Source organism: Patella vulgata, chromosome 7 (genome assembly GCF_932274485.2).
Source record: "Patella vulgata chromosome 7, xgPatVulg1.2, whole genome shotgun sequence".
Classification (NCBI taxonomy): Eukaryota; Metazoa; Mollusca; class Gastropoda; family Patellidae; genus Patella; species Patella vulgata.
The window spans coordinates 64754531-64898709 of NC_065885.2; the positions used below are offsets into that span (position 1 = coordinate 64754531).

Here is a 144179-nt window from a genome sequence, read left to right on the forward strand (position 1 = left end):
GGTGTGTGTGTGAGTTAGTTGTATCTTACGTCAGCTTTCACCGAGGTGATATCGCAGACAATCAACCAGTTACCTTCGCCATTGTCTGCGATATTACCTCGGTGGAAGCGGACGTAAAATACAACTAACTAACACACACACCTTCGCCATGTTCAGCATCGTCTGTAGACGTAATAAACAAACCGGTTCCATCCATATATGTTGGGTAAAATCGATTGATTTAAGCCGAAAGATTATCTGTCGTTGATATCTTGATATTTATTTTTCTTTTAAAGGGACAATTACACTCTTGCTGGCTTGACAGCTCCAGAAAATAAAAAAATAGCCTTATTCTAAGTACTAGATGTGTTAGTGTCTTACCTGTTGTGTAAATTATCCATTAAATCCTATTTTACTTGTCCAGAGGGTTCAAAAATATTTTTAAATCCAAGTCACATTTGGAAAGCTTTACGTCAGGCTTTTCAAATCATTTAGTTGAAATTTTCCAATTTTTTAAATTAGGTGTGTTAAGATGAAATTTGTATCACCAATTAATTGGAATATTGTAAAATAGTACAATTTGTTGACCAGAATAAAGATTGGGACATATTATTCAGTTACAACAAGAGTGGTATTGAGCCTTTTTAAAGACACAATACCACTCTTGTTAAAAGACACATTGTAAAACCTTTCAAATAAAGGGCTTACCATTCCTGCGATAATAGTCTCAAAATAGATAATATACTGGTTGGCGTACACATTGAACCCCGAGTTTCCCTCGTGTACTGGTTGACGTACATATGAATCCCGAGTTTACCTCGTGTACTGGTTTTACGTGAAAACCCGAGTTTTCCCTGTGTACTGGTTGACGTACACGTGATAACCCGAGTTTACCCCGTGTACTGGTTGGCGTACACACTGAACCCCTAGTTTCCCTCGTGTACTGGTTAGCGTACACATTGAACCCCGAGTTTCTCCCGTGTACTGTTTGGCGTACACATGAAAACCCGAGTTTCTCCCGTGTATTGGTTGACGTACACATTGAACTCCGAGTTTTCCCCGTGTACTGGTTGGCGTACACATGAAAACCCGAGTTTCTCCTGTGTACTGGTTGACGTACACATTGAACTCCGAGTTTTCCCCGTGTACTGGTTGGCGTACACATGAAAACCCGAGTTTCTCCCGTGTACTGGTTGACGTACACATTGAACTCCGAGTTTTCCCCGTGTACTGGTTGCCGTACACCTGAAACCCGAGTTTCTCACGTGTACTGGTTGGCGTACACATGAAAACCCGAGTTTCTCACGTGTACTGGTTGGCGTACACATGAAAACCCGAGTTTCTCCCGTGTACTGGTTGACGTACACATTGAACTCCGAGTTTTCCCCGTGTACTGGTTGCCGTACACCTGAAACCCGAGTTTCTCACGTGTACTGGTTGGCGTACACATAAAAGACAATAAAAGTTGGCGGTCCAGGCCCACCATGTATCATAGCACACACTACATAGTGTATGTCGGAAAGTAGGACGTAAACCCTACTTGTAGATAGATATTGTGTTTATTTACTCGCGGAGCCACGCTGGCTAAGTGAGTAAGACACTGGCTCGCTAGCCTGGAGGTCGTGGGTTTGATCCCGGTGTTGGCCGAGAAAGTTCATCCGGATTTTACCGGCCTGGTTTCCCCTAGACAGTGGGGCAGGATGGAGAGCCTGACAAGGACAGCTGTCTAGTCGTTCGGATGGGACGATAAACCAAGGTCCGGTGTACACATTGGCGTGCTCGTTAAAGATCCCTTGGCAGTTGGAATTCGATATAAGAGTAAGCCGTAGTGCCGCTGTCCGGGCAAAACTTTCCTCATAGCACACTGTATGGAGTATGCCCGTATTCATTATCCCAGCCGGGGCACAACAGTAGGGCGTTAAACCCCATTTCATCTCTCTCTCTCCCTCTCTCTCCGTCTCGCTCTCTCTCTGTCTCTCTCTGTCTCTCTCTCTCTCTCTCTCTCTCACACACACACACACAACAGTAGGACGTTAAACCCCATTTCATTTCATTTCATTTATTTACTCGCGTGTCACTTTAAAATCATGCTGTTGGTGTTAGTATTTATTTAATTTGATTGGTAATATATGTGTAGAGAAAGCCATTAGTGTATAAGGGTCCTGCTGCGATAACATCTGTTTGAATGTACTAGTATCTATATATAGCGACTCGTATATCCCAACTAAATCTGTTCAAATCATTTAACTTTAAACAACAAGTTAAAATAACGACAGGGGGGTTGATGGCGGGGACGATACAAACTCATGGATTGCTGTCTACAGTTATTATGTTCGAGTTTATATTAGGACAAAATTTATTCTTTATTAAACATACATTATGCAAGAGCTAAATCTGCCTATTGCAGGTCTTTCTTTAGGCCTGAAATGTTATATATATAAACTATTAATTAGACATTAATTAACGTATCCAGATCATAATCAACTCTCGATGTCAACGCTAGCCTGCGATAATTGTTGGATTATGATCTGATTTGCTGCATAACTTCCCTTCTCGATTTAACGATTAAATGGATAATCGAGACTATGATTTTTGTCGTACCGACTTTAGTAATGATGGCCGAGGCTATGCGGAACTTTCGATCGCTTATTTCTCGGTTCATAGTGGATCAATTTGACTGAAATTTTCAGCAAATTGCCTTTACATTATCTAGTTTTTAACTATCATAGTAAGAACTGCCAACTCGTTATCTAATCTCCCATAATGTATCTTTAACTGAAATTGAAATGGGATTTAACGTCCTACTGTTCTGCTCCGAACTGGGCTAATGAAGACGGGCATACGCCATACAGTGTGTTATGAGGGAAATTTTGCCCGGGCAGCGGCAATATGATCTACTCTAATATCGAATTCCAACTGCCAAGGGATCTTTTAGTGCATGCCAATGTGTACGCGGGACCTCGTCCCATCCGCAGTGAATATTCGCTAGGCCGCGACAATCACTGATAAGGATGACATCGATGCGACTTAATGAGCTACAAATATTAACTTTTTTCCTCCGACAAATTAAATTCTAAAATATTTTTTTTATGTATTAGAAAAATAAATAAACACGTTTAAAATATTCGTAGGTAAAAATTATTTCCTATTTTACTTTAAATGGGTATTAAAATGAGTAAAAGGCGTCATTCTGCTCGAATCAGTAACGTCTTATGTAAACAATGCACGCGCCACTGAGTCAATGATTGACGCCGCGCGATATAACGTCATGTGTTGAAGACAGTCATCTTTTATAGAGATATTAGAAGACTTTCGTAATACTCTGTGAAACAGATTGCCTCCGTCCTGCATCACTGACAAGGGAGAACCACGCCAGTGTGTACACGGGACCTCGGTTTTTCGTGACATCCGAACGACCAGACAGCTGTCCTTGTCAGGCCCTCCGTCATGCATCACTGACAAGGGAGAACCACGCCGGAAAATCGGGATGAACTTTATCGGCCAATGCAGGGCTAACACCCGACCTCCAGACTAGCCAGCCAGCGTCTAACCCACTTAGTCACGTATTTTAATCGGATTGGATACGTATAGGATGAACTTTATACTGGTAGTAAATGTCGGGTAATCACAACTCTAGTTTTGAGGGCATAAAAAATACTATCCATGTTTATTTTGATTAGGAGGGTTGGATGGCCGAATGGTTAGCGCATGCGCGTTGCATCATAAAATATGTCATTGAGTCAACAGAGACGGTTTCGATTCCCCGGTAATAAAGAGTGGGTCGCCTGTCTAACCTCGTGGGTTTTCTCCGGGTCCTCCGATTTCCTCCATCTGCGAAAGACCCCTACGCGCAAGCGAATTTTTGAAATAAAATTGAACCATATGTTAGTCCCGAAATGACCTAGGTTGTGTCGAGTGGATCTTAAACCCCATCTCTCTCTCTCTCTCTCTCTCTCTCTCTCTCTCTCACTCTCTCTCTCTCTCTCTCTCACACACACACATTTATTTTGAAAGACATAAAAAATGAATACAATTGTTATTTCTGTAGAATAAAAAAAAAACAAGTTTAAATTTAGATTTTCTCTCGAGTTTTGCTGAATATTCGTGATTTTGAGGCGGAGGGATAACAGCATGAAAAGGTTTGTTTACCTCAAGATCGCCATACATTAGTACCTCTAACATGTTTTTGAGAAAGACTTTGCTACATCTGAGTTACAAAGGATCAACCCAGAGAAAATTTGGGAACAATTTGAGGAGGACAAAATGACGAGAAAAATCTGGAAAAATCTATGGTGACCTGTGACCCATTACGTCATCACTTCATCCTAGGATAAATAACAATGGGGTGAAAAACCGGGACTGTTTTAATGACGTCAACATCCGTTCTACTGGTCAGACTACGGAATGCAACACACAGGAATAGGAAGTGGTATATAATGGTGTGGAGAGAGAGAGAGAGAGTTTATCGTTCACTCGACACAAACTAGGTCATTTCAGGACTAACATATGGTTCAATTTTATTTCAATAATTCGATTGCACATAGGGGTCTTTAGCTCCGCTTTCCTCCCAATGTGGGGGGTTGGGTGGCCGAATGGTTAGCACGTGCGTGCTGTATCATAAGGCCTGTCATTAAGTCAACTGGCGTGGTTTCGAATCCCCGCTTGTACGCGACAAGGAGTAGGGTCGCCTGTCCAACCTCGTGGGTTTTTCTCCGAGTCCCCCGCTTTCCTCCCACTGCTAATGACTCCTACGCGCAGGCGAATTATTGAAAGAATGGACGTTAAACCCCATTTCTCTCTCTCTTTCGAGGTGGGGGGAAACCGGCAGACTCGGAGGAAACCCACTTTGTTGGACAGGCGACACTACTTCTTGTCACGTACAGCCTGGGAATCGAAACTACTTCAGTTCACTCAACACCCCCCCCCCCAATATTTAAATAGAAATGAGTGTTTAACTTTCTAATTTGTTTCTTGTTAAAGTCTATGTTTCTGCGACAAACTTTAAAAAACCTAAAATTGTTGAAATAGCCGTCGCTCTATCACGTACGTACTTGACTTGGTTAACTATTATAACTTGGCGCGAGCCGAGTGTTGAAATGTCGAGAATTTGAGAAATAGTTTTTAAAGAAGAAAAGTTCTTTTTTTTTTTAAGGAGAAAAAAATAACAGCCATGTTAAATAAACGGCGAGAAACGGTGTAGTATATGTGTTGTCGGCTAAAGAATTGAGAAATCGACGGGAATCTTTTTACAAAAATAAACGACATTAGAATGATTACAATATACGATAGCAGAGAGTCCATGCCGGCGGCCATTACAATATCCACAGCAAGCAACAACCAATGTTGAATTAAAATTCAAGCTGCCGATGATAATGAAGGCGGAAAGAATAATATTTATACGAGGATTGCAAGTCAACAGACGTAGACGTTAATTAAAACAAACTAAACATAGCTGACCTGTCGATGTTTGACCATACAACTACGTGAATACCTTATTTTAAAGGGACGCCTTCACAGGTTCGTCATTTTAAAGGGATAACTTAACGTCACAGGTTCCTCATTTTAAAGGGACAACGTAACAGGTTCGTCATTTTAAAGGAACAACGTCACAGGTTCGTCATTGTCACAGGTTCGTCATTTTAAAGGGGCAACGTCACAGGTTCGGCATATTAAAGGGACAACGTCACAGGTTCGTCATTTTAAAGAGATAACATCACAGGTTCGTCATTTAAAAAATATAACGTCACAGGTTTGTCATTTTAAAAGAATGCCGCTACTGGTTCGCCATTTTAAAGGTACCGTGTCACTGGTCCGCCATTTTAAAGAAAGTTTGTGATGGTCATACTTCGATACCTTTTTTTTAAATTTTACTTAAAAATGAAAATTCCCTCAAAGTTGACTTCCAGGTAATATTTTAATATAGGTCTGAATATAAAGAATTAAATAGACTTTAAACTGTATTATCTGAATTTAAGTCTGGACGATCAATTTATAGTATCTCGAACGTTCAGTCCCATTTTGTGTTTGACTAACGTGGTAAGGTTCAGTATAATTGAACAGTTCAAGTTTAAACATATCGTATACATTGATATGACGGGCAATATTCAGTATTTTTACACTTACACAGAAAAATAAACCAGCGTCACCGACATATCATAATCTACTGAAACTAGTGTAAGCAATCGACAGTCTGATCAAAACACAGATCCTATTTCGTTTCGTTTTTATAGCGTGACGAATTAGCCAATGAAACCATCTCTCACGGCGACTTCTTGGCGTAATCTGTACAGAATTGTGGGCAAGCCACTAGAAACGTCAACGCTGATTGATTAATAAATGTCTGACGTCATAGGGTCAAAAGAGGCTCGTACGACCCCTGACACGACCTCCCAGTACAGCTGGTCAGATCTTCATGTATTGAAGGCCATCAAAAGTATAAAAAAACGAAACGAAATAAAGATCTGTATTTTAATCTGATTGTGTAACCGACTGATTCCGAACACTTATATCAAATTGATAATTTTATGAATATTTTATTTTTTCAGACGGAAAACTGTAAAGAGATATCTTTAAGTCTTTATAACAGTATAAGTCTTCTATAGACGTCGAAGTATACCAGCAGGTTATAGAACAGCTTTGGAGCTCGGTATAATAAAATCCCTTAGACGTAGAAGTGTCGGAAAACTGTGCAGAGATACCTTTAAGCCTTTATAACAATTTAAATCTTCTAGACGTCGAAGTAAGCCAGCAGGTTATAGAACAGCTTCGGAGCTTGACATAATATAATTCCCTTAGAAATAAGCTAGCAAATTCAGCTCTCTGTATAAAAAAAAATCAGTAATATTATCAGAGGGAGGTCAGAATATCAAGATGTCAGAAGAACTAGTTAGAACTAAATTAAAAAAAGAGAATCAGGAACAACAATAAAATAAACTCGTATAAAATTATATTACGGATAATATGAAACATAATAAGGATATTTAGAACGGAATATGGATATATACAACGGGATAAGGATGTATGGAACGGGATAAGGATATTTACCGCGGAATAAGGATATTTTGGAACGGAATAAGAATATGGAGCATAATAAGAAAATTGTTAAAAATATATTATGGAAGATTAGATAAAGAGCTGGCTGTCCTCACTATATTAGTTAAAAACTAAATGATGTAAAGAGAATATGCTGAAAATTTGAGAAAAATTGCTCCACTCTGAACCGAGATTTTAGCTTCTGCATTGTAGGCTAGTCTGGATCATCATTACTAAAGTCGGTACGATAAAAAAAACAAAGTCTGGATTTTCCACTTTTAGTTTAATTATTTTTTAAGAAATGTATTCCATTCCGCTAAATATCGCAGGCTAGCGATGGCATCGAGAGTTGATTATGGTTTCGATACGTTAATTAATGTCTAATTAATAATTTAGATAACATTTTAGGCCTAAAGGAAGAACTGCAATAGGCAGATTTACCTCTTGTATAATGTATTTTTTAAGATTAAGGTCTTTTTATGTTAATAAATGTCTAATTAATAGTTTATATAACATTTCAGGCCTAAAGAAAGACCAGCAATAGGCAGATTTAGCTCTTGTATAATGTATGTTTAAATGAAAATGATGTAAAAGGAGGAAGAAGATGGTGTAATTATTTAAGTCTATGTACTATACGCGTTTTGTTTTTTACGACATTTTGTGTGAGTGTGTGGCATATCGACATGATGTGCGATATAGCGAGGGTGTTTTTATATTTACACGCCAAATAACCGCGTAGTGTACACATCATAATGACCGGCTTTATTTCCATAAATACGGTGCGCTGTTTGTTAACGTCGGTCAGTTTCTCAAAACAAACAGAGGTTTTAGTAGTGGTTTTATAGTCGACACTTAACTCTATCGAACCTGGTCAGCTGTTCAACAAATACTCTTCTCGCCATCAGTTATCCAGTCGACTTGCTAGTTAGTAAATCCTCGAGACACGTGTGTGGTGTAGTGCTATGTATTCGTCCCATATAACACTATCCTCGTTTAATATCACATTGGTGCGGGCAATCGCCGAAGGATAAACGCAAGTCGGAGGAAAGGTGTGAATTCGTTTTAATTAATGGATTTAATTAACTGTGGTGTATTTATCGACTTGAAGACGAACATGGATTATACATTTCTCTTTACATCATTTATGGTTATTGTAACGTGATTTCAACATTCTTCGGATTCTAAGTTATAATCATTACAAAAGCTGGGACCCTACTTCAAAAATTAATTTTATTTCTAAAGTGGTTATTTGTGCGAAGTAAGGAAAGCTGAACATCCCCAATAATAAACACGAGGAGCAGTGATGAAGCAATGTAAGTGTTTCGTTTTTAAACATCATAAAAATCTTCGCTCGATTTGAAAATGTGCGATTGGCGTTCGTGTTCTAACTTTCTTACAAAAAATAGTAACACCATTATTGTGAAAAGTATGGAAACAGACCCGGAGTAAATTAAAATGAAGAATTTTGGGTTTGTATTTAATCTGATTTATGGATTAGATATATTTGAGTTTTAAAGATCTATAATGGTATTTAATGGTATAAGGTGAATCCGTGATAAACAGTGATACGGCCAATATTTGTATCTTATTATCGCCTGACAAGAATTTCGCAGCGGATAACCGTTTTAAAAATATGTACAAAATGAAAAGTTTATTCAAATATAATTTTAAATGGACAGAATATATCTGTGCGATTTTATAGATTTATAAAAATATTTTATTGTTTATTTTTTAACACAAAATAATAACGTAAATCTTAATGATAATTAAATTTCATTTAGAGAACGAATTCGTCTATTGGATTTTCATGGAAGATAATACATGGTGTTTCTTGAATTCTACGTGATTCATTTTATCCAAGAATTTTGTTTGTTTAAGTCCCAGGAATATTGTGATTATTGATATTAAAATGCAGGAGTTTTGTGAAATGGAATAAAAAAGGAAAACCAACGGAATATAGATCATTAGATTTTTATTATCAGGAAAACATAATAGAGTTTAAAAAAACTAAACAGAGAAGAACTTTCTACGGACTTTTTATTGTATTTTATTACTGATATTTTCGCGTCGGCTAAGGAATATATATTATTGTGCTGCAGTGGTGTGGTGTTCCGATGTGATATTTGAAAGTCAGGGCTTTTACAACTTGTTAAAATTAAGTTATATAATAAGCTTAATTTAGAAAATTGAAACATAAAAGATAAGGGTTAGATAATGTCTGGACGTTGATGTTCGTGGATACAAATATACAGTATGTTTTTGCGAGTTTTAGTGTGTGTTATAGGATTAGTTTGGATGATTGAATCACGAGGTCGAAATACACGTAAACTCGCTCTCTGGATTGATAAAAACCAAGTCGGAATAATAGCAGGTGGGTTTCTATTTCTACTTTTACTTTATATTTTACATACAACGTGCTTGTGCTCTCTGTCCCCGGAAACACAACCCCCAAGAAAATAAATATATACCCCCCCCCCCCTCCCCACACACACACACAAGATGATTGGTGTGAAATGACGTGAGAAGCATGGGTTCTGACAGATAGCATTAAAGATATTAAGTTCTTATTTAAATCACCAAGCAATTACCCGAAGAACTCCATTCTTCTGGGGATAAAATAATCGTTGTGCTGAATCGACGCCCCGATATTCTTATAATAAAATGTAGATTAAAATTGTTAGAAAGGATATTTGAAAGTCAGTGCCCTTACAACTTGTCAAAATAAAGGTTTATAATAAGCTTAATTTAGAGGATTGAAACACAAAAATAAGGGCCAGATGATGTCTGGACATTGATGTTCGTGGATACAATTAAAATATATTTAAAATCCTTAATTAATGTAAATAAGTGGAATTTACTGAGTGGCTTGTGACAATTGTTTGCATCATTAGCTTTAGTTAAGAGACTGCGTCTGATCTTTGGTTTAGGCAATAATCATTTAACCTATAATTATATACCCCCGGTTGTATGTGACAAGGAGTAGGCTCACCTGTCCAACCTCGTGGGTTTTATCCCGGTCCTAGTTTGAGTCGGGTGGACGTTAAACCCCATCTTTCTCTGTCTCTTTCTCTCTCTCTAATTATATACTATATACAATAAGCCATAAAGCTTATGTTAATCCGTCTCCAAAATAATAAAACAAAATAAAATAAAAAATGGCATGTCTAAATTGCATGAAAATTATAATATATTACGTAAAAATAAGTAGGCTTATAATATCGTGTCATTACAGTCACCTTAGCATCATTATCTTCACCGAATGTCAACATCCTTATCCTCGGGGCAGGGGAGGGGGGCGAGGGGACGGGGGGGGGGGGGGCAGTTTAGGCTCCAAAATAATAAAACAAAATAGAACTATAACTGCGATGCAAGCTAACGTTGAGAGAATACTCTACGAAACGTCGCCTTAAAATACACTAGTAGCTGTTTTCCATGCGTATGTGTTTTTCTTGTTTCTCTCTCCAGTTATTAAATACACTAGTAGCTGTTTTCCATAAGTATGTGGTTTTGTTGTTTGTCTCAATTAATTCTGTTAGTTTTAAAACACATTGATGTTCTTCCCATGTTTAAAGATATATTATGGGAGATTAGATAAAGAGCTGACAGTTTTCACTATAATGGTTAAAAACTAGATAATTTAAAGGCAATTTGCTCAAAATTTCAGTCAAATTGATCCACTCTGAACCGAGAATTTAGCGGATGAATTTCCGGCCTAGCCTCGATCATCATTACTAAAGTCAGTACAATAAAAAACATAGTCTCGAATATCCATTTCATGATTAAATCATGAATAAATGTTTAGCTGCAAATTGAATCTTAATCCAGTAAGTATCGCAGGCTAGCGATGACATCGAGAGTTGATTATGGCCTGGATATGTTAATTAATGTCTAAGTAATAATTGAGATAAAATTTCAGGCCTAAAGAAAGACGTGCAATAGATAGATTTAGCTCTTGCATAATGTATGTTTAAAGGAGCTAAATCGCTAATATTTGGGACCTACAAATTGACACAAATGGGTCGCAACGTATACAATAATGTAATATGAATGTAAATAAACTGATTTACATTCAGTCGTTTCCGTTTTTACTCTAATTTCAAAGCAGTTGTTCGGCAAAATACGCCAGAAGTCTCAATCGAATGGCAATCTCTAGCGCCTGGTTATTCCAGTCTACACGGATAGTATTTATTGCACATGCTCTCCAGATAAGAATATGGGGTCACCGTTTGACATGACTTGTGGAATATGTCTAACCTCATTCTTCCAAGTCGCTTGTTACAAACTGCGCTGAAACGCATCATGGTACACGATTCGTGTACCAATCGTAAAATGTTATATTGTCATAAATATTGAATATCAGAAGCCAGTCTTTTCCCGATAAGATCACAACACCAATGTTGATTAAAATTGACAAATAATTCGTGTTTTCATTGTCGAAGGTTTTGATATTGAGTTAGAGACTTAGCTACATTAAACTAGGTCATAAGAGAGAGAGAGAGAGAGAGAGAGAGAGAGAGAGAGAGAGAGATGGGGTTTAACGTCACTCGGCACAAACTAGGTCATTTCTTGACTAACATATGGTTTAATTTTATTTCAATAATTCGCTTGCGCGTAGAGGTCTTTAGCAGTGGGAGGAAACCGGCGGACCCGGAGAAAACCCACGCGGTTGGACAAGCGACCTTACTCCTAGTCACATACAACCGGGGATTCGAAACCACCTAGGTCATAATGTATGTTTAATATTTGGTGTATGTTTAAGCAAAAATAAATAACAAGAACCGTAGAATGTTAAACCCATTTCATTTTATTTTATTCATTCTCTATCTGTTGTGGGGGGTTGGATGGCTGAATGGTTAGCGTGCGCGCGCTGTATCATAAAGTCTGTCATTGAGTCGACTGGCGTGGTTTCGAATCCCCGGTTGTACGTGGCAAGGAGTAGGGTCGCCTGTCCAACCTCGTAGGTTTTCTCCGGGTCCTCCGGTTTCCTCCCACTGCTAAAGACCCCTACGCGCAAGCGAATTATGTAAATAAAATTAAACCATATGTTAGTCCCGAAATGACTTAGTTTGTGTCGAGTGGACGTTAAACCTCATTTCTCTCTCTCTCTCTCTATCTGTTGTAAAATAACGAAAAGTAATAGAATCACATTAAATATTTGCTAGCGGAAATTCGGGGTTTTTAAACTTGAGAATGGAAAATTAAAAATAAGTTGACGAATTCCGTCCAACGATTTTCATATTTCCCCTCGGATATTTCTGTTCTTAAACCCAAAATGTGTTTTAACCAGTGACTGGGGTTTGACAGTTGTGTAATATTTCTTGAAAACAATCTTTGGTCCTCGACCGACACATTCTGTTTCATAAGTGAGTGAAACGCTGGCTCGCTAGCCTGGAGGTCGGGTGTTCGATCCCTGCATTGGCCGAGAAAGTTCATCCAGATTTTCCGACGTGGTTCCCTCTTGCGATTGGTGTAGGACGGGGGGGGGGGGGCTGACAAGGACAGCTGTCTAGTCGTTCGGATTGGCGTGCACGTAAAAGATCCCTTGGCAGTTGAATTCAATATAAAAATAGGCCGTATTGCCGCCCCCAGCAAAATTTCCCTCATAACACACTGCATGGCACATGTCCGTCTTCATTAGCCCAGTTCGGAGAAGAACAGTAGGACGTTAAACCCCATTTTATTTTATTTTCATTTCCTCTCAGATTTGAAAATTTTCATAAAGTAGCTAAATCTCCTTCTCTTTCAGTTAAAATATGATGTCACATGATATGTTATTGGGTTAATTAATTTGGTTAAATTTTCTTTTCGATTTTACTAATTACTATTCGTCTAACCAGCCTCACGGGTTTTCTCAGGGTCCTTCGGTTTCCTGCCACTGCTAAAGACCCCTACGCGCAAGTGAATTATTGAAATAAAATTAAACTATATGTTAGTCCCGAAATGACCTAGTTTGTGTCGAGTGGACGTTACCCCCCCCCCCATTTAATGTTAAATCATTCCTGTATTTCATGGTTGGTGTTAAATCATTCCTGTATTTCATGGTTATGTTAAATCATTTCTGTATTTCATGGTTGATGTTAAATCATTCCTGTATTTCATGGTTATGTTAAATCATTTCTGTATTTCATGGTTGATGTTAAATCATTCCTGTATTTCATGGTTATGTTAATTCATTTCTGTATTTCATGGTTGATGTTAAATCATTCCTGTATTTCATGGTTGATGTAAATCATTCCTGTATTTCATGGTTATTTTAAATCATTTCTGTATTTCATGGTTGATGTTAAATCATTCCTGTATTTCATGGTTGATGTTAAATCATTCCTGTATTTCATGGTTGATGTTAAATCATTCCTGTATTTCATGATTGATGTTAAATCATTCCTGTATTTCATGATTGATGTTAAATCATTCCTGGCTGTCCAGTTTTCTATCTTGAATTACTGAACCATACATAAATCGTATATTTTGCAGAAAATGACCAATATGTTTGTGTTAACAAAACTTTTAAACTCATTTATTTACATTCCATTATTTCGTACCAGATATCGAATTAAATATCTCGATTCCCCGGTTGTACGTGACAAGGAGTAGGATCGCCTGTCCAACCTGGTGGGTTGTCTCCGGGTCCTCCGGTTTCCTCCCAACGCTAAAGATCCGTACGCGCAAGCGAATTATTGAAATAAAATTGAACCATCTGTTAGTCCCGAACAGACCCTCCCCCTCTCTCTCTCTCTCTCTCTCTCTCTCTCTCTCTCTCTCTCTCTGTTTATAACTCAACATTGGTTTTATCTACGATCCTAAAATTTTAAACGTAGATAGATGGTCATCTCAAGAAAAAAGAAAGTATTGTTTGTTGACCCGAATCAAAATGGAAGCTAAAATGTTTTTTTCGTTCCGTTCATTCTAATGGTCAGCCCATCAAACAACCATAAAATGAAACGAAATGTTGATGTTATTTTGACTCGACTTTATGGTGTTTAGTCTGTTTCAACAGATATGTTTGATCGTCTAAATCAAAGGACGCCGACAGGTGAAACATCTTGATGTTAAACACTTTCAATATGTGTACAACGTTAATGGGATATCATTTATGTCTTAGCTAAATCGGATGTGACGTAATATCACATCACTGTTGCGTCATAGATATAAGATCCTTTCATTCCGATAGAGTTGTAACGTATAGGCCTACCAACTGCTAACGAGTCACTTAGGAAATCATACATGGGTTTCAGGCGCGGATTTAAGAGGACCAAATAAGTACCCCTGAGATCAAGTAAGCCCCCCCCCCCCCTAAGGCTCACAAAAGAAAAATATTAACAAAATCTTTAAAAATCATAATATTGCATGAACTTTGTGTTAACTTGAATAAAACTGATTTCCGGCGAGATAACGAGTTTTGAAACTACTATTATATGACTCGATTTTTGTGATCTGATTTTTTATTCCGCGAAAATCTATATAGGCAATACGATCAATGTTCTATCGGGGTGCTTATTTTACTTTTATTACGTATTTTGATGACATGTGGTGGGGTGGGATTGTGGATGGCGTCCTTGATTTGGACCCCCCTCCCGCCCCGCCCCGCCCCGCCCCGCCGCCCTATTCACAGCTTCTAGATCCACCACTGATGTGTGCTGATGTGTGTTTTATACAGTCAACTGCTACCTTGGTTATAGCCAATACCGTTACCTTGGATACAGCCAACTGCTACCTTGGTTACAGCCAATACCGTTACCTTGGTTACGGCCAACTGCTACCTTGGTTATAGCCAATACCGTTACCTTGGTTACAGCCAACTGCTACCTTGGTTACAGCCAACATAGATAACTTGGTTACATATATTTTCGATATTATAGCCACAAATAACACATCTTGTCACACAATATCATCACCCGCACAAAAAAATCTATGAAGGAATAAAGGAACATCTATTTTCCATTTCCGCTGTAATTTGTTGATTTTCCATAGATACAAGATGGAGGGTGACAACTGACATCCCAAAATTTAAAAAAAAATGTCGTTAAAGGGGCGATCTCCGAGATTAAAGAAAAATTTGATATCGGATAAAACACTTTTTATGTGTAATAAAAATTCTTAAAATTATTTGAAACAGTTATAAAAGTCTGTAGAGATATTTGATAAAGGAAAAATATATAAAAACGGAGTATGGGAATCTAAGATTTGGAAATAAGAAATAAGCGAAGAACGTGATAGACATCTTAGCTATAGGAACATTGAAATTGTCGCTCTGTTCTATTAATTAGTTTAGTAGATAAAATCCCTTGTTTTTTGGGTATGTTTTTTGCTAACCTATCTTATATTATATGTAAACTATACTTATGGAAGAGCAGCTACTGATTTATTTAGACGACGTTTCGAAGAGTATTATTTCTCAATATAGAATAGTGTACACTTCCATTTTAATTCAATCCATGGCTTTTATAACCGCTTATGTTACACAAAGTAATTGAAAATATCTAATTTTATTCTGCCATGTCTAATTTAATTCGATCCATGGCTTCTATAACCGCTTGTGCTACACAGAGAAATTCTCTTAACGTTTTCAAGCAAGTACAGTAACAAATGTGTAGGGCACTACATATTTCTGATTTGTTGTTATTGCGTGTCTATATATAATTGTTATTGCGTGTCTATATATAAATGTTATTGCGTGTCTATATATATAATTGTTATTGCGTGTCTATATATAATTGTTATTGCGTGTCTATATATAATTGTTATTGCTTGTCTATATATATATATATATATATAATTGTTATTGCTATATATAAATGGGGTGTCTATATATAAATGTTATTGCGTGTCTATATATAAATGGGGGGTTGGATGGCCGAATGGTTAGCACGCGCGCGCTGTATCACGAGTCCTGTCATTGAGTCAACTGGCGTGGTTTCGAATCCCCGGTTGTACGTGACAAGGAGTAGGGTTGCCTGTCCAACCTCGTGGGTTTTCTCCGGGTCCTCCGGTTTCCTCCCACTGCTAAAGACCCCTACGCGCAAGCGAATTATTGAAATAAAATTAAACCATATGTTAGTCCCGAAATGACCTAGTCTGTATCGAGTGGACGTTAAACCCCATTTCTCTCTCTCTCTCTCTATATATATATAAATGTTATTGCGTGTCTATATATAATTGTTATTGCGTGTCTATATATAAATGTTATTGCGTGTCTATATATAATTGTTATTGCGTGTCTATATATAAATGTCATTGCGTGTCTATATATATATAATTGTTATTGCGTGTCTATATATAAATGTTATTGCGTGTCTATATATAATTGTTATTGCGTGTCTATATATAAATGTTATTGCGTGTCTATATATAAGTGTTATTGCGTGTCTATATATAAATGTTATTGTTGGTCTATATATAATTTCCCTTCAAATTTGTTACTGTACTTGCTTGATAACGTTGAGAGAATACTCTTCGAAACGTCGCCTAAATAAATCAGTATTATTGTTCTTCCATAAGTATGTGTTATAGTTTATTGGTCTATCCAGTTACTAAATATCTTTAAAAGATAAAAGTTAACCATTTTATATTAGGCTACATGAAACTATATTAGTCACTTGGAAATTATTAAAGTTATAAAAACATTAAATTATTACCGCATTTGTGTCAACAAGAACGACAATCGCAACAATATTATTTTAATCGCCTATGTTTGACAAGATTATGCCCATTGATTTTATTCTTGTTCATTTAATTCTTTTTATAACATTTCTTTATTTAAGATTTTGTTTTTTTAAAAAAAAACCAAAAAAAAACCCAGCACGTGTTAGTCTCAAAATAAATCAATACGGTTGACGAGATAGGAAAATAAATTTACATCCAGTCCCTTTAAAAAAAATCTTTTATTGAATTCTTTACTTAGAGTATATTTTGGGGGTCACAGTGGCTAAGTGGGTAAGACGCTGGCTCGCAAGCCTGGAGGTCGGGTGTTCGATCCCTGCATTGGCCGAGAAAGTCCATCCCGATTTTCCGACGTGGTTCCCCGTTGTCAGTGATGCAGGACGGAGGGCCTGACAAAGACAGATATCTAGTCGCTCAAATGGGACGAAAAATCGGGGTCCCGTGTACACATAGGCGTGCACGTAAAAGATCCCTTGGCAGTCGAAATTCGATATGAGTAGCCTGTAGTGCTGCTGCCCGGGCAAAATTTCCCTCATAGCACACTGTATGGCGTATGCCCGTCTTCATTAGCCTAGTTGGAGCAGAACAGTAGGACATTAAACCCCATTTCATTTCATATCATTTCTGCTTGATTATAAAACTGATGAATTTAATGTGTTGTATTGTTTATTTACGACTGCTACTCCCGGGGGGGGGGGGGGGGGCTGAATGGCTAGCGTGCGCGCGCTGTATCATAAAGTCTGTCATTGAGTCGACTGGCGTGGTTTCGAATCCCCGGTTGTACGTGACACGGAGTAGGGTCGCCTGTCCAACCTCGTGGGTTTTCTCCGGGTCCTCCGGTTTCCTCCCACTGCTAAAGACCCCTACGCGCAAGCGAATTATTGAAATAAAATCAAACCATATGTTAGTCCCGAAATGACCTAGTTTGTGTCAAGTGGACGTTAAACCCCATTTCTCTCTCTCTCTCCACCATAAAATGTTTAACTTGTATTATGTTGAGGTGTATCTGATGACATGGGGTTTAACGTCCTACTTTTCTTTCACCGACTTGTTTAATGAAGACGGGTGTATCTTATGTCGAGTTTTCTATCTAGAATATATCAATCATAAAGAAAAAAATGCGAGAAATTGTAAGGACGGACTTGATGTTTTATATCCCTGTGTATCACCATCTGGGTTGTTAATTAACACAATGTGCTGTCTAGATTAAAATATTGGGCGAGAAGTGAAGGGTTTTTACAGTGAATAGATTGAGAACATATGTTGGAAGTATTGTCATGAGAATCTATGAGTCGTAGCCATATTTATTTGTAATTTAGTTGGTCAAATAAACGCCAGTAGAATAGGAGCCAATTTGATCCAGTATGCTTGTGATAAACTCACTGTAAAATGGCCTATGTTAAATTAACAGAGAGAGAGAGAATAAAGATAGAGAGAGGGAGAGAGAGAGAGAGAGAGAGAGAGAGAGTTTAACGTTTAACGTCCACTTGATAAAAACTAGGTCATTTCGGGACTAACATATGGCGATGTTGAAGCCCTTTGACATCTTCGGTTTATAATGTTTAGAGCGACTAAAGTACACTCATCGAAATATAAATATAAATGGATATATAAATAGATGTATATAAATAGGTATATAAATAGATATATAAATAGATATATAAATAGGTATATAAATAGATATATAAATAGATATATGAATAGATATATAAATAGATGTATAAATAGGTATATAAATAGATATATAAATAGATATATAAATAGATGTATAAATAGGCATATAAATAGATGTATAAATAGATATATGAATAGATATATAAATAGGTATATAAATAGATGTATAAATAGATATATAAATAGGTATATAAATAGATGTATATAAATAGATATATAAATAGATATATGAATAGGTATATAAATAGATGTATATAAATAGATGTATATAAACAGATGTATATAAATAGATATATAATTAGATATATAATAAGATATAATGGGTATATAAATATATATAGGGATATATAAATAGATATATAATTAGATATATAATAAGATATAATGGGTATATAAATAGATATAGGGATATATAAATAGATATATGATTAGATATATAATAAGATATAATAGCTATATAAATATATATATAAATTGATATATAAATGAAAGATCTGTCGTCTGGGTAAAAACGTGGGTTCAGTCCAACTTTGTAAACGACACGGAGTTTGATCTCTTGCTCAATCGTGTGGGTTCCCTCCGTGTTGTTCGACTTCCTCCCACTGCTATCAGTATGCCTATACCAGATGTTAGTATGACTGAGTTAATAATGTTGAGTGGACGTTAAACCCGTTCCTGATTCCTGTAGTGGGATGGTCAAAGATACAATAATCTTGTTAAACCAATACACAATAGAATGAGGATTGACGCCAAGGAGGCAAACATATGTTAATTTTCATTCCTTTGAGGCGAGTGGGTGGAGGGGGTGGCTTGTGTATCCTCCTACTCTTCTTCTAATGGACGTCCAGTCAGACCAATAAACAAACATTTCACCTTGATTCTGTCTGAGAATTGAGATAATTTGATCATATGGAAAAATTGTAGTCGCCATCCTGGAAAGCAATGGGCGATCAAATAGGTCAATAAAATGAACTATTCTGATTACAAATATAATCTACATTTCTGGCCGATTTCTAAATCAGACATAATATTTATTCTATTTAATTTCTGGGGGGATGGGGAGGGTCACGGTGGCTAAGTGGGTAAGTGGTTCCCCCTGCTCAGTGATGAAGGACGGAGGTCCTGACAAGGACAGCTGTCTAGTCGTTCGGATGGGAGGAAAATCCGAAGTCCCGTGTACACATTGGCGTGCACGTGAAAGATCCCTTGACAGTTGGAATCCGATGTAAGAGTAGGCCGTAGTGCCGCTGTCCGGGCATAATAGCACACTGTATGGAGCAGAACAGTAGGACATTAAACCCCATTTCACTTCATTTCATTAAATTTCTGTGACGTTTTAGGAATTCCAAATATTACTCATTGAAATATTCAGTATATTCGTTAAACGGTAACCTGACAAACGGCCATTACGCCAACCGGGATAATGATTTTCGTTTGACATGGACGAAATCAATAGAAAATAATGTAAACTTCAAAGGTCTGTCATTGAGTCAACTGGCGTGGTTTCGATTTCTTGGTTGTACGTGACAAGGAGTAGTGTCGCCTGTCCGGGTCCTCCGGTTTGCCCCCACTGCTATAAAAACCCCTACGTGCAAGCGAATTATTAAAATAAAATTGAACCAACGTATGTTAATCCCGAAATCCCCCTCCTCTCTCTCTCTCTCTCTCTCTCTCTCAGTCAGACAGAAAAGATTTAGACTCTCTCTCTCCCTCTCTCTCTCTCTCTCTCTCTCTCTCTCTCCCCTTAGTTGATTATAGAACTGTTGAATTTAAAGTATTATATTTTATTGTGTATTTATAATAACATGCCTATTAAAGAAATATTATTAGTTAATGTTTATATTTTACCTTAGTTTATTTATTTTAACTATCATAATAACCTACCATTGTTCACGTAACAGCTATTCTAATATTTCACCACACACCACACAAACAATCGTTTTTATACAAATTATTACACATTTTAAAGACGATTATGTAATGTCCCCATCAGACCGGGGTGGCGTCCTTACTGCGCTGCTGCGACCGTACGGCGACCAGAAAATGCACAAGGTCGTCGGCAAACGTGAACACGACACGAGAAAATGTCCCCAAAAATTACAAACTTGAAAAAAGTCGCATTCTTAGCTTTCCATTTCAGATCGCAGAACCTTGGCGTTTGTTTTGAACATGCTCAAAACAAAAGCCGTGACTCGGCGATCATTAGCGACCATGGAGACCACAGCACGATGGCTGGCGTTTCTACCACGCTTATGGCGATCTTGACGCGCTCTAAAACCATTTTCCATCGCCGTAGCAGCGCATAAGGACGCCATGCCCCGGTCTGACGGTGGTATTAGATTTAAATAGAGAGCTGACAGTTCTCGCTATAATAGAGTGGAAGTAGATAATGAAAAGGGAATATATTAAAAATTTCAGTCAAATTACTGCATGCTGAGTGACGTTATGATTTTTTTGAAGTATAGCGAAGTCTCGATTTTCATTACTACTGTTGTTACGATAACAAAGTCTCGATTATCCATATTCTAAATTATATTATTAAATGCCGCCGTGTTTTAGTCTAGAGAGTTGATTATAGGCCTGTCATGTGACTATTTATTCTAAATGATAATTTATATAACATGTGAGTCCAAAATAAAGATCTGCAATTGGCAGATTTAGCGCTTACATATTTAAATCTTATATATTTATTAACTGAGAATAAGTTAAAGATACATGAGGGGACATTAGATAAAGAGCTGACAGTTCTCGCTATAATAGTTAAAAACTAGATAATGTAAAGGCAATTTCCTGGCAATTTCAGTTAAATTGATCCACTGTGAACCGAGATTTAAGCGATTGAATTTTCGCCCTGGCCGCGATCATCATTACTAAAGTCCGTACGATAAAAAAACAAAACATAGTCTAGATTATCCATTTCATGATTAAATTATGAATGGAAGTCGGACATGAATCGGAACCTAATCCAATAAACATCGCAGGCTACCGATGCCATCGAGAGTTGATTATGGTCTGGGTAAGTTAATTAATATCTAATTAATGATTTAGATAACATTTCAGGCCTAAAGAAAGACCTGTAATAGGCAGATTTAGCTCTTGCATAATGTATGTTTAAATCATATTGCTCCGAGCGCCACACAAACAATCGTTTTATACATATTATTAATCTAATATATTTATTAATTGAGAATAAGTTAAATCATATTCCACCACGCTTCCGTATCTTATATATTCATTAATTGTGAATAGGTTAAATTATATTTTATTTACACTAGTGGGTAAGTTATATTTTATTTACGTCAGTATAATAGTTTAATTCTTCTTTCTGGATTTCTTTAATTAAGAATTGAGTCGTAAGCTTTCCTGGTGTGCGGGCCTCATCGGGTGTTTTCGGTCTGTTTTCCCTTTTCTGTGTTGAATGGATAAGACGAATAATTGAGGCCACGAGTATGCGATTTGCATCACACTAAATATCCCTCTAACAGCGGGCAGTCGAAACAAGAGTAGGAAATTAGCACACTGAACCCCGTCTTCAACCACCCGGTTGGGAAATTAGCACACTGACCCCGGTTTTTATTAGGGCACTACTCCGTGTCATAAATGTTATATTTCTGATTTGAATATTCCGACGATTTTTGGTGGGATTTTTAATACAGAAAGGGCAACATGTCACAATTAATTCTCAAAAGTGTATATACTGTACACTATAAAAATAACATTTTTACATTTATGTGTCATAATAAGGATAGTGGTATTTACCATATAAGGATGATGGTATTTACCATATAAGGATAGTGGTATTTGTCATATAAGGATAGTAGTATTTGCCATATAAGGATGATGGTATTTGTAATATAAGGATGGTCGTATTTGTCATATAAGGATATTGGTATGCAATAAATATTAAAGCAATGTAAACTTTAAATGGCTAAAAGTATAAAAAAAGGGAGATTAATCCTATCACTTATCGAAATAACACATCAGATAAGGCTAATTCAATACTTTTTTTAAACCTAAATTATAACACATTAGATGAGGCTAATTCAATACTTTTTTTAAACTTAAATTATAACACATTAGATGAGGCTAATTCAATACTTTATTTAAACCTAAATTATAACACATCAGATAAGGCTAATTCAATACTTTATTTAATCCTAAATTATAACACATTAGATGAGGCTAACTCAATACCTTATTTAAACTTAAGCTATAACACATCAGATAAGGCTAATTCAATACTTTATTTAAACCTAAATTATAACACATTAGATGAGGCTAACTCAATACCTTATTTAAACTTAAGCTATAACACATCAGATAAGGCTAATTCAATACTTTATTTAAACCTAAATTATAACACATTAGATGAGGCTAACTCAATACCTTATTTAAACTTAAGCTATAACACATCAGATAAGGCTAATTCAATACTTTATTTAAACCTAAATTATAACACATCAGATGAGGCTAATTCAATACCTTATTTAAACCTAAATTATAACACATCAGATGAGGCTAATTCAATACTTATTTAAACCTAAATTATAACACATTAGATGAGGCTAATTCAATACTTTATTTAAACCTAAATTATAACACATTAGATGAGGCTAATTCAATACTTTATTTAAACCTAAATTATAACACATCAGATGAGGCTAATTCAATACCTTAGTTAAACTTAAGCTATAACACATTAGATGAGGCTAATTCAATACTTTATTTAAACCTAAATTACAACACATCAGATGAGGCTAATTCAATACTTATTTAAACCTAAATTATAACACATCAGATGAGGCTAATTCAATACTTATTTAAACCTAAATTACAACACATCAGATGAGGCTAATTCAATACTTATTTAAACCTAAATTATAACACATTAGATGAGGCTAATTCAATACTTTATTTAAACTTAAGCTATAACACATTAGATGAGGCTAATTCAATACTTTATTTAAACTTAAGCTATAACACATCAGATGAGGCTATTTCAATACTTTATTTAAACCTAAATTATAACACATTAGATGAGGCTTATTCAATACTTATTTAAACTTAAGCTATAACACATCATATGAGGCTAATTCAATACTTTATTTAAACCTAAATTATAACACATCAGCTGAGGCTAATTCAATACCTTATTTAAACCTAAATTATAACACATCAGATGAGGCTAATTCAATACTTATTTAAACCTAAATTATAACACATTAGATGAGGCTAATTCAATACTTTATTTAAACCTAAATTATAACACATTAGATGAGGCTAATTCAATACTTTATTTAAACCTAAATTATAACACATCAGATGAGGCTAATTCAATACCTTATTTAAACTTAAGCTATAACACATTAGATGAGGCTAATTCAATACTTTATTTAAACCTAAATTACAACACATCAGATGAGGCTAATTCAATACTTATTTAAACCTAAATTATAACACATTAGATGAGGCTAATTCAATATTTATTTAAACCTAAATTATAACACATTAGATGAGGCTAATTCAATACTTTATTTAAACCTAAATTATAACACATTAGATGAGGCTAATTCAATACTTTATTTAAACCTAAATTATAACACATCAGATGAGGCTAATTCAATACCTTATTTAAACTTAAGCTATAACACATTAGATGAGGCTAATTCAATACTTTATTTAAACCTAAATTACAACACATCAGATGAGGCTAATTCAATACTTATTTAAACCTAAATTACAACACATCAGATGAGGCTAATTCAATATTTATTTAAACCTAAATTATAACACATTAGATGAGGCTAATTCAATACTTTATTTAAACTTAAGCTATAACACATTAGATGAGGCTAATTCAATACTTTATTTAAACTTAAGCTATAACACATCAGATGAGGCTATTTCAATACTTTATTTAAACCTAAATTATAACACATTAGATGAGGCTTATTCAATACTTATTTAAACTTAAGCTATAACACATTAGATGAGGCTAATTCAATACTTTATTTAAATCTAAATTATAACACATTAGATGAGGCTAATTCAATACTTTATTTAAATCTAAATTACAACACATCAGATGAGGCTAATTCAATACTTTATTTAAACCTCAAAAAACTTTAAAGGTGTTTAGCTTCTTTAATCGTTTGTGGCATGTCCGGGCTTTAAAGGGCAAGAGAGCATATTCCCGAAGCAAAGGCCAGATTGGCTTCTGATACTTGATCTTTTGAGGGTGTGTGTCTAAGTACAACAACATGGCAGCCCTTCGTTTAATCTGTGGTCTTCTCGAAAACTTTGGACATGGATTTAAGGTATTGAAAGCGGTGAAAATATTGGTTGTTTCCAAACAGGTTTGTTTACATTGTAGACATTTTGATAGCCTCGTTTGTCACGCAATTAGATCTCGACAATATTCTGTTATGCACTGGTTAATTGAGCGTAATAAATTTCGTGAGTTATAACGTAACGTCATGTAAACATATTTGGAGCTCTGTTTAAACCCGAATGATATTGTTACGCAGTTAGGTATTGTTTGCTAATCGAACTATTTCCCAGTCATAATTTGGAACAGAAATTTACTTTCATTACAGCAGTGTTGAGTGGGATTAGGTCTAATCAAACGAAACACTGTGAGGAGTATGGGACAAGAGTAGCTATAATACATACCTAATATGGATTCTGTTTTATCATGAAATAAAGTACGCAATTATTGGAGTCAGACGAATTGTTTTAGGGAAACTGTCAGCATGTAGTCCTATTAATCTGATCCAGCGAGTTTATTGCCCATGTTCTGGTATAATAATAATAATAATAATGAGATACAATCAACATTTATAGCGAGGGATGGTGGAGGCTTGGCAATCGTTATTAACGTGTTTAGTGCTAAATGATAAGGCCAGCTCAATTTTTCGTCATAGGTCACGAGATGTAAACACGGCTAGCGCTAACCCTAACCCTAACCCTAACCCTGGACCTAGCCCCAATGTTTACCCAAACCCTAACCAACAATCTCGCCAACAATCGCGTACCCTTACCTTATTTGCATCTCAACGGCCTTGACAAAAATTGAGGTGGCCTTAGCAAATAGATTTAGCGATATTAACACATCACCATCATCAGTTAATATCCACATTAATGGCAATGGATGTGTTGTTATCTTACACTATACAATCAATACACCGTAATTTACGCACATAACTACACGTTCATTGATCTGTTGTGGCTGGATAACTGTAGATTAACTTGATATACGTCTGGGTGATCGGAGATAAATCTAATAAAGGTGTGAAGATTGAATCAGTTCCAATCAACCGGTGAATTTTCTTGCCCTTACTAACGCTTTTCTCTACTTAGCATAGACGAGAGAGTGTATGTGTGTGTGTGTGAGAGAGAGAGAGAAATGAAATGAAATGGGGTTTAACGTCCTATTGTTCTGCTCCGATACTTGGCTAATGAAGACGGGTATACGCCATACAATGTGCTATGAGGGTAATTTTGCCCAGCTAGCGGCACTATGGCCTACTTTTATATCGAATTCCAAGGGATCTTTTACGTATACACGGGGCCTCGGTTTTTCGTCCCATCCGAACGACTAGACAGCCATCCTTCCTGTACCTCTGACAAGGGGAAAGCACATCGGAAAATCTCGGCAATGCAGGGATCGAACACGCGACCTCCAGACTAGTGAGCCAGCGTCTTACCCACTCCTCCACCTTGGCTCCGAGAGAGAGAGAGAGGGAGAGAGAGAGAGAGAGAGGGAGTATCTAAATCTTTTCTGTCTGACATACATGGGATGTGGTGGGGTTTGTTTTGTCCCAAATCGTCCATCCTGCGCCACTGATAAGGGGGAACTATCAGGAATGTCTTGGGGAAACAGGAATCGAACCCGATACCTCTTGGTTATTGAGCCAGTGCTATGCTCACTGACCTGTCGTCATGACTCTTTGATTTATATTTTTTATACGCCCACATTATCATGTGGACGTATATTGTCCTCGCCCCTGTCCGTTCGGACGTCCGGACGTCTGGACGTCCGTCCGTCCGTCCACAATTGTTTGTAGACACTCTCAGGTCACAATTTTTGTCCGATTTTGACGAAACTTGAAATATTGGTTCATCTCCAAAAGATCTCGGTTGCTTTCGTGGTTTCGATTCCCCGGTTGTACGCGACAAGGAGTAGGGTCGCCTGTTCAACTTCGTGGGTTTTCTCAGGGATCCCCCGGTCCCCCCCCCCACTGCAAAAGAACCCTACGCGCAAGCGAATTATTAAATAAAATTGAACCATGCGTTAGTCCAGAAATGGTGTCGAGTGGACGTTAAACCCCATCTCTCTCTCCCTCTTCCTCTTTTCTCTCTCTCTGACAAGAGTGGTATCGGGTGTTCTAGTGTTCTAGAGTCTAGAAAGAGTAAAACAAACCCCGTCTTGATTGATTTCCCCGGGTCCTCCGGTTTCCACCCACTGCTAAAGACCGCTAAGCGCAAGCGATTTATTGACATCTCTCTCTCTCTCTCTTTCTCTCTCTCTCTTTCTCTCCTTCTCTCTCTCTCTGTAAATATAATAAATATATATGAAGGTTTAAACTGTGGAATAATAATTAGTTCAGTCATATATCTTTCTTTAAATACTTGTTTATATCAACAAGTCTGTTTATCTCTCTAACAGTTAAAATAAGTCCGTTTCCGCTATTTATCAATATAGGCCTATATATATTTCTCAGAGAGAAAAAAAACACTCGCTCATATCATACGAATCACCACAATGTTACAAAACACCGCACCTAAAAAAAACCGGGAAACGAAATAATATTAATGTATGTGATAAATATAAAGCTTAAGTGTTTATAAGAAATTTAAATCCCAATAAAACATGAAACGAACCGAGAATAAGGTTCAAGTTTACTCTTATCTTGTAAACCTATTACATGTTGAAATCAAGTGGGAGTTAAAACTAATAGCTTTTATTGATATGTTACGCCACCCTCCCTCGGAGGTTATCTGGATTATTCAATTAGATGAGATGACGGTTATGACTAGAAGTTTTTGTGTTTATCCGAGGTTTAAACCAGGTAGAAATTTATCGTAGCATTCCTTAGAGTGATTTATGGTATTAATTCAGATTTAGACACTCGTCGAGATAATAAAATAACTCGTAGATTTTTAGTGTGCATGTTTCCCGTCAGATCACCAAAAGTTTATCATAGAAAATATATCTTTTAACTTGAGAGTTGGAGGTACAATTTAATTTCTGTAACACTACTACCACCAACCAAGCTGCCTATTAATTAAGCCTCCATTATTTTGATTACTATGACTTGATTTATTACGTCATGACGACACGAACACAGTGTTAAATTTGTCGTATTGGATGTCATAGTTAACTATAAGTTTGTTTTTTTTTCTAACGATGAGAATAAGCCAAACAGATAACTCTGTCCTTGTACAGGGAGAAAGAGGGATTGAAATGGGGTTTATGGTCCAAAGTTCTAATTGAAAAGCCTCTTTTCACACTTTGGTTTCCCCTTGTCAGTGATGCAGGACGGAGGGCATGACAAGGACAGCTGTGTAGTCGTTCGGATGGGACGAAAAATTATTAATTATTATATAAATTATTAATTAGACATTAATTTAACTTATTCAGACCATAATCAACTCTCGGTGTCATCGCTAGCCTGCAATATTTACTGGATTTGAATCCGATCTGCTGCTCAACGCTCAGTGATTATTAAATTAAAAAAAATGGATATTCGAGACTATGTTTTTTATTGAACCGACTTTAGTAATGATGATCGAGTGGATCAATTTGACTGATATTTTCAGCAAATTCCCTTTACATTATCTAGTTTTTAACTATTATAGTGAGAACTGCCAGCTCATTATCTAATCTCCCATAATGATTCTTTAAGGTTTCATTCTTGTTATACAGGGTATATTTCATTTCCGTCTAGTCGTTCGGATGGGACGAAAAACCGAGGTCCCGTGTATACATTGGCGTTCACGTAAAAGATCCCTTGACTGACAGCTGGAATTCGATATAAGAGTAGGCCGTAGTGCCGCTGTCCGGGCAAAATTTCCCTCATAGCACACTGTATGGCGTATGCCCGTCTTCATTAGCCCAGTTCGGAACAGAACCCCATTTCATTTCATTTTTCATTTCACGAAACATAAAGCGGTTAAAAGCCAAGTTGAACTATTATTTCCGGGAGTGAAATTGTTGTTGTTATATGTTTTACAGGTTATCACATTGAACTTCGAATCATCGAGAATGGACGAGTGGAGGCCTTACTCATGGAGCCCGGATTATCTGATGAGCTACCCCCTATTCCATCTCAGGTTGATACCGTGAATCTGACATGGCAAGGAGGGGACCAACGGGTAATTATATTTATCTCTATTTCGTTTAAATTTACAGTTAACCCTAGTATTAATCTGATTAAAACACAGACCCTTTTTCGTTTCGTTTTTTATAGTCCAAAATTTTGTTTTAGTTGTCTGTACTACACTAGGATCTGGAAGAGTTGTTATACTATTCAAAAAAAGTAGGGGATATTTGATTTTTAAGTGTTATTAAAGTCACCTAATGAAACTGACGAAGAAACAAATGACAAAATGAAATGAAGTTCACATTCATCGATTTATTCCAAATGATCGTTAGACTAAATAAGGCACAGACCGACCATTATAAGGGTAAAATGATACCCGGGGTCAAACAGCAAAGTTACCACAGCATCACAACCAAGTCAGTAACGGGTAAATCCTCCTCTGTTTGCCAAACAAGCATTGATCCGACGTGGCATACTCCTAATGAGACGTCTAAGGTCATTTTGGTCCAGATTGTCCCACTCCTGTTGCAACGCAGCAGCAAGTTCTTGGACATTGGCAGGACGTTGTTGTCGTTTTACTTGTCTGTACTACACTAGGATCTGGAAAAGTTGTTATATAACCCGCGTTCTGGATGATGTGAGGAATTAGCCAATGAAACCATCTATTAGGGCGAGGTTTTGGCGTGCGATGCGGGAACAGTGGGTAAACCATTAGAAACGTCAACGCTGATTGATTAATCAATGTCTGACGTCATGTGGTCAAAAGCAGCTTGTATGAGCTCTGATGCGACCTTCTACGATAACTGTTCAGATCTTCATGTAGTGCAGGCCATCGATCAAAAAAACGAAACGAAATATTTTAATCAGCTTAACTCTTGTATCCGCCTACTCCTACTGACGCGACACAGAGAGAAAGAGGCGAGAACCAGACGGGGAAAACTCCGGAGCGCCGTCCCGAGGAATTCCAGCTAGGCCGTGTTCTTTGAGTGAACACTAAAATAATAGTACATCTCCATGGTTACCACACAGCTCATTACAGACACCCAATGTACCTTCTAAAACACAACAAAAACATTTATTACGACCTAACTGAACCTATATTTAAACATACATTATGCAAGAGCTAAATCTGCCTATTGCAGGTCTTTCTTTAGGCCTGAAATGTTATATTACTTATTAATTAGACATTAATTAAACATGTATTAACAAAACAAGACCATTAACATTAACAAAACATTATTCAAATAAGATGGGATTTACCGTCCTGTTTGTCTGTTCCATCCAGGCTAATGGACATGTTCATTCGCCATGAAAGAAATTTTGCCCAGACAGCCGTACTACAGCCTAGTACATACTAACTTGTCCAAGGAACCTTGTTTTTTGTCCCATTCGAACGATCAGACGTTGTTCTTTGTCATGTCCTCCTCCGTTCTGCATCACTGGGGTCGAACCTGGTACCTCCTGGTTAACTGACCAACGCCCCACCTACTGGGCCACCACAATAAGGAATACTGGTTAGCGGACAAAAGCCTCACCCACTGGGCCACCACAGTAAGGAATACTGGTTAGTGGGCCAAAGCCCCACCCACTGGGCCACCACAATAAGGAATACTGGTTAGCGGGCCAGCGTCCCACCCACTGGACCATCGTGGAATACTCACAATTTTGTTCTAATAAAATATAGGATAAATTATTGTCACTTCTCTACATAATTACACTTTAAGGGTCGGTGTATTTTAGATTTCTATTTCTTTGGGTTGTGGGGGGTTGGATGGCTGAATGGTTAGCACGTGCGCGCTGTATCATAAAGTCTATTATTGAGTCAACAAGGAGTAGGGTCGCCTGTCCAACCTCGTGGGTTTTCTCTGGGTCCTCCGGTTTCCTTCCACCGCTAAAGACCCCTACGCGCAAGTGAATTATGGAAATAAAACTGAACCATAGGTTAGTCCCAAAATGCCCTAGTTTGTGTCAAGTGGACGTTAAACCCCATTTCTCTCTCTCTCTTTGGTTTTTTTTAACCCTTGTTACGTCGCACAAAAAACGTTGTCTGCAACAAGGGGTCTAGAACCCCAGACATAAATTGTTTTTTGGATGCATATTTTTATTCAAATATGATCAAACTACAGCTTCATATAAAGACTGAATAATACTGAATCAAAGTAAATAAAAATATTTGATGTATTAACAGTGATGATATGAATTTTAATGTATTTTTAAAACCATACAAATCTACCAATAAGTTAATTGTCATTTCCAATGTAGAATCGTCTTTTGACGGGGTTGGTAGAGTACCTAGATTTGTTTTCAGATCTAGATTGCTAGAATGACCAACACAATATTATCAATAAGAAAGATTCCAAACACAAAGCTAGCACCAATCGCAGAACAGATTAGACACTCGTAACCAGCAAAATATTGAAAGTGGGTGGGGGTGTTGGTCCACAATACCCCTTGTGTCCGATAATGTAATACTCGTAGTTTCTTGCCAAATGATGAATGTTGCCACTGCCTCACTTCCATTCGATTTGCAGCATTAGACTCGACATTAAGTAGCTGACAATCGGGCCTGGAAATAACGCTTTTAGATGTACCTGACAAAATGTCAGGCACTAATGAAATAGTACCGGACATTTTCAACTTAGTGCCAGACATGTATTAATAATAACAGCAAAAAAGAGGTATCAGATCCGGACAAAATGACAGGCACCAGAGGTTTTCTGACTGACAAAGCCTGAATCTGTGCCTGACATTGTCAGTGACAGGTGTCTTATTTCCAGGCTTGCTGACAATGTATAAAAATTCTCGCTAGACAATAATGAAACTAGCTCCTCGCAAACGTTAAAGTTACAATTTCATATTTTTAAGTTATATTTTTAAAATGTATTAAAATAAAGCCCTAAAATAGATGGTATTTATAAACAGCCCTACCTTGTTAAAGAATAATCCTATTAATCCTATAATTCACTATTGCCAGTTGGGAAATTGGCAAAAATATCATTTCAACTTCAAATTCAAACGTTTGAAGATAGCAATTCCATGGTGGGGAATAGGGAAACATGGGAGGAAATTGTGTTATTATTTCCGGTGTGAAGATTTTTAAGTGTGAGAAAGATAACCTATGATCTTATAATAGTGAGTTGACAACCCATTGAGCAAAAGACATAGAAATAATTATGTTTTGACTTTCTTAGAAAATATGAAATTGTAACTTGAAGGATATGGTCGTGGGGTACCGAAATATCCCTTGTATAAAGCACAAGGGTTAAATAGAAAAAAAAAACCGTTGTGAAACTGAGATGGGTACAACCCCATCCCATACCACGATTTATAACAATGGAGCCGTCTTCTATCGGTTAGAAGCTAATTGTTGTTATCTACTGTTTTTTTATATTTTGTTTTTATTTTAATGAAAATGAATGTGTTTAATGAGCTGGGATATTTTAATGGATTTTTTTTTTTGGTTTATTAAGATTCCAACACATCTTGAAACAAAATAAAACATTTACACCGAATCAGAAGAACATCTTATCACCCGTCTTTCACTCTGCCAAAAGCCATTTTTCTCTTCCTGTTTGAAGATTGTTTTTCTACATAAAAACTGCATATAAAATGTGTAATGTCACTTGTCAGAAGAATGTTGGAGATTTTTTGGGAATTTTTATTCATATCCGCTTGAGTTTTATTTGATTTTATTATTTTATATCCATTTTAGAAAAAAAGGAATTCATGTCTTAATGATGTATTATGTAAGAGTTATTTCATTTCGTTTCGTTTTTTATAGTTCAAAATTTTGTTTTATTTGTCTGTACTACACGAAGATCTGGAAGAGTTGTTATATAACAGGCGTTCTGGATGGCATGAGGGATTAGCCAATGAAACTGTCTGTTACGGCGACCCTTTGGCGTGCCGTGCACGGAACTGTGGGTAAACCACTAGAAACGTCAACGCTGATTGATTAATCAATGGCTGACCTCATAGGGTCAAAAGCCACTCGTACGACCCCTGATGCGACCTTCCAGTACCACTGGTCCGATCTTCATGTAGTGTAGGCCATCGAAAGTATATTTTTAAAAAAACCCGAAATGAAATATAGATCTGTATTTTAATCAGATTGGATTAAGATCTGCCGATCGTGGGTCATTTTTCTGGCTTCAAATGTTGTATACATTATACTTTAGGCATTTATGTACATTATAAGTCTATAATCAACTCTATCATACGGTCTGTCATTGAGTCAACTGGCCGGGTTTCGATTCCCCGGTTGTACGTGACAAGGCGTAGGGTCGCCTGTCCAACCTCGTAGGTTTTCTCCGGGTCCTCCGGTTTCCTCCCATTGCTTAAGACCCCTACGCGCAAGCGAATTATTGAAATAAAAAAAATTAAATCATATGTTAGTAACGAAATGACCTAGTTTGTGTCGAGTGGACGTTAAACCCCATTTCTCTCTCTCTATAATAAACTCTCTAGACCATCGGGTGGTTTAGATTTAAATGGATTTGAACACGCTCCAGATTTGAAAAATTTAACGATATTGTGGCGAAGTCTTGTTTGTCAAGTACCGTTGCTATGGTAATAAACAATCTACGTTATGTCTGAAAACAGTCATAACTTTGCACCCCCCCACCCCCACCCCCTCACAAGAAAAAACAAAACACGTAGAGTCCCCCAACCTTCGGGAGTTTTCTCTGGGTCCCCAAGTTTGTGCCTACTGCTAAAGACCTGTAAGCACAATGTATGTTATAACTGAAAACAGTCATAACTTCGCCCCAAAAAGTAGAGCCCCCCCAACCTCGGGAGTTTTCTCCGGGTCCTCCGGTCTTCTCCCACTGCTAAAGACCCCTACGCGCAAGCGAATTATTGAAATAAAAAAAAATTACCATATATTAGTCGCCAAACGACAGATTAAAATACAATATTCGTGCAACCAACAGACAAATCGTGTTGTCTTGTAAAACCAATCAAAATAAATTAATTACCTGTAAGGTGTATATTATATCTACCCCCCGACATTACATGCCTGTAGTCATAAACTTTACACTAATGAGACGAAAACTTGAACAGTTTGCCAAATTATCGTGTGAAGGGAGTGTTCATTATGTTTATGCTTATTCATTACACATAACGGTGTGAAGGGAGTGTTCATTGTGCTAATGCTTACTCACTACATAATGTTACTACTGTATGTGTAAAAAGTGATCTGGGCATTATAGAAACAGTCAAAGAGAGAGAGAGAGAGAGAGAGAGAGGGAGAGAGAGAGAGATGGGTTTAACGTTCACTTGACACAAACTAGGCCATTTCGGGACTAACAAATAGTTAGTGGGAGGAAATCGGAGGACCCGGAGAAAATCCACAAGGTTGGACAGGCGACCCTATTCATTGTCACGTACAGCCGGGGAATCTTAACCACGCCAGTTGACTCTATGACAGACCTTATGATACAACGCGCACGCGCTATCCATTCGGCCATCCACTCCCAAATAACATATAATGTAGGTTATCTTGCTACAGTATAGATTAGACTTTGAATTCAGCGTGGGTAGGGTTTGGGCTCTTCCTCCCCGACAGCGGGTGTGAGGCGTGGACTCTTCCTGGCCCTGGAGCGAGGGTGGGGCTTGGGGCTCTTCCTGGTCCAGCAGCCAGGATGGGGTTTGGGCTCTTCCTGGCCCAAGAGCGAGTGTGGGGCTTGGGGCCCTTCCTGGTCCAGGAGCGAGGGTGGGGCTTGGGGCTCTTCCTGGTCCAGGAGCGAAGGTGGGGCTTGGGCTCCTCCTGGTCCAGGAGCGAGGGTGGGCTTGGGCTCTTCCTGGCCCAGGAACGAGTCTGGGGTTTGGGTTTGGGCTCTTCCTGTCCTAGCAGCGAGTCTGGGGTTTGGGCTCTTCCTGGCCCAGCAGCGAGGTTGGAGTGGGAATGCGTAAATCAAACATCCACGCGAGAATACGTCAACGATAGACTATCTAGTAAATCATATTTCGTCGTTTGATTTTATTTCTGTAAGTATTGAGAAGGGCGATATTTAATCGGGTTATAAACTAACAGTAAACTTGTATATATCGTTAGTTTTATATACAGTGTTTATTCTACGAGATTTATACCCCGATTATTGACTCACGGATTAATAAAACTCATTTTTATCTCCCTTTATGATCGGTCTATAAACTATTTAATATACCATGACTGGCGCGTGTTCAAACAATCTTTATAACCCGAATTTACCTACATATCTACTATATTATATTAGAATGGAATTATATAGGGTCAAACAGGGGGTTATCTAGTATAAAAGTTTTATTAAAAACGGTAGACAATTAAAAATATATTATGTAAGATTTATATAAAGAGTTGGCAGTTTTTACTATGATAGTTCAAAAATAAATAATACAAAATGAAAATATTTAATATTTCATTCTGATTACTTCATTCTGAGTCAAGTTATCACTGTTTGTAGTTTTGACAAGATGTGTGCATTGTGTTGTGGTAACCAGGGAACTGGTATACATGTATTCGAGACTTGGCCTCGCTTTCCTATTTTTATTTTAAATTTTTAAATGGCGAACCGTTCTCAGGTAGCTGATGCCACAGAGAGTTGATTATGGTCTTGTTTTGTTAATTAATATCTAATTAATAATTTATATAACATTTCAGTCCTAAAGAAAGACCTTCAATAGGCAAATTTAGCTCTTACATAATTAAGGGGGGGGGCAAAGGTTTTCAACAAGGGGACCATTTAAAGCAGTGGTTCTCAACCTTTTTTGCCAACGGCACACCTTGGAACACATGAAAAAATAGCGACACACCTGGCTAAATATATATGAAAAAATATCTGAATTTTGCAAAATAAAAACATTTTAAGTCAGACGGAATACAACCGTACACAGAGACTATAGTCATAGACACATAGACTGACTCAAATTAAATAAAGAAAAACACAGCTATGAACTTATCAATAGACACCAGTGGATATTCAATTGGAATCACGTGGTTTTTCGTAATTTCTTAGTGTGCCGTTCAAAATTTCGCGGCACAGAGCTAAATCTGCCGATTGTAGTTCTTTGTGTTTTAGCTTCAAATGTTATAATATAAACTATCATTTAGACATTTTGTCACATGACCAGCCTATAATCAACTCCCAATAATGCACGTGTAATGAAACCATGTTGAAAATCGTTGGGGCTCCCCTTTAAATGCACCCTGTCTACTTGAGAATTTCATTATTTCTTAATGAATGGAGAAACTTAAGATGGCCATTTACTACTGATAGTTTATTTATTTTATTGGTTCTATAAGGAGTGAATGTATTCTGTATTATAAACATTAGTCTGGGTGGAAAGTAATTGAAAACCCATCTATTTTAAAATAACAATTTATTTTTACTGTAATCAGATGAAATGAATGATGTTATGAATGTTGAATGAAAAGCAAAAAGAAATGAAATGGGGTTTAACGGCCTACTGTTTTGCTCCGAACTGGGCTAATGAAGACGTTCTTACGCCATACAGTGTGCTATGATGGAAATTTTGCCCGGACAGCGTCACTACGGTCTACTCTTATATCAAAATCCAACTGTTAAGGGATCTTTTACGTGCACGCCAATATATACACGGGATCACGATTTTTCGTCCCATCCGAACGACTAGACAGCTGTCCTTCATCACTAACAAGGGGGGAACCGCACCGGAAAATCTGGATAAACTTTCTCGGCCAATGCAGGGATCGAACAACCATCTCCAGGCTAGCGAGCCAGCGTCTTACCCACTTAGCCACCGTGACCCCCCAAAACCTTTAAATAAGTTGACACATGCTGTGATTTTAGTATCCATATAAATCATTATAAGTATGGGTGGGTGTAGGATACTCCGTAACAGATAAAACTAACACCTAATCTCACTTATTTCTCACACTAAATAAATAAACAGCTCTGAAAAAAAGAGATAAAATTGATGGAAGAAACACTGGTTTGAAAAAGATAAAAATTTGAAAAATGAGTTTTTAGGAGAAATAAAATGAAGAAATATTTGAGATAAGATTTATTTCAACAAATAAAACAGAAGTAAAAGTTGAAGTAAGAAGTCAGTGTAAACAGGGGAACGGTTATTCGAGTTGTGAATATTAGCAGAGGTTAAAGGTCAGGAGATATAGATGTATTTACAGTTTATTTGTTGGCAATGTGATCATCGCTGATAAATTGGAAATGTTATCAAATGAGAGAGAGGGAGAGAGAGAGAGAGAGAGAGAGAGAGAGAGAGTCTGATCGTAATAAAACTAACTTTTAAAAAAGACAATATGGTTCTAACATAAATCGGAAAAAATAATCTGTTACAATGTTAGAAATTTTGGCGATTTGCCTACATAAAGTTTTACTAATGATGTTAAATAGTAAAGTAGTCACACGCTTTCAGATTTAATGTATACTTGAGTTGCTCAATTATATGACAATTGAAACTATCGTACAATAACTCCCATATCTCCCAAACTGAGCTCGTCTTGTTAGTGGTGTAGGATTTGGGCTTTGCGCCCCGCCCAAACGACCTGTCATTGTTGCACGCCAGCCCCACTCCCCCGTCCTGTACCACCCACAAGGCGAAACTAGGCTGAAAACACCCGAAGCATTTTCTCGGTCAACACCCGGATGGCACCTGAAACTCCTGGATCACCAGGTCCTCATTTATTCAGCATGAGTTATGAGTAGATACAAAGGTGTGGATAAAGCGTGAGTTATGAGTAGATACAATGGTGTAGATGAAAGCGTGAGTTATGAGGGTATGATATAGATGAAAGCGTGAGCTATTAGGGTGTAATATAGATGAAAGCGTGAGCTATGAAGGTATAATATAGATGAAAGCGTGAGTTATGAGGGTATGATATAGATGAAAGTGTGAGTTATTAGGGTGTAATATAGATGAAAGCGTGAGCTATGAGGGTATAATATAGATGAAAGCGTGAGTTATGAGGGTATGATATAGATGAAAGTGTGAGTTATTAGGGTGTAATATAGATGAAAGCGTGAGCTATGAGGGTATAATATAGATGAAAGCGTGAGTTATGAGGGTATGATATAGATGAAAGCGTGAGTTATGAGGGTATGATATAGATGAAAGTGTGAGTTATTAGGGTGTAATATAGATGAAAGCGTGAGCTATGAGGGTATAATATAGATAAAAGCGTGAGTTATGAGGGTATGATATAGATGAAAGTGTGAGTTATGAGGGTAGGATGTAGATAAAAGTGTGAGTTTTTAGGGTGTAATATAGATGAAAGCGTGAGCTATGAGGGTATGATATAGATGAAAGCATGAGTTATGAGGGTATGATATAGATGAAAGCATGATCTATGAGGGTATGATATAGATGAAAGCGTGAGTTATGAGGGTATGATATAGATAAAAGCTTGAGGTATGAGTGTAACAGATCGAGACTCACCCACTGTGAATATAAAGATGTTAGAAATATGTTAGGTGAATTCCATGCCAGTACTTTATGGTAACACTAATAACTCAAGAGATTTGTTTCGTTTCGGTTCAGATAAATGTTATATCTTGGGAGTAATTTTATAGACAACCATAGATTAGAGTTTGATATGAATGCGATAGTCTGTGTTAAGGTTGTTGGTTAAATAAGCGTGCTATCAGGACCGTCTCGAGTACATCTGGACTATTTGTTTCGTTTAGGATTAGATATACTGGTTTTGTTTTGGAGCTTAATTTTATAGACAATCACATATATTTATTTACATGTAAATGGCGCATAGAGAGAGAGAGAGAGAGAGAGAGAGAGAGAGAGAGAGAGAGAGAGAGAGAGAGAGAGAGAAATGGGGTTTAACGTCCACTCGACACAAACTAGGTAATTTCGGGACCAACATATGGTTTAATTTTAATTCAATAATTTGCTTGCGTGTAGGGGTCTTTAGCAGTGGGAGGAAACCGGAGGACCCGGAGAAAACCCACGAGGTTGAACAGGCGACCCTACTCCTTTTCACGTACAACCGGGGATTCGAAACCACGTCAGTTGACTCAATGACAGGCTTTATGATACAGCGCTAACCTAGAACACAACATAACAACATGAACCTGTAACAAAACATAACATGAAATGAAATGAAATGAAATGGGGTTTAACGTCCTACTGTTTTGCTCCGAACTGGGCTAATGAAGACGGGCATACGCCATACAGTGTGCTATGAGGGAAATTTTTCCCGGACAGCGGCACTACGGCCTACTATTATATCGAATTTCAACTGTCAAGGGATCTTTTACGTGCACGCCAATGTGTACACGGGACCTCGGTTTTTCGTCCCATCCGAACGACTAGACAACTTTCCTTGTCAGACCCTCCGTCCTGCATCACTGAGAAGGGAGAACCACGCCGGAAAATCTGGATGAACTTTCTCGGCCAATGCTGGGATCGAACACCCGACCTCCAGGCTAGCGAGCCAGCGTCTTAGCCACTTAGCCACCGTGATCCCCAAAACATAACATGAACCTATAACACCAATCTGGTTAAAACACAGATCCTGTCTCGTTTCGTTTTTATAGTTTAAAATTTCGTTTTACTTGTCTTTACTACACTTGGATCTGGAAGACTTGTTATTTAACTCGTGTTCTGAATGGTGTCAGGGATAAGCCGATGAAACGGTCTGTTACGGCGAGCTTTAGGCGTGTTTTTCACGGAACTGTGGGTAATCCACTAGTAACATCAATGCTGATTGGTTAATGAAATGTCTGACATCATAGGGTCATAAGTCGGTCTTTTGGCCCCTGACGTGACCTATCGCTACAACTTGTCAGATCTTCATGTAGTGTAGGCCATCGAAAGTATAAAAAAACGAAACGAAATATAGATCTATATTGTAATCAGATTACTATAACACAACATGAACTTTTGCCCGGGCAGCGGCACTACGGCCTACTCTTATATCGAATTCCAACTGTCAAGAAATCTTTTAGATGCACAGGACCTTGGTTTTTCGTTCCATCCAAACGACTAGACAGCTGTCCTTGTCATCACTGACAAGGGGGAACCACGCTGGAAAATCTGGATGAACTTCCTCGGCCAATGCAGGGATTGAACACCCGACTTCCAGGCTAGCGAGTTCAGCGTCTTACCCACTTAGCCACCGTGACTCCCAGTTTAAAGTAAAGGTTTAGGAGTTGGAAGTAATGGATTAAGGGTTGAAGTAATGGATTAAGGGTTGAAGTAATGGATTAAGGGTTGAAGTAATGGATTAAGGGTTGAAGTAATAATAGAGTTTTAACACTAGCTAGGGTTTAACATCTGCTTCCACCTGGTATTAAATACCATTCAAATATAGAAAGTTATATCAATATTTACTTTATAAATTGTCCACTCATCCCGTATTTATATTTCTCGTGTACACCAATAAACAGTGCACGTGGTCACCACTGGTGTAAATTACTAGAACTAATATACCCCAACCAGACAGAGGTGGCGTCCTTACTACGCTGCTGAGGCGCCGGAAAATGGAGAGAGAGAGAGAAATGTGGTTTAACGTCCACTCGACACAAACTAGGTCATTTAGGGACTAACACATGATTCAATTTCAATAATTCGCTTGTGCGTAGGGGTCTTTAGCAGTGGGAGGAAACTGAGGGACCCGGAGAAAACCCACAACCGGCGAATCGAAACCCCGCCAGTTGACTCAATGACAGACCGTGTGATACAGCGCGTGCGTGCTAACCATTTGGCCATCCAACCCCCCTGTCGGAAAATGGGCTCAGAGCGCGTCGAGATCGTCATATGCGCGTTAAAGCGTGGTGGAAGCGCCAGATATCGTACTGTGGTCTTCATGGTTGCAGATGATTGCCGAGTCACGGCGTTTGTTTTGAGCATGTTCAAAGCAAGCGCAAAGGTTCTACGATCTGACCTTGAAAGCTATGAGAACGCAACTTTTTTCAAGTTTGTAATTTTTTGGGACATTTTCTTGCGATGTGTTTTCCCGGCGACCTTGTGAAATAGATGACTTGTGGATATATTACTTGAAATACGATTTAAAGGAGCTAAATCCCTAATATTTGGGACCTAGAAATTGACCCAAATTGGTCGCAACGCATATAATAATGTAATATGAATGTATATAAACTGATTTAAGTTCGATCGTTTCCGTTTTTACTCTAACTTCACAAATCATTTATGTTCAGCGAATACGTCAGAAATCTCAGTCGAATGGCAATCTCTAGTGTCTGGCTATTCCAGTCTACACCGATATTATTTATTACACATGCTCTCCAGATAAGATTATGACGTCACCGTTTGAAATGACTTTGTGGAATATTTCTAGCCTCGTTCTTCGAGTCCCATGTTACAAATGGCACTGAAACGCATTATGGTACACGATTCGTGTACCAATGGTAAAATGTTTATTTTGTCTTAAATATTGGATATCAGAAGCCCATCTTTTCCCGGTAAGATCACAACATCAATGTTGATTTAAATTGACAAATAATTCGAGTTTTCAATATCGATGATACTGAGTTAGAGTCTTAGCTACTTTAAACACCTCACCATTATAAATAGTACAGGTGGTCACCACTGGTGTAAATTACCAGAACTATTATACTTGAAAGACGATTTAAACATCTCAACATTATAAACAGATAGGGAAACTTGTAGCTACAACTAAGGAATAATTTACTGTCATGTTTTGTATCGAATAAAGTTGTATGTTATATTGATGTATGTGGTGTATGTAGTATGGTGGTGCTGTGGGTCGATGATAATACGGGCGGTATGTTTAGGTATGTGGTTTTTAAACACGGTATAAAGGCATCTGTAGCATACCACCAGTCAGGTTTTATTAGCAACATGTTGAAGACACGGTGTTTTTGTCGGGGGAACTATTTATAAAGCAAGCCTGGGATATCTCTCTATAAATAATAACACATCTTGTTTATTGGTGAACCTGGGAGTCGCGATGGCTCAGGGAGTAAGCCGTTAGCTCCCTTACCTGGAGGTACCTGGGGGAGGTCTCGTGTTTGATTCCTGCATTGGCCTAGATTTTCTGGCGTGGTTCCCCCTTGCCAGTAGTGCAGAACAGAGGGTCTGGCACGGGACAACGTATAGTCGTTCGAATGACACGTTTTCTTCCCATCGCTAAAGACCCCTATGCGCAAGCGAATTATTGATCTAGTTTGTGTTGTGGCATAAATTCGTATTGTTACAAGTTCATGTTGTTATGTTTTATTATAGGCTCATGTTATGTTGTGTTACAGGTTCATATATTCATGTTGTGTTACAGGTTCATATTGTTATGTTGTGTTACAGGTTCATATTGTTATGTTTTGTTACAGGTTCATATTGTTATGTTGTGTTACAGGTTCATATTGTTATGTTTTGTTACAGGTTCATATTGTTATGTTGTGTTACAGGTTCATATTGTTATGTTGTGTTACATGTTCATATTGTTATGTTTTGTTACAGGTTCATATTGTTATGTTGTGTTACAGGTTCATATTGTTATGTTTTATTACAGGTTGATATTGTTATGTTGTGTTACTGGTTCATATTGTTATGTTTTATTACGGGTTCATATTGTTATGTTGTGTTATAGGTTCATATTGCTATGTTGTGTTATAGGTCCATATTGTTATGTTGTGTTATAGGTCCATATTGTTATGTTGTGTTATAGGTTCATGTTGTGTTATTTTTCTCTTCTACTTTAATGCGCTGACTCACTAACGAGATGATCCTGTGTATTTTCCAGTCTGGTCGCCCCGTGTAAACATCTGAATCCAGTCTTATCGCCCCTTGTCAGTGCTGTAAACATCTAGATTCAGTCTTATCGCCCCTTGTCAGTGCTGTAAACATCTAAATTCAGTCATATAGCCTCTTGTTAGTGATGTAAACATCTGAATATTAAACCAAACTAATATTAATTACATTTATTTCATGGAATCATGTAAATAAAATATTGGAAACATGTCCGACCCGTGTTCGTCTTATATCCCTGATCTCCCTGCTACAAACATGGCCGTGTGATATTACTCCAGTAGATGATGAAATATTCGCCATATTTTTCTTCAATTAAAGGAGTAAATGTGATTTTATGTTTGAAGGAAATAGTGTGTTTGGTTTAATCAGGGCGAACTGATCAAATCAATAAACGGTGGCAATGGTTTATTCACATTCAAACGTGATTTTGTCATGAAATTATCTGATTGATTCAGATACAATTTCAAATTTCTGTTGAGACAAATATAAAAGAATAAGAGACATTTGTGGCTGGAACATGAAAATAAAGAGTGATTCATTTCCCTTTATTGAGTTAAAGATACATTATGGGAGATTAGATAAAGAGCTGGCAGTTCTCACTATAATATTTAAAAACTAATTAGTGTAAAGGGAATTTACTGAAAATTTCAGTCAAATTTATTCACTCTGAACCGAGAAATTAGCGAGTGAATTTTTGGCCTATCCTCGATCATCATTACTAAAGTCGGTACGATAAAAAACATAGTCTCGATTATCCATTTCATGATTAAATCAGGAATGAGAGTAGAGCAGCAAATCGGATCCTAATCCAGTAAATATCGCAGGCTAGTAATGACATCGAGAGTTGATTATGGTCTGGATAAGTTAATTAATGTCTAATTAATAATTCAGATAACATTTCAGGCCTAAAGAAAGACCTACAATAGGCAGATTTAGCTCTTGCATAATGTATGTTTAAGTAAAATGAAATAAATGATTTTGTCTGTATCACAAACAAATCGGAATGTTGTGCCATTTAATTATCTATCCTATTGGCCTGTGATGTTTATGATTATTAGACATCGGGTATCATTTCCCATTATAGGACGAGTATCATTTCCTATTATAGGACTAGTATCATTTTCCATTATAGGATTAGTATCATTTCCCACTATAGGACGAGTATCATTTCCTATTATAGGACTAGTATCATTTTCCATTATAGGATTAGTATCATTTCCCATTATAGGACGAGTATCATTTCCTATTATAGGACTAGTATCATTTTCCATTATAGGATTAGTATCATTTCCCACTATAGGACGAGTATCATTTCCTATTATAGGACTAGTATCATTTTCCATTATAGGATTAGTATCATTTCCCATTATAGGACGAGTATCATTTCCTATTATAGGACTAGTATCATTTTCCATTATAGGATTAGTATCATTTCCCACTATAGGACGACTATCATTTCCCATTATAGGACAAGTATCATTTCAGATTATAGGACGAGCATCATTTCTTATTATAGGACTAGTACCATTTCCCATTATAGGACGAGTATCATTTAAGGTTGTTTGAGGTTTGTGCTATCCGTGTTTTGTTGTACATTATTTTATCACCCAACAACACATTCTATCGCTTTACATGGATTTGATTGGTCAATTAAAAAGGAACTACGTTTTCTTTCAAAGAACAGTTCATTTTATATTAAAAGTAACTGCTTTTTTTTTTATTAAAAAGACATTATTTTTATTTAATTGGCCTTGATGGAAACACTGCGTGAATATAAAAGACTTTGCAATGGTTGAATTGCTGTCAAAAAATGATGTATCACTACGCCCTAATGTAATCAGGTTCAGTAAAAGTGAAATCGATAGCAAAAAATTCTATTTATTTATTTGTTTATGCAAGATAGGATTGGGTGATAAATAAAATCTCCTCCCCTTTTTTTTTTTAGTTTATCGACCTGTGTTGATATTTTTTGATATCAAAAAAGACGAGTAGGAGATTCTCTATACATCCCTGAAATGAAATGAAATAGGGTTTAACGTCCTACTGTTCTGTTCCGACTGGACGAATGAAGACAGGCATACAGTTTGCTATGAGGGAAATTTTGCCCGGACAGCAGCACTATGGCCTACTCTTATATCGAATTCCAACTGCCAAGGGATCTTTGATGTGCACGCCAATGTATACAAGGAACCTCGTTTTTTGTTCCATCCGAACGACTAGACAGCTTTCCTTGGCAGGCCCTCCGCCCTGCACCACTGACAAGGGGAAACAACGTTGGAAAATGCTGATGAACTTTCTCGGCCAATGCAGGGATCGAACACGCGACCTCGAGGCTAGCGAGCCAGCTTATTACCCACTTAGCCACCGTGGCTCCCATCTACTCGAGGGGATGTGTATCTAACTGTATTGTATGGTTTGTACTGTCTTTATTTTGTTGTACGTTATTATGCACAGTCTGTATTTAGTTGACTAGTAGGATATCTACACTAGGGATGTGTATTGTATCTACTCTAGAGATGTGTATTGTATCTACTCTAGAGATGTGTATTGTATCTACTCTAGAGATGTGTATTGTATTATATCTACTCTAGGGATGTGTATTGTATTATATCTACTCTAGAGATGTGTATTGTCATACTTCTCACAGTAATTCGTTTGATTAGAGCTAATCTCATTTAAAACTGCTGTAAAGGAAGCAAATGTCTGTTCCAAATTATGACTGGTCAATAGTCCGATTAACAACAAATAGCTAACTGCGTAAAAATATCATTATGCTTTAAACAGGGCTCCAAAGTGGAGCAAATATGTTTACATAACGTTACGTCATGACTCACAATTTTATTGTTCCCAATTAACCAGTGCATAGCAAAATATTGCAGAAAAACTAATTGCGTGACAAACGAGGCTATCAACATGGATACAATGTAAACAATACTGTTTGGAGACGAACAATACTTTCACCGTTTTTAATACCTTAAATCGTTGTCCAAAGTTTTAGGGAAGACCTCAGATTAAACGAAGGGCTGTCATGGTGCTGTACTTAGAAGAGATTTGATTGAACGGGAAGAATAGACACACTCCCTCAAAAGCGCAAGTATCAGAAGCCAATCGAGCATTGGGCCTTAAATCCCTGTCCAAACTTTTAGGGAAGACCCCCAGATTAAACGAAGGGCTGTCATGGTGCTGTACGTAGAAGATATTTGATTGAACGGGAAGAATAGACACACTCCCTCAAAAGCTCAAGTATCAGATAGAAGTCAATCCAGCAATGGCTAGAGATGGATTTCTCGGGCCATTGCTTCAGGAATATGGTGTATTGTATATGGTTTGTGTATTTAGTTGACTAGGGTATTGGAGTGTAATACTAGTATTGTATGGTTGTAGGCTAGAGTATATAAGTGTAATACTGGTATTTAAACACAGTATGGGGTGTAGTATGGTATCTATATACACATGTTATAACACCATGAGTCGCCATATTTATATCTCCACAAGTCTACCTCGTTTATTTGTCTGGCTGATTAATGAATTATATAAAAACCTGATATACATATGTACAAATAATGTTTAAAGGCTCAATACCACTCTTGGTGTAACTGAATAATATGTCCCAATCTTTATTCTGGTCAACAAATTGTACTATTTTACAATATTCCAATTAATTGATGATACAAATTTCATCTTAACACACCTAATTTAAAAAATTGGAAAAATTCAACTAAATGATTTGAAAAGCCTGACGTAAAGCTTTTCAAATGTTACTTGGATTTAAAAATATTTTTGAACCCTCTGGACAAGTAAAATAGGATTTAATGGATATTTACACATCAGGTAGGACACTAACACATCTAGTTCTTAGAATAAGGCTATTTGTTATTGTCTGGAGCTGTCAAGCCAGCAAGAGTGTTATTGTCCCTTTAAAGTTCCACCAGCAAACTGAAGTAACAATAGCCAGGGACTTTTCCACCATCTTGTTTAGTGATGTCACGGCGATTATGATTCAGTCCTAAAGGATATAACCTCTGCTGCTTTCTGGGTTAACCCTTGACTGCGATGTAAACCCCCGTGGAAGCGGATGATAACACATTAATTTAACTAATTAATCCCACTTGATTATTCTCACATATTAGAAATTAAAGGATTTTAGCGAGGACCCCAAGGCACACCATAGGTCTGCGATAAGGGTGGGTAGGGTAGCTTGGGTCTCCGGTTCAGGTGGGGTGTAGCTTGGGTCTCCGGTTCAGGTGGGGTTCAGCTTGGGTCTAAGGTTCGGGTGGTTGTAACTTGGGTCTTAGGTTCGGGTGGGGTGTAGCTTGGGTCTCCGGTTCAGGTGGGATGTAGCTTGGGTCTCCGGTTCAGGTGGAGTGTAGCTTGGGTCTCTGGTTTGAGTGGGGTGTAGCTTGGGTCTCCGGTTCAGGTGGGGTGTAGCTTGGGTCTCCGGTTCAGGTGAAGTGTAGCTTGGGTCTCCGGTTCGAGTGGGGTGTAGCTTGGGTCTCCGGTTCAGGTGGGGGTGTAGCTTGGGTCTCCGGTTCAGGTGGGGTGTAGCTTGGGTCTCCAGTTCAGGTGGAGTGTAGCTTGGGTCTCTGGTTCGAGTGGGGTGTAGCTTGGGTCTCCGGTTCAGGTGGGGTGTAGCTTAGGTCTAAGGCCTGGGTGGAGTGTGACTTGGGTCTATGTTTCGGTGGGGTGTAACTTGGGTCTAAAGTTTGCGTGGGGTGGGGTGTAGCTTGGGTCTAACGTAGGGGTGGGGAGGGGTAGCTTGTGTCTAAAGTTGTAATCTATACCGTATTATTGAAAAATTCACTAATCAAATTTATCAATTCTTCGAATGTAGGCCTAGCCTACAGTATTCTAACGCGAAACATTGAATCGTTTGTTGGTTTAACGTCCACTGGACACAAACTAGGTCATTTCGGGACTATTATGGTTCAATTTTATTTCAATAATTCGCTTGCACGTAGGGATCTTTAGCAGTGGGTGGAGAAAACCCACGAGGTTATTACAGAGGTTATTACAGAAAAAATAAATATCAAGCCTGGGGTTGAATGATTTTTTTTTCTTTCTATACACGAAGTATAAACATTAAATCTTTTAAAAGTTAAAATTGTAATGTGAACAGTCAATCAATATTGAATACATATTTTAACTTTTAAACCTGTACAAAATGGCTGTAGAAGACACCTACGGAACTTAGAAGTTCAAGGAATATGGGGTGGGGTAGTGTACGTGTGTTTTGTTAATATTTATTTGGCCCACAAGTTAATGTTAGGACCTACAACTTCTATGAATGGCGTCTACCAGCGGGTCCTGTTGGCTTACAACTTTTCTTGCCGAATTTTAAGCACTGCCCCCCCCCCCCCCACGACCAAAAGTATGAGGGAATGGTTGGCAGGTTTTGCTCCCCGACAAGAGTATGAAGGAATGGTTGGCAGGTATGGCTCCCCGACAAAAGTATGAGAGTAGGGTTGGCAGGTGGCTCCCCGACAAGAGTATGAAGGAATGGTTGGCAGGTATGGCTCCCCGACAAAAGTATGAGAGAATGCTTCCACGACAAGAGTATGAGAGAGGGGGGGGGTATTTATGGTTCCACGAAAAAATTATGAGGGAGAGAAGGCTTGGCAGGTAGCTATCTACAGGCGAATCTGTAACCGTCGTACGAATGGTTGTTAAAAATATATATATATATATAGGTTTAGCCAATATGGCGCACTACAGATAAACTATATAAAGTAAATGTTTATGATATTTTTATCAGTATTTTATAAACAAACCCCACCACTGTACGGTATGACATTCTACTCTTCTCTACATTATTACTTTATTTACATTGTGTTAAGGTTATCGGTTCACATCTTTTACCGTTTCATCCGCTACCTATCTTTAATATTCCGCCATATTATATACACTTCTCCCCGCGCGCCCGTTGTCAACGACGTCACAAGTACACGCGCAGACGTTAAACATATAAACACAGACTGCTTTACGCCAACCGACGAAAGAAAATAAGAAGAAACTTTATAAAATGACTATCCTTAACGACAGGATTAAAGAAAGGATTGTTTTACTGGCATTTCAAGATAATACAGTTTATTTATTTAACGAAAGTTCAAGTATTTTCTAACAGTATAACAATAAAAGTTAGACTAGTTTGTTTTGGCTTACTTGTTCGTAACTTGAGACGATCTGTTTCTAATAAACGGAGATATTTCGTCACATTTTAACACGAGCCGCTGACATGCGAGGTGGACATTTCGTATTGTCTTACAACTGGTGTTAATTTCCACTTTACAATTCTTCTCGAGTTTTCACCAGGCAAATCGTGGTATAATTTTAAAAGATTTATCGGTGCGACAATGGTAAGGCGGCCCTAAAGTAGTAAAGACTATTCTATGCGTGGTGGCTAAAGGAAATGAAAACGCCATAAGTATTTTTTTTAAAAGCAGAATAAAGTAAAAGTTTTATTTTAAGATATAGCAAAATGTTATGTGTGGTGTCTAGAGGTATCGGGCCACCATTAAGCGTGTTCATATTTTGTTGTTATTTATAATTTTAAACATGTGGACATCGGCCGGATCTCTTATATTTTGTTATAGACATGAATGAAAAGAAATGAAATGGGGTTTAACGTCCTACTGTTCTGCTCCGACTGGGCTAATGAAGACAGGCATACGCCATACAGTGTGCTATGACTGCAATTTTGCCCGGACAACGGCACTACGGCCTACCCTTATATCGAATTTCAACTGCCAGTGGATGTTCTACGTGCTCGCCAATGTGTACACGAGATCTCTGTTTTTCTTCCCATCCGAACGACTAGATAGTTGTTCTTGTCAAGCCCCCCGTCCTGCACCACTGACAAGGGGAAACGACGCCGGAAAATAGAGATGAATCATATTTCAGATTACCCAAGTAAAAGATACATTATGGGAGATTAGATACAGACCTGGCAGTTCTCACTATAATAGTTACAAACTATACTAGATAATGTAAAGGGAATTTGCTGGAATTTTCAAATAGATCCACTCTGAACCGAGAATTTTGCGATTGAACTTTCGGTTTACCCTCGATCATCATTACTATTCGGTACGATAAAAACATAGTCTCGATTATCCATTTCATGATTAAATCATGAATGAAAGTTGAATAGCAAATCGGATCCTACTCTAGTAAATATCGAAGGCTAGCGATGACATCGAGAGTTGATTATGGTCAGGATAAGTTAATGAATGTCTAATTAATAATTTAGATAACGTTTCAGGCCTAAAGAAAGATCTGAAATAGGCCGATTTAGCTCTTGCATAATGTATGTTTAATATTCTATAGTATCAAGTTTATAATTGTATTTTATAGTATAAATTATAATTGTATTTTATAGTATAAATTAGTATTGTATTTTATAGTATAAATTGTAATATTATTTTATAGTATACATTATAATTGTATTTTATACTATAAATTAGTATTGTATTTTATAGTATAAGTTATAATTGCATTTTATACTATAAATTATAATATTATTTTATAGTATACATTATAATTGTATTTTATACTATAATTGTATTTTATAAATTATAATTGTATTTTATAAATAATAATTGTATTTTATACTATAAATCATAATTGTATTTTTAGCCTACTGTAGTGTTTTGTATACCATGTTGGAGAAATATTTATAACGGACGGTCGCCATTTCCTCACCCGAAACGTAACACAGCGATTCAAAATATTTATTACCTTATCCCCACCCCACCCTGTTTCATCGACCATCTTGTAATGATGATGAAGATGATGATGAGGACGGTGATGTTTGTTTACAAAAAAAACATGTTTAGAAAAATTTATCAAATTTCATTCTTCAAAACATTAACATTAATGTTAACATTAATCAATAATATCGTCACCAATCTATTAACATTTAACATTAATTAATAATATTGTCATTAAGCTATTAACATTTAACATTAATTAATAATATTGTCATTAATCTATTAACATTTAACATTAATTAATAATATTGTCACTAAGCTATTCACATTTAACATTAATTAATAATATTGTCACTAATCTATTAACATTTAACATTAATTAATAATATTGTCACTATAAGCTATTAACATTTAACATTAATCAATAATATCGTCACCAATCCATTAACATTTAACATAATTAATAATATTGTCATTAAGCTATTAACATTTAACATTAATTAATAATATTGTCATTAATCTATTAACATTTAACATTAATTAATAATATTGTCACTAAGCTATTCACATTTAACATTAATTAATAATATCGTCATTAAGCTATTAACATTTAACATTAATTAATAATATTGTCATTAATCTATTAACATTTAACTTTAATTAATAATATTGTCATTAATCTATTAACATTTAACTTTAATTAATAATATTGGCATTAATCTATTAACATTTAATATACATTAAAAATATCGTCACTACAGTATTTATACATTTAACTAATAATATCGTCACTATAGTATTTATACATTTAATTAATAATATCGTCACTATACATTTAACTAATAATATCGTCACTATACATTTAACTAATAATATCGTCACTATACATTTAATTAATAATGCCGTCACTATACATTTAACTAATAATATCGTCTCTATATCGTCTCTATACATTTAACTAATAATATCGTCCCTATACATTTAATTAATGATACGCGCGACCTAACTGTAACATTTTAATACATATCAGTTAACTATATACAGGGCACAGTTTGTTAAAACCTGGGTTCAGCAATATCTCGGCTGTTTTGTTTATAGTTCGTGCCGGATTGGTGAGCTCACGAGTAAATTATAGGCTAATAGTGCAATAATATAAAACTACTAGCAGAGTTATACAAATATTTATTATTATAATAACACAGATAAATTTACAATTTAGACAACCCTTCCGACTACCGCCCCCAAAAGTACCACCCCTTCCGATTTCAACTCAACTATGTCAACGATAATAACATATTTAAAACAAACACACGTTTCAATATACACATTTAGTTTATATAACGCTCAGAGATATTTATAATCCTGTATTCATCATATACTATGTTCCAGTCATGGCGTATTTAAAGTTATTACGTGGCATTACGTGTTTTTAGCTTTGAAGGGGGTTGCAAGGATGGCCGAATGGTTAGCAAGTGCGCGCTGTTTCATAAAGTCTGTCATTGAGTCAACTGGCGTGGTTTCGATTCCCCGGTTGTACGTGACAAGGAGTAGCGTCGCCTGCCCAACCTCGTGGGTCTTCTCCGGGTTCTCTGGTTTCTTCCCACTGCTAAAAACCCATACGCGCAAGCGAATTATTGAAATACAATTGAACCATGTGTTAGCCCCGAAATGACCTAGTTTGTGTCGAGTGGACGTTAAACCCCATTTTTCTGTCTCTCTCTTTTAGCTTTGTACATTTGACACGGATGCAGACCATGATTAAATTTCACGATTTGTAGTACGTCTGTTTACAGCAATTCTGTTTCTTTCCCTTTTAATTTTCTGCCAGATTTTGGTAAATGTTCATGATTTAGAGGTGGAGGGATAACAGAGTTAACAGGTTGGTTACAGTGATATTTACGGCGGATAATTACACGTTTTTAGTATGCGAATTAAGTTTGTGTGTCTTAAAATTGCAATGGTCAACCTCATGCAAAATTTGGAACAAAGAAATGCCCATTTGCTGCTCTGTCAGTTATGAAAATCATTCAGCCCAACGACAATTTTGGGCACAGGTGGAGTCGGCTAAGGAGACCAAAATTAACGTTGAAGTTAATAAAAGAGTAATTAATTGCCGTCTGCCCCCGCATTCCATGATATCACGTGACTCAGGGTTAACTAAAAATTATCAAACAAATCGTGGAATGCTATTGAAATAATTTTAAAAAAAACAACAAACAAACAGTGCAACTAAAAGTACGTGTACTTATTTTTTTACACAAAAACAAATTCTTGGTAAACACAGTGCAACTAAAAGTACATGTCTTTTTATGGTTATAAATCGTTCGGGTTTGTACAAAGGTTCTGATACAGTCTCACATGTAACACGCCTTCTCCACATGTTGGCTGTTTATTTATAAAGTGGTTAATATATTTTAATTTAATACAATATAAACTCTAGTCAACAATGATACAACAAAAACAATAATCTCTCAAGATTTACCGCAGATTAAAAACAGATTTAATTCAATTTACGTGAATTGGTTTAACAAAATATCCTCATTAAACTTTCGTTTTTAAGGGAATTTCAATGGCGTATTTTTTAAATTTTTCTTTTTGAAATGGGGTTTAAGGTCCTACTATTCTGCTCCGAACTGGGCTAATGAAGACGGGCATACGCCATACAGTGTGCTATGAGGGAAATTTTTGGCCCGGACAGCGGCACTACGGCCTACTCTTATATCGAATTCTAACTGTCAAGGGATCTTTTACGTGCACGCCAATGTGTACGCGGGGCCTCGGTTTTTCGTCCCATCCGAACGACTAGACAGCTGTCCTTGTCAGGTCCTTCATCCTGCATCACTGACAAGGGGGAACCACGCCGGAAAATCTGGATGAACTTGCTCGGCCAATGCAGGGATCGAACACCCGACCTCAATGGCGTTAGCTCTATTCTTGGGAACATTAAAACAAACAAAAATGGGTCTAAAAGCACAAATTAATGTAATATGAATGTATATAAAGTGATTTATAGTCAAATTTTAAAATACCTTACTGTAATTACGTTCGGTGAAATACGTATACAGTCCAAAGACAGTCGTTTACGCCTGCTTATTAAATTTTTATTATTATTTTGACGTTTGTGAACAAGTCATAACTTATAACTTCCATATTTTCTTTTGGGGTATTTTTTCTTTGTTCATTACAAATGGGGCCCGAAACCATAGCACACTGTATAGCGTATGCCCGTCTTCATTAGCCCAGGTTAGGAGCAGAATAGTAGGACGTTAAACCCCATTTCATTTCATGTCTTATTGGATATCAGGATTCCATATTTTCACGGCAAGATAACGACATCAATATTTATGGAAATAAAACATTATTGAATTTTAATTCCAAATATTATGGAAAGAAAACAACATCAATATTGATTGAAATTGGCAAATATTGAATTCTGAATCGTGTTTGTAATTTCGAATGTTATGGAAAAAATTGAGTTAGATGTTTAGCTCCTATAGTGAGTTGTGACGCTTCGTTGACACATTATTCAGGTCATTTCGACATTCTTCGTCGGTCATTGAAAATCGTTAATATAATAATAATAATAATAATTTATAATTTAATACATTTATAAAGCGCACACGTTCCAGCTAGTATAGCTGCTCAGTGGCGCTGGTTTTACATCAAGATAAATACTTTAAAAATACATTTTAAATTTGAGATATATTAAATTTATAATATTCTTCCGGGATTGTTCTTCTACTTTACTATATTCAGTATTGTATAATATTTAACCTTACTATATTCAGTATTGTATAATATTTAACCTTACTATATTCAGTATTGTATAATATTTAACCTTATTCTATTCAGTATTGTATAATATCTAACCTTATTATATTCAGTATTGTATAATATCTAACCTTATTCTATTCAATATTGTATAATATCTAACCTTACTATATTCAGTATTGTATAATATTTAACCATACTATATTCAGTATTGTATAATATTTAACCTTATTATATTCAGTATTGTATAATATCTAACCTTATTATATTCAGTATTGTATAATATCTAACCTTATTATATTCAGTATTGTATAATATCTAACCTTATTCTATTCAATATTGTATAATATCTAACCTTACTATATTCAGTATTGTATAATATTTAACCTTATTCTATTCAGTATTGTATAATATCTAACCTTACTATATTCAGTATTGTATAATATTTAACCTTATTATATTCAGTATTGTATAATATCTAACCTTATTATATTCAGTATTGTATAATATCTAACCTTATTATATTCAGTATTGTATAATATCTAACCTTACTATATTCAGTATTGTATAATATTTAACCTTATTATATTCAGTATTGTATAATATCTAACCTTATTATATTCAGTATTGTATAATATTTAACCTTATTATATTCAGTATTGTATAATATCTAACCTTATTATATTCAGTATTGTATAATATCTAACCTTACTATATTCAGTATTGTATAATATCTAACCTTATTATATTCAGTATTGTATAATATCTAACCTTACTATATTCAGTATTGTATAATATTTAACCTTGCTCTATTCTTTAAAACACCAAACTGATCAGCAGCAAATATTCGCTTGGCTGCTACTATCACATATTAACATAAAAATAATTGAAATGAAACGGGGTTTAACGTCCTATCGTGCTGCTCCGACTGGGCGAATGAAGAAATAAAAAATTAAATGTAGTGGAAGATCTGGATAAAAAAAAATATATTTCCTATTTAGTGTTAATGGGTACATAAAATAGTATTCGAAGGCGTAAAATTAGTTAGAGGCGTCAGTTCTGTCCGAACAAATTGGTTACTACGTCCGATGTTTACAATGTCGTCGCTGTATGGTGTGGCGTCATACGTAGACATATAGTACACGTGCAATTAAAGGTCAATCATCTTGCACAGAGTTAAAAGAAGGCTTTCGCATTTCCTCTGTTAAAGAGATTGATTAAACATGTGAAATATCAAATTTCAGTTGCAAAGGTGTCTGTTATATAGTCGTATTTTGTCGTCACATTTGTCCGTCCACCGAGCCATTTTGAAATACGCCTTGAATATTATGCCATAATACGTACCAAAACTACTGGGTTTATAGTTTTGTGGATTTTGAGAGATAAAAAGAATAACACACACACACGCACACTCACACGCCAATTTTCTCTACTTTATCATAAAATCTCGTCTCCAACTCTAAAACTACTTAAAGTTATTTACTGATAGAATCATAACAACTTCTTCGCCGTTTATTTGTTTGTGATTTCTTCACCTTTTCACCGCCATGACACATGTTCAAACAGTAAGTAGTAGGTGTTAATTGTTCATTTTATCTCAAGACGTTGAAGAGTTCGAGTTGTTCTGGTGAAGTGGGCTATATATAGCAACTGGTATACAAACACGTGCTAGTTAAAATATCCGGTGGGAGTGGGTCTAACTCGTGCGCTTTTAATCATAAAGTTGACTAAGCGGAGGGCCTGGGACAATGTATAGTCCCTAGTACACATTGGCCTTCAAGTAAGAGATCCCTTGTCAGTTGGAATTAGATATAAGAGGAGGACGTAGCATCGATGTCCGAGCACAATTTCTCTCGTAGCACACTGCATGACGTATACCCGTCTTCATTAGCCCAGTAGGAGCAGAACAGTAGAGCGATAAACCCCATTTCATTTTATATTGATAAACCAACTAGACCAAAAAATCAGTTTATAATTTTTAACAGATTGACTTTGTTTTTACTTCTTTTTGACCCTATGACGTCAGATATTGATTAATCAATCAGCGTTAACGTTTCTAATAGTTTACCCACAGTTCCGTGCATCGCACGTCAAGAAGTCGCCGTAACAGATGGTTTCATTGACCAATCCCTCACACCAACCAGAACGCAGGTTATATAACAACTCTTCCAGATCCTAGTGTAGTACAGACAACGAAAACAAAATTTTGAACTATAAAAAAAGACACGAAATAGGATCTGTGTTTTAATCAGAATGTTTATAACCTATCCTAACCTACATTCGTTGCTAATAAAGGTGGATATTTATTATTGTATTTTACAATTTTGTCGACAATTTGAAACACTTAAAACTAACCTTGGGCCTACTAGCAAGTTCAATCAAACCAATCTAGCCTTGTCCCATCATATGTTTTGAAAGAAAGTTTAAGCATCTTCAGTATGGAACATTTTACAAAATAGCTTACGATTCGCATCAAGTCATAGATTCTACTTGTAAACTTTACAGTTTTTTGAACACTCAAGTTTGAAAGTTGACATTATGAGTTATAGAGTTATTCGAATGTTATGTTCAAGTTTGTAAGTTGACATTATGAGTTATGGGAGTTATTCAAATGTTATGTTCAAGTTTGAAAGTTGACATTATAAGTTATTCGAATGTTATGTCCAAGTTTGTAAGTTGACATTATGAGTTATTCGAATGTTATGTCCAAGTTTGTAAGTTGACATTATGAGTTATTCGAATGTTATGTCCAAGTTTGTAAGTTGACATTATGAGTTATGCCGTTATGTAAATGCTGTTTGAAAAAAGACATTATCAGTTGTAACATTAATTATTAATATAACTTCCCTTCCGGCATATCCCTTAATTTCTTCAAAACTCTTACGAAAGGTCGTTATTTCAGCACCATTATAATATATGAATTATAATCAATATTCAAATGTACCAATCTATGACGTCATTATGCACGTAATATCTGTCACTGTAGTCCTGACCGATGACGTCATTATGCACGTAATGTCTGTCACTGTAGTCCTGGCCGATGACGTCATTATGCACGTAATATCTGTCACTGTAGTCCTGACCGATGATTATAGGGTCAAAATCCGCACGTATGACCTCTGACGCGACCTTCCACTACAACCGGTCAGATCTTCATGTAGTGTAGGCCATCGAAAGTATAAATAAAAAAAACGAAACGAAATATAGATCCGTATTTTAATCAGAATGTCTCCAGGACTGCAGTGACTGAAATCACGTGCATAATGAATGACGCCATCAGCGTTGAGGTTTCTAGTGGGTTACCCACAGTTCCGTGCACCTCACGCCAAAAAACTCGCCGTAACAAACCGTTTCATTGGTTAAATCCCTAACATCATCCAGAACGCGTGTTATATAACAACTTTTCCAGATGCTAGTAGTAAAGACAAATAAAACGAAATTTTGAACTATAAAATACGAAACGAAATAGGATCTGTGTTTTAATCATATTGTCCCGAAGACAGCCTACCAAATGGAAACATGCAAAAACAGACACGTTTGGTTGTTTCATCAGAATTAATTATGTAACCTTTGTTAGAAACACGGGTCAACATTTCCTAAATTTGAAACTAATAGTCAATAACTAACTGTTTATGGAATCTATAATTATAAACAACTAGACTCTGTAACCCAGCCGCATGTATAATTGTATGACAATTTGATTGTCATACAGATCTTTATTTCGTTTCGTTTTTTTATACTTTCTATGGCCTACACTACAAGAAGATCTGACCGGTTGTAGTGGAAGGTCGTACCAGTTGTCGTACGAGCGACTTTTGCCCCTATGACGTGAGACGTAGATTAATCAATCAGCGTTGACGTTTCTAGTGCATGGCAAGCCAAGAAGTCGCCGTACCAGACCGTTTCATTGGCTAATACGTCACTTCAACCAAAACGCTGGTAATATAACAACTCATCCAAGCGTAGTAAAGACAAGTAAAACGAAATTTTGAACTATAAAAAACGAAACGAAATAGAATGTGTGTTTTAATCAGATTGCATTATATGAACGATTGAAATTATTAAATTCTAATTACTTGGTACTTCTTTATTTCAGTTTCGTTATTGGTTTGAAAATTTAACGTCTTTAGATCAACATTTATTATATAATCCTTTACTCAGCATCCCAGCTCATGGCTGGATACCCCATCAAGCTACAGGTAATATATGTTATAATATACCCCATCAACCTACAGGTAATATATATATCGTCCGTCTATACTCTACAATAATTACAGGTGTTTGTTACCACGTGGTCCGTCCAGAGCCGGGGGAGGGGGCGGGGTGGGGAGTTGCATGGTCGAATGGTTAGCACGTGCGCGCTGTATCATAAGGTCTATCATTGAGTCAACCGGCGTGGTTTCGATTCCCCAGTTGTACGTGACAAGGAGTAGGGTCGCCTGTCCAACGTCGTGGGTTTTCTCCGGGTCCTCCGGTTTCCTCCCACTGCTTAAGACCCCTACGCGCCAGCGATTTATTGAAATAAAATTGAACCATTTGAAAGTCCCTCTCTCTCTCCCTCTCTCTCTCTCTCTCTCTCTCTCTCTCGCTCTCTTACAGTGGTCGATTGTTACTATACAGCTCTGTTTAAACAAAATGTATAATAAGATATACGCTATAATAGACCTTTAAAATAAACTCCCCAGAATGTATCAGTCATAAATTCTAATCAAAACCAAACAGGATCAAAGAAATTCTCAGTGTGTCTCTATTTATTTTAAATTTCTCTTAAAACATGTTTCTGTTTCCAAGCCTTTCAACGAATAATTTTAGAAAACTTAGAATTAGCAGATATGATTAAGTTTGTTGATGACTGAAGTCTACTGGTTCTTGTTAAAAAAGATGGAGATCGCTGAGCAAACTATTAAACTTTAAAACGTTCATCTGATACCGGCTTGATTTATTGAAGCGGGGGTCGCAATTCGTGTCTAAAATTAGTTAAAACGTAAAGTTTGATTGGATTTCAAGCCTCATGTCAGCCATGTCAAACACCTTCTTGAGATTGGAACGTGAAAGCGAATTAACAAATTTCTCTAAAAACCTGTAACTTGTCTTTCACTATCGGCGGGAAGATGAAAAGGTGATGACGTAGATAGACCACGTGTTGTTGAAAGGTGAAAGGTCACGAGGTGTGTTTGATTGGGTGGAATTGATGGTGAAAACAATTTAAGTGTTTGTCAGACAATTGACATAAATAAGGTGCGATGTACGTGTATTTAAAACAATATTATCTTGTCTAGACAGCATTGAAGGGGGGATTTTTTAAAAGTTAAGTAAATGTTTGGGCAACACGTGGCTACTAAAACCAGTGACGGTTTGATAACACGCGATACAGTTATATTTCTTTAAGCAGTTTTAACACAAGTTAATCGTTTTTCAATAAATAACCTCCACGCTACAGATTCAATCAGTTTTAAAACAAGAGTAGATAACCCAAGTTTATTTTATTATCTTTCCAAACAATTTAACAAACTTAATGCAATTTAACACTTTAACATAACACGAGCACTTTCATTTAAAGTCGATGTGCGTCATTTGTATTTTTTCCGACCATATCTAATATTTGACGCCAAATGAGAGAGAGAGAAAGAGAGAGAGATGTGTTTAACGTACACTCGACACAAACTAGGTCATTTCGGGACTAACATATGGTTTAATTTTATTTCAATAATTCGTTTCCGCGTAGGGGACTTTAGCAGTGGGAGGAAACCGGAGGGCCCGGAGAAAACCCACGAAGCTGGACAGGCGACCTTACTCCTTGTCACGTACAACCGGGGAATCGAAATCACGCCAGTTGACTCAATGACAGGTCTTATGATACAGCGCGCACGTGCTAACCATTCGGCCATCCAACCCCCCGACGCCAAATAACTCAATGACAGACCATAACGTGCATGCATTAAATCATTTGGCCACCCAACCCCCTGTGTAGATAATAAGCAGAATGAAACACATTGCGGACTGATGTTCCATTTAGAGATTCAACTAATATTCCATTTAGGGGTTCGACTGATATTCCATTTAGAGATTGAACTGATATTCCATTCAGAGATTCAACTAATATTCCATTTAGGGATTCAACTGATATTCCATTTAGAGATTCAACTAATATTCCATTTAGATATTCAACTGATATTCCATTTAGAGATTCAACTGATATTCCATTTAGGGATTCAACTGATATTCCATTTAGAGATTCAACTAATATTCTATTAAGAGATTCAACTAATATTCCATTTAGGGATTCAACTGATATTCCATTTAGGGGTTCGGGTGATATTCCATTTAGGGATTCGATTGATATTCCATATAGGAATTCGATTTACACAATATTGTAGTTTGCAGGAGATTAAACCACCCCAAACGACCATTAGCGACTTTAAATATTTATTGTTTACATTGTTTACATTGTTTACATTGTTTATATTATCCTTATAAGACATATAAAATAGATTTCACTAAAAATAAACACACTTATACTACTTCTGAATTTTATTAACATGCTACGTTTCAATACAAATGAAATGAAATGAAATGGGGTTTAACGTCCTACTGTTCTGCTCCTAACCTGGGCTAATGAAGACGGGCATACGCCATACAGTGTGCTATGAGGGAAATTTTGCCCGGGCAGCGGCACTACGGCCTACTCTTATATCGAATTCCAACTGCCAAGGGATCTTTTACGTGCACGCCAATGTGTACACGGGACCTCGGTTTTTCGTCCCATCCGAACGACTAGACAGCTTTCCTTGTCAGCCCCTCCGTGCTGCATCACTGACAAGGGAGAACCACGCCGGAAAATCTGGATGAACTTTCTCGGCCAATGCAGGGATCGAACACCCGACCTCCAGGCTAGCGAGCTAGCGTCTTACCCACTTAGCCACGTGATCCCCACGTTTCAATACATATACAGGTATCGTTATCAAGCAAATAATGATTAATAACAAAAACGTGGTGCAATATATAGATGAACACTTTGGAAGCCCTTTAGCAGATAAAACAATAACAACAAATTGATTAACAAGATGAAAAATAAAATTCAGAAGTAGTATATATCCATACAAGTGTGTTTATTTTTATTGTTTACATTGTTTATTTATTGTTTACATTGTTTATTTATTGTTTACATTGTTTATTCATTCTTTACATTGTTTATTTATTGTTTACATTATTTATTTATTGTTTACATTGTCTATTTATTGTTTACATTATTTATTGTTTACATTATTTATTGTTTACATTTTTTAAATTTATTGTTTAAAAATCCCACGGATGAAGGTTAGAAACTTTAAGTGTCATGTTGATTAAATATGACGTCATACTCTATTTTGCACAGTTGTTACCCTTACTACTACTTCCGGTGAGATATAGCCAGTTTGACTTTCAACAGTCGACGACGGGTTAGATTAAAAGAGAAACGGAAACCAATTTATGGGAGAAATGATTATAGTATTTCCTAATTTTTGTTTTATTTTCCAGTCTTTCAAATGTCAATACCATGTACAGGTAAAGACGAGGGTGTAGCTTCGATTGTACTAGGTTTACATATATATGCTACTTCAGGGCACGCAGTCCAAAATACACCAATTACCTTTAAGTTGAAGAAACGTTGTACAGCCTTTGGTAAGTTTGGGTTGATTTTATTGTAATCTGTAACACAAGGTTTTCTTGTTGTCTCTATAGCCACTTCCGGTTAGTGTGTCCGGTTCTTTTCACTGCATTGGTCCCCGGGGGAGGGGGCGAATGGTTAACGTGTGCGCGTTGGAGCAGACGGTATATCATTGGGTCAAATTTGCGTGGTTTCGATTCCCCGCATGTACGTGATAAGGAGTAGGATTGAGAGAGAGAGAGAGAGAGAAAAAAAACCCCACGAGTTTAGACAACAGGAGAATCGAAACCACGCCAAACGCGCACGCGTTAACCATTCGGCCATACACCACACATACATCCTCCCCGGAGTTGGTGAAGCTTACAATGTTGACAAACGTTACGTAGATTAACGTAAACAATATTTCATTCACGAGATACCAAAACATGTCAATGGCTTATAAATATATGCTTCTTTAATTGCATGTTGTTGCATTTTGTAGATTATACAGTTAGAATTCCAGGTTGAATAGAGGGACACACCGCTGTACGGGCAAAATCCCCCCACCTTGTTCACATAATAATAGGAATACAAATTACCACGTATTAGTGTCCGAAATATGTTGACGAGACGCCAAACATTATTCCATTTATTGAAATTTAACATGTGTGTCGTTATTGATAGAACACCCCACTGTACACCCCACCATTGGCAGGATACACCACTGTACACCCCACCAATGGCAGGATACCCCACTGTACACCCCCATATTGGTAGGATACCCCATTGTACACCCCAATATTGACAGGACACCCCACTGTACATCCAACCATTGGCAGGACACCCACTGTACATCCAACCATTGGCAAGACACCACTCTACACCCCACTGTACACCCAAATAATGATAGAACACCCCACTGTACACCTCATATTGATAGGACATCACTCTACACCCCATATTGATAGAACACCCAACTGTACACCCCCAATATCGAGATGACACAACACACTGTACACCCCACTTTACAACCACATATTGATAGAACACACAACTGTACACCCCCAAGATGACACAACACACTGTACGTCCCCCCCCCCTCTCCCCCACACACGACCAATCTACTATACTATAACCCAATATATTTATTCCTGTAACATTTTGTATATATCCCGTCTCAGTAACAGTTTGACGTTAATATATACAAACAGTGTTTTCAATCAAACAGGTTTACTTGTAGTCTAAACCATTCGACATTCATTACATTCCTTAACACTACTCAATGAAACACGACAGGTGAATTTAACCCATGTAGCTCCAATGGTATTTGGATGTTTATTGTATTGTGACTAGTTGGGATGGTTTCTACTGTAACTAGAAATATCACAATACTTGAAAACATAGTCATCACGTGTTCGCATCTCATTTAACTGGCATCTTACTTCAAGCTAATATAAAAGATATTATTCATGCTAAAGATACATTAGGTACAGTTTTATGGATACACAATTACTGAGTTTAATACTAAACACTCGTCTTTACCAGACAAATGATACAGATATGTGAATAGGAGACAAATATATACAGAATATGCAACAAAATAACAATCAAATACAATTAATGGCACTATGTCTGCATCGCATTAAACATCCCTGTTTTGTCCTATATTCGTGGGGGGTTGGATGGCCAAATGGTTAGTACGCGCGCGCTGTATCATAAGGTCTGTCATTGAGTCAACTGACGTGGTTTCGAATCCCCGGTTGTACGTGACAAGGAGTAGGGTCGCCTGTCCAACCTCGTGGGTTTTCTCCGGGTCCTCCGTTTTCCTCCCACTGCTAAAGACCCCTACGCGCAAGCGAATTATTGAAATAAATCAAAAAAATTAAACCATATGTTAGTCCCGAAATGACCTAGTTTGTGTCGAGTGGGCGTTAAACCCCATTTCTCTCTCTCGTTTGGTATGTCTGTCCCCACTCGCACTCATCTCATTCTGCACTTGTCATAAAACGTTTCGTCCCGTCTTTTACTGTCTTCTGTACATACATATAAATATACTATTAAAAAAAAGTAGGGGATATTTGATTTTTAAGTGTTATTAAAGTCACCTAATGAAACTGACGAAGAAACAAATGACAAAATGAAATGAAGTTCACATTCATCGATTTATTCCAAATGATCGTTAGACTAAGTAAGGCACAGACTGACCATTATAAGGGTAAAATGATACCCGGGGTCAAACAGCAAAGTTACCACAGCATCACAACCAAGTCAGTAACGGGTAAATCCCCCTCTGTTTGCCAAACAAGCATTGATCCGACGTGGCATACTCCTAATGAGACGTCTAAGGTCATTTTGGTCCAGATTGTCCCATTCCTGTTGCAACACAGCAGCAAGTTCTTGGACATTGGCAGGACGTTGTTGACGTTGACGTAACCTCTGTCCAAGCATGTCCGAGACATGCTCGATAAGGGAGAGGTCGGGACTCAGTGCTGGCCAAGGTAATGTGGTGATGTTCTGTTGTTGGAGGTAACCTGTAACGATCCTGGCCCTGTGACATCTTGCGTTGTCATCCTGGAAGATGAAACGGCGGCCATGACGTCGTGCGAACGGCACAACATGGACTGCCAAGATGTTGTCCCGGTAGTACTGGCCTGTAACACGCCCTGCAACAACATGTAAAGCCGTTTTTCCAGCAACAGTGATGCCTCCCCACACCATAACAGAACCACCCCCAAATCGATCATGTCTGATGACGTTAACGTCTTGGAAGCGCTCGTTTCGACGACGCCACACCCTCCTACGTCTGTCCAAAAAATCAACAGTGAACCTTGACTCATCTGAAAACATCACATTGCTCCAGCGTCGATTATCCCAGTGTTGACGATCCCTACACCAACGACGTCTTGCCTGAATGTGATGATCTCTCAAACAAGGGATCACGCGAGGACGTCGGGCGCGAAGGTGACCCCTATGCAGTCGATTCCGAATCGTCTGGCCACTCACTCTCACACCAGTGTCTGTTTGAAGACGAGCGCTGATCTGATTTGCTGTGATGACACGATTTCTCAAGGCCAAGGTACGGATAAATCGATCCTGGGCTTGAGTTGTCGCCCTTGGTCGACCTGAGCGTGGTCTGTCCTGTACAGATTGTGTATCACGGTATCTGGACCATAGCCTGCTTATGACAGACTGAGAAACATTCATCGTCCGCGCCACAACCGCCTGTGTTGTGCCGATCTGTAGCATGCCAAGGTCACTAAAACAATTAAACTGATGTTTCCACCCTGGAATTCAATGCCACAATGACTGTAACATTCAAAGTCAGAGTCGTGCAAATCTTGGGTTGGACCCCCATGATGATCCCAAGCATCACCTGCATTCCATGCGGTAGCTATTGGTGCGTTTGGGCGTCACATGTATCTGGAAATGTTTCTTCTGTTAGGTTCTATAGTGACTTTTTTCGTAGTCATTTGCATATTTTAGTATTATGCCCCCAAAATCAAATATCCCCTACTTTTTTTTGAATAGTATATCTAATAATTCTTTAATCCCCTTTTTCACTAATCACATTGTAAAATATTGCACCATGTATACATAACATGTTATTGTCTGCGATATCACCTCGGTGGAAGCGGACGTAAAATACAACTAACTCACACACATCGCATTATAAAGATACATAATGTAAGATTTAGATAAAGAGCTGACCATTCTTACTATAATAGTTCGAAAATAGATAATGTAAAATGAAAATATTGAAAATTTCATTTTAATTACTTTATTCTGAGCCAAGTTATCACTGTTTGTAACTTTGACAAGATGTGTGCATTGTGGTAACTAGAGCGCCGGTATATTCGAGACTTCGCCTCGCTTTCCAATTTTTAAATGGCCAACCATTCTAATCTAGTTAAAATCTCGAGTATCCGATGCCATCGAGGGTTGATTATGGTCTTGTTTTGTTAATAAATGTCTAATTAATAATTTCTATAACATTTCAGACCTAAAGAAAGGCCTGCAATAGGCAGATTTAGCTCTTACATAATATATGTTTAATAGAACACAGTTTTTAGGGGATACGATTCACGTCATTGTGCTTGATATGGATAACGTCGTGCTTTCAGAATAAACCTATAGATTGTATCCCATAAAAACTGTGTTCTGTTAATGTGTTTACCGATCGCTAAATGCCACACAAAGATATGTTATTCATATTATTTCGGATCAGGGGATGAGAAAATATTCCAAATATGAATTCATTGAATTAATTAAGTTTTAAAGATGGATTACGTCACACTGATCCGCAGTGAATATTCGCTAGGCCGCTATAATCACTGATAAGGATGACATCGATGCGACTTAATGAGCCACAAATATTAACTTTTTTCCACAGATAAATTAAATTCTAAAACATTTTTTTTTTATGTATTAGAAAAATAAATAAAGACGTTTGACGTATTTGTAGATAAGAATTATTACATATGGGTATTAAAATGAGTAAAAGGCGCCATTCTGCTCGAATCAGTAACGTCTTATGTAAACAATGCACGCGCCATAGGGCCAATGATTGACGCCGCGTGATATGACGGCATGTGTTGAAGGCAGTCATCTTTTACAGAGATATTAGAAGACTTTCAAATACTCTGTGAAACAGATTGGGATTATGTAAGAGCTAAATTTTCCTGTTGCAGGTCTCGTTTCTTTGAGGGGAGTGGAGGGGAGGGAAGGCAGGAGGGAAGCGGGGTGGCCGAATGGTTAGCACGAGCATGCTGTATCATAAGGTCTGTCATTGAGTCAGCTGGCGTGGTTTCGATTCCCCGGTTGTACGTGACAAGGAGTAGGCTCGCCGGTCCAACTTTGTGGGTTTTCTCCGGGTCCTCCGGTTTCCTCTCACTGCTAAAGACCCCTACGCGCAAGCTAATTATTGAAATAAAATTGAACCATGTGTTAGTCCCAAAATGACTTAGTTTGTGTCGAGTGGACGTTACCCCCCCCCCTCTCTCTCTCTCTCCTTGGGGGTGGGGTGTTCTTCAAATCTTATTTTAAATTGTCAATCAATTTCCGGCGGCGACACAGGCCTTATGAAACAGCGCGCACGCGCTAACCATTTGGCCATCCAACCCCCACGCGTTAACGAAACTATCACTTTAAAGTATGTTCTTCTTCATTAACTGGAATTCGTGCGCCGCTTGTTAGAATAATTTACACCAAAGTGATAATATGAGAGAAAAGCCAAAATGCTGGTAAAATATAAAATAAAATATCACCACGCTCTTTAAAAAGTCATTTGTTGGTGAGAACCACGGGGTGTTACTCGTGGAGATATATGGGCGTACATCTCAGTGTGACGTCATAATGAACCTCAACACACCAATATACTTCACTGTCTGTCTTTAACTAAATTCTTACACCACACATAGAAACATCAATTAGCTGAAATTACACGTTAACACAATATTACCGCCATCATAGCTTCAAGATGCATTTGGTAAGAACTAAACTCAGATTGTATAAATATACCTTTCTGTAAAAGACGTGTCATGTAAGAGCTAAATTGGACTATTGCAGGTCTTTCTTGGTTTTTACAAATTATTAATTAGACATTTATTTACCCCAACAAGCCCATAATCAACCCTCTAGATCTTCAGATGGCCGGGATATTTAATGGAATATAACACCACCGAACCATTAAATAATTTAACGTTAAAATAGATAAAATCACGGTTTTCTAGAAGGAATAATACATACCACCCTGTACCGTGTACCACACCCATCACTGCAAGCCGGGAACACAATGTGTTATCTATATAGAATGAGAAGTAGTTAATAGAGGAAGCATATGTGGCCACGTGTACGACATTCGCCACGTTTTACCAAACCGTGGTAAAATCGACCGTAAAACCAATTTGATTAACACCATCCATAAATAATTTTCAGGAAAGATGGCCAATCCTATCGTTATAGTTTTAAATAAAACACGGGGTGATTGATTAAGTGGCTGAATAGCTGGTCAGGGCGTACCGAGTTCGATCCCGGTATTGGTCGAGAAGGTTCCTCGGGATTTCCGACCTGGTTTCCCTTGTCAATGGTGAAATGGTCCCTGAAAGGGAGTGTCTCGTCGTGACAATGGGACGATAAATTGAGGTTCCATATTTATATTATCAGCACGCCCAAGATCCCATGGCAGTTGGAATTCCATGGGGAGTAAGCTGAAACACACCGGTGGTCATAGCACAATATATGGCGTATAGCTGCCAGAACAACATTTCGTTCATAGCTCAACAACATGGCGTACAGATGTCAGAACAACATTTCGTTCATAGCCCAATAACATGACGTATAGCTGTCAAAACAACATTTCGTTCATGGCCCAATAACATGACGTATAGCTGTCAGAACAACACTTCGTTCATAGCCCAATAACATGGCGTATAGCTGTCAGAACAACATTCGTTCATAGCCCAATATATGGCGTATACCTGTCAGAACAACATTCGTTCATAGCCCGATACATGGCGTATTGCTGTCAAAACAACATTTCGTTCATGGCCCAATAACATGGCGTATAGATAGCTGTCAGAACAACATTTCGTTAAAACAACATTTCGTTCATAGCCCAATCTTTATTAACTTGTTTGGTGCATCAAGTAATACATTAAATCCAGACATGGTGTGTGGTGGGAATGGTTTTAATTTAACTGGAGAAAATATAACATTAATCGAGTTGGATGCTCATCTTAATTTCATTCTTCTAGAAATTAACACACAAGCTTTTTGCATGTTATTCTGATATGGTTTTAATTAATTGAGGTTTTTATTCTTCATTATAATTTCTGTTTTCCCTCACTTTTATGATTGCACGATGCAATTTGTTGTGTTCTTCCTATAATAGCTTTCAGTTTGTTTTTATTAATAACATGTCCATGCTTGCTGATTTTGCATCCCATTGGAGGGTTCGCACTGCTCGTGTATATATATATAGCCATTTTGTTTTTAGTCGTTCCGATGGGACGAAAAACCGAGGTCCCGTGTACACATTGGCGTGCACGTAAAAGATCCCTTGGCAGTTGGAATTCGATATAAGAGTAGGCCGTAGTGCCGCTGTCCGGGCAAAATTTCCCTCATAGCACACTGTATGGCGTATGCCCGTCTTCATTAGCCCAGGTTAGGAGCAGAACAGTAGGACGTTAAACTCCATTTCATTTCATTTCATTTTATTTATTTGTGTTATATGCTTGATAACGACTTGTGAAATCTTGTTGAAACGTCGCAGTGAAATAAACCACAGTAATTGTTATCCATAAATAGTGTGTTATTTGATTATGTTCCAATTACTAAATGCCATTTAAAGAATAGAAAACATGTCCAATGGCTTGCGTTTCGATTAATTGGTAATATTGCATTGTGCCATATATTCACATCGTGTGATCCTATTAACCGATCACGTTAACGTTCTGTGCCCGGTATATATACAGGGATGCGGTTTGTGGTGAATTATTGGGAATTTCAGAATGGGTTTGTTTGACACAACTTATAACCCCCTACACTATAGGGGAGGGTGGGGAAGGGGCGTCTTTATTGATAGACAAGTCCTTGACACAACATATCACCCCTACACCCCATGTAGGGTTAGGGGTTAGACTGCACTGTAGTGTAATGAACTTTTCATCTAGCATGTTTTTGTTAACATGGAAAGTTGTATTTCTGTTACGATTTATATTTTTATGTTTTATTTGAAACAACTGTCAACCAACTGTTCTAGTCTGTTTGACACAACTGTCAAACAACTATTTTCTGCATGACATAGACACCCCATTATTTCACACTACGGTTTCACCAGTGGCTTGAAGTGTTTTCAGATTGTTGCCGTTTATCCCTGAGCATTGACATACCCGTGTTTGTTGCGCTTTGTCTAGTCTGGTACTAAGATCTGGCATATTACCATGCTATATGTTTCTTTGAGTTTTTTGTTTCTCGTCATTCCGATCAGTTTTGTGATTATGGATTGTTATAGTCGTCTAATCATCTGGAATCAGTATAGCATTATCCGATATCACTGGATGCTTTACTTGTTTACTGCTTCATTTGCAAGAGCTGAGTGTCGTAAATTATTGTTTCCTGTTAATTTGAATGAATTATTTTCATAGCATGACGTTCTCATTGTGAATTTTAATTTCTCTATCCTAGCATGGCCATCTCATTGTGGCTGACACCTTCTCACCTCTAGCATGACGTTCTCGTTGTGACTGGTAATTTCTCACCTCTAGCATGACGTTCTCTTTGTGACTGGTAATTTCTCTCATCTAGCATGACGTTATCAATGTGACTGGTAATTTCTCTCAACTAGCATGACTTTATTATTTTGTTTAGCAATTTCTCCTAATTATCATGACGTTCTATTTGCGGCTGGCAATTTCTCCCTCCTAGCATGACGGCGTTATTGTGTCTGGAAGTTTATCTCCCTTAGCATGGCGGTGTCATTGTGATTGGTAATTTCTCCATCCTACCATGGCGTTCTAATTGGGGCTGGCAATTCTCTCAACTAGCATGACGGTGTCATTGTGATTGGTAATTTCTCCCGACTAGCATGACGTTCTAATTATGACGGCTTCATTGTGTCCTCAAGTTTATCTTATTTAGGATGACGGTGTCTTGAAGTTTATCTCAACTAGCATGACGGTGTAATTGTGATTGGTAATCCTAGCATGACGTTCTTATTGTTACTGGTAGTTTCTCTCACCCAGCCTGACGATCTCATTGTAGCTGTCAATTCTCTCACCTAGCATGACGATCTCATTGTGGCTGGCAATTCTCTCACCAACCCTGACGATCTCATTGTGGCTGGCAATTCTCCCCCTTAGCATGACGATCTAATTATGTCTTGAAGTTTATCTCACTTCGCATGACGACGTCATTGTGTCTGGAAGTTTATCTCATCTAGCATGACGGTGCCACTGTGACCGGCAATTTATCTCCCCTAGCATGACGGTATCGTTGTGATTGGTAATATCTCCCGACTAGCATGATGATTTTATTGTGGCTGGCAATTTCTCTAACCTAGCATGACGATCTCACTGTGGTTTGTAATTCTTTCTACTAGCATGACGTTGTCATTGTGTCTAGAAGTTTATCTCACCTAGCATGACGGCGTCATTGTGTCTTGAAGTTTATCTCATCTAGCGTGACGTTTTTATTGTGGCTGGCAATTTATCTAACCTAGCATGACGATTTCATGGTTGGCAATTCTCTCACTTATTTTTTGGCCCTGGCATGGGGATGTGATTCATTCCGTTCAAGTGTTTCTTGGATGTTGCATGTAGGATATTTGTATGTGCACGCTATTGGTTTATTCTGTAACTTCTAGTAACGATGATGTGTTTGTATTCTATACAGTTACTACCTCTTTATGTGAGGCTCGATGTGAAAACGGTGGATCATGTGTAAACAGTATATGTTTATGTCGTCAGGGATTCAGTGGGAAAGCTTGTGAAATAGGTATGTTGGTTTTAGATGACGTTGGTGTATCTCTGTTTTGAGTCACATTTAAAATGACTATCTGTTCATTGTGTCTTAAATATTGGATATTTGGATCTATATTTACACGACATGACCACAACATCAATATTGATAGAAATAGACCAATATTGAGTTATAATTCGTGTTTTTAATTTCGAATACTGTATTATGGAAATATTGAGTTGGAGGTTTGGCTCTTTTAAATGTGACAATACTGCTCTGTGGGGTAGTTCACTGGTTCACCATGGATGGCAGGGATTAAAATGTATTGAATCTAAAAAAAAAAAACAACAAAAAAAACACCTCTATAAGTACAAAATATTCCACATATGGGACATAACTCCCGAGGACTCCAATAAAGAACAAAAGGGAGGGAACTCTTCCGTGAAAGATGGCATTACTGCATGACAATACGTTACAAGCTGTTGTAATCTTGACTAGTGTTGATCTAGAGAACGGTAACATGTTGTTATTAGAATATAATGGTGACGGGGACAGAACTGACGATAAAAGCTTCGAACCACACTTAGATTCAGTTCTAAATAGCTAATCCTCAGTTACAATATGCAGAGAATTTTTCAATTTTCAACGGGTTAATCCTTTCTAATATGGGTTAATCCATTCTATTATGGGTGAATCCATTCTAATATGGGTTAATCCTTTCTAATATGGGTAATCCTTTCTAACATGGGTTAATCCTTTCTAATATTGGTTAACCCATTCTAATATTGATGAATCTGTTCTAATATGGATTAATCCATTCTAATGTGGGTTAATCCATTCCCATATGGGTTAATCCATTCTAATATGGATTAATCCATTATAATATGGGTTAATCCATTATGATATGTAGGCGCAACTTGACATCTAATTAAGAAAGCGCAATCAAAATATCAACGGTAGATAATCCCCAGCTTAGATTCAGTCTGATTAAAAAGAGGCCCTTCAAAAATTTTCAGCGAAAATTATAGACGCCACTGCAGTGGATGTCGAATGTTGACATATTTTCAATTACACCATATGAACGGAAGTGAAACCATTCTGGGCTGATATTAAAGGACAATTTCACTAGATAAGAGAAAACGAGAAAAATGGAAATAGTCCGTACATATTCCCTTGTTTTTATTCATTCTATACTTAATAAAAACATGGTAATGTACGGACTTTTCTATTTTTCTGGTTTTCTCTTATCTAGTGACAGTCAATAATTTGTTTTGAATTGTCAGATATCCTCCCACTGTCCCATATAACAATTTTTGGTTTTCGAAGGAATTATTATTGAGCAGACATTCGGCCGTGTATCTGTTATCACTCGTCACTTCAGTTTCTTATATAGAGAGATAACTCTGTTTTCCTTTTGCGTTCGTCACTTCCGATTGTTGAAACCTTCATTACGCATCTATCGTAGCAATGATCTCTGTGCTAAAATTATATTTGGAACATGCTTAACCAAATCTTTCACATATGTGATAATGAATGACACCGATAATGTCCTTTAATTTTAAAGATTCAACATTCACAATATCGTAGTTCGGACGGGATTAAAAATACACACAGAAACGTTAATTGTTGAGAAGAATAATAAGAGTTAGCTATCGGGTAGTTTCTGCCACAGCAGCACTAGTCCAGCAAGCTAATGATTAGGCCTAATATAATATCAAAACTCTGAAGAGACAAGTTTTATCATTCTCTTTATTTAGATAAAAATAAAAGACAATTCTATTTAATAAAAATTTTGTGTAATAATTTCAGCTTTATGTAATCCTCGATGTGAGAACAATGGCACGTGTGTATCACCTAGAATGTGCGCATGTCCAGCAGGGTATAGTGGACACCACTGTGAAAAGGGTGGGTATATTGGTAATCTTATTTAATGTCCGCCATTTTATTTTTAAATTACGGAATTATGTACCTTCACGGCGAATCTGATTATAACACAGATCCTATTTCGTTTCGTTTTTTATAGTTCAAAATTTCGTTTTACGTGTCTTCACAACACTATAGGGTCTGGGAGAGTTTTATATAACCGGCTTCTGGTTGATGTGACGGTTTAGCCAATGAAACGGTCGGTTGCGGCGGTGGGTATTCTACTAAAAACATCAACGCTGATTGGTTAATCAAGTGTATGGCCCCTGACGCAACCTCCCACTACAACAGGTCAGATCTTCATGTAGTAGAGGCCATCGAAAGTATAAAAAAGCGAAATGACATATAGATCTATATTTTAATCAAATTGCTTCACAGCGTCCATAATACTGACGTTATCTATTTTAATTTACTTTAAACTTATACAACGTCACAGCTACGTCATTCATAACAGCGTTACATAAAACAAGAAATATCCATTAGGCCTAGCTAAATGTTTAGGGATTGAATCATTCATTAGGCCTAGCTAAATGTTAACGGATTGAATCATCCAGTAGGCCTGTTTAGGGACTGGATCATCCATTAGGCCTAGCTAAATGTTTAGGGATTGAATCACCCAGTAGGCCTAGCTAAATGTTTAGGGATTGAATCATCCATTAGACCTATCTAAATAACCTGAACCATTTGCCCACCTCTGTATATACCATCCATTATAACCCGACTGAAAATAGCCTCCTAAATTCTACCATCAATTTTTATATACAACTATTTATTTTCCAGTCGTCTGTGGTCGACCATGTCAAAATGGCGGACAATGTTTACCGGAAGGATTCTGTTTCTGTCAGGAAGGTTTCTATGGTGACGCTTGTGAGTTAAGTAAGTAAGACAGCTATTCATTGGCTGATTTCGTATTTGGTTATAATAAATTGTTTCACTGGTATTTAGTAATTTAACTGGAAATACATAGCTCCTCCTTGTTCGTATTACGCCGCTGTTGCAAAAATTCAAGATTCCTAGGCTGTACGTGACAAGGAGTAGGGTCGCCTCTCTCTCTCTCTCTCTCTCTCTCTCTCTCTCTTTCTCTCTCTCTCTCTCTCTGCTTTGTGGGTGGGGATTTTTTTACCGAACATCGGTTCTGTCGGTTCTTGTCACTGATTAATCAGACCGTTACAAGTAACATATGCATGTTAAATGACGATATTCTATGTGGCGTTTTTTCTGGTTGAATTCGTCGGGATATAAAGCTGGTAGGTATAACGCCAAGATTTGTCATAGGGCAGCCATGATAGCTTGTATCTATGGTTATCTCTCACGTACTGAGTATGTCGCCATGAAAAGATTTACCATTGAATTAACATGAATTAAGCTATAAATGTCATAATTATGTGTATTCAGAATCCTCATCAAGTATTGGCGCCTTACGTATTTGTATTGTATCCTAATCGTTTTTCTGTTTTTGTTTTGTTGAATGTTGGATCTGTTTTACAGTGTAGTCCCCACAGAGCCCCCACCCCTTCCCCTCCCTTTTTCTCTTCCCTCTCAATGAAAATATAAGGCGCCTGTATATTTATGTGGGGATCACGGTGCCTAATGGGGGTAAGGCGCTGGTTCGCTAGCCTGGAGGTCGGGTGTTTGATCCTTGCATTGGCCGAGAAAGTTCATCCAGATTTTCCGGCGTGGTTCCCCACTTTCTGGCCTCGAGGTCGGGTGTTCGATCCCTGCATTGGCAGAGAAGGTTTATCCAGATTTCCCGGCATGGTTCCCCCTTGTCAGTGATGCAGGACGGAGGGCCTGACATGGACAGCTCTCTAGTCGTTTGGATGGTACGAAAAACCGAAGTCCGGTGTACACATTGGCGTGCACGTAAAAGATCCCTGGACAGTTGGAATTCGATAAAAGAGTAGGCCGTAATGCCGCTGTCCGGGCAAAATTTCCCTCATAACACACTGTATGGCATATGCCCGTCTTCATTAGCCCAGTATAGGAGCAGAACAGTAGGACGTTAAACTCAATTTCATTTCATTTCATTTCTGTATATTTATGTGTATGATTTGGTTTGTTTTAGGTCGGTGTAATTCTGAATGTATTAAACAAGGAACGTGCAACCAAGTTTGTAAACATTTAGGTAGTCTCTCATTCTGATTTCTATTTGGGGGTTGGATGGCCGAATGATTAGCGCGTGTGCATTGTATCATAAGGTCGGGTGTTCGATCCCTGCATTAGTCGAGAAAGTTCATCCAGATTTTCTGGCGTGGTTCCCACTTGTCAGTGGTCCGGGACGGAGGGCCTGACAAGGACAGCTGTTTAGTCGTTCGGATGGGACGAAAAACCGATGTCCCGTGTACACGTAGCAGATCCCTTGACGCTGTTCGGGCAAAATCCCCCTCATGGCCCACTGTATGGCGTATGCACGTCTTCATTAGCCCAGTTAAAGGATTCAACGTCCCAGAATTGAATTCTCTCAAAACTTCGAAAGGTATCAATTGAACAAAGACAAACCTTCACAGACCCAAGACATGCGCTAACTGAATAACATTTACAACCTATCATCATAGCTGAAACGTTTGATTACGTCATGATTCTCACGCGTCTAAGATGTGTTTATATTTTCTGTCATTTTTCATTTACAGTAAAACCTGATACTGACGTCCGACCTAGACGAAGAATACCACCGGAAGTAAATGGTGAGGGTGGCACCAAAAGAAAACAAAGACGTAAAAACCGTAAAGATAGAAGAGGTGAGTTGTTGTTTATTTTACCGTATAGACTGGTCGTATATTACAGACGGTACATCTATAGTATAGACTGGTCGTATATTACAGACGGTACATCTATAGCATAGACTGGTCGTACATTACAAACGGTCCATCCATCGTATAGGCTGGTTGAATATTACGGACGGTCCATCTATCGTATAGACTGGTCATACAGACGGTCCATCCATGGTATAGACTGGTTGTATATTACAGAAGATCCAACCGTCGTATATTACAAACGGTCTATCCATTGTATAGACGGTATATTACAGACGGTCTATCCATCGTATATTACGGACAGGCTCATACACACGTCCACTACCGACTGTTAGTTGAATGGCAACCTACTTTCATTTTAAATGTTATGTTACTTTCTCTTTTTAGCCATCAACGAAAAGAAAATACTAAAGACGGAAAAAAGAATTTTAAAAATCATTAACCGGAAATCAAAAACATGGAATCTAACCCGAGACGAAAGAAGACATATTAGAAAAATACAGAGGGAAGTTAAAACTCGTGCTCTACAAATAACGGAACGACATTATCTCGTCAAAATATTAACTGGAGAACGAGAGAAGTTGAATAAACGAGAGAAACAGAAGCTTAAACGTTACAAGAAATTATTGAAATTAAACCGGAAGCGACGTGGTAAAGCTAAGACGAAGACTAAACGCAGGAAGAAGGATGTATGAGGCGAATTCTTATCTGTTTGAAGTTGATAATAATGGCGGATTCTTTTATCAGAACATTAAAACACAACCCAGCTTTAATTTAAAAAGGCTTTAAATGACGTAATACGTGATGATAAAAATGATATTAGTGTTCTTATCACGTGATATAGTCATCGTACGATATGATCACAAAATAAAACTGACAAATAATAGGGGATACTCGATTGGACGGAATTGAATTCTCTCAATCCCAAAAATAGTGATTATTGAGTGAAAAATGGCGATTTTGGGCTACAACGCATGCGTCGACTGCATAAGATATCTCAACCATCCATGACAAATTCGTTGTTTTGAATTACGTCACGATTCTACTCACACCACTTCTGTTGTCGGGGCTGACAGAACTGTGGCCGGACTGAATCCAGCGTCACTCGATTGCAATTCTGTCAATTCGGGACGCCCCGGACTGACTATCGAGCATCCCCATAGAAACACGGACAATGAACAGATTGTAGTTATGTTTCATTATATTTTTTTTCCTTGTGGAAACTAACCAAAGGCAAGTGTATATATTTATATTAGTTTATATATTTCAATGAATTATTTTGTAAATAATTTTAGCTCATAGATTCCCAGCTCTCTTCCGTTGAAAGTACAGATCCACTCGGCAAACCTCAGCAGATTCCAGTACCCTACATCTAGCCTCGGCTATGTGACGAGGTCCGCTATTGGAACTACTTTCAAGTTCCTGGATTACCAACGGCGTTGCCTATGACGACGCATTTGAAGAATGTTTACAAAGATTTCAAAGTCTGAAGCTGTTTTTTCTCTCAAGTTTATCCGATTTTCTTTAGACAAGGACAAGTTTGCACTGGAAGTTCTACACCCACTTCGAACGACGCAATTGTAAGAACTTCTTTCTAAAAGCGGCAAGTTTTCCTAATAAGTAAACCGGCCCCGCATCTCAATTGTATAGGCGTAGGTACACATCACTTACCGTCATACAACCGAGGCTAGATGTAGGGTACCGGAATCTGCCGAGGTTTGCCGAGTTAGTATAGATGCATTAGATGCATCTTGACAACTAACATCTCTGAACGTCGATTGTTAAGTAAAATCGTTGATTTGTTTTCATTGGTTAACAATATGGGTTTGAACTCTTATGGCCGATCTGCACTGAATGTTGCCACAAGGAAAGCGATAACGGGAACGTTACTTCATTCATCTGCTACCCATGACAACGAAGCGCAACCCTTGCACTGATGCAAAACATAGCAACCCACATGGAAACAGAAAATCATTTTATTGGCGATTGATAATCTGGATGACTGGATGATGTGCTCGTCTCGAGCTAAAACAAACCAAGAATCAAAATCTATAACTAATTATTTATCAAAACAATTCATTCAGTTTTTAGCGAATTTACATGATTTCATGGGCCTTATAATAGCTTTTATACGGTCCATGACGTTAAAATAGATTTAAAAATATTTCAGTTTACATGTCAACTATTTAAGCTAGAATGTTGGCTGTTCCGTTCACCCCCCACTTGAAATAGTGACGTATAAGCTCGCTCCATATATGACGTGTGTAGAGACATACTGTTGGTCCTGTATGACCACTGTTGATAGATATTATTTTATGAGATGTCCAGTTTACTCAACTACCCCAGGAAATATAATATATTTTTTATTAGTAGATGTTTTGATGCATTCGATTCAAAAGTAGAAGTTCCCGTCACCCCCTCTGCTTATTATTTTTGTTGGTATTCCACACACACACTTACACTACACTCAGCAAACCTCAGCAGATCCCAGTACCCTACATCTAGCCTCGACCGTGTGACGGGGTCCGCCATTGGAACTACTTTCAAGTTCCCGGATTACCAACGGCGTTGCCCATGACGACGGCTTTGAAGAATGTTTTATCATACAAATATTTCAAAGTCTGAAGCTGTTTTTCTTTCAAGTTTATCCAATTTTCTTCAAACAAGGACGACTTTGCACTGAAAATTCTAAACACGCTTCGAACGACGTAATTTTGATAACTTCTTTTTAAAAGCGGCAAGTTTTCCTAATAAGTAAACCGGTGTCGCATCGCAATTATATAGGCGTAGGTATATATCACTTACCGTCATACAGCCGAGGCCAGATGTAAAGTAACGGAATCTGCCGCGGTTTGCCGAGTGACTTACACTATGCAGTTTGTGGTCACTTGGGGGTGGCTAGCACCAAAAAAAATGATTATCTGTCGACCATTTGTCAGTCGTTTTTTGGGTTAAATCCTCCCTTCAAACTATTTTCAATTCAAAACTTTTGGTTTATTATTTGATTTTGTATATTACACAGTTTTAGTGCAGTCAACCAAATATATAATGACGTCATAGATATAAATAGCCTAGTCAATATTGAATGGTTTTGTAGTTATAAATAGTATTATTAAAATTACGTCATTGTGTATATTATATTTATAACTATGACGCCATTGTGTATATATTTATATCTATGACGTCATTATGTATATATTTATAATTAATATGTTTGTTTGATATGATGAAAAATTATACAATTAGATTTTAATGCGTCCAAAACTTTGTTCACTTGTCGACTATTTCACAATTTGATTAAAACAGAGATCCTATTTCGTTTCGTTTATTATAGTTCAATATTTCGTTTTATTTGTCTGTACTACGCTAGGATCTGGGCCCTTATTCACGAAAACTTAAACTAAGATACAATCGAAATTTTAAGAAATACTGCAATTCGATTGGCTGACCAGTAAAATCAATTTGCATATATCCAATGAAGTTGCAGTATTTCTTAAAATTTCGGTTGTAACTTAGTTTAAGTTTTCGTGAATAAGGGCCCTGGAAGAGATGTTATATTACCGGCGTTCTGGATGACGTGAGAGATTAGCCAATGAAACCATCTTTTACGAAGAGTTCTTGGGGTGCGATGCACGGAACTGTGGTTAAACCACTAGAAACGTCAGAGCTGATTGATTAATCAATGCCTGACGTCATAGGGTCAAAAGTCGCTCGCACGACCCCTGACGCGACCTTCCAGTACAACTTGCCAGATCTTCATGTAGTGTAGGCCATCGAAAGTATAAAAACGACGAAACGAAATATAGATCTGTATATTAATCAGATTGCTATAAGCTGCCAATCGTAGTACTGAAGAATCGAGACTAAACATGAAAACAGTGCACAAAAAGAAACGGAATGCAATTGAGTTTAACACCCAACTTTACTACACCAACCTCATCTTCAATAGAAGGCTTGATCTCGCTTTAACTACGTACATCTTATCAAGGTCTTCGTGTAATACCCTGCATATTTCGGCACTAATTTGGATTGGGTACTAGCCCAACGTGTGAGCCTATCAGATTCCTCGATCGTCGCTTTCAAGCTAAAATGTCTACCTGTGATAATCGAGTTGCAAAGTTCAAGGTTTATTCAATGTCAAGGGTTCCTTGGTGGTCGCGAAGTCACAACCTCTAATTGGACGCTACTGCTCACGTGTCTGTAGATAACATAGCTATAAGTTCGGGAATTGTGAAGTAAACAAGCAACGGGCCAGATGTTGTGAAACTCGCAGTCGTTGCTTCAGGAAAATGCAGCAACCTGGGCTAATGTAGACGGACATACGCCATGCTGTGCTATATGGGGGGGGGGGGGGATTAAGGACATCCAGCTAGCGAGCAAACGTCTAATACAGATCCACCGTAGGTCCAGACAATTATACCCCAGAAAATAATATGTTATAAGTGACCTCTAGAGTTCAGGGAGGGTAAGCGTACCCTGTCTCCTACATGATACGCACCATAACTTGCCGACCCAATGAAATTTAGAGAGAGAGAGAGGGGGAAATGGGGTTTAACGTCCACTTAACACAAACTAGGTCATTTCGGGACCAACACATGGTTTAACTTTATTTTAATAATTCGCTTGCGCGTAGGGGTCTTTAGCAGTGGGGGGAAACCGGAGGACCAGGGGAAAACCCACGAGGTTGGACAGGCGACACTACTCCTTGTCACGTACAACCGGGGATTCGAAACCACGCCAGTTGACTCAATGACAGGCCTTATGATACAGCATGCACGTGCTAACTATTCGGCCATCCAAGCCCCCCATGAAATTTAGAAATATTTTTTAACAAATGGTGGATAAAGGAATGAAAGATACGTTATGTGATCTGGGTATGAGATTGTCTCCTGCGAACGTTTTTCGCGGCGTTTCGGCGCGCGTGTTCGCCGGCGGAACAGTCGTTCTTATGTAATGGGACTGTTTCCATGTAACCGGCGAAAACGCGAGCGGAAACGGATCACCCGTTGTTGTTCTTCTTCTTTGTGTTTAACGTCCGCGTCCACCGAGAATGATATCGCACAGGCGTCTGTCTTGTGGGAGGGAACTGGTGCGACATACGCTCACACCAGGGATCGAAACCACACGACCACACTCTGGGCCACTCTAGTCCCCCCCCCCTCCCCGGTCTCATTCGCTCAATCCAGTGTCTTATATAACGGCTAGCTCAATCGAATAATAGGTGCTATTATTGTGACGCCGATCTCGTGCTACAGCGAACCAAATTCGAGGAAATTGACGTTCTTGGCTGGATCAGACATTGTGATATACTAAACGTACGTTGTCTCTCTACAATTAGCTCTGCTTGAGGACGGGCACTAAGCTAATTGACCGACATTTTGATTCCTAAATCGACGATTATGGGAGATTAGATAAAGAGCTGACAGTCTTACTATAATAGTCAAAAACTAGATAATGTAAAGGCAATTTGCTGAAAATTTCAGTCAAATTGATCCACTATGAACCGAAAATTTAGCGATTGAATTTTAGGCCTAGCCTCGATCATCATTACTTAAGTCGGTACGATAAAAACATAGTCTCGATTATCCAATTTTTGTTTTAATCATCATTAAGCGTTGAGCAGCAGATCGTATTCCAATCCAGTAAATATCGATGATACCGAGAATTGATTATGGTCTGCATGAGTTAATTAATGTCTAATTAATAATTTAGATAACATTCCAAGCCTAAAGAAAGACCTGCAATAGGCAGATTTAGCTCTTGCATAATGTATATTTAATCAAATTGAACAGGTTTATTTGACCTTTGAGTGTATGACAGATATGAAACGGAGTAGAACAGCATTACACTATAGTATACTAATTTTGGATATGGCGGCCATTCAGGACAGATTTATTTTCGAAGTATATAGCAGTTGTCTGTGTGCAGAATGACACGGTGGTCGCCGAACTGTGACGTCATTGCCGATAATGACGTTTAACACTGGCGGATACACTGGACAGTGTTAAACGGGCATTATGTAAGAGCTAATCGGCCTATTGCAGATCTTTCTTTGGACCTTAAATGTTATATAAACTATTAATTAGACAGTTATTAACATGACAAGACCATAATCAACCCTCGATGGCATCGGATATCTTCGATTTTAAGTATATTAGAACGGTTAATGATTTAATTTTAAAACGGAGAAGCGAGGCTAAGACTCGAATGGCCAGTACGGTGGTTACGATCGATGTAGACATCTTGTCAAAACTACAAGTATTGATAACTATGCTCAAAATAAAGTAATTTGAATGAAATTTACAATATATTCATTTTGCATTATCTATTTTTGAAATATTATTGCGAGAACTACCAGCTCTTTATCTTTTTCTTATATAGTGCCCCTTTAACGTTTATAAGAACAGTCCGTGACAGAGGCGAACCTCATAGCCCCCCCCCCCCCCCACAACCCCCACACACACCGGCCCTTACTTTTTAGAAGATCCCTTCTCATAAATATATAACATCTTTCTTAGTTCTGTTGTATTGGATAAAAACTTGTCACGTTTATCAATTACTGTCTAATTAACCCCATCTTGATTTTGCTGTCAGACCAAGGGTTCTTGACGAATTGGGTTGACTCGGTTGTGTCCCTTGTCTAGCTAATAGACTAGGTGCTTATTCACGAATCCCTTGTCACGGCTCTAATAAAATACACGACACCGCTTAAATCGTTAACATTATTTGGTTGGTGAGAATGAATTTTGTTTTATTGACATCCAGTTATTTAGTTTATTGTACTGGAAATCATTAGGATAAAATGAAATGAAATTGGGTTTAACGTCCTACTGTTCTGCTCCGACTGGGCTAATACAGTGTGCAATGAGGGAAATTTTGCCCGGGCAGTGGCCTACACTTATATCGAATTCCAACTGCCAAGGGATCTTTAACGTACACGACTGGGCTAATGAAGACCGGCATACGCCATACAGTGTGCTATGAGGGAAATCGAATTCCAACTGCCAAGGGATCTTTTACGTGCACGCCAATGTATATACCAGACTTAAATTTTTCGAACGACTAAACGGTTGTCCTTGTCAGGCCCTCCGTCCTGCACCACTGACATGGTGAAACCACCTCGGGAAATCCCGATGAACTTTTTCGGCCAATGCAGGGATCGAACACGCGACCTCCAGGCTAGTGAGCCAGCGTGTTACCCTCTTAGCCATTGGCGCTCCCAGGGCACCTTGGAATGTTGGAAAATGAAAAGAAATAAAATGTGCTTTAACGTCATATATTTCTGAAATCTGCATCAACCGGGATTATGAAGACTGCCACATACGTCATACTGTGTGCTTTGTGGGCGGGGAGTTTTTACCGGACATCGGCGTAGGCCTACACTTTATATCGAATTCCAGCCAGTGTCTTACTCATCGAGAGAGAGAGAGAGAGAGAGAGAGAGAGAGATGAGGGTTAACGTCCACTCGACACAAAGTAGGTCATTTCGGGACTAACACATGGGTCAATTTATTTTAAAAATTCGCTTACGCGTAAGAGTCTTTAGCAGGGGGAGGAAACCGGGGGACCCGGAAAAAACTCACGAGGTTGGACAGGCGACCCTACCCCTTGTCACGTACGACCGGGGAATCGAAACCACCACAGTTGACTCAATGACAGACCTAATAATACACCGCGCACCGCGCACGTGCGAACCATTCGGTCATACAACCCACGAAATACAACACCAAGTCAAAGATGTGTTTTTTTACAATAAAAAAATTAAAGCAACATAATAAATCATATCTATTATAAAAATATGACACATAACGGGGTGACAACTAAACAACCCATTCTTAAATGGAAATCAGTATGGGCCTAAGGCCTTTAATCATATGTATTGAATACCATATCTGATGTAATGGAAGGCAAATTCCTTTTTGATGGAATGTGAATGATAGTCCTTTTGATTCCGGACAGCTGAAAGTCATCAACACGTTTTATTAAAAAATCTGTGAGAATTAAACAGAGTAGATTATTAAACAGTAAAAAATCAAATGCATAAAAAAAACCTTTTAACGTAGACACAAAACCATTCAACTGAATTAAATTGACAGTTAACTGAGAGGAGAGTAGAGTGTAGACCAAACTTGTTCCTATTCAGTTGGAAATTACAGTTCAAGGGGGACAACTCCTAATATCTTGTCGATAAAACTAAAATCTCCGCTGTTTTAAAGAACAGGAATAACGTAGTATCGAGGGCACCCGCCGACACCCTACTCAAAAGCCAAGCTCAAATTTTGAATGAGATTACAAACCATTAAGCCATATCATTATTTTTAAAACACAATTTTCTAGATCGTGGATTGACTTGAACTATTTTTAAAGTCCTTCTTGACCATATTAGGTCCATCGAGGGGGCTAGACATTAAAGTCTACAGACTTTAAAATTCTGATCACCAAAGAAACCTTCAACAATTAACCTATTGATTCTGGGCTGTTATTCTGCATGTTTCACTTATTGTCCCTGCAGCGCATTCTAGACATTAAAGGGTTAACTCTAGCTGTTATCAGGCCAATCTGATTAAAACACAGACCCTATTTCGTTTCGTTTTTTTATAGTTCAAAATTTCGTTTCACTTGTCTTCACAACACTAGGATCTGGAAGAGTTGTTATATAACAGGCGTTCTAGTTGATGTGAGGAATTAGCCAATGAAACGGTCTGTTACGGCGAGTTCTTGGTGTGCTCTGCACGGAACTGTGGGTAAACCCCTAGAAACGTCAACGCTGATTGATTAATCGAATTTCTGACGTCATAGGGTCAAAAGCCGCGACGTATGGCCATGACGCGACCTCCCAGTACAATTGATCAGATCTTCATGTAGTATAGGTCATCTAAAGTATAAAAAAAACAAAATGAAATATAGATGTGTATTTTAATCAGATTGGTTATCAGACGTAAGAAGTGTCTTACGTTGTCCACAAAATATGGCTCAATTATTCTTCCCCATCCCCCAATAACATAAAATGATGATATTAAGTTTTGCCACATTCACGAAGCTTTAAAGCCACCTTATACAATGAAATGGGGTTTATAGCCACCTTATACAATGAAATGGGGTTTAAAGTTCTACGTTTCTGCTCCAACCGAGATAATGATGATGGGCATACATCAAACAGTGAAAATCTCCATCAAAAATTTGAAGAAATAAAACAACAGATCAGTGAGTGGATATTTTATTTTTACACTAAGTAGATTCAGCTCCTCTGGGATGATCATTAGGACGATAGAGTTATTATCGATATCTAATTAATATTGATAATTAGAACACGGTAGGCACCTGTCTTTAATTACGGTTTATATTTAGTAACATATCGTTGTCTAGGTAACGTGTGTATGTATATATATTGATAGATTTTCCATCAATCTCTTATTCTCCTGCTGTACGTGAAAACTGGATTTTTAAAAAGTTGAGGTTGAAGTAACCCGACACGCCCATCCGATGACCTCTGAACCCAACGATAACTGACGTATAAGTTAATATCAAGATGGCGGAGTTTGACAGGTGAGTATGATGCACAGGGCGTTGTTTAATGGTATATGATATTATTCGAATAAGGACATACTACAAAAGCTATTGATATCATTATGATATTATAAGCTGATTAGTTGTAATGGTGGTAGACTTGTTTGTGTAAACACGCATGTTACAGAGCTCACATTAAATACATAATTACATACATGTTTTCTTAGGCTATGTAGGGCTAACACTAACAGTATACTGTTTACCGTATATATAGCAAACATTGATAGTCGTATAAAATAAACTATTTAACGGTATATAGCACACACTGGTAACTGTGTAAAGTATACCGCGAGGTGGTATATATCGCTAGTTTCGTTATCTGTTGTGATGACTGCTGTGCACGAGGCAGATTAAGACCGACTCTTTCCCAAACATCTATCTCGGTTGGAATTATATAGCGGGAGAGGGGGGTGGGGGGCGCCGGGTGGTTAGCGTGTTCGCGCTGTATCATAAGGTCTGTCATTGAGTCAACGTGTGCTATGAGGGAAATTTTGCTCGGCGTACGGCACTACGGCCTAGTTTTATATCGAATTCCAACTGTCAAGGGATCTTTTTACGTACACGCCACTGTGTACACGGGACCTCGGTTTTTCGTATCATCCGAATGACTTAGACAGCTGTCCTTGCCAGACCCTCCTTTCTGCACCACTGACAAGGGGGAACCACGCCGGAAAATCTGGATGAACTTTCTCGACCAATGCAGGGATCGAACACCCGACCTCCAGGCTAGCGAGCCAGCGTCCTACCCACTTAGCCACCGTGACCCCATTTTGTAAACGAAATCTAGTGTAAAATTAGTTGTATAAGGATGATGTCAGTGACTTGTTTACTGAAACATGTGCATAGCTTGAAATGAATCAAACGGAACACGGAATACCATGAATAAAACACGACGACTTTTTAAACATACACTATGCAAGAGCTAAATCTGCCTAGTACGGGTCTTTCTTTAGGCCTGACATGTTATATAAACTATTAATTAGACTTTTATTAACATGAGAAGACCATAATCAACTCTAGATGCCATCGCATGTGTCCGATTTTCATTAGATTTGAATCCGATCTGCTGTTCAACGTCCATTGATGATTAAAGGCAAACATGAATAATCGAAACTTTGTTAGCAGTAACAATGGCAATCGAGGCTACGGTGATTTTTATATAAAAGTCTTCTCGGCTCAGAAGGAAGCAATTTGACTGAAATTTTCAGCATATTCCATTTACATTATCTAGTTTTTAACTATTATAGTGAGAACTGCCAACTCTTTATCTAATCTTACCTAATGTATCTTTAAATGAAAGCAGATGTGAAAATGGGCGGGTGTGTAGGTTTACGATACAGAAATCCTACTAATAGGCCTAATTGTGAACAGTATGGGTTAATACGTTTTTTGTGTCTGACCAGAGTGGAATTAAGACCCACAGAGGCCCTAAGCACTTTTGGTGACCCCATATATATAGTTGAAATGAAATGAAATGGGGTTTAACGTCCTACTGTTCTGCTCCTAAACTGGGCTAATGAAGACGGGCATACGCCATACAGTGTGCTATGAGGGAAATTTTGACGGGCAGCGGCGCAACGGCCTACTCTTATATCGAATTCCAACTGCCAAGGGATCTTTTACGTGCACACCAATATGTACACTGAACCTCGGTTTTCCGTCCCATCCGAACGACTAGACAGCTGTCCTTGTCAGGCCCTCCGTCCTGCATCACTGAATGAACTTTCTCGGCCAATGCAGGGATCGAACACCAGACCTCCAGGCTAGCGAGCCAGCGTCTTACCCACTTAGTCACGTGATCCCCCCATATATAGGTAATTCAAAATATAAACAATAATAAATCACAAACAACCGCCATGCACGTGATTTAGAGCTTTTCTGCGATTTTATACACGTCATCAACAAAAACAATGAAAAAACTGATTGAAAGATCTTAATTACTTTTTAAACATACATTATGCAAGAGCTAAATCTGTTTATTGCAGGTGTTTCTTTAGGCTTGAAATGTTATCTAAATTATTAATTAGACATGACTCAATGACAGGCCTGATGATACAGCGCCCGCGTGCTAACCATTCGCCCCCCCCCCCCTTAGTTGCTATGTAGTAAATATATATAATATATAGATATTCTTATGCTAAGAGTGCGAGAGAAACACACAGAGGGGTCAAGGCGTCCATTAAGGGCGTCTAGTTTAAAGCTGACTGATTAATGCTGATAATGAGTGTCGAATTTACAAGTATTTAATTTCCTGACCACTGTTTAAACATTTATCATTATACATCAATAATCAGTTGGGTTGTTTATTTTTAAACGGTGATCGAGAAATTAAATACTTGTAAATTGGACACTCATTATCAAAATCGAATGCTCAGTTTTAAGCTGGACACAAGAACAAATCAGATGATTTTTGCTGATTTAAACGATTTTTATGAATTTTTAAACAAAGATTTGATATTTTAATATTTATCACTAATTTCTTTCACATTTATTTAAAAATGAATGTAAAAGAATTTATCACCAAGTACTTTCACATTTATTTAAAAATGAATGAGAAAGAAATTAGTGCTAAATACACAAGATTTAATGGTACCCGGGTTACAGTGTAATCATCTATATTTATCATATATATATTTATAATAAGATATTTAAGATATTTAAGGCCCGTAGGCCTATATGTACAGTAGGGTAGATAATACAGACATTTAACTATAATGATTCTAATATACGTTTGCCTGAAGAAGGTTAGTAATGCAGAAAGTACTAAAAAAAAACCCAGTTTTCTTTCATAAAACAACTTTATTCCTAATATCTAACACCTGAGAGTAGCTTTAACTATGACCTAACATACATTATTCAAGAGCTAAATCTGCCTATTACAGGTCTTTCTTTAGGCCTGAAATATTATCTAAATTATTAATAAGACATTAATTAACTTATCCAGACCATAATCAACTCTCGATGGCATCGGATACTCGAGATTTTAACTAGATTAGAACGGTTCGCCATTCAAAAATGTAATTTAAAAAATGGGAAAGTGAGGCTAAGTCTGGTTACCAAAGTGCACACATCTTGTCAAAGCTACAAACAGTGATAACTTGGCTCAGAATAAAGTAATTAAAATGAAATTTTCAATATTTTCATTTTACATTATCTATTTTAGAGCTATTATAGTAAGAATGATCAGCTCTTTATCTAAATCTTACATAATGCATCTTTATAATATAATTATATATATATATTATATCTACATAATGCATCTTTATAATATAATTATATATATATATTATATCCGTCTCATCATTATGTTGATATCCTCGTTTTGAGATTTCTAGCTTCCGATGAATCATTCTTAAACCAACAGGCTAGCGAAAAGGAATGTTGTGTAAATATAGCCTATTGCATAAGTAATAACTTCTTGATCGTGCAGTGGCGTGGTTGTGATTCCCCGCCTGTGCGTGACAAGGATTTGCGTCGCCTCGTGGGTTTTTTCCGGGTCCTCCGGTTGCCTCCCACTGCTAAAGACCCCTACGCGCAAGCGAATTATTGAAATCAAATTGAACCATATGATATTCCCGAAATGACCTAATTTGTGTCGAGTGCACGTTACCCCCCCCCCCCCCCCCCCGCTCTCTCTTTGTCACGGTTGTTTGAGATGAAATGAAATGAAATGGTGTTTAACGTCCTACTGTTCTGCTCCTAAACTGGGCTAATGAAGACGGGCATACGCCATACAGTGTGCTATGAGGGAAATTTTGACGGGCAGCGGCGCAACGGCCTACTCTTATATCGAATTCCAACTGCCAAGGGATCTTTTACGTGCACACCAATATGTACACTGAACCTCGGTTTTCCGTCCCATCCGAACGACTAGACAGCTGTCCTTGTCAGGCCCTCCGTCCTGCATCACTGAATGAACTTTCTCGGCCAATGCAGGGATCGAACACCAGACCTCCAGGCTAGCGAGCCAGCGTCGTACCCACTTAGTCACGTGATCCCCCCATATATAGGTAATTCAAAATATAAACAATAATAAATCACAAACAACCGCCATGCACGTGATTTAGAGCTTTTCTGCGATTTTATACACGTCATCAACAAAAACAATGAAAAAACTGATTGAAAGATCTTAATTACTTTTTAAACATACATTATGCAAGAGCTAAATCTGTTTATTGCAGGTGTTTCTTTAGGCTTGAAATGTTATCTAAATTATTAATTAGACATGACTCAATGACAGGCCTGATGATACAGCGCCCGCGTGCTAACCATTCGCCCCCCCCCTTAGTTGCTATGTAGTAAATATATATAATATATAGATATTCTTATGCTAAGAGTGCGAGAGAAACACACAGAGGGGTCAAGGCGTCCATTAAGGGCGTCTAGTTTAAAGCTGACTGATTAATGCTGATAATGAGTGTCGAATTTACAAGTATTTAATTTCCTGACCACTGTTTAAACATTTATCATTATACATCAATAATCAGTTGGGTTGTTTATTTTTAAACGGTGATCGAGAAATTAAATACTTGTAAATTGGACACTCATTATCAAAATCGAATGCTCAGTTTTAAGCTGGACACAAGAACAAATCAGATGATTTTTGCTGATTTAAACGATTTTTATGAATTTTTAAACAAAGATTTGATATTTTAATATTTATCACTAATTTCTTTCACATTTATTTAAAAATGAATGTAAAAGAATTTATCACCAAGTACTTTCACATTTATTTAAAAATGAATGAGAAAGAAATTAGTGCTAAATACACAAGATTTAATGGTACCCGGGTTACAGTGTAATCATCTATATTTATCATATATATATTTATAATAAGATATTTAAGATATTTAAGGCCCGTAGGCCTATATGTACAGTAGGGTAGATAATACAGACATTTAACTATAATGATTCTAATATACGTTTGCCTGAAGAAGGTTAGTAATGCAGAAAGTACTAAAAAAAACCCCAGTTTTCTTTCATAAAACAACTTTATTCCTAATATCTAACACCTGAGAGTAGCTTTAACTATGACCTAACATACATTATTCAAGAGCTAAATCTGCCTATTACAGGTCTTTCTTTAGGCCTGAAATATTATCTAAATTATTAATAAGACATTAATTAACTTATCCAGACCATAATCAACTCTCGATGGCATCGGATACTCGAGATTTTAACTAGATTAGAACGGTTCGCCATTCAAAAATGTAATTTAAAAAATGGGAAAGTGAGGCTAAGTCTGGTTACCAAAGTGCACACATCTTGTCAAAGCTACAAACAGTGATAACTTGGCTCAGAATAAAGTAATTAAAATGAAATTTTCAATATTTTCATTTTACATTATCTATTTTAGAGCTATTATAGTAAGAATGATCAGCTCTTTATCTAAATCTTACATAATGCATCTTTATAATATAATTATATATATATATTATATCTACATAATGCATCTTTATAATATAATTATATATATATATTATATCCGTCTCATCATTATGTTGATATCCTCGTTTTGAGATTTCTAGCTTCCGATGAATCATTCTTAAACCAACAGGCTAGCGAAAAGGAATGTTGTGTAAATATAGCCTATTGCATAAGTAATAACTTCTTGATCGTGCAGTGGCGTGGTTGTGATTCCCCGCCTGTGCGTGACAAGGATTTGCGTCGCCTCGTGGGTTTTTTCCGGGTCCTCCGGTTGCCTCCCACTGCTAAAGACCCCTACGCGCAAGCGAATTATTGAAATCAAATTGAACCATATGATATTCCCGAAATGACCTAATTTGTGTCGAGTGCACGTTACCCCCCCCCCCCCCCGCTCTCTCTTTGTCACGGTTGTTTGAGATGAAATGAAATGAAATGGTGTTTAACGTCCTACTGTTCTGCTCCTAAACTGGGCTAATGAAGACGGGCATACGCCATACAGTGTGCTATGAGGGAAAGTTTGCCCGGACAGCGGCACTACGGCCTACTCTTATATCGAATTCCAACTGCCAAGGGATCTTTTACGTGCACGCCAATGTGTACACGGGACCTCGGTTTTTCGTCCCATCCGAACGACTAGACAGCTGTCCTTGTCAAGCCCTCCATTCTGCACCACTGACAAGGGGAAACCACGTCGGAAAATCATGATGAACTTTCTCGGCCAATGCAGGGATCGAACACCCGACCTCAAGGCTAGGGAGCCAGCGTCTTAACCACCCAGCCACCGTGGCTCCCGCATCACTGACAAGGGGGAATGTTTGAGATGAAGGTTCTAATAACGAGCTATATAATTTGTGTTGTGATATAATTTATTTTGCAGTTTACGAGCTGCTGTGACTGCGAACAACCTACTGAAGGTGGAAGAAATTCTCGGGGATCTTGACCAACAATTCAAAGATAAGCCAAACAGGAATGAATATCTTAACCAGAGAAAGGCCCTTTGCTTTGAAGCTTTGAACCGTAAAAATCTTCCTCTACTTAAGTTGGTTTTTCATGGTGAAATTTTTATAATGGGCAGGGAATTTGATCGGGATGCCAACATCGAGATGTTAAATGCTGCCATTGCTGGAGATTATGCAGAAGGCGTCCAGTTTTTAAACGAACAACGACTGTCCCTTGAATATGAGGAAAGGGGCTGGAGTGCATTGCAGGAAGCCACTAGCAAGAACAAAACAGCAGTTATTAAATTCTTGTTTTCACTACCATATTTAAACATCAACTTGAATCCCGAGGAAACGTTGCTAATGACAGCCTGTAGCAGACGCCATGTTGAAATCCTGAATCTTCTATTGAGCAACAACAGAATTAAAGAAACCATTAATGTGACGTCATCTAAAGATGGTGGAACGGCTCTACATCGATGCTTTGAAGGCGCAATTCAACCAGATGATGCTTCGGTCCTGGCTTGTGTAAAAGCCCTGGTCCAAGCTGGCGCAGATGTTAATCTTCCCGCTAAATCTACCAACAAGACGCCATATGCATTGGCGAATGAAAAGGGCCAGAAACAAGCTGCTCAATATCTGAAAGACAACGGGGCTAATTAAAGCCTTGATTTTTTTATATTTTATATATTAATAATTCTTATAATATAATTGACATTAGATCATTAGCAATATTTATTACACAGCGAATCTCAATCCTTCTCCATTATACTAATAATTATCTTAGGGAATGCTCGATTGCACGTTCCGGAATCGAATTCTGTCAAACCCAAAAATAGTGACAATCGAGTGAAAAATGGGAATTTGGAGCTAGAACGCATGCGCTGACTGCGTAAGAAAATATATCAACCAACCATGACAGCTGAAACATATTCGGTGTGCTTAAATACGTCACGATTCTACTCGCACTACCTCCGTTGTCGTGGCTGACAGAACTGTGACATGACTGAATTCCGCGTCACACGTTTGCAATTCGGTCAATTCCTGCCTGACAATCGAGCATCCACGTCGACCACATGACAAGCCCAGGACTCTCTGACACCTTTTTGTAATGATGTGGTATTTTATTTCATTATGTTCCAATTACTATGGGGGTGCTGGATTGTCAGTCCGGAACGTCCCGAATTGACAGAATTGAAGTCAAGTGATACGAAATTCAGTCCTGTCACAGTTCTGTCAAATCCCGAGTAGAATCGTGACGTTTTTTAAGTAACAAATATGTTTCAACTGCCATGATTGGTTGAGATATTTTTTATGCAGTCGGCACATGAGTTGTACTCCGAAATTCTTCTTTTCATTCGACTGACACTATTTTTGGAATTGAGAGAATTTAATTCCGGAATGTTAAATCGAGTACCCCCTAAAAGCCATTCAAAGAATGATGCAGGATTATTTGTTAAAACCATTGTTCAAAAATCTTTAAAATTTGTGTCGTTATAATAATATTATGAATTATCTCCCTTTAATCATAATTGGCGTACATAGCAACAACTATGTTCCTTCGCAAATTGAACCTCAATATCTAGGCTAGGATGATTTTTGCGCTGCTTTGGTTAGAATAAAGGTAATCATATTATGCCATTCTCGGAAACCTGTCACCTCTGGTTAAGGAGAATACCCTGGTTTGTCTTTGTGGGCATAGTTGTGCAAAATCATACCTCCGACCATGTGACGGCTGAGTGGCCTTGCTGTTATAGCTTGGTTTTATTAGAGGACTATTAAAAAACACCCCAACCAACACCCACGAGTTTAGTGCTAAATGATAAGGCCAGCTCAATTTTTCGTCATACGTCAGGAGATGTAAACACGGCTAGCGCTAATCCTGGACCTAGCCCTAACCTACAATCTTGCCAACAATCTCAGCGACCTTGACAAAAATTGAGCTGTCCTTAACAAATATATTTAGCCCAACACCCAGAGTCTATTAGTGTACACTAGAGACACAGGCTATCATACAATTGTTAATGATTTACCCAATCTGGTTAAAACACAGATCCTATTTCGTTTCGTTTTTATAGTTCAAAATTTCGTTTTACTTATCTTTACTACACTAGGACCTAGAAGAGTTGTTATCATTGACGTGTTCTGAATGATGTGAAGGAATAGCCAATGAAACGGTCTGTTACGGCGAGCTTTGCACGGAACTGTGGGTAATCCACTAGTAACATCAATGCTGATTGGTTAATCAAATGTCTGACGTCATAGGGTCAAAAGCCGCTCGTATGACCTTTGACGAGAACTATTGCTACAACCGGTCAGATCTTCATGTAGTGTAGGCTATCGAAAGTATAAAAAAAAACGAAACGAAATATAGATGTGTATTTTAATCAGATTATGATTTACCAGTTTATATTCTATGCAATATTTTAGACGCAATTAGAGAGCAATTTAACTATGTTTTTTTTCTCTGTAAACTATTTAATATTTACATGTATATACTATTGATGTTGTTAACTGACCAATATTTAATATATTTTTGATGTTGTTAACTGACCAATATTTAAATTGTTTATCTTTATAATTAGTTAAGTTTTATGATAAAATAATTTACTATATATTAACTTGAAATGCTGATATGGGACAAGGTACGGGGATAAAATGAGATCGGAGGAAATGACGTGACAGAATGAGTTCACGTAACGGGACATGACATAACAGAACGAGTTAACGTAAAGGAACGTGACGTGATAGAACGAGTTAACGAAAGGAACGTGACGTGACAGAACGAGTTAACGTAATAGAACGTGACGTGATAGGATGAGTTGACGCAACAGAGCGTGATGTGATAGGACGAGTTAACGTAACAGAATGTGACGTGATAGAATGAGTTAACGTAACGGAACGTGGCACGATAAAATGTGTTAACGTGGCGGGATAGAACGATTTAACGTAAATTTACGAATTTCAATTTCAAATGTACAAGAAAGCTGTCTTAGTAATCTGAATTACTTAAACCACGTGTACAAGAAAGTCACGTTATAATGTACAAGAAAGCGGTATTAGTGGGATCAGCAATATTTCTGCTCAGTTTTTTTTAATAATTTTATCTTTTTATGAAATGTAGATTAAATGTTATCTTTTAATTCACTTTGTTGATAAAATAATCCATGAGCTAATTTGTATTTCTTTCTGTTATTACACGTTAGACTGTGGTTCATATACGATCTGCCATCTGTTATTACACGTTAGACTGTGGTCCATATAAGGACAGTCATCTGTTATTACACGTTAGACTGTGGTTCATATACGGCCTGTCATCTGTTATTACACGTTAGACTGTGGTCCATATAAGGACAGTCATCTGTTATTACACGTTAGACTGAGGTTCATATAAGGACAGTCATCTGTTATTACACGTTAGACTGTGGTCCATATAAGGACAGTCATCAGTTATTACACGTTAGACTGAGGTTCATATAAGGACAGTCATCTGTTATTACACGTTAGACTGTGGTTCATATACGGCCTGTCATCTGTTATAACACGTTAGTCTGTGGTCCATATAAGGACAGTCATCTGTTATTACACGTTAGACTGTGGTTCATATACGGACTGTCATCTGTTATAACACGTTAGACTGTGGTTCATATACGGCCTGTCATCTGTTATAAAACGTTAGACTGTGGTTCATATACGGTCTGTCATCTGTTACACGTTAGAATGTGGTTCATATAAGGACTGTCATCTGTTATTACACGTTAGACTGTGGTTCATATAAGGCCTGTCGTGAAAGTTAGCCGTGGGTCAGACACCAAGTTGTACATGACCAGAACATTGGACGCTTGACTGTTCCGACTGCTTTATGTTCTTCCCGAGATGACCACGATTTGTTGCTAAACCTAACTTCCTAGTGATAGAAATTGGGTTTAACGTCCTACTTTGCTATAAGGCAAATAATAGTGCCCACACGGTGCCACTACGGCCAGCTCTTATTACCATTTTCAACTGTCAGGGAATCTTTAAATTGCTGTCAAGTGATGTTTTTGTCCCACCGAACAACTAGATACTTTTCCTTGTTTTACCCCTGTCCTACAACACAACTCGACACAAACTCAGTCATTCTGGGACTAATATATGGTTCAATTTTATTTCAATAAGTCTCTTACGGGCACGAGTCTTTAGCCTTGGGGGCGAACCTGGGGACCCGGAGAAAACCCACGAGATTGTTCAGGCGATCTTTCACCTTGCATACCAGTGGAGATTCGAAACCACGTGATTTGACCCAATGACAGACCTTATGATGCAACGCGCACGGGTTAATCATTCGGTCATCCAGGGTCGCCCAGGACATTTACTTAAGGAAGCTGAAGCACTGGGGTCCGACAATTTTAAATTATACGATGTGAACGCTCTGTGCTTTATGTTTCAAGTGTGATTTTTTACCTAGATAATCTACCCCCACCCCCATCCCCAGACACCCCCAACCCCACCCCCTCTTTCAAATGGTACCAAAATCACATAATTTTCAATATATATCATAGTTATGCCTCACGCCATGTTCCTGAAGCAACGACCGCGAGTTTTACAATATCTAGCCGTTGCTTCAGTACTCAACAATTCCCGAATTTGTGCGCTAGTTGTGTTTACACTGACTAATTAGCATTGTCCAATCAGAAGTCGTGGCACATAACACACTGTAAACAAATATGGCGGCCTCCATAGAAAAAGAAATAGACAAGTTTACAGCCTTTGTTGATCAACCATGATTTCCAGCAACCTTGGCATTGATCGATTGTCACATGTAGACATTTTAGCTAGAAGCGCGAGACTTGATAATCGTAACGATATTTTTAACGAAGGAATCTGATAGGATCACAAGCTGGGCTTATACCCAATCAAAATTAGTGCTAAAATATGCGGGGTATTACGTGAAGGGCTTGATGAGATGTGCGGATGGGACGAAAAACTGAGGTCCCGTGTATACATTGACATACACGTAAAAGATCCCTTGGAAGTTGGAATTCGATATAAGAGTATGCCATAGTGCTGCTGCCCTGGCAAAATGTCCCTCATAGCACACTGTGCATCATATGCCTGTCTTCATTAGCCCAGTCGCAGCAGAACAGTAGGACATTAAACCCCATTTCATTTCATTTGCATCAATACTTACAAAAAATACTTAAAAAAGCACTCGGTGTGTGAGCCGACATAATAGCCTGTTGACTGGGCAACCTTGGCTACTACCTATTGATAGCCACAGGTATAATATAACCGCTGTGAGACCTTGAAGTAATAGCAAGTATATTCTTGGCTTTTAACCAGAACACGTAACCATATTAATGGTATATAGATAGACTACATAGATGCTGGCTATTATATTATCATTATAACTAGATCTACATACAGTTATTATCACGGACCTGTATAGTCAGAGTTATATTAGTACCCATACAACACACAATAGGTCATATTCGGGACTATGCTTAGAGAGAGAGGGGGAGAGAGAGAGAGAGAGGGGGGTTTTACAGTCCACTCGACACAAACTAGGTCATTTCGGGACTAACATATGGTTCAATTTGAGAGAGAGAGAGAGAGAGAGAGTTAACGTCCACTCGACACAAACTAGTTCATTTCAGGACTAACATATTGTTCAATTTTATTTCAATAATTCGCTTGCGCGTAGGGGTCTTTAGCAATGAGAGGAAACCGTAGGACCCGGAGAAAACCCACGAGGTTGAGCATGCGACCTACTCCTTGTCACTCACAACCGGGCAAGGGAATAAGAATTTCACCGGGAAAGCGGAGATTCCGTCTATAACCTTCCCCGAATTCTAAATTATGGTGCTCAGTGGATTATTTGACGTGAACACTAATGTATACACGGTTAGACGCTCCCCCCTCCACCCCAACTCTACATACTGTCGGCCCCGCCCCTACACATATTTCCTCATCCTACGAATACTGAAATTATGCATACAATTTTAAAACAGTGTTATAGACTGAAACCATATATACATCCATAGTAACAAACATAGTTACAACCATAGCTACAATACACATTTGTGTTGCCTTATAAAACAACCAAACATCACGATCGTTGTAACGATAAAATAACAACAACAACGATAAAAACTATATTATTTTATCATACGAGTAAAAAAAACCCTGAGTACAAACAGTTCAAATTGAAATAATCCAACATGGACGGTACATATACGTGATGGAATATATAACATGGTGAAACGTGGTGGATGGGGTGGGGCGGCATGGAACGTTGTGGAACGACATGGGTGCAGTGGACCACCATGGCACGTGGTGGAATGATATGGATGAAGTGGAACGTCATGGAACATGGATCCCAATGAGATGGGGTATAGATTGCTATGGGCCCATTGGGTGGGATATAGAACGCTATAGAGTGGGATACAGAACGCTATGGCGTGAGATCTATACACAGAACGATATCAGGTGGGATATAGAACGATACTCGGATAGATATGGAAGGTTGAGGAACGTGATTGTTAGGATGAAATAAAATGAAATTAGGTACGAAGAGCCGGACAGGAAAGGGTAGAATTAGATGAATGACTCACTACAAATCCCTATATACAGAATGAGATATAGAAGGGTTGGGGCATAGTCAGATGGGTGGGATATATTAGTAGGAGAGAGGGAGAGAGAGAGAGAGAGAAATGGGGTTTAACGTCCACTCGACACAAACTAGGTCATTTCGGGACTAACATATGGTTTAATTTTATTTCAATAATTCGCTTGCGCATAGGGGTCTTTAGTGGTGGGAGGAAACCGGAGGACCCGGGGAAAACCCACGAGGTTGGACAGGCGACCCTACTCCTTGTCACGTACAACCGGGGATTCGAAACCACGCCAGTCGACTCAATGACAGACTTTATGATACAGCGCGCGCACGCTAACCATTCAGCCATCCAACCCCCCAGAGAGAGAGAGATGGCGGGATAGATTAGTATTTTAGATACAAAATACACTGAATTAAATCAGAGATATTCTATAACGAATACCAACGTGAATCGAGTCTCTGTTTCTACAGTATCTTGTATCTCGAACTTGTGTATGTCGGGTTTAATGTCCGCTTTCCTCATCTCAAACTTGTGTAGGACGGGTTTAACGCCCGCTTTCCCCATCTCAAATTATCTGTCGCTTGTGTATGTTTACACGCTTACATGAAATTAGTCCAGCTATCACACTTGCAAAAATCAAACACCGATTTTAATTTGTGTCAGCCCCACTGTAACATGGGCCGACCCGCCGGGTAGGGGTTGCGGGGGAATATCACGATAACGTTTATAGTATGCCTGTTTAAGTTAAAACAAACCATACATGTAATATGGAAAATAATACGGGTACATGTATAATAGTCAACACTCTACAGGTATATCACACAGCGCAAATAAACAACGGTAAAAAAAGTCAACACTCTACAGGTATATCACACAGCGTAAATAAACAACGTTAAAATAGTCAACACTCTAAAGAACGCTAAAAACATTCAACGCTATAAAGAGTCGACACTCTAAAACAACGCCAAAAACTGCGCTATAAAGAGTCGACACTCTAAAACAACGCCAAAAACATTTAACACTCTAAACGTAAAATGTTCGTGTATCGGGGGAAATATTATTGATAAATATCAACAAATAGGCCTGTATTATAAACAAATAGGCCTATATTATCAACAAATAGAACTATATTATCAACAAATAGGTCTACATTATCAATAAATGGGCCTATATTATAAACAGATAGGCCTATATTATCAATAAATGGGCCTATATTATAAACAGATAGGCCTATATTATCAATAAATAAATAGTCCTATATCAGTAGGGGAATATAAGACAAATATTGTCTATAAACAAATTCACAAATATTGTCCATAATAAATTCACAAATATAGTCCATAAATAAATTCACTAATAGTAATTCAGTCTCTAAAATGATATCCGTCTTCATTAGGTACAGCTATATCGTTAATAATTATATCATCGTCATATTGAACACATTCTGATAAAACTAAACTAACTTTTACCGTTATATCACCGAATATTCGCTGTGATTGCTGTATCAAACGATCTCGTACTCCGCGCTTCGTCTCCTCCGCTTCGTCTCTTTCGATCGGTAAAGATAAAAATGTATGACTGTGTTTTGAACTTTCTAAAAATTTCCATCGTATAACTTCTAACTGAGTTCTACTCATCAAACCTGCGCCCAGGGGAACACCGTTTAATAACCGCGGTAATATTCTATAACACGAGTTTGGTACTTCCGTTTCACTGTAGACGTTCTTGAAACTTATTTGTAATAAGAAACACTTTCTACCGTCGTCCAACTTAGCCTGGGTTTTCACCATAACATTGGCTTCTTGTGCTGAAATCGTAAACTCCGATATCGTCGACATTTTGATAGATCCGTTAATAATACGCCGTCTGTTCACAGTTGATTGATTCTGGGGTTCGGTGAGGTGGGGAATAGTTCGAATTTCATTCCACGCAGCCAGCTTAAGTTTTGATGTAAGCAACCTCGTCTCAAATTTCCAAACCACTTCGTCTCAAAACAGCAACTTCGTCCTTGAAGTGTTCTAATAGTTTTAGCAGGCGAGTATAACTCGTGTTTATATGCAGCTGTAGTTTTCTTGTATACACTGTTATAAGACAAGCAAACTACATCTATACTATCATTACATACAGACACATTGCTATATATATATAAATATAACGGGCACCTGCTATTACGCGTGTGTGCTATATATATACCTATAGAGATATACCACGTAACTAGGTATTGTTTACACCTTACAATATAACCCACATTATTACAAATTCCACGTATAATATCCCTTTAAGCTACTTCAGCTCAGCCTTCTCTATAGATCAGTAGGTTTTAACAATGGCTTGGGTCTAAATCAACATATATATACATGTATATAAGACGATCTTATTTATAATCACTACGATTAAGCCACTTAACTATTTAATCTGTTAATCTGTTTAATTATGCAAATCGTATCGTGTTATCATATGATCAGAAATTAATAGTTAGTCATGAAATTAATTAGGGTTTAACGTCCTACTGTTCTGCACCGATTTGGCTAATGAAGTCACGCATACGCCATACAGTGTGCTATGAGGGAAATTTTGTACTCATATTTTGGATTTTAACTGTCTAGGGTTCTTTTACGTGCACGCCAATAGGTACACGTAATAATTGAATTTAATTCGTTTGTTCAGGTTTCCCAGCGTGTAGGCTGTATCATAAGGTCTGTCATTGAGTCAACTGGCGTGGTTTCGATTCCCCGGTTATACGTGACAAGGAGTAGGGTCGCCTGTCCAACCTCGTGGGTTTTCTCCGGGTCCTCCCACTGCTAAAGACCCTTACACGCATGCGAATTATTGAAATAAAATTGAACCATGTGTTCAAATGACCTAGTTTGTGTCGAGTGGACGTTATGTAACATGACAAAAACTCAGACTGAGGCGGACTAGCGTCGATCTAGTCCTCCGAACTGTACACAAAATCGAACGTAAATGTCAAAAATCCTGGAAACATAAGCAAACGAACAAGGGAATGTGTGTGTGTGTGGGGGGGGGGGCCTAATTATCGGGCAATCTGACTTTTCAGGCAGTGAAAACAATTTCATTTAGTTGGCAAAATACAGTGCCCGAAATCTAATAAAACACTAATTTTACTTTTCTTTTAGGGGGGTTGGATGGTTGAATGGTTAGCACGTGCGCGCTGTATCATAAAGTCTGTCATTGAGTCAACTGGCGTGGTTTCGAATCCCCGGTTGTACGTGACAAGGAGTAGGGTCCCCTGTCCAACCTCGTGGGTTTTCTCTGGGCCCTCCGGTTTCCTCCCACTGCTAAAGACCCCTAGGCGCAAGCGAAGTATTGAAATGAAATTGAACCATGTTAGTCCCGAAATGATCTAGTTTGTGGCGAGTGGACGTTAAACCCCATTTCTCTCCCTCCCTTTTCTTTTAATTGAATACCACGAATTTGTTCCGTATTGGCTGTGGATTAAATGTGGGTTAACGACACGTCCTCTGCACCAACAGACGTAATGAAGACGGACAAACGCCATGCGTTGACGAGATATTAAAACAGCATTTCATTCCAGATCGAACATTTTGTCTAAAAAAAACCAAGAGCTCCGCTATGTATAAAATTGGGCGCACGGGAAAAAATTATAAGCAATGCAAGGGAGGTAACTACAGTTTTACAATACCAAATTCTCTGACGATAAAGAAAGAGAAAATAAGCTTACTAAGGTTATAGAAACTTGTGTATTTTCTTTTATCTGTCCTTGCAAGGCAGATACAAGATGATCAAAAATTAAAACTTTACATTAGAATATTCGATGTATGGTGGAAGAAATGGCTGAACCAAAATAAAGGGACAGGTGAAAGGAATCTTCATTTTTCTATAGTTTAGAGAAATGTTACTTTCATTTTCTTTCTTTTATTTTCAATTGATGTTTTTTTTTTATTTCATGATGGGAAATTTCGTTAATTTTATTTTATAATATTATACGCCGGGTGGTAGCCCAGCTAGTAAAGGTCTATAAGAAACCCTGCGGACTATTATAAGAGTGGTGTAATTCGGTCCATTCGCGGATGAATATTTGACACAGTTCGGTGATTGAGGCGAGAATCTGTAAGTATCGCTAATACCAACGTAATTTCTTTCTTATTTTCTCGTAATATACATTTCTTGTTCCATCAACACCCAAATCCTTATACCGACGATCTCTTAATTGTTCAATTCTGCGGGTTAACAGGCAAATTCTTGTAAATTGAGGTTGCGCAGTCGCAGTACTTGTACCCATTATGGTTGTGAAAAAAAAATGTCCTTGCTCAGCGTTTGAGATCAACATCTCCGAGTTCGATCTTCTTTAGACAGCCATTGTTGATAATAGCTAACTAGGTGTGTTGTTAATTCATTCCATTAGAAGGTTGATGGTTCGAGAAAAAAAATATTTTCCAATCGCGGCTCCCCTATTAATTTCCAACACGAGCCTCCAGAAGTTTCGGGGGACTTGCCCAGCTCTTTGTCCCCATGTGCGCGCAAACTCAAGCGCAGACGCACAAACTTACGCATGTACGACTGAACTTGCGCAGTCAGATCTTCAGGGTGGATAGAAGATTGCAGACGATTTAATTTCGTCCATTCTATTAGTTAAATTCGTGCACATTTGTTAGATAATGTTAGAATTCCCCAAATCAAAGATGGCCATTGCCACATTGTACGTCATGACCAACATCAATATGGCGACCATGTTTACACATAAATTATCTCCCACCAGTTTGCTAGACGTTGTCGTTGTTTTAGATGCACAACTGGTGTGGCAACTGAGGTAATTTTAACGGGAATGAAATAAGGCTTTAAACAATAATAACTATGGGGCCTGTTTAGTATGATAATAAAATTAGCCTTTTCAATAGGACAACAAAAATCTGAGTGCAAAAGCCAAGTGACTTATTCAAATGAATACACAACACACATTCCTGCACATCTCTGTAGTACCATAGCCTATCCTATACATAGTTTAGGCCCTAATAATAGTAAGTGGCAATTGAAGTGCAGGCGAACGCAACTACATGTAATTCTAAAAAAAAAAACCCCAAAAAACAAACAAATAAGACAAAGCTGCGAACAAGATAAGCCACAAAATAATTGCAAGAAATAAACAATCAATAAATATCAAATCTAGTGAATGAAATGATATGAAATAGAATGGGGTTTAACATCCTCCTACTGTTCTGCTGCGACTAGACTAATGAAGATGGGCATCCGCCATACAGTGTTCGAATTCCAACTGTCAAAGGATATTTTACATGCACGCCAATGTGTACTCGGGACCTCGGTTTTTAATCCTCTCTAAATGACTACACAGCTGTCCTTGTCAGGCACTGACAATGCCTGACAAGGGGGAATCTAGATGAACTTTCTCTGTCAATGCAGGGATCAAACACCCGACCTCCAGGCTAGCGAGCCAGCATCTAAGCTTGCACTGTGATCCCCCTTGTGTGAATGTAACACAGACTCCACTCAAAATGGAAATAAATGGAAAACGTAATGCAGCCTCACCTATTTTTTTCTGAGTGGGGATAGTCTGCCTGTTGACGTCATGAGTGCGAACCTCAAAGTCAAAGAATTTTAGGGGGTATTATTGAAGATAAGATGAAGAGCTGGCAATTTTTACTATAATAGTTAAAAAAAACTAGATAATGTAGTAAAGAGAATATATGCTAAAATTTTCACTCAAATTGATCCACTCTGAACCAAGATATTAGCGATTGAATTTTAGGCCTAGCCTCAATAAAAAAAACATAATCTTGCTTATCCATTTTTGCATTTAATCATCAGCCTTGAGCAGCAGTCGGATTTGAATCCTGTGAAAATCGAACACATAAGATGGCATCGAGAGTTGATTAAGGTCTTTTTATGTTAATTAATGTCTAATTAATAATTTATATAACATTTCAGGCCTAAAGAAAGGCCTGCAATAGGCAGATTTAGCTCTTGTATAATGTAGGTTTAATTGGGATGGCATTTTGGCAAATGCTAAAATTTAATAAATAAATTTAAATTTTAGTTGCTGCACAAACAGGAGCAAAGTCCAACAACGAGAAATACTTGAATTTCCTAGTACCTGTACAGAAATCCTGACCGGTAATTCAGTAACTGCTTTTCAATCAAGAATTTACCTGTAATTTTGTATAATCATATTTTTAAGGTAACTTACGTATGAGTAGGCCTGCTTTAAGTTCTTAGCCAGTCCGGTGGCCTATTTAGAATCTTGTTGTAAATGTTTCAGTTTGTAGAACCCTCAAACGACGAAAATTATAATTTGTTCTATATAAAATTATCTTGAAAATACCCCCAATTACCTACAAAAGAATAAATATGCGAAAACCTTTGTCGACTGCTTGGACGATATAGCTGCTGTGGGCGTATGTTTTGTTGTGTGGCAACCTATCTTTAGATTGTGAACCCTCTAACTGTTTTCTGATTTCATTGAAACTTAAAATAATATGTTTATATCCCAAAGATTTTGGTTCTTTTCGATATTACTGCAGATCGGACTGGGACTTATGACCCCTTATAGTACAAAAAATCCCTTTTTTTTTGAGCTTGTTCTCTGTCTATCTCTTGCAAAATGTGGGCAGATATCTTGCCCGTCAACCGTTTGTTTTATTTCAGACTCGCTAGCCTAGATGTCGGGTGTTCGACCCCTGTATTGGCAGAGAAAGTTCATCCAGATTTTCCGGCGTGGTTTCCCCTTGTTAGTGATGTTGGCCGGCTTGCCTGACAAGAATAGCTGTCTAGTCGTTCCAATGGTACGGAAAACTGGGGTCCTGTGTGCGCATTGGTGTGCACGTAAAAGTTCCCTTGAAACGTGGAATTTGATATAAGATTAGGCCATAGTGCAGCTGTCCGGGCAAAATTTCCCTTATAGAACACTGTATGGCGTATGCCCGTCTTCATTAGTCCAGTTCGGAGCAGAACGGTAGGACATTAAATTTGATTTGATTTTATTTCAGATTTTATATAAGAACTAGTCGGATGAATACAAAGCGATATGATGATGAACGTACACAGTCTGTCAAATAGTATTTCTATCAATACATCCCAGCTTAACGCTACCATGATGGACGATGACATCAGTGATCCAAGCTCCCCGGAGAGTACTTTTGATGCATCTGAGCTACTGCATGGTTCCGTGTCAGATGAAGTAACAGCTCAACTAGCAGCAGCAGGTAAGCATCATATAAAGATGTAGGTATGACAAGTCTAATCCCTGCCTAGATTTGAACCTGTGATTTGTGTAGAAGATGTAAATGCTATCCAATCAGGGGATTGGATGGCCGAATGGTTAGCACGTGCGCGCCGAATCATTAGGCCTGTCATTGAGTCAACTGGCATGGTTTCGAATCCCCGGTTGTACATGACAAGGAGTAGGGTCGCCTGTCGAACCTCTTGGGTTTTCTCCAGGTCCTCCGGTTTCCTCACACTGTTAAAGACCCCTACCTGCAAGCGAATTATTGAAATAAAATTGAACCATATGTTAGTCCCGAAATTACCTAGTCTATACTGATCATTGTCTCCTAGTGGGTTCCTCCTGTGTAAGGATATTCACCGCCCAATCTAGCTGTCTTTATAATCCTGTTTTTGTACATAGTTCATTACTACCCACCCTTATGGCATCCCATCCGTTTGATGGTATCTAACTGATTGTATAAATGTTTATCTTTGTTCCAAATTTTGTATATCTATCCTCATTGTACTATGGTTGACATTCTTTGCTTGATAAAGACAGGATAACCCTCGTCGAAACATCGCTGTAATAAACCCTTCACGTAACTTAAGAGTCACGGTTGCTAAGCGGGTAGGAAGCTAGCTGACTAGCCTGAAGGTCGGGTGTTCGATCCCTGCATTGGCCGAGAAAGTTCATCAGGATTTTTCAATGTGGTTTCCTTTTGTCAGTGATGCAGAAAGGAGGGTCTGACAAGAACAGCTCTCTAATCGTTCGGATAGGACAAAAAAACGGATGTCCCGTGTATACATTGGCCTGCACGTAAAGGATCCCTTGGCGGTTGGAATTCGATATAAGAGTAGGTCATAGTGCCGCTGCCCGAGCAAAATTTCCCTCATAGCATACTGTATGACGTATGCCCGTCTTTATTAGTCTGGTTCGGAGCAGAACAGTAAGTTGTATTCCATGTAATTGTGTCATGTGTCACAAAAATCATGGTTTAATAGTCCTAGAAAGTAGGCCTATAGCCCTGCAATATTTCCATTTTAGCAGATGACAATTGTCCTTAGCGAGTGATCATAGATATTATTCAAAATTTGAACCACTACGTAAAATGTAGTTTAAATTATTATATTCTATCTTAAATTATTTTTAGGAACAGTGGGAATAGCTGCAGCAGCTGCCATAGCAACCGGACGAAGAAAGGGCCATCCACACCAATTCGAAACAAATCCATCAAGACGAAAGCGGCAACAGACAAGATTATTACGGTAAATTTTAATCGTCAGCTTAAAGAAATGTCCTATCCTATGTAATCTGGCAGATGCATGTCTTTATTAGCCCAGTCGGACATTAAACCCCATTTTCTATGTTGGGGGGGGGGGGGGTGGTTAGCACGAGTGAGCTGTATCATACGGTCTGTCATTGAGTCAACTGGCAGGGTTTTGATTTCTCGGTTGTACGTGACAAGGAGTAGGGTCGCCTGTCCAACCTCGTGGGTTTTCTCCCTGGTCCTACGGTTTCCTCCCACTGCTAAAGACCCTACGCACAAGCGAGTTATTGAAATGAAATTAAACCATATGTTAGTCCCGAAATGACGTAGTTTGTGTCGAGTGGACGTTAAACTCTCTCTCTCTCTCTCTCTTTTACAGCCATTAGCCCAAGACTTGGCAGATAAACAATTGTCTTATCCTTCGACTGTATAATATCCATTATGAAATGGGATAACATTTCAAAGCACCTCTTGGTCTGGGCCCTCACGGTACAAGTGACGTTCAGACTATCGAGTCAGCGCCTTACCCGCTTAGTCACTGTGGTTCCCCCTATAGTATTAGAGTTGTTAACATGTTGTTTGTTATTATAGAAAATTAAAGAATACTATAGAAGAATATACAACACGTGTCGGACAACAGGCAGTTGTTTTATGTTGTACACCTGGACGACCCAATAGTTCAAACAGTTCATTTAAAGTTTTTGGATCTCAACCCCTAGAAAACGTGGTAAGTTTTTGGGTATCACCAACGAGAAAGCGTAAGTTTTTGGATATCAGCTTCTAGAAAACGTAAATTTTTGGTTTGGATATCAGCCCCTATAAAACGTAATGTTTTGGATATCAGCCTCTAGAAAAGGTAAGTTTTTGGATATCAGCCCCTAGAAAAACGTAAGTTTTGGGATATCGGCCATTAGAAAACGTAAGTTTTGGGATATCAGCCCCTAGAAAACGTAATTTTTTGGATATCAGCCCCTATAAAACGTAACGTTTTGGATATCGGCCTCTAGAAAACGTAAGTTTTTGGATATCAGCCCCTAGAAAATGTAAGTTTTGGGATATCGGCCTTTAGAAAACGTAAGTTTTGGGATATCGGCCCCTAGAAAACGTAATTTTTTGGATATCAGCCCCTATAAAACGTAAAGTTTTGGATATCGGCCTCTAGAAAACGTAAGTTTTTGGATATTAGCCATTAGAAAAACGTAAGTTTTTGGATATCAGCCTCTAGAAAACGTAAGTTTTTGGATATCAGCCTCTAGAAAACGTAAGTTTTTGGATATCAGCCTCTAGAAAACGTAAGTTTTTGGATATCAGCCCCTAGAAAATGTAGTAAGTTTTCGAATCTCGGCCCCTAGAAAATGATATTTATATATTTAGAATTTTTATCGCTTTATATTTAATTTGGTTAAAACTGAATATGAGGCAAGAAGTTTTGGGAAAGCCCTAGAAAATGTAAGTTTACTGTTTATATGGTTGTGGACATCATTAGTGTGGTTCAACCATATTCTAAATAACTCACATTCAGCTCATGTTCTGACCTTGATCAGCTGATCTTCTGTTGATCTTCTTCCCCATATAGCCCATTTGGCTTCTTCAGAATGAGAATTTTCTTGTGCATCTTCTCATCTGGTTGTATTTCTAAGCCAATAAAAAGAGGTTTTATAGATACTGTTTCAAAATGTTGTACAGTGCACTCTGTCACATCCGACATTGTACGGGATCGTTACAATATGTCGGATTATGCAGAGTGTCGGAATACCCAGTTTTCTCAAAACCGGAAATATTGTAACTTCGAAAACCGGAAGTATTATAATGTAGCTTCGAACATAGAACTTCGAATCACCAGAATGTTATTCCCTTTAAAGATGATAAACCTTTCTGTACATTCAAAATTTTATTACGTTAATTTTTATTTCATTTAACATGCGTAGGCATTTTGAATAGGTCAAATCTGTCGTTAATTTATCTTCTTCGCCGTCTTCAGTTGATCGCACTCTTGTCTTTGCTATCACGTGTTCATTGATAATGGGCGTACTCGATTGAACGTTCCGGAATTGAATTCTCTCAATCCCAAAAATAATGACAATCAAGTGAAAATGGGTACTTCTGGCCACAACGCATTCGTCGACTGGATATATAAATATCTCATCCAACCATGCAACCGAAACCTGTTCGTCGTGTTTAATTACTTCACAATTCTACTCACACCACCTCCGTCGTCGGGACTGACAGAACTGTGACAGACTTAATTCCGCGTCACTCGATTGCAATTCTGTCAATTTGGGACATTCCGAACTGTGACTCTAGCATCCCCAGGTCGTCGTCAAACGGTTCGAAGAGATACGTAGGGTGACAAAACTTATACGTTATTCACGTTCGTTATTCAGGTTCAATCGGCATGCGCAACAAATGTTTCCAACAGGTGCTAGGAATATTTTTACGACTGTGAATTCGGAGAAAAATTTGTGGATATTCTTGATTATTCGTCACAACTGTCGTACAAGAGATTAAAATTATCAAAGTAATCAACAAAGACCCACGTTAGCGAGTTTTAATCTCGCAGATAATTGATTGGTGATTGCTTGTTAATCTTTTGTGGCTTCACACCCATCCAATTTTAATCTCACGGATAATTGATCGGCAAGTGTTTGCTTCACACCTACCGATTGAAGGCCGGATTATACGGTGTCGATTCAATGGAAATTGTATGATGGGACAGCTGATTGATGTCGTAATCCGGAACGTACAGAGGTTGGATTACTCAGAGATTTTTTGGCTGAAGTAATAAGGAAATAAATCGGGACATTAAAATGGTGCCGGATGTAACAGAGTGCCGGAGTGATCAGAGGTCGGATGTGACAGAGTGCACTGTATATGGGGTGTTCCAAAGTAAAAAATTATTAAGAAGAGCAAAAATGTCGTATTTTCTTGAAAAAAATCAACTTTGTATCTAACCAAAGCATTACAGTCGAACGGAATATAGCCAGTATTGTTTTATGGTTAAATACATATTATTGAAATTATTGTTGAGCCTCTACTGTGTGAAATCTATGAAATTGAAGCAGGTAAAGGTGAATATTTTCCTGAGATATACGTCTTTGCTGTATAAAATTACAAATAACTAGCTTTCACTTCTTATTTCTGCATTAGATGTTGATCATGATATGTGCGGATACATACTGTTTAAATAGCTACAAATACATTTTGTACATAAATATTTGGGAAAAGCTTAAAAAATACGACATTTTACATACAACATTTTGAGGTGACGGTTTTATAAGACGTTTTGATTCTTAACCTCTGCTATTTTTGAGTCTCCTGGACAATTTTGCGAAATCCAGATACTACCTTTTGACTCCCCACCGACGATATTGTTATATTATTCAACCAGTGTATAGAAATATTTTATTGATGTATTTCAGATAAAGAGTACTAAAGCAGCTGTGATGCAAGATCTAGAAGCCATGTTACAACAAGAAGCTCCACAGACTGGTGTTGATACGTCACATTTACATGAGTTACCTCCCTTAGTTATTGATGGAATACCAACTCAAGTTGATAAAATGACTCAGGTATGTTACAGTTACTTCCCTTGTTAATATAGAGCAATGCGCTAAAGCATCGCGTCAAGTGTGGTGTTTGAGCAAAGTTCTTTTCTGGTAATACACGAGTGTAACTGAAACTGTCACTTACATACTGTTGACTTAAAAAAAAAAATTCAGACCGAAACTGGCAATGCGCATGTCAGCGTACCAAGCGAGATTAGGCGTCTCATAGGAATAGTTCTATGACGCATCTAATCAATGACATCACATAGTTTTGACGTCAATGTTACAGTTACTTCCCTTGTTAATACATGATGTAATAGTGGCATCAGACAAGAACATTCAACCTCCGGGGGGTTGGATGGCTGAATGGTTAGCGTGCGCGCGCTGTATCATAAAGTCTGTCATCGAGTCAACTGGCGTGGTTTCGAATCCCCGGTTGTACGTGGCAAGGAGTAGGGTCGCCTGTCCTACCTCGTGGGTTTTCTTTGGGTCCTCCGGTTTCCTCCCACTGCTAAAGACACCTACGCGCAAGCGAATTATTGAAATAAAATTAAACCATATGTTAGTGCCGAAATGACCTAGTTTGTGTCGAGTGGACGTTAAACCCCTTCTCTCTCTCTCTCTCACATTCAACCTCTACATGACTACACTTTAACATAGAAATTGAAATAAATTGAACCATATGTTAGTCCCGAAATGACCTAGATTATGTTGAGTAAACATTAAACACCATTTCTCTCCCTCTCTTGTATTGCTTATACACGTCTTCATTAGCCCAGTCTGTGCAAGATAGTAGACCGTTGAACCCCATTTCATAAACTGGGGACTGTTTCATGAAATTTTAACTAAGATAAAATCCAAATTTTAGTAATTTGATTGGATAATATTAGATTGATTTTAGTGCTTAGCCAATCAAAACCGAAGAACCTACTAAAATTTGGATTTTATCTTTAGTTAAGATTTCAAGAAACCGGGCCCTGAACATTGTTTTATATGGTAATATTTTTATTTTCAGGCCCAGTTACGTAACTTTATACCGGAGATGTTGAAATATTCTACAGGTCGTAGTAAACCTGGTTGGGGTAAACCAGAATGTCGTCCTGCGTGGTGGCCAGTTGATCTACCCTGGGCTAATGTCAGATCTGATGCTAGATCGGACGAAGAGAAAAAACGAGTAAGTTCCTTATTTGGTTATAGTTTTTATGTATATGTTTATTGTCATCACCCCAGGACATCTATCGTTTCACATTTTCTTTGTGCACACTATCCAGGTCAGTTTATATCCAATAATGACCAAGATATATAGGTTTTTATCCCAAACATCTCTGTTTCTTTCCATATTCTTGTGTGTCAGGCCTTAACTTCCTGGATTATGGCGAAAAATTGCATTTTTAGCTTATGTTTTCATGTGGGGGGGTTGGATGGCCGAATGGTTACCAAGTGCGTGCTGTATCATAAAGTTTGTCATTGAGTCAACTGGCGTGGTTTCGATTCCCGGTTGAACGTGACAAGGAGTAGGGTTTCTAATGGATTACCCACAGTTCCTTGCGCCTCACGCCAAAATCGCACCATAACAGACCCGTTTCATTGGCTAATACCTCATATTATCCAGAACATGTCAATGATAACAACTCTTCCAGATCTTAGTGTACTAAATTCAAGTAAAAACGAAATTTTGAACTCTAAAAAACGAAACGAAATAGGATCTGTGTTTTAATGAGATTGGATAAATATATATGTTGTTTCACTCTTGTCAACAGGTTTCATGGACGGAAGCATTACGTACTATTGTAAAGAATTGTTATAAACATCATGGCCGTGAAGATTTATTGAGTGTATTTAATGAAGGTGTTGTACAACAAGCGACGGTTAATTACGCCAGTACCATGTATCAAACTATCAATAATCCAGATGGTACTGTATCGATTATACATATAGAAACTGGTCCTAATGGTAATCCCGTTGTAACTTTACCTGATGGTACACAAGCTACTGTCGTACATGCGGTAAGTAAATATTATTTTTATTTTTTTATATATAAACAATATTTTATTCAGGAAGTTGGAATGGTTTTGGGGAAGAGGCTTAGCCTATTTAAAACCCCTCTCCCTATAATTTATATAAACAATATTTTATTCAGGATGTCTGAATGGTTTTGGGGAAGAGGCTTAGCCTATTTAAAACCCCTCTCCCTATAATACACAGTATGTATTATAACTTCAAGGGGAAGTATAACTTGTTTTTATTTCAAATTATCTGAGCTGCTCCCACAAAACCAGGCTCTTGGTCATTTTTATAAAAATAGATCTGGTACTATATTTGAATAGTCCACAGCCTAAGCTTTCCAAAAAATGCAATTCTTTTTAAATTTGTCGTATCATCTGGAATTGAGTTCGGCTCATTCACAGCAACAAGAAGGTATACAGTTTATGCTTTTGTGTCTGTAGTACAAAATAATGTTGTGCGACAAGCGCCTGGTTTCGTGGGAGCGGTCACATATAAAGAATGAAAAAGTCTCTTTAATTACCGAATGTTAATGTTACTGGATAATGCTACATAAGATAAATGTTACTGGATAATCATACACTCCTATAATTGTTTATAAGAAGTCATTTAGTCCCGTAGAGACACAAAAATCTGTCTACCACATCTGATATTTTAGCAAGAATCGTCTGAAAACCAGAATATTTTTTTTTCTTATTCATGACCCAAATATGTAAATTTTTGTATTGTAAATTTCATACACTTGTTTGATTCTTATTTGACTGTGAGCACCTGTGAAAATGATACAGAATAAAGTTAGCAAAGGATTAATGTAAAACTTGGTAGGAATTTGTATAAGAGGCAAAATGAGGTATCTGAAAAAAAATCTGAATTTTTCAGTAGTGTTTGTTGGAGTTATTCCCCCTGCATATTAATATTTACAATGTTCTCATAATTGATAAGATTATTCATTGAAACTTAGGGAGAAGTCCCCCCATTGAATTTCTTCTTCAGATCATTGTGCAGTTAATTTTCTAGTCACATTTTTAGATAAAACTTGGTGTTGATGTATGTTTAGAGATATGGTCTTGCTGTTTGTGGGTGTATAGGCAAAGTTCGCACACTTCTTGAAACTCCTGGAAAAATAAAAATGTGATTTCCAGTACTGGAAACACAAGATTACTCCTTGAAACTCCTGGAAAACTAACATTTGTGGTTTTGCTATATTTTAAGATATAAAACTGAATGTAGTCATCGAATGTTTCTTCAAAAGTTCACGAGTTCGTTGCCATAAATGTTCTTCAAGCGTAAAAAAAAAAAATACATTATGATGTAGAATTCTATACAGGAACTCCTGGAATCTGGTAAATGACTCCTGGAATATTAAGTGTTCTGACTTGTGCACACCCTGATAGGGGTCCAGGCAAACAACTGTTTATTTCTATCACAATCTGATTAAAACACAGATCCTATTTCGTTTCTTTTTTTGTAGTTCAAAATTTTGTTTTACTTGTCTTCACAACACTAGGATCTTGAACATTACTGTCGTTCTGGTTAATGTGAGGGATAGGTCAATGAAATGCTCTGTTACGGCAACTTCTTGGTGTGCGATGCACGGAACTGTGGGTAAACCACTGGAAACGTCAACACTGATTGATTAATCGTTGTCTGATGTCATAGGGTCAAAAGTCGCTCGTACGACCCCTGTTGCAACCTCCCAATACAACCGGTCAGATCTTCATGTAGTGTAGGCCATCGAAAGTATAAAAAAAACGAAACGTAATATAGATGTGTATTTTAATGTGTATTGTTTCTATTACGGCTATTTATAAATATTAACGTCACGATTTATTTTATTGATTCAGATACCGGGTCACACACAGCAAGAAGCAACCCAAGCTGTTCAAACATTGGCTGATGTAGCAACTAATCAGGAGATTGGTAATCATATGACACCAGTCAGTGTAGAGATGGCAGATGGACAAGGTGGTGTGGCCACGTTATCAGGGGCTACCATTAATCAGAACGGACAAATTATTCTCACTGGTGATGCTTCTATTGGAGGTGATTATTTATTTATTGTTGGGGGGTTGGATGACTGTGCGCTCTGTATCATAAGGTCTGTCATTGAGTCAACTGGCGTGGTTTCGATTCCCCGGTTGTAGGGTCGCATGTCTAACCTCGTGGGTTTTCTTTGTGTGCTCCGGTTTCCTCTCACTTCTAAAGACCCCTACACGCAAGTGAATTATTGAAATAAAATTGAACTATATGTTAGTCCTGAGTTTGTGTCAGTGGAGGTTAAACTCTCTCTCTCTCTCTCTCTCTCTCTCTCTCTCTCTCTCTCCCTCCCTCTCTCTCTCTCTCTCTCTCTCTTAATTAGCTTGGTAATACTTTAAAATCCCATGTCAAATCATTCATTCATATGGTGAACTAGATTGACCAGTCTCCAATACCGTATTGAGTAGTATGATTTTCTGTGTTTTCAACTAGCAAAAATACAAAATAAGCAGCTGAAAATAATCAAATCCAGCTTATATCTGTACACCTGAAATAAACTGGTGAGAGGTAGGCCTACAATCAATCGATGCTTGTCGTTCTATTATGATTAATTATTTGCCTAGTTTTACACGATTCTATGTGTGAACTGGAATTATGGGCTACAACTATTGCTGCCACGATATATTGTTCAATCAATGTGTCACGATTCACCTTCTCACGATTGCATATTGAATCATGAGACTTTGAATCAATGTTTCACGCTTCTTTTTTATGTTTTTACGCTTCAATAAGTAACCTGTCACTCTTAATTAACCATGTCATATATTATCTATAGGTACACAAACACTCTTAAATTGTTTTGGTCCTTATTTGGATCCACATCGTGATATAAAACATAGCCATCCTGTTGTGTTCTTGGTAAATATTGACGTGGTCATGCATCGTGACACGAATCGTATACTAGCACCTGAATAGCAATACACATCGTAGCACTTGAATAGCAATACATATCGTATTGTGACTGCAGTGGCAAATTAAATGAAATGAAATGATATTTTTCTGTTGTAGGTATAGTGACCATTCCTGCTTCAGTTTACCAGACAGTGGCTACAAGTTTAGCATCAATAACAGATGGCGTTCAACAAAACGTTCAAGTTGCTATGGCACCAATAACATTAAAAACAGAAGTTCCCGATGCCACTCAGGCCGTGGAAGTTTCATCAATGGACCAATCGCAGATTACCCGTAATGCAACGTGACGGAGATGTGTCATGTGACATTTTGTTAAATAATTTACAAATCATGTTTCAAGTGTTGATGTTAAATTCTAGTTTTGGACATGTTTTATTTCATGTGGTTTTCCTGTAGGAGTTGCTGCTGGCATGAATGGTGCTGGTGCACCAAGATTCTATACAATCTGACGAAAGTTGATTCGCATGGATGATGAATGGTGCACCAAGATTGTATACAAAATGCTGAAAGTTGATACGCAGTTTATACGCGTGGATGATGAAGGTCGAACAAGGTTCTATATGAAGTACAAGATGACATCGAGTTGATACGCGTCTGTGAACTAACAGATACGTACGTGCAAGAGTTACAGAATCGTATCTAGACATTATTTGAGAAATCCTCCAATACTGAAATACTGTGAACATTAAATTAAAGGAGTTTAAGTTGTGTGAAAAAAACCATCATAGAGACTTTAATTATAAAGCAGTAGATTGATATATGAAAACCAGCCATCTTCAGTTGTGTACAGATAGTCTCATCCTTCACCCCACATTACATGGACAGTGTTGATTAATGAGAGAGAGAGAAATGGGGTTTAAAGTCCACTGGACACAAACTAGGTCATTTCAAGACTAACATATGGTTCAATTTTATTTCAATAATTCGCTTGCATGTAGGGGTCTTTAGCAGTGGGAGGAAACCGGAGGACCAGGAGAAACCCCATGAGGTTGGACAGGCGATCCTACTCCTTGTCACATACAACCGGGGAATCGAAACCAGACCAGTTGACTCAATGACAGACCTTATCATGTAACATGCACATGCTAACCATTCGGTCACCTTGATTAATAGAGTTATATACTCCAGGTGTGAGGGGCGGGGGGAGGATCCACTGGTTTTCATGCAATACTAAAGACCCCTACACAGAAGCAAATTATTGGAATAAAATTGAACCATATGTTAGTCAAGGGAACGTTAAACCCCATTTAACTCACGCATTCTCGTCTAGGTGTTTTATCACATGACATTTGATTGAGGGAACATGTCACATGATGCTCTCGTATTAGTTGATATTCGTGAATCTTCCGTCAAAACGTCCCTGAATATTAATCTATTTATACAGCGTTGTAGAAATCCTCACAAATTAAATGCCACTGACAGTTTCTGCAAGATAAAATGCAGTTTGTGGAAAAATATTTAAAATTGAAATGGGGGTTCAATGTCCTAATTGACCCAATTTCGTTGATAAAAAACAGTCTTGCCAAATATGAAGTATATGTGTGGTGATTACAGTCATAAGCATTAATTTTTTAACTTTATAGTTGATCAATATTCTCTCATCGTAAACCATAGGATAATAATAGTGTGTTTGATTCATTGTGACCCTCAGACAGGACAGTTGAAACAGCAGTTCAGGGTCTGTTTGATTCACTGTGGCAGGACAGTGGGAACAGGAATTCAGGGTCTGTTTGATTCACTGTGACAGGACAGTGGGAACAGGAATTCAGGGTCTGTTTGATTCACTGTGGCAGGACAGTGGGAACAGGAATTCAGGGTCTGTTTGATTCACTGTGACAGGACAGTTGGAATGTTCAGTGCATGTTACAGTTCCACTCTGTGACTTATTAAAGTAATATAAACATTAGTTTATTGTTTAATATTATTCACCAGATGTTTTAAAATATACTTTTATTATTTATCATTGACCTGTCAATATAAACCATGTCACACTGATCAGCAGTGAATATTCGCTAGGCCGCGACAATCACTGATAAGGATGACATTGATGCGACTTAATGAGCCACAAATATTAACTCTTGTCCTTTGACAAATTAAATTCTAAAACATTTTTTTTTATGTATTAGAAAAATAAATAAAGACGTTTGAAGTATTTGTAGGTAAAAATTATTTCCTATTTTAGTGTAAATGGGTATTAAAATGAGTAAACGGTGCCATTCTGTTCGAATCAGTAACGTCTTATGTAAATGCAGGTGCCATTGAGCCAATGATTTACGTCGCTTGATATTAGGTCATGTGTTGAAGGCAGTCATCTTTTACAGAGATATTAGATGATTTTCGTAATACTCTGTGACCTTGTCACATGACCACACAATGACGAAATGACAAATGAATACATGTGATGTAAGGGAAGTAATAAATATGTGAGTAGCTGACATATTTTCAGCCTAGATAAAAACCTCCAGAAAACTCATTTCTCTCTCTCCAATCTTTTGTTAGGCCACAGAGTTCACAAAGCATTCTCACACTTAAGTTAAGAATTTACCCAACTTTTAATCACTGTTTATGAGAAATATATTTGATCCACAAACACGAAAAATAGCATAAAGTTCCTCATTGATGTATTTGATACATTAAAACAACAAAAGTTTTATAAAGGGCTATATTTTAGTTAAAATAAGGTGAACAATTTTGAGTAAATTCTTAACTGAAGTCCGAGAATATTTTGTGAACATGGGTCCTGAATGTATCAATAATAACAGATTTTAATGGCGGAACTTAACATCTATTTACAAGTACTCCAATCGAAACTGGCAATCTATTGTCATCACAGACCTAGGACTATATTAAACATACATTATTCAAGAGCTAAATCTGTCTATTGATGGTCTTTCTAAAGGCCTGAAATGTTATATAAACTATTAATTAGACATTTATAAACTCATTCAGACCATAATTGACTTTTTCGATTTCATCTTATGTGTAGGATTTTCACTGGATTGGAATCCATGACTGCTGCTCAATGCTCATTGATGATTAAATCAAAAATTGGATAATCGAGACTATGTTTTTTATCGGACCGACTTTAGTAATGATGATCGAGTATAGGCTTAAAATATTTAAGATAATATCTCGGTTCAGAGTGGAGCAATTTGACCAAAATTTTCAAACATCTTCTATTTACGTTATCTATTTTTTAACTATTATAGCGAGAACTTTATCTGATCTCCCATGTTTAATATGATTAATACAATGTGACGTCATCTGTTTACGTTATCTATATTTTAACTATAATAGCGAGAACTTTATCTGATCTCCCATAATGCATGTTTAATCATAGTGATTAAATAACCAGGTTTTCACATTGTCGGATATTTTTATGTTGATATAAGTGGATGTATATTTATCCCAATAATTTAAGAAAATGGCTGTTTGTCATGTACGAAATTAACCCAATGCTTGATTTAGACGATGAGTGGTTCTCCGAATACTTCACGCTTGCAAAATACAAGTGTCTTTTAAACAAAATTGAGCTAAGTCCAGTATGGTGGACATGTAAGACTCCTGTGGGACTATATTAATATTATTTATATTGGGCCAAGCCGTTTGTTCTTCTGTTCTTCCAGGTCCTGATCAAACAAATAGCCACTTGAAATATATTAAATTATTTTTTTTAAAATTTCATAACTTTGAAGGAAAAGCTTTTGAACAGAACTTTTGGTTTTTAATAGTCATTTACCTGAAGATAAGGAAATCTTTACAGGTTTTGCCAAGGGAGAGAACTAGTATGATCTATGAACTACCATGTGACTAGATCAAAGATGGTGTTATTATTATTATTATTTAATGTATGTTCATATTCACCCAGCTGTATATAGAATATTGTTTACTCTTTAACATTTAATAAAATCATATTTAAAAAAAAATATGGCTTGTATATAGGTCAGTTTATAATTTGTTGGTGGAGGGGGGTATTCTTACATCTTGTGTGTGTAGATCAATTTATCACCAGAGGAACTGTTTGTACAGCAAGTCGGGAAGGGGGTGGGGAAGGGGGCTGGTAGCACGCGAGCGCTGAGTCAACTGGCGTGGTTTCGTTTCCCCGGTTGTACATGACAAGGAGTAGGGTCGTCTGTCCAACCTCGTGGGTTTTCTCCGGGTCCTCCTGTTTCCTCCCACTGCTAAAGACCCCTACGCGCAAGCGAATTATTGAAATACAACTGAACCATATGTAAGTCCCGAAATGACCTAGTTTGTGTCGAGTGGACGTTAAACCCCATTTCTCTCTATCTCTCTCCACTATTCGACCAAACAGAATCCAAGAAATTTCCATTTCGGCCCACAATGACAACATATGATCAGGAGAAATAATTATAACAAACTATATATAATAAATGAAATTTAATAATAATAAAAAAACATTGAATAATATTTATAAATAGACATACAAATTGTGAATAATTTTAATGAATAACGTTAATCAATAAAAAGAATCGTGACTGCTGAAACAAAAATGTTCATAAATGGTGTAGTGAGGGTGGGGGTTATTCCACGGCTTCGTAAACTTCTTGGTTGTGAACCGGTTGTTCGTAGTACTCTTGGACCGGACGTTTGGGACTTCGATTATCTCCAGATCTATAGTCTGAAAAAAAAAAAATGAAATGGGGCTTAACGTCCTATTGTTCTGCTCCGAACTGGGCTAATGAAGACGGGCATACGCCATAAAGTGTGCTATGAGGGCAATTGGCCCGGGCAGCGGCACTACGGCCTACTCTTAAATCGAATTTCAACTCTCAAGAGATCTTTTACGTGCACGCCAATGTGTACACGGGACCTCTCTCTCTCTCTCTCTCTCTCTCTGTTGCAACTTTATTTTCGAATTCGTCAGACGAACACTGTTAAGATCGATTTGCGTTCAATGATTTATTTATTCCATTTGGAAATATCACTTATTTATTTCTGTTATAATTATAAATACAGGTTTGTTTATTAAAGATACATTATGGGAGATTCGATAACGAGTTGGTAGTTCTTATTATAATAGTTAAAAACTAGATAATGTAAAGACAATTTGCTGAAAATTTCAGTCAAATTGATCCACTATGAACCGAGAAAAAAGTGATCGAAAGTTCCGCATAGCCTCGGTCATCATTACTAAAGTCGATACGACAAAAATCATAGTCTCGATTATCCATTTAATCGTTAAATCGAGAAGGAAAGTTATGCAGCAAATCGGATCATAATCCAACAATTATCGCAGGCTAGCGTTGACATGAAGAGTTGATTATGGCCTTGATACGTTTATTAATGTCTAATTAATAATTTAGATAACATTTCAGGCCTAAAGATCTTGCATATTGATTTAGATCTTGCATAATGTATGTTTAACAGAAATTTGAGTTTATTGTCTTAATCTTACTAAGAATTAAATGTTTTCTATACTCTTCAAAAAAAAAAAAGTAGGGGATATTGAAATGCAAATACCTATGTAGGTTGTGATATGATAAATAGTCATGGACACTTGCCATGCTTTGAGAGTATGTTTACAGATGAAGAACTTATCGTCCAATCAGAACCACTGAGCTGCACATGCGCCATACTTTTTTTTGAAGAGTATATTTAGATAAAAGAAATATAAATTAAGGTTTACCGTTATCAAATTTCTTGTTGGTAGTTCTGAAAATATAAAAAAATCAACCATTTATAAAAAAAAATGTTCCTTAAACATACATGTACATTATGCAAGAGTGAAATCTACCTGTTGCAGGTCTTTCTTTAGGCCTGAAATGTTATCTAAATTATTAATTAGATATCAATTAACTTAACCAGACTGTAATCAACTCTCGGTGCCATAGCTAGGCTGCAAAATTTAGCCCATTGGAATACATTTTTTAAAAAAATAATTAAACGTAAAATTGGATAATGTATGCTAGCACAGAAAACATGTTATTAACAAGTAAGTGGTTTTGTTGTGACAAGTTGTATTTTGTGTTTATAAGCACACCCAGCCCAGTGCACAGTATTCGTTAGAAACCGGTGTTACTTGATAACACATACACTTAATCATATTTACCTGTCGTAATAAATAGAACTAATCATGTTTACCTATCGTAGTAAATACAACCAATCATATTTACCTATCGTAATAAATACAACCTCGTGGGTTTTCTCCGGGTCCTCCGGTTTCCTCCCACTGCTAAAGACCCCTACGCTCAAGCGAATTATGGAAATAAAATTGAACCATATGTTAGTCCCGAAATGACCTAGTTTGTGTCGAGTGGACGTTACCCCCCCCCCCTCTCTCTCTCTCTCTCTCTCTCTCTCTCTATCGTAATAAATACAACTAATTATACTTACCTATCGTAATTATGAGAAGGATTTGTCACTAAAATTAAAAGAAAAAATTTCAGATAAAACTAACTTATAACTTATCTTAAAGGAGCTAAAGCGATAATACTTGGGACCTAGAAATTAACACAAATGGGTCGCAACACATATAATAATCGTAATATGAATGTATATAAACTGATTTGCATTAAATCGTTTCTGTTTTACTGTAATTTCTAATCAGTTATGATCGGCGAAATACGCCAGAAGTCTCAATCGAATGACAATCTCTAGCGTCTGGTTAATCCAGTCTACACTGAAAGTATTTATTGCACATGCTCTCCAGATAAGAATATGACGTCACCGTCTGACATGACTTGTGGAATCTGTCTAGCCTCGTTCATCGAATCCCTTCATACAAATGGCGTGTGAAACGCATTATGGATATCAGAAGTCCATCTTTTCCTGGTAAGATCTCAGCATGAATGTTGATTTTAAATTGCAATGGAGCAATTTGAACGAAATTTTCAAGTTATTCATTTTACATTATCTATTTTCGAACTAATATAGTAAGAATGGTCAGCTCTTTATCTAAATCTTACATAATGTATCTTTAAATTCAGGTTATTAAGTAATGAACAGGAGAAATGTATTTAGTTCAGGAAGAAGGTTTGAAAATATATTGTAAATTTTGAAATCACATGTATTAAAATGTTCACCTGGTGGTCTTCTTAAACGTCTGATCACCATGACAACAGCGAACACAATAAGGGAGACAACTATACCAACAGCTACACCAATGCCTATCAATGCACCGACACTTAGCGGTAGGTCATCTGATTGCGTCACCCTGTCATCCGCGACCACAGTATTCATCACCCCGGCATCTGATCGCGTGGTTTCTTCATCTTCATTCTGACTGGAGATTTCAGGAAACACATTCAGCTTGAATGTAAAGATGATAGCAGCCGACCCAGCGCTAGTTATTCGTACCGTGTACTCCCCTTCATCGATTTGATGGACGTTTTTTATCTTTAGCGCGGGACCATCTATATCTTCAATTCTATAACCATTTAACTGTCGTTCAGTTTCGCTTATTTTCTTGTACCATGTATATGTTGGACGTGGATAACCCATTATCTTCAAATTCAATGTAGCATTAGAACCAATCGTAGCGTTAACCACTTTATTAGTTTCATTTTCTAATATTTGAACTTTACCTAAAATATGTAAATAACAAAATATATACATGAAATATATAAATAATTAGTTTCCTTTTCAAATATTCGAACTTTACCTAAAATTTGAAAATAATAAAATATATTATACATGAAATATATAATTAATTAGTTTCCTTTTCTAATATTCGAACTTTACCTAAAATTTGAAAATGATGAAATATAGGGCCTATACATGAAATATATAAATAACTTTTTTTCTTTTCTAATATTCGAACTTTGCCTAAAATATGTAAAAAAACCCAAAATAATGTCCTCTGTTTTTTTTTTATGTCTTTATTTTATGGATTAACTAGCAGGATACCCGGCTTCGCTCGGGGGTCATAACTCCGAAACCGGAAGCCAGGTATCCTATGTTACTCCCCGGTCCGAGCTACTCCTATACCCCAAATTTCAGACTCGGGGCAGACCTAGTGTAGCCGCCAACCCCGAACAGGCAGGCAGACAGACAGACAAACGACAGTCACAAATATTTGTATAGATAGATAGATAGATAGATAGATGTGTTGTGATTGTTGTAATTTTATATTAGTTGTACTTATGTAAAGCACCCGAGAACAGCTCGCTGAGATGGATTGTCGGCGCTACATAAATCAATTATTATTATTATTATAAATAATACGATAGTTCAATTTTGTTACACTAATAATGAGGAAAAATTGCAACCAATTATATTAATGTAAATTTAGATTAAATTCATTATTAGGGAAATATTTAAATGATGTTGATCTTTTTCCTGTTGGGTTAAACAGATTTTGAGGAAGTTATTTTCAATAATTTGTCAGTGAATCATGATATGATGATTAAAATCATACATTAACGTTAATATTTTAAAAACTGTCCACTCGTTCTTCGAAATCACAAGCGGGGGTGGATGGACGAACGGTTACCACGTGCGTGCTGTATCATACGACCTGTCATTGAGTCAACTGGCGTGGTTTCGAATCCCCGGTTGTACGTGACAAGGAGTAGGGTCGCCTGTCCAACCTCGTGGGTTTTCTCCGGGTCTTCCGGTTTCCTCCCACTGCTAAAGACCGCTATGCGCAAGCGAATTATTGGAATAAAAATAAAAGATATGTTAGTCCTGAAAAGACCTAGTTTGTGTCGAGTGGACGTTAAACCCCATTTCTCCCTCCCTCTCTCTCTCTCTCTCTCGAAATCGCAATACGGTTCATTGTAATTATATTTTTACTTGTACATTGCTTGCTTATTTCTAAAATGTAAATCCATTCCAGAGACAGCTATAACACAATCACTGTAATCATATTTTCACGTGTACACGTATGCGTCATTTTTAAAGAGTATAGTTTGAATTATAGTTTTAACCACCATTTGACTAATCTGATTAAAATACAGATCCTATTTCGTTTCGTTTTTTTTACACTTTCGATGGCCTACACTCACTCGGCAAACCTCAACAGATTCCAGTACCCTACATCTAATCTCGGCTGTATAACAAGGTCCGCCATTAGAACTACTTTCAAGTTCCCGGATTACAATGGCGTTGTCCATGACGACCAATGACGTCATTGATGACGACGTATTTGAAGAATGTTTTATCTTACAAAATTTTCAAAGTTTGAAGCTGTTTTTCTTTCAAGTTTATCCGATTTTCTTTAGACAAGGACAAATTTGCACTGAAAATTCTACACACTCTTCGAACGACGCAATTTTGAGAACTTCTTTCTAAACGCGGGCAAGTTTCCCTTATAAGTAAACCGGTGCCGCATCGCAAATGTATAGGCGTAGGTACATATCACTTACTGTCACACAGCCGAGGCTAGATGTAGGATACCGGAATCTGCCGAGGTTTGCCGAGTGGGCCTACACTAAGACAAGTAAAATGAAATTTTGAACTATAAAAAACGAAACGAAATAGGATCTGGGTTTTAATCAGATTGCCATTTTACTTATAACCAAAGAACTATAACAAAACAATAATAAAATAATTTAAAAACAATACCCAATATTTCTCTGAAATTTTTTTATACACATGGATCCCATTCAGCTTGAAGGAATGAGAGAGCTGCTAGTGTTAGCTTATCCGGACAGGGAGAGGAGATGGATATAGGCTATGCCAGTTGCCCAATCCCTATTCAGATACAAATCTGAATAAAAAATATTGTTTATAAAAACAAAATTAACATTGTGAGAGAATGGGGTAACGAATTTTCACAGTAACACGGGACTGGTTCACACAACAAGGAACCAATCGGACACTGTATTCTTCTAGGTGTTGATAATTTAAACATACATTATGCAAGAGCTAAATCTGCCTATTGCAGACCTTTCTTTAGGTCTGAAATGTTATATAAACTATTAATTAGACATTATAACTGTAAGATGTAGTATATATGTAGTATATGTGTAGTATAAGTGTAGTATATGTATAGTATATGTGTAGTATATGTGTAGCATATATGTAGTATATGTGTAGTATATGGGTAGTGTATATATGTAGTATATGTGTATAGTATATATGTAGTATATATGTGTAGTATATATGTAGTATATATGTGTAGTATATATGTGTAGTATATGTGTAGTATATATGTAGTATATGTGTAGTATATGTGTAGTATATATGTAGTGTATGTGTGTAGTATATATGTAGTATATGTGTAGAGTATATATGTAGTATATGTGTAGTATATATGTAGTATATGTGTAGTATATGTGTAGTATATATGTAGTATATGTGTAGTATATATGTAGTATATGTGTAGTGTATGTGTAGTATATATGTAGTATATGTGTAGTGTATGTGTAGTATATGTGTAGTATATGTGTAGTATATGTGTAGTATATGTGTAGTATATATGTAGTATATGTGTAGTATATGTGTAGTATATATGTAGTATATGTGTAGTGTATGTGTAGTATATGTGTAGTATATGTGTAGTATATGTGTAGTATATATGTAGTGTATTTGTAGTATATATATGTAGTATATGTATTATACTTACATCTCACGTTGACATTAAGTATTTGACTATCCATTGCACCATAATCATTGGACGTGTTACAGAAGAAGCTGTTCTCTTTACATTCAGCTGTTGTAATAACACTTAATGTCCTCGATGATGAGTTAGTGACGTAGCCGATAGTCTTCTCTCTATCATATTGATATCTGGATATTGATATATTCACGGGTAGTTTAGATGTAGAGGTTAGAGTACAGGTCAGTCTTATGCTGGTCCCTTCGTTGACAAATGTCGGTGGTGGTGGACTTATCACAAACGTATAGACCAAAGCTCTGTCTAAAATTTAAAAAAAAATCCTGTCAGAGAAGTAAACGTGTCCCGTGCACATTGCAGCTTAGATTCTTTGTCATGGGTAAAACTGACAGATGATGAAGGATGACTGCACCACAAAACACAGACCAGAACAAACAACAAGACCAATAGAACATAACAAATTATACAGTAGTGGCGTTCCTGGGCAGATACAACAAGAACTAGAACTGCGAAGCAGTAATGACGGGTTTCACCGGTGCCACGTTACCCTTGAACGTATGTCACTTCCGGTACCAATGAAACCGTTAAACAGGTTTCCACATAAGCATTGCACACATGAAATAAAATGGACGCAGAAACAACCAAATCCAGCAATCAATTCATTTGCTACATGTCAGTGATCCTGTCAAAATTACATTACTTCCGGTGATAATGAAAATGTTAAATTGGTTTATGAAATCAGAAATAGCATCATCACATGGTGAAAATTTTATGTAAATCCTATAATAATTGCCACCTTTATAGACCAAAAACCTTGAAAAATGACTTGTAGAAAATCGCCTATTTCTCTGCAACCGTACAAGTTAGAAACCATTTTGAGGTATCTGTATAATCGAATGAGTTCATTCTATTTGTTGATTGGAATCAAATATCATAATTTTAAAAACATTACAAATCTGATTCATTTGAATAAAATATCTGTTTTGAAGGCTAAAAATACAGTTTTTGCCAAAATGACGTTACTTACGGTGATAATGAAAATCTTAAATTACTTGTATGAAATCGTAAATGGCATTATGTATCACACAGTGAAAATTTCATGAAAATCGAATAATAATTGACACTTTTATTGACAAAAAACCTTAAAAAGTGACCTGTTGAAAATTGCCTATTTCTCCGCAACTGAACAAGTTAGAAACCATTTTGTGATATCTATATGATCGTAAGGGTTCATTGTATTAGTTGATTTGAATCAAATATCAAAATTTTAAACAAATAACAAATATGACTCATTTGAATAAATTACTGGTTTCGAAGGCTATAAATACAATTTTTGCCCAAATTACGTCATTTCCGGTGATATTGAAAATGTTAAATTGGTTTGACCTAGTTAAAATTGACATTACACATCAAATGGTGTCACTTTTATGAAAATCGAATAATAATTGACTCTTTTACAGGCAAACTAGCGTAAAAAGTGACTCATGCAAAATTGCCCATTTCTCGGCAACTGCGCATATTACAAATTAATTTTCACATACATTCTCTCCGTATAGATTATTGCTACGAGTTTATGAAAGTTACGAAGTAATATTTTAAAATATGAAAACGCTGGATGGGTTGTAAATAGCTTAAATTTACACCTTTTTTCACCTTTTAATCGAAATAGCCCGAAACGGAATCGAAATTAAAAAAATTGGTCCCAACATTTTGTGCGCCTTTAAAGGGCGCACAATTTCAGTTATACCAGATTTGAAAAAAATAATATTTGCTTTCGAAAAATGGTACCTAACTGTCAAAATTGTAGTTTTTTGTCAATTTACGCCACTTCCGGTGCCGACAGATAACACTATTGGTAACAAAAAAAATGACAATTGAGACAACGGAGCATATGAACTTTGTTTTATACAAATCGAACAATAAATAATTAATCTAGGACTGAAAAACTGAATTAGCCAATGGGGGCCAAGGAAAATTACCGAGACAAAAAATGTTCACATTTTTGCCCAAGTCAGAGGACTCGTTATATTTGTGTAAAACACGACTAAAAAATATTCATAAATAAAAAAGTTTTTTGTAAAAATTTAAATTTTCTAAATTTAGCGCCTAATATCTGCGAAGATTTGCCGAAAATCAAAAATCAAAAGTAGCGTAGCTATGTGCCCCGTCTCCGGCTATGCCAAAATGCATCGAAAGTTAAAATCCAATGATTATTGTTAAAATTACTGCAATATTTCTAAAAACAATAGCTTCGGTGATTTTGGACATTTCTCATTGTCGCAGAACGTTCAAAATAGCTTTATCCTCTAAGTCACACCCACTTTTCCGATAAAACCGAAGAAATCGTAACGATCCGACAATCAGTTGCTGAGATCTACTCAAAACAAAAGAAGAACTAGAACTGCGATGCAGTAATGACGGGTTTCACCGGTGCCACTTTACCCTAAACATGTTACTTCCCGTACCAATGAAACCATTAAACAGGTTTCCACATAAGCATTGCACACATCAAATAAAATGGACGCCGAATCAACAAAATCCAGCAATATCAATTCATTTTATACATTTGTTACATGTAAGTGTACTGTACTTCCGGTGATAATGAAAATGTTCAATTACTTTTATGAAATCAGAAATGACATAGGGCATCACATGGTGAAAATTGTATGTAAATCGAATAACAATTGCCACTTTTATAGACCAAAAACCTTGAAAAGTGACTTGTAGAAAATCGCCTATTTCTCTGCAACCGTACAAGTTAGAAACCATTTTCTGGTATCTGTATGATCGTATGGGTTCAATCTATTTGCTGATTGGAATCAAATATCATAATTTTAAAAACAATACAAATAAGACTCATTTGAAAAAAATATCTGTTTTGAAGGCTAAAAATACAGTTTTTGCCAAAATGACGTTACTTCCGGTGATAATGAAAATGTTAAATTAGTTCTATGAAATCATAAATGACACAAGATATCATATGGTGAAAATTTTATGAAAATCGAATAATAACTGACACTTTTATAGACCAAAAACCTTGAAAAGTGACTTAAGGAAAATCGCCCATTTCTCTGCAACCGTACAAGTTAGAAACCATTTTGTGGTATCTGTATGATCGTATGGGTTCAATCTATTTGATCAATAGAATCAAATATCATAATTTGAAAAAAATAACAAATACGAATCATTTGAATAAAATATTGTTTTTTGAAGGCTAAAATTTAAGTTTTGAGCAAATGACGTCATTTCCGGTGGCAGCGCAAGGGGTAAAATGGTTTGACATAGTCCACTATGGCATTAGGCATCCAATGGCGAAAGAAAATTGAAAATCGAATAATAATTGATTCTTTTACAGCCAAAATTACGTGAAAAGTGACTCATGCAAAATTGCCTATTTCTCGGCAACTGCTTATATTACAAACTAATTTTCACATACATTCTCTTCGTATGGATTATAGCTACAAGTTTATAAAAGTTACGTAAAAATATTTTAAAATCTGAAAAGCCTGAATGAGTTGTAAATAGGTCAATTTTACGCCTTTTTTCACCTCTTAATCCAATTTGCTAGAAAATGAAAAAGAAATTAAAAAAACTGCTTCCGACATTTTTTGCGCCTTTAAAGGACACACTCTTTGAGTCATATAATTTTTCAAAAAAATAATATTTGTTTTCAAAAAATGGTACCTAACTGTCAAAATTGTAGTTTTTGGTAAAATTATGCCACTTCCGGTGCCGACAGATAACACTTTTGGTAATAAAAAAAATGACAATTGAGACAACGAAGCATATGAACTTTGTTTTATACAAATCGAACAATAAAAAATTAAGCTAGGACTGAAAAACTGAATTAGCCAATGGAGGCCAAGGAAAATTACTGAGACAAAAAATTTTAACATTTTTGCGCAAGTCAGATGACTCTTTAATTCTGTGCACAACACGAGTAAAAAATATTCATCAATAAAAAAGTTTTTTGTAAAATTTTAAATTTCCGAAATTTGGCGCCTAATATCTTCGAATTTTTGCTGAAAATCAAAAATCGAAAGTAGCGCAGCTATGTGCCCTGTCTCCAGCTATGCCAAAATGTATCGAAAGTTAAAATCCCATGATTATTGTTAAAATTACCGCAATATTTGTAAAAACGATAACTTCGGTGATTTCGGACATTTCGCATTGTCGCAGAACGTTCAAAATAGCTTTATCCTCTAAGTCACACCCACTTTCCCAGTAAAACCGAAGAAATCGTAACGATGCGACAAGTAGTTGCTGAGATCTACTCAAAACAAAAGAAGAATAATAATAATAATAAGAATAATAATTTTAACAAAAACAATAGTGTTTCACACAAGCTTCGCAGTGTGAAACCCTAATAATAATAATAAGAATAATAATTTTAACAAAAACAATAGTGTTTCACACAAGCTACGCAGTGTGAAACCCTAATAAGAACTATAAATAATTAATCTAGGACTGAAAAACTGAATTAGCCAATGGGGGCCAAGGAAAATTACCGAAACAAAAAATTTTCACATTTTTGCCCAAGTCAGATGACTCGTTATATTTGTGTAAAACACGATTAAAGAATATTCATAAATAAAAAAGTTTTTTGTAAAAATTTAAATTTTGTAAATTTAGCGCCTAATATCTGCGAAGATTTGCCGAAAATCAAAAATCAAAAGTAGCGTAGCTATGTGCCCCGTCTCCGGCTATGCCAAAATGCATCGAAAGTTAAAATCCAATGATTATTGTTAAAATTACTGCAATATTTCTAAAAACGATAGCTTCGGTGATTTCGGACATTTCGCATTGTCGCAGAACGTTCAAAATAGCTTTATCCTCTAAGTCACACCCACTTTTCCGATAAAACCGAAGAAATCGTAACGATCCGACAATCAGTTGCTGAGATCTACTCAAAACAAAAGAAGAATAATAATAATAAGAATAACTAGAACTGCGAAGCAGTAATGACGGGTTTCACCGGTGCCACGTTACCCTTGAACTTATGTCACTTCCGGTACCAATGAAACCGTTAAACAGGTTTCCACATAAGCATTGCACACATGAAATAAACAACCAAATCCAGCAATCAATTCATTTGCTACATGTCAGTGATCCTGTCAAAATTACATTACTTCCGGTGATAATGAAAATGTTAAATTGGCTTATGAAATCAGAAATAGCATCATCACATGGTGAAAATTTTATGTAAATCCTATAATAATTGCCACCTTTATAGACCAAAAACCTTGAAAAATGACTTGTAGAAAATCGCCTATTTCTCTGCAACCGTACAAGTTAGAAACCATTTTGAGGTATCTGTATGATCGAATGAGTTCATTCTATTTGTTGATTGGAATCAAATATCATAATTTTAAAAACATTACAAATCTGATTCATTTGAATAAAATATCTGTTTTGAAGGCTAAAAATACAGTTTTTGCCAAAATGACGTTACTTCCGGTGATAATGAAAATCTTAAATTACTTGTATGAAATCGTAAATGGCATTAGGTATCACACAATGAAAATTTCATGAAAATCGAATAATAATTGACACTTTTATTGACAAAAAACCTTAAAAAGTGACCTGTTGAAAATTGCCTATTTCTCCGCAACTGAACAAGTTAGAAACCATTTTGTGATATCTATATGATCGTAAGGGTTCATTGTATTAGTTCATTTGAATCAAATATCAAAATTTTAAACAAATAACAAATATGACTCATTTGAATAAATTACTGGTTTCGAAGGCTATAAATACAATTTTTGCCCAAATTACGTCATTTCCGGTGATATTGAAAATGTTAAATTGGTTTGACCTAGTTAAAATTGACATTACACATCAAATGGTGTCACTTTTATGAAAATCGAATAATAATTGACTCTTTTACAGGCAAACTAGCGTAAAAAGTGACTCATGCAAAATTGCCCATTTCTCGGCAACTGCGCATATTACAAATTAATTTTCACATACATTCTCTCCGTATAGATTATTGCTACGAGTTTATGAAAGTTACGAAGTAATATTTTAAAATATGAAAACGCTGGATGGGTTGTAAATAGCTTAATTTTACACCTTTTTTCACCTTTTAATCGAAATAGCCCGAAAACGGAATCGAAATTAAAAAAACTGGTTCCAACATTTTGTGCGCCTTTAAAGGGCGCACAATTTCAGTTATGCCAGATTTGAAAAAAATAATATTTGCTTTCGAAAAATGGTACCTAACTGTCAAAATTGTAGTTTTTTGTCAATTTACGCCACTTCCGGTGCCGACAGATAACACTATTGGTAACAAAAAAAATGACAATTGAGACAACGGAGCATATGAACTTTGTTTTATACAAATCGAACAATAAATAATTAATCTAGGACTGAAAAACTGAATTAGCCAATTGGGGCCAAGGAAAATTACCGAGACAAAAATTTTTCACATTTTTGCCCAAGTCAGAGGACTCGTTATATTTGTGTAAAACACGACTAAAAAATATTCATAAATAAAAAAGTTTTTTGTAAAAATTTAAATTTTCTAAATTTAGCGCCTAATATCTGCGAAGATTTGCCGAAAATCAAAAATCAAAAGTAGCGTAGCTATGTGCCCCGTCTCCGGCTATGCCAAAATGCATCGAAAGTTAAAATCCAATGATTATTGTTAAAATTACTGCAATATTTCTAAAAACGATAGCTTCGGTGATTTCGGACATTTCGCATTGTCGCAGAACGTTCAAAATAGCTTTATCCTCTAAGTCACACCCACTTTTTCAGTAAAACTGAAGAAATCGTAACGATCCGACAATCAGTTGCTGAGATCTACTCAAAACAAAAGAAGAATAATAATAATAATAAGAATAATAATTTTAACAAAAACAATAGTGTTTCACACAAGCTACGCAGTGTGAAACCCTAATAATAATTTTAACAAAAACAATAGTGTTTCACACAAGCTACGCAGTGTGAAACCCTAATAATAATTTTAACAAAAACAATAGTGTTTCACACAAGCTACGCAGTGTGAAACCCTAATAAGAATAACTAGAACTGCGAAGCAGTAATGACGGGTTTCACCGGTGCCACGTTACCCTTGAACTTATGTCACTTCCGGTACCAATGAAACCGTTAAACAGGTTTCCACATAAGCATTGCACACATGAAATAAAATGGACACAGAAACAACCAAATCCAGCAACCAATTCATTTGCTACATGTCAGTGATCCTGTCAAAATTACATTACTTCCGGTGATAATGAAAATGTTAAATTGGTTTATGAAATCAGAAATAGCATCATCACATGGTGAAAATTTTATGTAAATCCTATAATAATTGCCACCTTTATAGACCAAAAACCTTGAAAAATGACTTGTAGAAAATCGCCTATTTCTCTGCAACCGTACAAGTTAGAAACCATTTTGAGGTATCTGTATGATCGAATGAGTTCATTCTATTTGTTGATTGGAATCAAATATCATAATTTTAAAAACATTACAAATCTGATTCATTTGAATAAAATAACTGTTTTGAAGGCTAAAAATCCAGTTTTTGCCAAAATGACGTTACTTCCAGTGATAATGAAAATCTTAAATTACTTGTATGAAATCGTAAATGGCATTATGTATCACACAGTGAAAATTTCATGAAAATCGAATAATAATTGACACTTTTATTGACAAAAAAACCTTAAAAAGTGACCTGTTGAAAATTGCCTATTTCTCCGCAACTGAACAAGTTAGAAACCATTTTGTGATATCTATATGATCGTAAGGGTTCATTGTATTAGTTGATTTGAATCAAATATCAAAATTTTAAACAAATAACAAATATGACTCATTTGAATAAATTACTGGTTTCGAAGGCTATAAATACAATTTTTGCCCAAATTACGTCATTTCCGGTGATATTGAAAATGTTAAATTGGTTTGACCTAGTTAAAATTGACATTACACATCAAATGGTGTCACTTTTATGAAAATCGAATAATAATTGACTCTTTTACAGGCAAACTAGCGTAAAAAGTGACTCATGCAAAATTGCCCATTTCTCGGCAACTGCGCATATTACAAATTAATTTTCACATACATTCTCTCCGTATAGATTATTGCTACGAGTTTATGAAAGTTACGAAGTAATATTTTAAAATATGAAAACGCTGGATGGGTTGTAAATAGCTTAATTTCACACCTTTTTTCACCTTTTAATCGAAATAGCCCGAAAACGGAATCGAAATTAAAAAAAATGGTCCCAACATTTTGTGCGCCTTTAAAGGGCGCACAATTTCAGTTATACCAGATTTGAAAAAAATAATATTTGCTTTCGAAAAATGGTACCTAACTGTCAAAATTGTAGTTTTTTGTCAATTTACGCCACTTCCGGTGCCGACAGATAACACTATTGGTAACAAAAAAAAATGACAATTGAGACAACGGGGCATATGAACTTTGTTTTATACAAATCGAACAATAAATAATTAATCTAGGACTGAAAAACTGAATTAGCCAATGGGGGCCAAGGAAAATTACCGAGACAAAAAATTTTCACATTTTTGCCCAAGTCAGAGGACTCGTTATATTTGTGTAAAACACGATTAAAAAATATTCATAAATAAAAAAGTTTTTTGTAAAAATTTAAATTTTCTAAATTTAGCGCCTAATATCTGCGAAGATTTGCCGAAAATCAAAAATCAAAAGTAACGTAGCTATGTGCCCCGTCTCCGGCTATGCCAAAATGCATCGAAAGTTAAAATCCAATGATTATTGTTAAAATTACTGCAATATTTCTAAAAACGATAGCTTCGGTGATTTCGGACATTTCGCATTGTCGCAGAACGTTCAAAATAGCTTTATCCTCTAAGTCACACCCACTTTTCCGATAAAACCGAAGAAATCGTAACGATCCGACAATCAGTTGCTGAGATCTACTCAAAACAAAAGAAGAATAATAATAATAAGAATAATAATTTTAACAAAAACAATAGTGTTTCACACAAGCTACGCAGTGTGAAACCCTAATAATTTTAACAAAAACAATAGTGTTTCACACAAGCTACGCAGTGTGAAACCCTAATAATAATAATAAGAACTAGAACTGCGAAGCAGTAATGACGGGTTTCACCGGTGCCACGTTACCCTTGAACTTATGTCACTTCCGGTACCAATGAAACCGTTAAACAGGTTTCCACATAAGCATTGCACACATGAAATAAAATGGACGCAGAAACAACCAAATCCAGCAATCAATTCATTTGCTACATGTCAGTGATCCTGTCAAAATTACATTACTTCCGGTGATAATGAAAATGTTAAATTGGTTTATGAAATCAGAAATAGCATCATCACATGTTGAAAATTTTATGTAAATCCTATAATAATTGCCACCTTTATAGACCAAAAACCTTGAAAAATGACTTGTAGAAAATCGCCTATTTCTCTGCAACCGTACAAGTTAGAAACCATTTTGAGGTATCTGTATGATCGAATGAGTTCATTCTATTTGTTGATTGGAATCAAATATCATAATTTTAAAAACATTACAAATCTGATTCATTTGAATAAAATATCTGTTTTGAAGGCTAAAAATACAGTTTTTGCCAAAATGACGTTACTTCCGGTGATAATGAAAATCTTAAATTACTTGTATGATATCGTAAATGGCATTATGTATCACACAGTGAAAATTTCATGAAAATCGAATAATAATTGACACTTTTATTGACAAAAAAACCTTAAAAAGTGACCTGTTGAAAATTGCCTATTTCTCCGCAACTGAACAAGTTAGAAACCATTTTGTGATATCTATATGATCGTAAGGGTTCATTGTATTAGTTGATTTGAATCAAATATCAAAATTTTAAACAAATAACAAATATGACTCATTTGAATAAATTACTGGTTTCGAAGGCTATAAATACAATTTTTGCCCAAATTACGTCATTTCCGGTGATATTGAAAATGTTAAATTGGTTTGACCTAGTTAAAATTGACATTACACATCAAATGGTGTCACTTTTATGAAAATCGAATAATAATTGACTCTTTTACAGGCAAACTAGCGTAAAAAGTGACTCATGCAAAATTGCCCATTTCTCGGCAACTGCGCATATTACAAATTAATTTTCACATACATTCTCTCCGTATAGATTATTGCTACGAGTTTATGAAAGTTACGAAGTAATATTTTAAAATATGAAAACGCTGGATGGGTTGTAAATAGCTTAAATTTACACCTTTTTTCACCTTTTAATCGAAATAGCCCGAAAACGGAATCGAAATTAAAAAAAATGGTCCCAACATTTTGTGCGCCTTTAAAGGGCGCACAATTTCAGTTATACCAGATTTGAAAAAAATAATATTTGCTTTCGAAAAATGGTACCTAACTGTCAAAATTGTAGTTTTTTGTCAATTTACGCCACTTCCGGTGCCGACAGATAACACTATTGGTAACAAAAAAAATGACAATTGAGACAACGGGGCATATGAACTTTGTTTTATACAAATCGAACAATAAATAATTAATCTAGGACTGAAAAACTGAATTAGCCAATGGGGGCCAAGGAAAATTACCGAGACAAAAAATTTTCACATTTTTGCCCAAGTCAGAGGACTCGTTATATTTGTGTAAAACACGATTAAAAAATATTCATAAATAAAAAAGTTTTTTGTAAAAATTTAAATTTTCTAAATTTAGCGCCTAATATCTGCGAAGATTTGCCGAAAATCAAAAATCAAAAGTAGCGTAGCTATGTGCCCCGTCTCCGGCTATGCCAAAATGCATCGAAAGTTAAAATCCAATGATTATTGTTAAAATTACTGCAATATTTCTAAAAACGATAGCTTCGGTGATTTCGGACATTTCGCATTGTCGCAGAACGTTCAAAATAGCTTTATCCTCTAAGTCACACCCACTTTTCCGATAAAACCGAAGAAATCGTAACGATCCGACAATCAGTTGCTGAGATCTACTCAAAACAAAAGAAGAATAATAATAATAAGAATAATAATTTTAACAAAAACAATAGTGTTTCACACAAGCTTCGCAGTGTGAAACCCTAATAATAATTTTAACAAAAACAATAGTGTTTCACACAAGCTACGCAGTGTGAAACCCTAATAAGACATCATAACAAATAACAAATCATACAGTAGTATCGTTCCTGGAGCAGATACAACAAGATTAGGACATAACCAACCTTAGTGATGTTCCTAGAGCAGATACAACAAGATTAGGGCATAACAATAACAAATCATACAGTAGTGATGTTCCTAGAGCAGATACAACGTGCCGGAAAACTGTAGCAATATAGTTGTGGCGACATTGTTTTTAAATTTATAGACAAAGAATAGAGAAATAAGATGACTTTATATTTCATTAATTAATATAGCTGGCAAATTAATAGTTTCACACATATTCACATATATATTATATATAGTGTGTACTAAATCAACTTGTGTCTATAAAATACCACGAGATTACACGTGAGTGGAAATATTCTAATTGCATCATTTAGCTTAATTTAACCAATCATTTTGTTAATTACACAAGTTCAGGCCCATGAACACGCTCTGCTGTGCGTGATATGCATGAGCCCTATAAAAGAAATCATAGTTAACTTTTAAGTCAGACTTTCATTAGATTCCAGAGAGGTTCCATCGGAGTTCCTAGACAGCCGCGAGGCTGGCTAGGGTGGAGAAATGGTTTTAGCTAGTATTGTATTCTATGCTATACTTGTATTCAGCTAGATATATAAAATGTAGAAGCGAACTGTTGCATTGTTATTCCTGGTAAGACAAACGTCTTAAGAAAACAGTAAGAAGCAAACACCCAACGTGAAGCAGAAGTAAAGACAGCTAGAGACAAATTCTAGACGATCACAAGGCTACAGAAATATGTAGTAAGAAAAGATACATGGGTCGTACGTAGGATGTGGCGACCGGTCTGACATCTCCCGCTCTCCACGTCTGACAGAAAGGCCCATGGTGCTACAAAACATCGAAATCGGGGGACGATGTCACGTAAGCGACAACTGCAACGCATCGCTCCAATCTAAAGAAAACAACCCCGATCTTCTATTTTGGCAATTTTTGAATCATGCAGACATTTTGATTGTAATTAAAAGATTAAATACAGTACAATAAGAATACTATAAAATACATCTCACCAACCATTTTACATTACAAACGTTTAATGCTTATTTTTAAATAGTGTATAATAAGAATACTATACGAGAGCATCGTTACAATATACATCCACATTCCTATAGTGTGTATAATAGTGTATAATATACATCCACATTCCTATAGTGTGTATAATAGTGTATAATATACATCCACATTCCTATAGTGTGTATAATAGTGTATAATATACATCCACATTCCTATAGTGTGTATAATAGTGTATAATATACATCCACATTCCTATAGTGTGTATAATAGTGTATAATATACATCCACATTCCTATAGTGTGTATAATAGTGTATAATATACATCCACATTCCTATAGTGTGTATAATAGTGTATAATATACGTCCACATTCCTATAGTGTGTATAATAGTGTATAATATACGTCCACATTCCTATAGTGTGTATAATAGTGTATAATATACGTCCACATTCCTATAGTGTGTATAATAGTGTATAATATACGTCCACATACGTCCTACAGCCCTCTTGTTGTAACAATATATTACTTAATGTCTCGCTCTCGACCATTAAACAATACATAATGTACGTCCACATTCCTATAGTGTGTATAATAAGAATTCTATAACATACACCTGTAAATTAGTGGAGGACTTTACCTTTAATGGTTATTTGGTAGGTAGCCATATCAACTCCATGCTTGCAGGTCCACAATACATTCTGAGAACTAGAAGTTACATTAATTTCAACAGTTGAAGTTCCAGCCGTAGTGTTAACGTCATAGCTTACAGCTTTAGCTGCTGCGGAAGTACCAATAGAACATATACCAGCGCTGTACGGCGAGGAACATGTAAAATATTCTGTTGTTGAATACAACCATTTAATCTCATCTGTTATGGAGCCGATTTCACATGTAAGTTTAAATGGTTGATTATATGATAAGTTTTCTGGATCACTGATAATACGTATTCCTGAAATAAATACCAACAAAGCATGCACTACAATATCCAGATACAATACATACACCAGATACAATATCCAGATACGTAACATGCACCAGATACAATATTCAGATACAATACATACACCTGATACAGTGGTATTGTGTAGATACAACGAGAAATACCTCAAGGTGTTCAAGAAAGTAAGCATATACTACATCGTGCACGACATTAGTCCCCACTTATAACTAACTAGAGGTACGTCATGCACCTCGATGTCATACGACTATGGCTAGTTGGTTGCTATGGAAACCCATCAAAGGAGAAGTGGTGTCAGGTTCTTGTTTTAATACTTTAGTGACTAAGTCCTGGATCACTTAAAAATTTGTTTTCTTGAATAATTTACCAAAAAAAATATGTTCTTCACTCAAGTGGGGGGGGGGGGTGGATGGCCGAATGGTTAGCACGTGCGTGCTGTATCATAAGACCTGTCATTGAGTCAACTGGCGTGGTTTCGAATCCCCGGTTGTACGTGACAAGGAGTTGGGTCGCCTGTTCAACCTCGTGGGTTTTCCCACTGCTAAAGACCCCTACGCGCAAGCGAATTATTGAAATAAATCATATGTTAGTCCCGAAATGACCTAGTTTGTGTCGAGTGGACGTTAAACCCCATTTCTCTCTCTCCTCACTCTCTTCACATAACATCTTCATTCTTGCCTTTATTTCATAGAAATTGACGAAAAACTAGAGCAGGTAGGATAAAATTGATATAACATCGGCGGCCATCTTTGATGACGTCATAGCGGAATAACCTACCACGTGGTGAGTGTCCATCCAAGTTCAAAATACTTACTTAGGCACCAACTAAACAATTCTACAAAATTATTCTCTCTGCTCAAACTTTCCTACAGAACCATAGTCAGATTCCGGATTATTAGTACACTAAAATTGTTTAAAAAAACGTTGAAATTAAATTCCTAATTCAGGTTTTGTGTTGTTAAATTATTATTCAAAGTTTAAAATATCATATTTTAAAACACAATGTGTTTATAGGGGGTGGGGGCACGGTGGCTAAGTGGGTAAGACGCTGGCTCGCTAGCCTAGAGGTCGGTAGTTCGATCCCTGCATTGGCCGTCGTTTCCCCCTTTTCAGTGGTGCAGGACGGAGGGCCTGACAAGGACATCTGTCTAGTTGTTCGGATGAGACGAAAAAACGTTTATAGGGTAGAATAAATGAACAACTATATCTTCAAGTAATGATGACTGATATGTCTTTTTTTACCTTTAGTTATCAATGTAAGGAATCCAACCGTTACTACACAAAATACTGACAGATGGCCAGATGTAACCATGGTGATAAACCTAAAACAAAATAATACAGTTACAACACAAAATATTGGTAGATGGCCAGATGTAACCATGTTGATAAACCTAAAACAATAAAATACAGTTACAACACAAAATACTGACAGATGGCCTGATGTAAACATGGTGATGGACCTAAAACAATAACATAAGGTTACAAAAACAACAATAAAATACAGTTACAATACAATAGAATACCCTCGTTCTCTCCTACCAATATTTTCCCTCTTCCTGCAGGTAATTTCAATTATAGTAAACAAGTCGACCTAATGTCTCGTACCTAATGTACTTTTCCACGACATTAGATTTAAAGTTTCGAATTCTTATTCGTGAGTCAATATATGCAGGTAAACTTTTGATTATATGCACTTGGAATTTTGAATTGTAGACCGAGTATCCTTTTATATACTAACACTACCCACCATATTAAATACCACCATACAAATATTATATTGTATTGTATTAACCACAAACGTCATTAGATATTAACCACAAACATCATTAGATATTAACCACAAACGTCATTAGGCAGTAACCACAAACTTTATTAGGCATTAACAACAAACGTCATTTGGCATTAACCACAAACGTCATTAGGCATTAACCACAAACGTCATTAGACATTAACCACAAACGTCATTTGGCATTAACCACAAACGTCATTAGGCACAAACTACAAACTTCATTTGGCATTAACCAAAAACGTCATTAGTAATTAACCACAAACGTCATTTGGTATTAACTATCTGTAATTCATTTTGAATTTATTTGTAAATTTATTTTGAATTTATTTGTAAATCTATTTTGAATTTATTTATAAATATATTTTGAATTTATTTTTAAATTTATTTTGAATTTATTTGTAAATTTATTTTGAATTTATTTGTAAATTTATTTTGATTTTATTTTGAAATTTATTTTGAATTTATTTTGAAATTTATTTTGAATTTATTTTGAAATTTATTTTGAATCTATTTTGAAATTTTGTTGAGGCTTACAGAATTTGTGTTATCCTTTCAGCCTAGGATTTACAATGAATCTGTTTTACCATCAATAACGTGAAAATTGTAAAAAAAAAAAAAAAAATAGTCCTATTTTCTTTCAGGATGTGCGCTCATCAAATAGTTTAGAGGTATCAAAAGAATTTTTACCGTGCAATACAACAACTATTCAGACGTTATTGCACGGTTGTTAAGTATATATAATATACCAACTAATTATAAACAGACTTCTCTTTCCTTTCCACAGTTCATTCATTTTATGATCGTGGCTTCCACCAAATATTTTTCCTTGTATTTAGATTTACACTTCCCTGTTATTCGCCTGAGAGGAATTGGATATGCGACTTTAACATGTTGAAACGGTAAATCAGTATGGATTAGTCAACCATCTAGGAAACATGGTTATGTTATTCTAAAGGACTTTTAGAAACAAATATTAATAAACTTCATGAATACAAGTAAAGGTCTTACCGGGAAAATATGGGCTTCTGATATCTAATATTTAAGGCAAAATAAACATTTTACCATTGGTATAAGAATCGTGTACCATAATGCGTTTCAGCGCCATTTGTAACAAGGGAATCGAAGAACGGGGCTAGAAATATTCCACAAGTCATGTCAAACGGTGACCCCATATTCTGATCTGGAGAGCATGCGCAATAAATACTATCGATGTAGACTGGAATAACCAGACGCTAGAGATTGGCATTCGATTGAGACTTCTGGCATATTTTCGCCGACAATAACTGATTAGAAATTACAGTAAAACAGAATCGATGAAATGTAAATTAGTTCATATTACATAATTATATGTGTTGCGATCCATTTGTGTCAATTTCTAGGTTACAAATAATAGCGATTTAGCTCCTTTAGTATAGGGGGGGGGGGGGGTTGGGATGGCCTAGTGGTCTAGAGTGCCGCGCTTCGACCTCTGACTGGCCGGTCACCTCTGGCTTGCGGCTGTGGTTTCGAGCCCTGGTGTGAGCGTATGTGGCAAGGACATAGGGGCGCCTTCTCAACCTCGTGGGTTTCCTCCGGGCACTCCGGTTTCCTCCCACTGCTAAAGACCTCTATGCGCAAGCGAATTATTGAAATAAAATTAAACCATATGTTAGTCCCGAAATGACCTGGTTGTGTCGAGTGGACGTTAAACCCCATTTCTCTCTCTCTCCCTTTAGTATAGAACCAACATTTTAATTCAAAATGGCAAGTAACAAACTTTGCATTGTTGTCGTTACTAAAGTGGGCTTACAATTTGAATCATACGATACCATAAATTTTAAGGCAAAATTTGGGTAAATGTCCATCAGATTCAATCATGTATGAAAATTTGAGAATTGCGTAAAGAACGTTAGTTATATGAACCATTCAGAATGGCGTAAAGAGAGAGATGGAGAGAGAGAGAGAGGGAGAGAGGGGAGAGAGAGAGAGAAATGGGGTTTAACGTCCACTCGACACAACTAGGTCATTTCGGGACTAACATATCGTTTAATTTTATTTCAATAATTCGCTTGCGCATAGGGGTCTTTAGCAGTGGGAGGAAACCGGAGGACCCGGAGAAAACCCACGAGGTTAGACAGGCGACCCTACTCCTTGTCACGTACAACCGGGGCAGAATGGCGTAAACAACACCAATGCAGCACAGAACTTTGCAGTCGGTAAATGAGTGTGCATGTCGTGTGAAATAGCTTTATTTAACGTCCGCGTCCACCGAAATGATATCGCCGACAAGCCGGTAAATGTCCATCAAAAGAATCACAATTAAACTCAACTAAATTGTCCAGGCGTTATATGACACAAATTGTGTATTATCGCCTGCAAATAAACTTTTTATTAAAAAAACTTCACAGAATTAACTGAAAACAGCTGAAGAACCACTGAGATATATATCTTCATGAAAATATAAAGAAAAAAGGTAATTCCTTTGTCTTGGAAGTCATTTTGTAGCCAGGTAATTATCACTAACTTATCTAATAACAGTACCAGGTAAACATATTCTATTTACCTTGAATATAAAACAGGTAAAGATATTCTACCTACCTTGAATATAAAACAGGTAAAGATATTCTACCTACCTTGAATAAAAAATGGCGATGTCTGAACAGGTGTAACTTTTACAACCAGGAAACTATACTGCAGAGTTTGAATATTAACCAAGTCACGTGATATTTAGATCGGTTCTTCCCTATCCCCGACCTATCAGAATATACGTGGCTAAATTGACACACGGTTAAACATACATTATGACGTCACATTAATAATGATGTCATTTTAAACATACATTATGACGTCACATTAATAATGATGTCATTGTAAACATACATTATGCAAGACCTAAATCTTCTTATTGCTGTTTTTTTTTAGGCCTGAAATCGTATCTAAATTATTAATTAGACATTAATTAACCTATCCAGACCATAATCAACTCTAGATGGCATCGCTAGCCTGTGAGCTTTAGTGGATTATGAGCCGATTTACTGCATAACTTTCCTTCACGATTTAACGATTAAATGGATAATCGAGACTATGCTTTTTATCGTACTTACTTCATTAATGATGATCGAGGCTATGCGGAAATTTCAATCGCTTCGTTCTCGGTTCATAGTGTGGATCAATTTGAATGAAATTTTCAGCAAATTTCATTATTACCCTTTTTTTACTATTATAGCTTACGTTCCTCTGAATTATCGTCTTGCCTATAGATGTAAGTATTGCAGGCACAGTGCTCTCCACTGTGAGGAGTCCTATAGGCAAAACACAATCCCCTTCTTTTTTTTCTTTTTTTTTTGATTACTTTACTTGTGAGGGGTGGTACACTACTGACAAATGACACTACCATGTAGTCTGCGTGGAAGGAGGGTTTATGATGATTCTTAAACAAGGCTTTAACCCACTGTATTCTACTTAAGAGGCATGCGGGCGACCTCATATGACTACTCGTGCCCTTCATTATATTTTCCCCTAGTGTTTCAGTCAAAGTAACAGTTGGGTCTTTCCTCTTACGGCAAGGGCCGGCAACTCAGTGAATAGTGAGAACTGCCAACTCGTTATCGAATCTCCCATAATGTGTCTTTAATGAAACTATGACTTGTTTATATAAGTATATAGGG

The 144179-nt window shown here is 37.0% G+C and overlaps 4 protein-coding genes and 1 long non-coding RNA gene across 10 annotated transcripts; 3 read left to right on the forward strand and 2 right to left on the reverse strand.

Annotated features, from left to right (window-relative positions):
- Positions 1-6260: 6260 nt before the first annotated feature.
- LOC126827258 (wnt inhibitory factor 1) lies at positions 6261-76899 on the forward strand. Of its 2 annotated transcripts, XM_050556528.2 has the most exons (11): positions 6261-6718; positions 7533-9382; positions 28583-28722; positions 57960-58062; positions 61382-61525; positions 70881-70982; positions 72756-72851; positions 73650-73745; positions 74935-74994; positions 75500-75607; positions 76010-76899. In XM_050556528.2, exons 2-11 carry the CDS (start codon positions 9265-9267, stop codon positions 76315-76317), a joined length of 1275 nt encoding a protein of 424 aa, XP_050412485.1. In that variant the 5' UTR covers positions 6261-6718; positions 7533-9264; the 3' UTR covers positions 76318-76899. The 2 variants fall into 2 exon arrangements, with proteins under 2 accessions (XP_050412485.1, XP_055958415.1); XM_056102440.1 differs by lacking the exon at positions 70881-70982.
- Positions 76900-84877: 7978 nt separating this feature from the next.
- Positions 84878-94730, forward strand: LOC126827286 (uncharacterized). Its single transcript, XR_007682638.1, has 2 exons — positions 84878-85168; positions 91494-94730. It is a non-coding gene; the product is annotated as an uncharacterized LOC126827286 (long non-coding RNA).
- A 2950-nt stretch (positions 94731-97680) lies between these two features.
- LOC126827280 (uncharacterized) lies at positions 97681-101281 on the reverse strand. Its single transcript, XM_050556563.2, has one exon. It carries the CDS (start codon positions 99986-99988, stop codon positions 99515-99517), a length of 474 nt encoding a protein of 157 aa, XP_050412520.1. The 5' UTR covers positions 99989-101281; the 3' UTR covers positions 97681-99514.
- A 915-nt stretch (positions 101282-102196) lies between these two features.
- Positions 102197-119034, forward strand: LOC126827254 (DNA-binding protein P3A2). 5 transcript variants are annotated; one of them, XM_050556520.2, is made up of 9 exons: positions 102197-102242; positions 105134-105349; positions 106502-106616; positions 107210-107345; positions 110038-110187; positions 111179-111337; positions 111924-112169; positions 114012-114210; positions 115213-119034. In XM_050556520.2, exons 2-9 carry the CDS (start codon positions 105172-105174, stop codon positions 115401-115403), a joined length of 1374 nt encoding a protein of 457 aa, XP_050412477.1. In that variant the 5' UTR covers positions 102197-102242; positions 105134-105171; the 3' UTR covers positions 115404-119034. The 5 variants fall into 5 exon arrangements, with proteins under 5 accessions (XP_050412477.1, XP_050412478.1, XP_055958420.1 ...); XM_050556521.2 differs by lacking the exon at positions 102197-102242 and adding an exon at positions 102332-102942; XM_056102445.1 differs by lacking the exon at positions 102197-102242 and adding an exon at positions 104185-104261.
- Positions 119035-119502: 468 nt separating this feature from the next.
- LOC126827257 (uncharacterized) lies at positions 119503-140070 on the reverse strand. The gene is made up of 6 exons (XM_050556527.1): positions 139986-140070; positions 138423-138734; positions 122163-122663; positions 121474-121501; positions 120767-120792; positions 119503-119758 (listed from the first exon to the last, which is right to left on the reverse strand). The coding sequence occupies exons 1-6, from the start codon at positions 140053-140055 to the stop codon at positions 119661-119663; spliced, it is 1035 nt and encodes a 344-aa protein (XP_050412484.1). The 5' UTR covers positions 140056-140070; the 3' UTR covers positions 119503-119660.
- Between the last annotated feature and the right edge of the window lie 4109 nt (positions 140071-144179).

Excerpts from the sequence above, each read along its gene's own strand:
- LOC126827280 (XM_050556563.2), bottom strand. The coding sequence starts at position 99,988 with ATGTCGACGATATCGGAGTTTACGATTTCAGCACAAGAAGCCAATGTT.
- LOC126827257 (XM_050556527.1), bottom strand. The coding sequence starts at position 140,055 with ATGGTTACATCTGGCCATCTGTCAGTATTTTGTGTAGTAACGGTTGGA. Across the intron at positions 122,664-138,422 it reads CTACCAAATAACCATTAAAG|GTAAAGTTCAAATATTAGAA; the intron begins GTAAAGTCCTCC and ends TACATATTTTAG. Across the intron at positions 119,759-120,766 it reads CAACAAGAAATTTGATAACG|ACTATAGATCTGGAGATAAT; the intron begins GTAAACCTTAAT and ends TTTTTTTTTCAG.
- LOC126827258 (XM_050556528.2), top strand. The coding sequence starts at position 9,265 with ATGTTTTTGCGAGTTTTAGTGTGTGTTATAGGATTAGTTTGGATGATT. Across the intron at positions 72,852-73,649 it reads TGGACACCACTGTGAAAAGG|TCGTCTGTGGTCGACCATGT; the intron begins GTGGGTATATTG and ends TTTATTTTCCAG. Across the intron at positions 73,746-74,934 it reads TGGTGACGCTTGTGAGTTAA|GTCGGTGTAATTCTGAATGT; the intron begins GTAAGTAAGACA and ends GGTTTGTTTTAG.
- LOC126827254 (XM_050556520.2), top strand. The coding sequence starts at position 105,172 with ATGATGATGAACGTACACAGTCTGTCAAATAGTATTTCTATCAATACA. Across the intron at positions 106,617-107,209 it reads CAACAGACAAGATTATTACG|AAAATTAAAGAATACTATAG; the intron begins GTAAATTTTAAT and ends TTGTTATTATAG. Across the intron at positions 110,188-111,178 it reads AAGTTGATAAAATGACTCAG|GCCCAGTTACGTAACTTTAT; the intron begins GTATGTTACAGT and ends TTTTATTTTCAG.